The 144179-nt window shown below is 39.3% G+C and overlaps 2 protein-coding genes and 2 long non-coding RNA genes across 6 annotated transcripts in view; 3 read left to right on the top strand and 1 right to left on the bottom strand.

Moving 5' to 3' along the window:
• hdac11 (histone deacetylase 11) overlaps window positions 1–25426 on the top strand; it is a 36980-nt gene extending 11554 nt beyond the window's left edge. For 2 of the 3 annotated variants that reach the window (XM_042405752.1, XM_042405750.1), the window contains exons 6-11: window positions 6981–7023; window positions 9019–9095; window positions 12348–12410; window positions 17994–18090; window positions 19252–19430; window positions 21465–25426. In XM_042405752.1, the coding sequence (XP_042261686.1) occupies window positions 6981–7023; window positions 9019–9095; window positions 12348–12410; window positions 17994–18090; window positions 19252–19430; window positions 21465–21710 (705 nt within the window). In that variant the 3' untranslated portion in view covers window positions 21711–25426. Of the gene's footprint in view, window positions 1–6980; window positions 7024–9018; window positions 9096–12347; window positions 12411–17993; window positions 18091–19251; window positions 19431–19946; window positions 20074–21464 lie in introns of those variants that run through there. The other variant, XM_042405753.1, reaches the window with a different exon arrangement.
• Window positions 25427–31004: 5578 nt separating this feature from the next.
• Window positions 31005–37012, top strand: LOC121894275. The gene is made up of 2 exons (XR_006095514.1): window positions 31005–36269; window positions 36408–37012. It is a non-coding gene; the product is annotated as an uncharacterized LOC121894275 (long non-coding RNA).
• Window positions 37013–56808: 19796 nt separating this feature from the next.
• On the top strand, window positions 56809–136711 carry fbln2 (fibulin 2). Its single transcript, XM_042407088.1, has 17 exons — window positions 56809–56893; window positions 59512–61461; window positions 84956–85079; window positions 86864–86993; window positions 88033–88219; window positions 95067–95276; window positions 97355–97483; window positions 102220–102321; window positions 117514–117648; window positions 119849–119986; window positions 122207–122350; window positions 123606–123734; window positions 125484–125609; window positions 127031–127147; window positions 130234–130362; window positions 132287–132410; window positions 135561–136711. Exons 2-17 carry the CDS (start codon window positions 59619–59621, stop codon window positions 135919–135921), a joined length of 4128 nt encoding a protein of 1375 aa, XP_042263022.1. The 5' UTR covers window positions 56809–56893; window positions 59512–59618; the 3' UTR covers window positions 135922–136711.
• On the bottom strand, window positions 135828–142359 carry LOC121894474. The gene is made up of 3 exons (XR_006095543.1): window positions 142275–142359; window positions 142011–142148; window positions 135828–135913 (listed from the first exon to the last, which is right to left on the bottom strand). It is a non-coding gene; the product is annotated as an uncharacterized LOC121894474 (long non-coding RNA).
• Window positions 142360–144179: the final 1820 nt, after the last annotated feature.

The following is a 144179-nucleotide window of genomic DNA, read 5'->3' as shown; positions in this document are numbered from 1 at the left end:
GCTCTGCCAAATAATGATGTGATCCCACTACTGTCTCTGTTACCTTTCATCAAATACAACAATCACTTCAGGTGCTTTACAGATCGCCCATGCAGCACCCATTCATGATGGTATTAATGAGAAGATTTACCATCAAATACAGAATTTGAAGGCACTTCCACAAAAACAGTTTTTTATTTCTTGGATATTAGAGATGAACTCAACATCTCATACTCTTTAACTTCCCCTTAAATGTCTATTATTCATAGCAAGACTGTAAAATCTATTTCTAGTTGTAGTGCAAAAAAAAAAAAAATGTTACATTATAAAATTCTCATTTAGAGTGTGAACAAATGTATTGATTATGACTTTGTAGCTGAGAAATTCAAGTACATTAGCAGATATTTGGCACATTAGTCTTGCTGTCTGACTAGTATTATTATCATACTGTTGTTGCCTAATTTCATCCCACTGGATCTGTGCAGTACAGAGCGGGTGTGCAGCACCACTGCAAGTCTACATCAGTCCAGCACATGGATCACTATGCTGGTAGTGAAGTGTTGAGCTCCACAAAATTTACATTTGCTAGGCTGCTGCCCTCCATACACTACTTTATCTCCCATGAAAAACAGGCTTAGACAGGCAATTTATCATATTACTTGTATCTAGACATGACATTTACAGCTAAATATGTACAAAGACATTCACATTGTTTAGTCAACCTTTTAGAAATTTTACATCACGTCGAAGCTTTGCGTTTGATTATGCAGCATCAACAATAAGGTTTTGTAGGCACGATAGTATAATAGGATTTCATTTTACATTTTATGCAAATGTTGTTGCATTAAGGGAAATAATGTTTTGCACACAGTACAGTGTAATTGTTTAGTCCTTGCTGATAGAAGAACGCCTGAGGGGGAACAAGTGAAGTGAACACACGTGATGGGAAAGCTCGGCACCTGCTGAGGGGAAATTACATCTATGAAAATGCTGCTTGATAAAAGAGATGGAAATTACTTTTGTTGGCACTCCACAATCCCGCATAGTGACTAGACCTGAACCAGCTGGACCAGGACCTTCTCAGACTCCTATTGAAATTGGGGTTTCTCTGATCTTAAATCAAATTGGAATGATTATGAATGTGAGGCAATTGGTTTGGCGAGAATCAGTCCATGGTTTTTGACAAATGGGGCAGGTGTTAGTCTGTTTATTGTAAATAACGATGGAGAAATCTTGTAGTACGGTATTCCCAAGGAAGAAAAGCATCCATATTGATCTTGTGATGGTGGGACGACACGCGTTTGGAGAGGTTAACCAGTCATGCGAGGTGTGATGAATGAGTCAACAGCCTTGAAAACTCAGTTCAGCCAAATTCTTTGGCTCCTCATTAATCGTGATGTAATAGGCAATACACCAAGGTCTATGTGATTTTCAACTGCTGCGCCAGGTATGAATAGCAGAACACTGGCTAACTGTAGTCTCAGTTTGTACCTCTCACACAAAGCTGCTATAATGTTACCAAGCCTGATAAGTGATGGAAGACAGACAACGTTTTAAATGAATGAGGGATTTTATTTCTCTTCTGTGATAGTAAACACAACACACGGGCCTGGTGATAACTAATGTGCTATATTCACAGTGTGACTAGATATTAGGAGTTGAATAACCTTTAGCATTAACCATGATAAACAGCAGGATAAGCACTGTACTTCTGTGGACAGCATCAGCAGCAAAACATATTTTAGCCACCAAAAAAAAGGCCCACCTAAAAAAAAAAAAAAAAAAAAAAAAAAAAAAAAATCAGTATCAGTTTAAACCTGCAGTGCAGAAATCTTACATATAAATGAATGTCCGTTACATTCAAACCCTTGACAAACAATGTTCACACAATGCTGTGTTTTCCTTGTTGAGCTGTGGTGGAAGTGTAGTAACACAAAGGGGGACTTCTACATGATTTGACTCATTTGGATGACTGAAACTCCATCACTTACATTGTAAGTGCATTATGAAGGGATCTTCTAATAACCTGTATGAACAGAAGGAGTGATTATGGCAAGAAAAACCTATTTCAATGTTCATTTGGGCACCTGACTGTTGTTTTAAGACAGACTTAAAAAATTGTGAACGTGTTCTTTAAAGTGTCAGTTTTGGAAAGTTACAGAAATTGTCCAATGTCAGAATACTGGCAGCTTTACTCTCCAGCAGGTTGTTCTGTGATTGACAGTAAGCTGATTAGAAACTGTCAAGTATCTATAGAGGAGCAGAAATGTCCAAACTGCTCTTGTTTGGGATGAAGTGAAATTGCAGCTTCATTCAGTGGTTTTTATCACTGTGATTCTGCTTAGTATTAGCAAATGAAAATTGAAAACATATATAAGAGGTAAGACAGAGTAGCTTGAGTTTAAAAAATTGAAAGTGATTGTGTTGTCCAACTTTCCATGATAAGAGCTTCTCGTCCATGTAATGTCTCAAATTATCTGGGTTGAGCGTGTCTTGATGGTTTGTTTGTGAGTTTTCTGTCCTCCCACTAAAAATTAAACAGAATGATGTTGTCCTCTTTGCGCCGCTTACTTTGTTTCCAGTGGAGCATGAGGAGAAACTAGGAACCACCTCTATTAGTCTTGCTATGCAAAAAGGAGGAATAAGAAACAAACAGGAAGCTCATACAATATAAGTATGGCTGCAGACATGAATGTTGATGAGCTGATCAGTGTATGTACTGTATGGTTTTCAGTGCATATAGTTGATATAATTACAAAGGATATCAGGCGCAGCATCATGCGGCTCACTCGAACACATGCATTATGGGCCTGATGGTTGATGAAATCATGCAGATGAAATTAGAGGGCAATATGCCTGCTACTTTCTTTTACCCTGAGTGCTTGTTTTCCCTAGACTGAGTGGAGTATTAGAGCCATGGCCAGGGTGTGTGCATACATGCTAATGTGTGTTATTACCCATCCATCAGAGAGCCATATTGGTATTTACACACAATCTCCTCAGCTCATATCTCCTCCCCTCAGGCGTTCTACACGCTGAGCTCCAGGAATACATGGCAGAGAGGCTCCCTTTTTCATCCAAGAGAGAAATCCTGACCTGCCTTTTCAAAGGAGCAGCTGCCACTGTGCATGTAACAGCATCAGGGCTCGAAATTAACTTTTTTCCTCAGTGTCCCGCAACTGTCCCAAATTCTACTATCAGCTGTCACTGTCACTTAAAAACCATTGTCCCAAAGTGAAGTTCTTCTTTTTCATTCTAAAATTGCTGCTCATTAAACCTGTCCTTAAGTACAATAGGTTGTACACAATTGCATACATTTTAACAGTGCAATTATTATTTAGACACACTCTGTCTGTCTGTCTGTTTGTGTGTATGTATGTGTGTCCTTTGCATATCTTGAGAACCATTCATCTGATCTACTTCACATTTGGTAGCTGTATTGCTGGGGACCCAGGGACGTGCAGTGTCAAAGTTGGTACAATTTGGACACGCAACATGTTTTAATATTAATAACAACCTTCACTCAGTCGCTCAGCTCTGCAGCAGTGGGGCGGGGCTTCGGGGCTCTGTGACTGCATGTCAAGATCACAGGCGGAGAGCAGAGCTGTTCAGGAAGTCAGTTTTCACATGGTGTACTTGGACACATGACACATTTAATATTACTAAACTTTGAATAAACAAGCGAACAGTGAGACGCTCAACTCTGTGTTTTAGTGCTGAGTATGCTGTCCAGGAGTGAGGAAAGAGCCGGTGTTGAAATGGTGACCGTCCTCCATTACTAGAGTGGAGCATTTCAACAAATCTGAAAATGAATTTGGATTAGTGTAAGTGAATATTCTTACCCAGGATAAATTTGATGATTTGGAAATTACGTAGGGCCTAACTGGAAATAGCTAAATGACAATACTGCAAATTCATTACTTCAGTACTTAACATCTGTTTATGATAGAATGTTAATTTCTTTCATATTGTTGATGTCTATACTCATTCACACCTCACTCCAACAGTATTCATTTTTCTACACTGAAGCAGCAATACCAGAGGCCAAGCTATCGTCCCGTTCCAAACAGACACATTTTGAATGGGCGCCGCACTGGTATATTGACAGTGACCAATATGGTGCAGCTCAATTAGCACTTGCAACTTTTCTGGCACTGATATTATGACAAAGCAACCTTGAATAACACTGCATATTAACATTTTAACAGTGTTCAATTTTTGTGACCATTTATTCACACAGCCAAATGTTATATACCTTGCTCCACTTATCAAAAGTGCAACATGTGGGGAAAATACAGACTCGGCAGCCCTTACTTACTCTTACACAGATGTTTTGTGGGGCGTGTGAAAATTCAGAGTTAGGTCATATGTTTAGTTATACAGGTTCCCATGAGTTCCACGTGAGTGACTGATCATGAATGATTGATCATGAATCATTGAATGAGCTAGCAGTCATTTACATTCGCTGTAGGGCTGTTAATATGTCACTTTAGTAGGTTTTTAATATTTTTACGGGCAAGAAAGTAACCATTTAGGTTTCCAATATGTGGTCAGTTTATCCAAATTTGCTCCAACGTTTCTCTACTGTCCCAGAATTGTCCCAGACACTGCATCTTTCTTTCCCAGTCCTATAGATCAGTCCTTTCAACCCCACCTAAACCGCACACCACCTATCCAGTCATCCTGCACTGCCAACCAGCGGACATTGCGGCGTGCGACCCAGCTGGAGAGCGCTGATCGGACAGAAATTAAATCACCTCTCTTAAAACAGAAGTAGAGTGAGAAAGGCCAAAACAAACTTTCGAAATAAGCTAAAAATCTAAGGTGGAGGAAATTGATTTTATTGATATCAATATCTGCCCACCAGTGTGGTGGTCAGTTGTACCATCATGGCTAATCTAAGAGCCTGAAGTTGATCTATGCATACTGAATAATAACAACAACAACAACAAAGAAATTAGGAGATAAAGTGAGGATGTTAAGTCTCATCTGCAACAAGAATGGAGTTCTTATTTAGATTTATACAGCTGGATCAAAGGATCCAGAGAGTGAGAAAGTGGCATTTAGAGTAACCATTCCTGAGTTAAGAATTAAAAATGGACATTGAATTTGAGATCAGATGTCAGTATTCACAGCAGAGATGCTGGCAATATTATGGGCACTGTGTCTGGTAACTGGATAGGTGGTGTGCAGTTTAGGTGGGGTTTTGAAGGAGAGGGCTCTCCATACAGTCCCAGGTGCTATTTATATTGTCCCTGGGACAACGGGACATCCTTAATTTCGAGTGTGCATTCCTCTTAGTAAAAAAAAAACAAAAAACATACAGTATGGAACCTTCTTTTGGATTTCCTTGAATGCAACTTGCGTGTCTGAACTGTTTTGGCCATCAGCCCTTGAGAACAATGTAGTGATTTGAATGTTTTGTAACTACATTCCTAAGAATGTCCTTTATCTGTGGAGTGTATTAGATAAGCCTTCAATGGTTTCTTAAGAGGATGAACCAGTGGTGCAACCAGCCCTAAATAACCTCTTCCTCATGTGCACATCAGGATTAGGTTGATCAACATGTAAGACAAACACTGCTTTCAGGAGTAGATTTAACATATAGTGTGATTGTAAGAGAGGTCCCCATGGAAAGGTGAAAATGCCTGTTAGCATGTTTTTCTATAGGTATAAATGAATGCTCCAGCATTTCATTCCATTCATATTTAAATGAATAATTCAACATTTTGAGAAACATGCTTATTTTCTTGCTTTCCACAAGTCAGATGAGAGGATTGATCTCCTGTCTGTATGTTAAGTGCAGAACTGGAGTCAGGATGTGGTTAGCCTAGCTTAGCATAAAGACTTGGAGCAGGTGGAAATGGCTAGCTTGGCTCTGTCCAAAGTGAAACAATACACACCTACCATCACCTTTAAAGAAGACTTAACACCTACAATATCTTCTTTGTTTAACCCATACAAAAACAGAAATGTAGGTGTAAATTTTTTTTTTTTTTTTTTTTTTGTGGGAGTCACTTGCTGGAACTGTTTCTTGATGAGCAACAGTTTGCCCATTTGCTCAGCAATTCTGTGCTGATACGGTCGAAGAGCATATTGTTGTGATCCCCGTGGATCTCTCAGGCACAATGGTACAAAACTGCAACCTCACTGTGACAACAACACTTTGAAAGCTGTACACACTCACTGCACCTGGCTGTTGTTCATCAAGAAGTAGTTCCAGTATGTAACTCCCACTTAAACCACAACTCGTCATTTTTGATATTTGTGTTTGAGTACAACAAAATGTAAAACTATTCCTTTAAGCATTTATTTAATTCACTATCCACAGTGACCTACAGTACAAGTTGAGCTGTTTTTGCACCAGACAGGACATAGTGGATTGATGGATACATCAGCTGTTACTTGAAAACCTGTAAACATTTAATTGCACACCACTAGTGTCATATCAGCAGGGAACTAAAGGTCAAACCACCAAAGGTCAAGAAGGAAATGAAAGAATGCCTCCACATTAAAATCTGTGATTACAGTTCCTTTGAACCCACTAGCTTACTCTACCTCCAGGAGGAGTTGTATAATGTCTTGTGTCTGTATGTAAATTTAGAAGCTATGTACTTTATGGCTCCTTCATGTTTGGGGGTCAGATTTATGAATGGAAAAAAATCTAATAGAATAGCTTTTGCAACCATATAACACTATAACACTTGAAGTGTTACACAGATCTGTGCGCTGCACAGAAAATCAGCATTTGTATGAATCGCCTGGGGACATATTTTTGATTTCTTAAAGAAATTATTGTTTTTTTTTCTGTTCAATATACATGAATTGCTTTATGGTGACTGCAAAAGTCACTTGATGATTGTTGCTACATTCTCTGATTTATTTGGAAAAGGTCATTCTCTTTCATAAATTGAAATTCTGTATCACTGAAAATGGGGTCATATTCATACATCCTTCTGAATTGATATTAAATGTTGAACTGAAATACGTATCTTCCACAGGCAGGAAAACTGGCTGTTGACCGAGGATGGGCCATAAATGTAGGTAAGTGAGTTTCCAGCACAGACGCTGCTCTGTATACAATCAGCATACAATGCAGTTACATGGTATCTAACTCCAATATGTGAGTGAGTCAACTGTCAGTGGTCAGCTCTATCTCCTACCATATACGTTTTCAAAGAAATGTAATTACTGCCAGGGTTAAATTCACTGTCGACACATATTCAATGCCACTGAATAAAAAGTGTCTTCCAGGCAGCATTATATTTATTACAGAACGTGTTTGCTAATTAGTAAGGTTGTTGTATATGAATCTAATGTTGAGGACACAGGGTTTTATTAAAGATCCCCTCCAGACATGTACTGTATATAAAATACTCTACTTTGAATAATAATTCATGTCTGATGTGGTTTTTCCACAAAAACATTCAATTAACTTGTTAAAATCCTTAAAATTACATCTACTCTTTCTCCCTCATTATTATTAATTCCAGAATCTATAAATATTCAAAAATATTTCAGAAGTTTAACTGCTGGACATAAGATGTCTCCTGCTTCACTGTAAAGTCCATTCTCAGTGATTGTGCACTTAAGGCTTCATGTTTCCACATCACACTTATGTAAGTTGAATACTGGTCCATGATTGGCTTCAAAAGTATTTGTGATATCACAAATAAAGCTGCTAGGCCTGCCCTTTAAAATTGGCCTTTCCTTGAGCACAGAGAAACTTTTCTCCTTCAGCAGTTAAATGTGAGAACAGCCGTCTAGTGTCTAACTCTGCACATCATTCTGCGCAGTGAAGCTCAAACATTCAACTGTCGGAACAAGAAGAAAAACACATTTTTGAGTGGAGGGAGACTTTAAATGATGTGCCATTGCATTAATGACAAAACCATTCAACTTGGATTTTAAAGTCTGATGCAAATCTACGTTTTTTTCATCCAGATCCCAGTATGACACTTAATTTCACACTTCACTTCCAGAACAATTTTGACAGCAGTCAGTCAGATATTAACAAGAACCATTCCCTCTCAAAGCATAAAAGCAAAGATCTGAGGCTATAATCTGTGCTATCATGCTGACGCAACCTGCATCTCCTTACAACAGACCTGCAGACTTGACACTATTAGTGCTTCGCAATCAAAAAACGTATCTTTATCTTGAGAAAATCACGCTTGCTAATGTCATTATCACCACCTAAATATCTCTCTATGCCTTTCCAGAAGAGCTGATCATCAGTGTGATTTGCCAGCTTTGATAGTGTCAATGTTCACCAATACACAACCGTATCAATTATTTCAGAATTCAATGTTATGATAGAAAGTTGAACACTATTTCCGAGGTCTTCAGCTGAAAAGTCAGGGTCATCCTTTATTCCACTCCTGGTTTATGAAGCCAAGCAGGGAACCAAAAAAGCCACATCAGATCTTTACTTTGTACCTCCTGCTTACTCAGCTACTTCACACATTCTGTTGATGAATCAGGGAAAGGTTGTTCTGCATAAATAAACATGATTTTAATAAAGATATAAAGGCTGTTCAGATGCGTCTGATGTCTGCATATTGTGTCTCAACACTATGAGGATGTAGAGGCTTTATAAAAGAGTTTTTGAAAGCCAGGCAATAAATGATAATCATATTTCAGCCATCACCTTACTCGCCTTTATTAATATTCTACTCTACACGATCGTTTAATGAACATGAGCATAGCAGGGCAGAGGGGACCATAACTCTTAACCTGAATGAATGGTTATCATCCACATTAAAAAAAGGCTCTCCACAGTCTTCCTCTCCATCCCTGCTCACTGCTGCTCTTCAGGCATTTTAGTGGTGATTGAACAGTCCCACTCCGCTGTCAGTACCTATGGTTGTATCACAGGGAAACAGCAGCCATTCTTATACAAAGCAATAAACTCAATAACAGCCTATTTCAGATAGCCAATTATCGTCGTTTTGAATAATAGACTCCTCAGATGTGCAGTGACCTGCTTGGCTAGTCTAATGGGCCTGACATTGAGCCAGTGGATTTTCTGTATCCCAGGAGGAGGCTTCCACCACTGCTCTAGTGACAGGGGAGGGGGCTTTTGTGCCTACGCTGACATCACTCTGGCCATCAAGGTACGTAAGACTGATGTTCACAATTAGCTCATTGGAAACATTCATTCAAACATTGGTTATGATCACATGCAGAGAGGAGAGTGACTATTAGTCAGATTCAGTTAGAGTTCTTTTTTGATTAAAACGATGAAATAAGTCTTCCTCTTAAAAATGAAAAGTTAAATCTCTTACTTGGTAGGGTATGGCCAGTAGCTTATGGTGGCTAATGTTAGCAAATAGGTTAATAGGATAGGTTCACATTTTTAAGAACGAATTTCACACTACCAACTAAGAATGCTAAGACCTTAGATAGATAAGCTTCAGCTGAATGAGGACTATGGATTCCGACCCCCATCTCTGGTTTTATCACAAAAAGTAAAACAAGATATGAACATATCATAGCTCACCAGGATGGATGTTTGTTGTTTCCTGCTTATGGCGCTGATGTTTTAAGAGAACTGGATACCATGTTCCAAGATGGTGTCATATTCATTCCTATGTAAGTTTCTTTCCTGGTGCATATACCAAAAACATTTTCAGGCTTCCGTTACATGATTTTGAGCCCATAATGCAGGGGCAGTAGAGTCCTAACTTGCGTGGCTAACTCCCCACACCCATGAATGAAACGAAAATGATTTACTGATACAGTTCTACGAAACTTAATGGATAAGGATGGCGGTTTTCTATATTTTTCTTATACTCAACAAATTGCATGAATAGATCAAAACCAACAATGAATTGATCCTATTAAGTATTGCGTGTGCAGTCAGAACCTAATATATCTTGCTCCTCTAGCTTAGACCAACATTGTTGTCCAAAAACTATTAAAACCATACCAATGAGCCTCACCATTACACTGGGTGACATATTCATTATCATTAACATGGGCACATTTGTGTATTTTGAGTCAGTCCCATATACAGTTGTATGAAAAAGTTTGGGCACTCCTTGACATACAACATTTTGGTGATTTTTGTTTTTTGATTGAAAAGATGTAAATACAGCCTCTCTAGGATTTGGGGAAAAAACACAATATTTTCTGCAAACAATGCACTTTTTCTGTCATAAATTGAACAAAAATAAGAAAAAATAAAAACATCATTGTGGCATGTGCAAAAGTTGGGCACCATAAGAGTTCCGAAGTCTAAGATTCCTGCCTGAGGTATGTCAACATTTGTCATTAGGAAATGTCAGCTGGTGCCAATTTCAAAGCTTTACAAATACTGACTCATCAAACCTTGTGTGAACACTCGGCAACCATGGGTTCCTCTAAGCAGCTGTGTAAGACACTGAAAATGAGAATTATTGATGCCCACAATGCAGGGGAAGGCTACAAGATGATAGGAAAGTGTTGTCAGCTTGCAGTTTCCACAGTGTGAAATGTAATTATGAGATTTTGGGGAACTGTGGACATCAAGATGAGATGTGGAAGACCAAGAAAACTCTTGGAGAGAACTGCTTGTATGCTGGTCAGAAAGGCAAATCATAACCCCCATTTGACTGCAAAAAGTCTACAGGAACATTTAGCAGACTCAGGAGTGGTGGTGCACCGTTCCACTATGCAGCGATGTTCGCACAAACAAGACCTTCATGGAAGAGTCACTAGAAGAAGACCTTATCTGCGTCCTCATCATAAAATCCAACATCAGAACTCAGCAACAGAACATCAACAGAAGCCTGATGTTCTATGGAAACAAGTGCTGTGGACTGATGAAGTTAAAATAAAACTCTGGCCACAATCAGCAAAGGGTATGTTTGGAGAAAAAAAGGAGCAGCATTTCATGAAAAGAACACCTTGCCAACTGTTAAGCATGAGGATGTATCTCTCATGCTTTCGGTTTGTGTTGCTGCCAGTGGCACAGGAAACACTGCACAGGTGGAGGGAAGAATGGATTCCACTAAAAACCAACAAATTCTGGAAGCAAACATCACACCATCTGTAAAAAAAAAAAAAAAAAAAAATACCTTGAAATCCCCCATGGCCTACCTCAAGAGACACAAGCTGAAGGTTTTGGAATGGCCCTCTCAGTCCCCTGACTTAAACATAACTGAAAATCTGTGGGTAGAAAGAGCTTAAAAGAGGTGTGCATGCAAGCCAGCCCAAGAATAGAGCTAGAGGCCTTTTGCAAGGAAGAATGGGAGACAATCCCAAATACAAGAATTGAAAGACTTTTTGCTGGCTACAAAAAGTTTTTGCAAGCTGTGATATCTGCCAGAGGGGGTGTTACTAAGTATCGACTATGTACGGTGCCCAAACTTTTGTACATGCCACAATGATGTTTTTATTTTTTATTTTTTCAATTTATGACATAAAAAGTAACTATGCATTAATGTTTGCGGAAAATCTAGTGTTTTTCCATATCCTAGAGAGATTGTGTTTATAGCTTTTCAGTTACAAAATCACCAAAATATTTTATTTGTCAAGGGGTGGCCAAAACATGTCCTGCTGCTTACACAATAGAGTACTAAATGTGTATTAATCTGCCACTGAAAGTAATCCCTGGCAAATGCAATATTTACATTGGTTTGAGTAAAGTTTGTTCAAAGCTACAGTGTCCAGTTTTTTTTGGAAATTACAGAGCATTTTTAAGAAATGAAACAATTCTTGTGACCAGTTTTTAAATATCTGGTTCTTTTTTAGAAATGAATGGGATTGAGTCTGTTACAGACAAGATTGAGCGTCATAAAGTATGAAAAATTGGACAAATGCATTGTTGGTTTGGGCTTTTCATGGGATTTTGGTCATTTATACAGAAGCGCATTTGATTCACCAAAGAAAAAAGGGGAGCGCTTATGACTTCCGGATCTCATAATTATGACTTATTATTTCATAATGACAAGAAAAGGCATTGGTTGTGTATTGGAAACATACCAGTGGGAGTCATGTGACGTACAATTCTGTCCATGGTCACTAAGCTAAAATTTCCTCACAACCCAATGCTGTTCCTGCGGCCATGGCATCACTCATCATTAAAAGTTCCATAGTCTCACTTTAAAGATTTTTACATTTATGTAATACATACAGTAAAATGTTTACATACAGCTGTAATCTGTTCAATATAAGTAAGAGTGAGAAAGACATCCAGCTAGTTTTCTCAAAAGAGGAGTCTGAGCTTAACCAGGTTATTGTGGACATTTCTGCACATCAGCTCAAATGTGCTGTAGTTTCATCTCAGAAGTAAAAGTTTTAATATGGGATCCCTTAGCAGGAATATAAACTGTGAATGTATCACCTTCAGAGAAAAAGAAAATGTTTTCCCATTCATCTCGCAGTTTCTGTTTGAGAGAGTGGAAGGCATCTCCAGGGCTACCATCATCGATCTGGATGCTCATCAGGTGAGCCGATACATTACCTCTGTCTGTGTCAATGTGTATTGCTGCTTAGGAGATGACATTGATGGCAAGATAACCCCCCTTTTACCACTACACCAATCAATGAGGCTCCCTGCAGGCCAAAATTGGCCCTTACTGTCATATTCAGTGTAATGCATCTAAAAACATCTCCACTGGCAGCTGAGTGCAAACTAGCTGTGGGCCAGCTTTAGCAGTATTGCAGTAATGTCAGCTATTTGTATGGGTTTGTTGACACTGTAATATGTATGTTTTGAGATACTGTTTTATCTTTTTATGACTTTAAACACATTATAATTCTGTTTTAGTGGAAAACGCCTGCATAATAACTTTGTCAAAAACAGTGCCATAAAGATGCTTCAGTATATTATTGCTATATTATACATATTTAATATGGCCTGTAGATTTATTACTTACTGTAAAAAATTGTTTTATTGAATTTGTATATAAAGACACAAAACTGTTTTATTCTTATAACTTTATATTATAACTGAGCAACCACTATTCATTCAATGTGCATGGATATTTTTTAGTAGCCCACAGTCTTAATAGACAAATTTACAACACAAAGCTGCCAGACTCAACCAAGGACACTTAACATTAACCATGTTGTTTTTCACTGATTATACCAAAAACACATAGATGTTTTGTGTCTTTGTATATCCCTTTCATTACCGTCAAGATAACATACCATTTTATTTGGCAGAACCAAACCAAAAGAAACCTCTGAAACTAACTGAAATCTTTTTTTGCAAAAACAGAAAATGTTCATAAAGAGAAATCTGAGCTAGTTTTGATTCTGTCAGAACTGGAAGTACAGAAATTATTAGCCCTGAGAACTGTGTTAACATCGATGTTCCTGAGGTCCAGTGTCGCTATATTCCAGGAATATAGCTTTATTCATTATGAGCTACAGCTCTGAGCCTTTACCTGTTGACACAAGCAGGGGATCAATCATAGACTGTAAAATAAAAAATATGGATGTAGTCACCATGACGTCTCCCATTGGTTTGTGAACTATCATTTTGAAGCCTTGAGTTTAGCAATTTTACTGTCACCATCTTTGATTTTTGGAGCCAGAAGTGACTGAGTAGCACGGTGCATTTACAGTCTATGGTTAACTCTGATAGTGTTAATGCTAATTATCGCTAGCAAAAAACAGGCTTAAAACCATTAACACAAAATGTAGCGACCAGCAGATTCCTTAGAGGGTCTTTTACCACAAACAAATGCTGAACAAGAATTTTTTAGGCAACCAAAATGTCAAAATTAACTGTCATGAACTGAAAAGACAGTGAGTACTGTGAAATAGCGAGAGCTACACCTATACTCTGTGAATTTGGGGTTACGCCATGGTTATGTTACATAATCAACGTTGTTGCCATGGTAGCAACTAGTCAATCACAAGGTAGCAACACTCTAAATCATACCCTGCTTTATCATCTATTTTACTCTAAATGGGACCATAATTTACAAAATGAACATCATGCTGTATTGAAGAAGACTTGAAACTAGCGGTTGAGACCATAAACTCATTAGGAAAGTATTTACTGAGGTAATAAATCAAGTGAGAAGTAAGGTCATTTTCTCATAGACTTCTATACAATCAGACCTCTTTTTGGAGCCAGTAGAGTCGCCCCCTGCTGGCCATTAGAAAGAATACATCTTTAAGGCACCTCCACATTGGCATCACTTTTCAGACTGGTAGCTACCCACTTGGGATCAATACAGATACTGAGTAAATAATTCATGAAGGCTGTAGAAGAACAAAAGAGTAAATCTGCATGAGGGCATGGAGATGCTCCTGAAGTGCCCCTCTCAGCAGATAATTGGGAAGAGTGAAATATTGGGGATACGCAGTAAAATCCTAATTACAACCCTGAAACATGAGACGTAAAGTGCTCTTGTCCTCCACATAAATTGAGTTTATAGCTTGAAAGCTGTGCTCATTCACCCAGTCAACAACAAAACAGTAATTATAAATTTTAGGTTCAGTTTATAACTAGCTTGACTGGAGCCCTGCTGTGGAAACATGGTCCTATCTGTCTGTGTATGTACTATCCATACAGTGTGGGCTGTTTGTGTGTGGTAAGGTACCCTGAGTATGATTTTATGTGTGAAATACATGTTTATAAACCTTTACTAAATAAAGACAAAGTGATAGTTGACCTCTCTATTGACACTGAATGACCACAACAATGCAAACGCCACTGCTACTTTGTTTGTGTATCGACTTCTATGGTGCACTCTGAGGTGGAGTTAATATATTATTTTTGTTTGTTTTGTTTAAAAAGTGTTTCTAGTATTTTGTCCATTTCATTTACATACAGTTGAGTGACATGTATTATATGATGTGAATCATATGCTACAGTCTTCAAGGTCACCAGATGTCATCCCAGTTAAATACTGACACATTATCACCATTATTATAAAAACACTGAATGAGGGAATGTCTCTTCATCCCTCCAATAGAGTTCACACTTAGAGAGTCTGTGAGAAGGAGCATGATGTTGGTTTTATCTTTGCCCATCTTTATATGGAGAAACAAAATGTTACAAACACTTTCATTCTCATTCACTTTCTCATCATTCATTATCTGGTAGTCTGATAATGTCTGTGTCTTTCTTGTCAGTCCCAGCATCTGATTTACAGTATATACATAAGTAAAAAATCTCTCTCTTTAAATCTGTCTCTTTATTCAAGATATCAAATATGTCTATCTAGAAATGTGTTATTATCACTAAGTTATTGACACGGCTAATAAATTACCATAAATACCCTGCACTGTGGGACTAGAAGAAACCGTAGCAGAAGATCATCAATCGCTCCTCACCATTAATATCCTGTTATCTGGTAGAGGACATCTACTACAGAAAAAAACATCCCCTCTGTTCCTTTCAGATGAAAAAGAAAAAAACTGTTCTATTTTGCGATGCTGCAGTCCCACTGCCGTTTTGATTATGTGTGTTTTTTTTTTAACTAGTGATAGATGGTTCTAACATTTAATACAGATGTTTAAGCTCAATAAGGGAAGATATCTGTTATAAAGTACTGAAGGAAAGGCCTGTTTGAAGCCAGCAGTGAAGGCTTCTGGCTGACACTTAACAAATGGCAGTGAAACAGCAATCTTTTATAGTACAGTAGGGGGAGAGGATAAGACTAATAAGACTGCAGTCAGTGGGAGCTCGGTAGCATATGAGCTGATTTATAGTCTCAGGCTGTGTTATAGAGGTGGAGCAGAACATTCACTTACATGTTCATTTAGTCATTGCCTGCTGTAAACCCCATATGAGCCCTCAATGCAGTATGAGCTTGTTGATTTATCTATACAGTATAAACTTAAACTCAGCACAAAACTCAGAATTCTATACCCTTTATATAGACTGATATGGTTTCTTTTTCACTGGTGTTTCATGCAGTGAGTCCTTTATGTTTCTTACTCATGAAGTAGTTGTGTTGAGATGGATGGCTGATGGATGATAGGATACTTGGCTGTTAAAGGGAGGGTTTTTACTGCCCGATAGCACAAAAGGTTTAGAATCTAGAATATTTCTTCAGGGGGTTGATGGAGTTTATATCAACCCAGCTCCTTGGTTGCTGGTATAGTTTGTTAAGTAATAAATGACCCAATGCTCATTTAAATGCTGCTTTTTTTCTCGACTGTCAGCAGGGCAAACCAATAAACTAGGGTGATAATCCTGGTCAGTTAATTCATTTCAATTCAATTGATCTGTTTTTTCAGCACTGTGGTACATATCAAGAATTACTCCACAACAACTACTGACTGGGACCAGTTTCCCAAAAGTATCTAAAGGCTAACATTATCCTATTGTAAGTTGGCTACATAGTCAGCAGCTTGATAATGCTGCTGAAGGAGAAAGAATTTATTGTTTTTCTTTATTCATTCATTTACAATATATTTCTCCCATTCACCATATCTCTATATGCCCACAGTGAAACCATGTAAAGTTAATTTGTTGAAATGGAAGCCTACATTTCAATTGCATGAAATGAAAAATGATATGGTCATCCAAAAAAATCTATAAACATTTTAAATCTTAGATCCTTATACAGCAGGACTATTGACTGAGATCATCTTTGTCCTATTTGGAAAATGAGAATCTGTTAAGTGGATATTATGGTTTACCAGCGATGATTTTTTAATGATTTTTGTAACCTTTTGATCCATGATTTAGAGATTAAGTAAAATTTTCCCCCTAACCAAAACTTTGGTTCATGAGCATAAAAGTCTATTAGGTGTAATTTTCATTGCAGACCAGACAATAAACAGTTGGATGACTACTGACAACTTTGCCATTGTTACATGAACTGATGAGGCAAAAAAAAGATGTGGTGGCGTAAGAAACTCAATCAAATGTTTGTCCTCAGACTCAGTTTGTCAGACTTAGCTGTACATTGTCAGTCTTGGTTCAATTTTCAGTCTAAACTGTAATTTGTCAACCTCAGGTAGACTTAAGTTAGATTTTAGCTAAAGGCTAATATTAAGATATCAAAGCCCCTGTGTGTGAGTATGTGATTATAGTATCTTTCATATTATTCTGATTGCATACACATTTGGTTTGTAGAAAATTCAGACAATCCTGGTGAAAATTGCTGTGGTCATGTATTGTTTCCTGTTCTTTCATATTCTCAGTTCCATTAGGGAATGTTTGTAAGAATATTTCTAAGCTTACACACAGAAGCTTTAACATGCCAACATACCAGGGCCATATGCAGAGCTTTAAAATGTTCGTTGTATTAACTACAGTATTAAAAATAGTCAGTGGAGTAGTTTAAGCATTTTGGAAAATATGCTTATGCCCTTTCTTGCCTAAAGTTGGATGATAGAATCAATACCACTCTCATTCTTTTTATAAAGTGTGTACTGTAGCCAGAGCCAAGAGGCTTAGCTTAGCATAAAGACTCATAATGAAGCTCTTCTCAAAGTTGAAAGATGTACCCACTAACACCTCTTAAGCTCACTAATTAGCATGTTGTATCTTGCCCGTTTAACCCGTACATAAGCAGAAATGTAAAAATGATAACTTTTTATTTACACAGTATTCAACAATGGATTATACAGTCACTTGGGCATGATGTTCAGCTAACACCGAATTGCCCTGCTTGTCCCGTACATCCTCCTTTTCATCCAGTAATGCCAGACTTGGCACAAAGCCTAATCTCCTCTTGACAGCAGCCAGGCAGTTTGGGTGACAAATGGAAGGACAGAAATGAAAAGTGATGGAGTAGCCATGATTTTTTTATAAGTATTTTTAACATTTAATGCCTACAGACGACAAGACTATTTATCCCTCATCTGGCCCTGTCAATCACTGCGGTGTGTCTCAGGTAAACAAATGGGTTTGAGTGACATCTGTGTGGACCTTAACACAATCAAGTGATGTAGAGGACTGTCAAAACACTGAGAGTTATAGATTGCTTTGTATTACACATAAATGAGGCATCATCAAGGGTGAAAAAGTTATTACGATGTTTAAAGAGGCAGAGACAGCATCAAGGTTTTTTTTTAAAATTTTAAACAGAAGTTGTGGTTCCATTCTGTTTTAGGGAAATGGACACGAGCGTGACTTCTTGGATGATAGACGAGTGTTTATCATGGATATGTATAATCGCTACATCTACCCCGGGGATGGATATGCCAAAAGTGAGTGAAAACACCATCAATCTTCATCACCAACTTGCCTTTTTTTGACCTTAAATCTGCCATCTAAAATGTATATACTGTATGATTTTAATTGATAGACATTTTGTAAGTATGAATATCTCATCTCATGTACTTAAATGTAAAGTATTCCGGTGACAAAATGAGCTCTCCATTTCCCCCCCGATCCCTGGTTGGAGTGGAGAGGCCTGCCTCCTCCAGTCTCAGCCCCTAGATGTCACTCAGTATCACTTTAATTATGCTGTGATTTCCCTCAGCACTACCACTCACTCTATTAGCACCCAGCAGGAAATCTGTCATGCAGGACTCCATGCAACACCATAATCATGGCTTTTTCACAAATTAATCTGTCAATACATTAAAGCTGATCTGACAGCAACCACATGTTGCCATTTAACCTCAATTCAAACAATATTGCAGGAACAAAATGTCATTTTCCTGCCTTAAGAAATTCTCCTACAGCTATCTTCGTCTCAGGAATTAATTGAACGTACATTTTATAATTGTCTCTCCCCTTAAATAAGTGAAATAAATGTACGTTCTGGCTTGTTTAAGATAAAAAACCACTCGGTCTTATTCTGCTTCATATTTTTCCTTTAAGACACATTTATTTCCTTGTACCTTCAAAGACCATTGCTCACAATTTTTGGACACTTTTTCTTTCAGGTCTAGCAAACTAGCAAGACTAGACTTTAAAAACTAGCAGTGCATACTACTACTGCATTGTTCTTTCCTGCCTTTGCAGCTTAATTCTATTTGAACTGAAATATAAAGGTCCCATAATTAACCTTTTACATCATTTGCATTAATTATTGTAAATGTATACACTTATTAATTAAATCACTGCTGCAGAATTACATATCTGAGTATTGTACAGTTAAAGAAACACAATTACCTACCTGAACATTGTTTAAGAATTCAGTGATTGGAAATTGTAAGCCTCTGCACTTCCTCTGTTGTAAGAAATCCTGTCCCAAGAAATACTACAGCAATTACCAGCCTGTATGTACAGTAAGTCCTGTAGATTTAACTATAAACGCTAGCAGCATATAAAGGATGGTTTATTGATGGCAGCTGTGTGTTGCGGCTTCATGATGCAGGTCTTGGATGCACCATTTCTATTTCTATGTCTCTTATCTCCAGGAGCCATAAAGAAGAAAGTGGAGCTGGACTGGGGCACTGAGGACTCAGAGTACCTTCAGAAAGTAGAGATCCACTCCGAGGGAGCGCTGAACGAGGTCCGTCCTGACATCATTGTCTACAACGCAGGGACAGACGTCTTGGACGGGGACCCACTTGGAGGACTCTCCATTTCACCACAGGTACTCTGTCTGCTCTGTCAGACACTCAACATCTAAATCATATGTGTGGTTATGAATCATGCCTCTAGTGCCAAGAGTTACGAAGCAAGAGGGGCTGCTGGTTCTTGAAATATTTTTACCACTGTAAATTCCCATTTGAAGTCCTTTTTAATGTAATTTGAAGGCTTTTAAACAAGGTAATTGAGCATCTTTTGTGGAAAAACCATATTGGACACAAATTATTATTCATAGCAGAGTATTTTCATATATTAGAGGGGATCTTTGACTTTTCTACTTACCTTACCACCTTACTTTTCATGAAAGAACCAGACAGCTTTTGTACTGATTAATCAAACTCGAGCATTTCAGATCCATCCATGCCTTGGAAGTGCTCCAACTGATAGTCACTGAAATGTTTTTTTTGCAAAGAAAATGAATGAGACTGTAATTTCTGAAACCCTGGATGCTTGACATAACTACCCCCAATTCACAACTCTATAACAATATCTTTTCTATCTTCTCTATCAACCATGACAGTGGTTACAATGCATTGCAGCAGAGGAGCACATGACCAGGGGGGAAAAACATGGATTGGAACTCAAGTTGATTCATTTGGGAGCAATAAACAAATGAAGTGTGCTCTGATGCTGGCGAGGCGATTCAAGATTTGTGTCAGTAAGATTTATTGAATCAGCACAAAATCATGAGACATACAAGAATAAGAGACTTCTCACAGGAAAGAGAAGATAAACTGCTCTCAAACTCATCAGTCAAATCCAAAATATCAAGAAGTCTATCTTTTGAATTCACTATCAATGAAGCAGGAGAGTCTTGTGTTTTTGTTTGCAACTCTGACAGGTGTAACTTTTTCAGAATCTAATGAGGAAAATGCTTAAAAAGAAACATGCTGTTCATGTTCTTGCTAATGTTGTTTGAGTATAATTCAACGTTGCGCTCAGTATTGATACCAGATGATAAACATTGAATTTACTTAGAAAAGACGGAGGTGGGGAATGTTTAATTTTTTTGGCTTCCAAAGGCGGGCATGACAGAGGTTTGGGAACAGCTCAACTATCATATTAGGCAGATATAAAGCCCCAAAACTTCAACACAATTTCTAAATTTCCTGCTTTTTCTTTATTTTAGTTGGCTGTAAATACAGGATATGAATCTGCATATGCAGTTCCAAATCACTGTACCATGGAAGTGGCAGTAATCTGTACTTTGCAATGCACTGATTAGTTGGGTATTAAGTAAAAGCATCTGCAGATCAGTCTATATCCCCGTCTACTCTTAAGAAACCTCCTTAAAGAGTAATGAAGACCATTTCTAAGAGTGAAAATTCTTCATCTGCAGTGTTGTTATCACAGGAAAAATGTCAGACTGTAGAACTGGCAGGCCCAGCTGGGTCAGGTCACGTGAGTACGTCATGTAGCTCATTTGTCAGGAAATTTGAAAGCATACTGAGAGCTGATTCGACTGAGCCAAATTTGGATTTATTACTTCCTGTGCACAGAGATTTCCTGCCAGTGATCCTGCAAATTCCAGAAAATAATTGGAGCAAATAAGGTGAATCTGCAGAATGTGTTAGTGGGGATGGTACGCTGAGGTGTGTTGCGAACTTAATTTGTGATTTTGGCTGATAAATGGCCTGAAAAAAACTTTTAGATAGCGCAGCTCTAATAATTGTTTAAGTTCAGCCTGTGTTTCTGCCATGCCTGATAATGTTTAAAATCAGTCCTTGTGTTACAAATGACTCCATAATAAATGAAATGTTTAACACAAGCTGTTCCCACTCTCAATCCCTAGACAAACAGGGACGTGTGTTTCTTTCCAGTCCCTCCCATATATGTCGCCCTGAGAGGCTTAGAGCTCCACAGTAAAGTAGTGAGATATGGGAACAGTCACGACACTTCCTGGCCTCCCCTCCCTCCTCAGGGGAGGAAGGGAGCATAGATATAAACGTTAGTCAGCAGTTTGACAGAATTCTTAGACTTTACTATCTGCATCTGTGGATAGATTGACAGACCAGCTTTCTCTGCTCCTCTCTGCCAGGGCATCGTGAAGAGAGATGAGATTGTGTTCAGGGCCGCGAGGCGACGGGGCATCCCCATACTCATGGTGACATCGGGGGGATACCAGAAGAAAACGGCACGCATCATCGCCGACTCCATCCTCAACTTGCAGCAGCAGGGCCTGATAGGAGCAGAGGCGCTGGAGGGGGAGGGATCATCATCATCGCTGGTGTCCAGCATGATGTACACCTCTGGACCGGCTGGATCGAGATTCACAGCTGTCTGAAGGTTTAACACTCACAGGTGTTGTGACACTTAAAGGCACTAAAGTAACTTTATATCGTGCGGTTACTGTGTGACAGCAGTGATGATGTTGTCAGGTTATTGCTGTCACACAGACATTTATGACGGCAAGGTTACACCAGGCGTGTTTGCACGTATAAAACAAACAAAAAAATGAGCTCTGGTAAATTTTTTTACATTTTTTATGTATAAAGGGGCAGTTATTCAAAGGGAATAATCATTCAAAGAGAAAAATGATACTGAAACAATAGCATTCTCCAGCTGATTTCATAAGGTCTCACTTGCCACAAAAAGAGCTGTTTAAACTTTAATCAGTGAGGGAGTGATGGGTTTTATGTTTAATTTATGTTCGGGGCAACATTTTAGAGAGGTACTCTTTCATCTCAGGAAATGTAATAATGTAATTTGTGAAAGATATGATATATTAATAGTCCATGAAATGATACAGAGGTCTGATATTCTTACAGATACATGGGAAGTGTATTAATTATCCTCCATCTCAGTTTATGCTTATGGAGGTGAAACACGAAACGCACATGAAAGAATTATTGATGTTTAAACCCCCTACAGAAGATAATGTCATCTTCATTCCTCATTAGAATTTTGTTTTATCATTTCTAGTATCAGATTGGTGTTTTTTCTCCAGATAATATAATCATCATCATAAAGCTAACAGTGTGTCATTAATCAAGTTCAACCATTAATTGTTTTTTTGTACTATATGCACTTGGTGCTTTATATCTGCTCTGATTTTTGCAGTTAATGTTTACAGAGAGCCTAATATGATTTTAATGTACTAAAGTATTTTGTCTTTATCTTTGAACAAATCTGAAACAGTAAAATATGTGGCTCTCAGCACTTTAACTGATGTATGGTGAAAGTAAAGTTCACCGACATTCCCCAGCTCTTGAAAACTGATGTTGCTGCAGTGTGTTCTTGACATGAACAGATCAAAGTCTGAAAACTGTAAAGTCTTCATTGATTAATGAGCAGGCCAGTACTCTGGAGCTTTTCATGGGTTTTTACTTCTGATCGGTTTGCGGAAGTCAAACACACAGAACTCCCATAATGATGTTCACATACGGGAGATGTGTAAAAAGGGACAACACAGAAAAATATTGGATCAATACGATTAATGCAGTAGCTGGAAGAATATCACATTTCCAACAGCCTCTCATCAAGCACATACAGAAAACTAAGTATCTGTACAGGTGCGTGTTTGTGTGTGATTTTAACTAAACCATTTAAGTTTGAATTTGAGTTCATGTTAAAGTCCAGTCTATTACAACTTGGATCTTGTTTTGAGAGTGTTGGTCATCGTTCCCATGAGTAATAACGTTGTACTCATGAAGTTACTTGCTGAGAACATGATGACATCACTAAAAAAGAATGAGGTAGGGAAGGACGAGCAGCCAGACGATCAGACAGGTTGTAAGCAAAACTAATCGAATCCAGGCCTCTGAATCAAAGGCCACGTCACAGGTTTGTACAGTGATTCAAATACAATCAGCCGTGTCCCCCAATTAAAGAAACAATCAGCTTAGCAGAGCTTTATAGGCAAGATTAAGAATGGGAGCGTTGTCTTCCTGCATAGCTAACCACCTATTTACATCCATGAAAAATAGCAACACAAAAATGGCAACACAGCTGTACTGGATATTTGCAGGTCAATTTACAGAAATAACAACTGTTAAATGAGCATATTTCTCCGATTGATGTGAAAACCGTAACTGCTCCTAACGACCATTACTCTCTCTTTATCGCTCTCAATTTGCCAATTGTCTGTGTCGATGCATGTTACATGTTGCAAGTAGATACACAGTTCCCACAGGGAACCATGTATCCAAAGCCTTATATTAGCCTGGCTAGCAGTCAGTAATGGAATGAAATAAAGCAAAACTTGCAAAAGGGGAGCTTCTTAAAATCCCCAGTAGTTGGGGGAAAGCCATTGCCTTGTTCTGACAGCAGAGAAAAACCTTCAACTTTCCTCCACAGCTACCTTGAAAGAGCATCATTAGTTAGCTGGTCTGACATGCACACTCTGGTTGGCCCACACAGTACTGTTGGGTTAGGGCAAAATAAAACAAAACAAAACAGAAATTGACTAAAATGAACACAATGTCAAACTAAATTATAGAAGTTAAATGAAAAGGCAATTCATTAAGATTATCAGACCAAAACAAACCCCAAGGTTAGTTTAAAATACTCAAAGACAAAATAAAGGTGAACAGTAAAATTGTTACCCAAAATATCCGTTGTTAACAACCAGCACAGTTCAGACTTCTCTTACTTAACTTGACTTAAGACTTCCCGGTTCAACGTGGACCTAGCGTACTGCCATAGTTGTGCACACACAGTTTTCCATTGCAATAAGGGATTATTAACAACATTTGGGATGTGTTCACTTTCAGTTTTACCTCCAAATAAAGCAGGTGGCTTTCTGACCTGTCTGATCTACTGACTGCTCATGTTTTTTGCCCATGGTGTTACCATGTTACCGTGTTTCCAGATCTCAGCAATTGCATTATCACAGCTGATGAAAACTACAAAAATAAGAGCCAAGTTGCAATAAACACTCCTGTCATCATGTAAAGTACAGAAATGTTCATTCTTGATGTTTAGGAGACAGTTTGGGTGTGACATTAGTAAGTTCTGAGTCATTACTTTCTGGGTGGAAACATGTCCATATCAGAATTTGACAAAAATGCTAAATAGTGTTTTTTGTTTTTTCAATATTGAAATCTTATCTAGCACAGCTTTTGCCATGCTAACATGGCATCCCTAATTACAGCAACAACCTGGGGGAGTAGAGTTGTTGCAGAAGGAAGGAAGGTTTCTGTTCACACCTGGGATTTGCACGGTATAAGACATGTACGGTTATCTTCTAAATAGCTGTAGCATAGAGAGATGTAGGCATCAGAGATCTGAAACACTGTGTGTTGGGAGCGATAAGAAAGCTCAGGGAATAGTTCGACAAGATGAAACTGTTGACCAAATTAGAAGAGATGTTAATGTTGCTGTGAATGTTGCGAAGGGGCAGTTTTTACAATAATAAAACCACATCCTCTGTGGACTTTTTGCGGCTGAGTGGATGAGAAGTGGCAGCTGGCAGGTGCTGCTGTAATGATTTTCTAATGTATTTTCACTGCTCACTTATCTTCCACTGCTCTGGCTTTGCTCTGCTGTTTAAAAAAAAAAAAAAGTTGCAAAAGTTAGGAGTGGAGTACAGACTTAGATCATTTAAAGGATTAAAAGGCGTATCTTTGAACAGCATGAAAAGAAGTGTTGGGATGCTTATCCAGGAAGCTGTTTGGACACATTCATAATGAAACTGAAAAGAGGGCCATATTAGCGATGTCAGTGCTAATTAGCTAAAGCCTTTGATCTGGCATGCTGCTTTTGAATGCGGCTGAAAGGTTTAGTGCAGTCTACCTTTAATTAGGACTCAGAATATATCATTTATTGTATGCAGGCCTGTCCTTAATACCCTCCCTCCCTGCCATCCCAGATTCCAGCTCATCAGCTCCTTTCTGTGTCAGCCAGCATTTTAGCCGTTTGAGTTGATTGAACGTTGCGTGCCAAAAATAACACTGAAGTCTTCAAAGCTGTACTGTATATTTTTAGGTGTATTTGTGGTTTGTGCTGACATTGAAAACTTCTATGCATTTGACATTTAATAAATGTGAGAACAACCTAAAAGTCTCTTTCAGATATCTTGAATTGCTTCCACTGCCTATGCAAGTGTTTGGAAAAGTCTAATAATGCAGCTGCTATGTAGTCAAGCATTTCTCTGAATTTTCCGTTGAGTACTGCTTGTCCCATATGGGTGTTCCTAAAGCCCTGCCCCACATGATGTAATGAAGATCCCACACTCGCACGTCAGTGACTCAGTAAGTAAACATCTAAGTAAAGCCCCTTCTGTCATTTAGTTTAACTGATGCATCCTGCTGGTACATTTGCAGGGAATATTCTTACAGAGGTATCTCATTGGATCCAAATCTGAGGTGAAATAGGCCTTTTTCACAGCAGACATTTTAACATGTTAGAACAGGAAAGCACAGGTACTATTAATAACACTAATGATGACTGGATTCCATTTGGTTTTTCCACATTCATGACCCTGATGTAGTGCATGATTTTCACCAGTGTGACTTCCTTTAACATTTGAATGGAACAGAGATGTTGTTAATGTTAGTCAAGTGTCAAAATGTCTTCTGTGAAAAAGTGTCCTCATGTATGTTAACGGGGTAGACAAAATATTGAGAACACTTTCTAATATAATTCACTTCAGCACACCACCATTGCCCACTACAACCTCAGTTATAAACATAAAGTTGAATTATCACCTTTCTAACAATGTCTCACAAAAACTGTATTAGCTTAATAAAAGTAGAATTAATGGCAGAGCTGTTGTATTGGATTGCATTAGATTGCACAGGTGTTCCTAATAAATTGCTTGGTGTAAGTACATTTATTCAGGAACATCAAATGAGTTTACTGGTTGTGAAGGTACTTGATATGTAAAAACAGCTGTGAAACATTAAATCAAGAGGAGGTTTGCGGAATCAAAATCAAACAAAAAGTAAGTGGCATCACTCACACCCATTGAATGTTTTCTAGTTACTTAACTCAAAAATGATACATATGTACTGAGGTGTTTTACTATAGCCAGCTAATGCATTCCCATAATCACTGTGATGGTAAATAGACTCCATTTATATAGCACTTTTCTGGTCACAGACACATTCATACACTGATGGCAGAGGCTGCCATGCAAGGTGCCAACCTGCTCATCAGGAGTGATACAGCACTTTTTATCCAAAGTGCTTTACAGTGTTTCTAATGCTCACTCACCCATTCACAGACACTCATACACCGCTGGCACAGCCATCAGGAGCAATTGGGGGTTTACCATGAATGACACTTTGAAATGCGAACTGGAGGAGCCAGGGATCAAACCACCGACCTTCTGTTTAGTGGACAACCCACTCTACCTCCTGACCCACAGCCGCCCCATGTGTGTGATGAATTATACTAAACCAATTAGCCTAATGGGCTCATTAATAATCTTAGTCAGTGTATTAATTAGTGCATATGAAGTAACATCATACCTGTCTTCACATAACACATGGTTGGTGTTAATATGAAGTCTGGAGGTGATTGGAGGAGAAGCTCTGAAAAATTGCGGAGAGTCTGCAGTGAGTGTGAAGTTGTTATCTTGGATTGTTATAGATTGTTATTGTTATTGTATTCCCAAAAATGTGTCTCCCCGCATACAAACGGAACCCATCATGACAACATAATTTCACGCAGACCATGTGCTGTGGTGGTGGGACAAAGAAACCTTGCAGGAAGCTTCATTAAACATGATTCCCTGGCTGTTTGCCTGGCTCCTGCACGGCGTCTTACCTCAAATGAACTGCTCCAGGGTTCAGCTGGACGAAGGCCGAGACTGTCGAGTGCTCGCTGTCTGGCTGGTTCGATTGGGATGTTTTCACCTCTCCACACAAACCATCCCTAGTGAGGTATAAACAGTCCACAATCAGCAGCCCTGAACAAGGCGGGTGTGAAAACAACATTACAAGTTAATGAAGGCTCTGCTCAGTATGTTGTGTTTTCACAGAGGATGGTGAGAGTTTAATGTTCTTTGTCTAGATCAAAGGGGCACTCCACCAATTTTACATATGAACTTCAGTCACAGGGAGTACTACTAAGTCTAAGTTACTACAATTGTATAATGTTACTACGGTTGTATAATGTCTTCTGTGGCCCTGGAGGGAGTTCTCTAAAGTCTGAAAATTCTCAGCTCGGACAAAGCTTTTAACAAAGAGCCTGCGTTACAAATTGAATGTGTGGTGTTTGAGAAAGGTGGGAATTTAGGAGGTTTGGAGGGTCTGATGGCCCTGTCCAAAACCAATGGCAAGTCATTTCTGAAGATTATGAACATTAACAGCCCAAAGCAGCTCCCTTGTGGTATTCCAGATTGTACCTGTTTAGTATCAGATAGGCCACCATTGAAAAGAACTCTCTATGTTCTATTGGATAAATAGGTCTTTATCCAGGTCACCGCAGACGATGAGAAGCCGTAGGCCATTAGTTTCTCTAGCAGTAATCCATGATCAATAATGTCAAAGAACGCACTAAAGTCCAATAAAACTGACCCCACAAGTTTTTTGTTGTCAATATCCATTAGACAGTCATCTACTACCTGCATCAGTGCTGTACATGTTGAATACCCGTCCCTGTAAGCATGCTGAAAGTCTGAAATCAGTTCATTTTCAGTAAAATAATTGTGTTTGATTAAAGATGATTTTCTCCATGAGTTTTGCCAGAACTGACAGAATGCTTACAGGATGACTGTTTGCACCTGTAAGATTAGCTTTTGCATTTTTAGGTAATGGGATGATCTTGGCCTCCTTCCAAACCTGTGGTCATATCCCCCAGTTTATACTTTGATTAAAAATATGCGTAAGTGGACTGGCCACCTGATGTGCTGAAATTTTCAGTAATCTACCATCCAGGTTATCTAGGCCTGATGACTTCTCCTTGATGATAGATATTAAAAGCTCCTCAACCTTTACAGATTCAAACCTACAGATTTTATCCTTCATGAGGTAGTCCAATATGTAAGAAACACATTGCGCATCATCAAAACACATATCTTTCCTTAATTTTGTTGACTTTACAAGTCAAAAATTATTAAAATACTGAGCTATATCAGATGGCTTAGAAATAACTACCCATCAACTTCAATAAAAAATAGATGCATTGCTGTACCTGCAGACTGTATATAAAGGACTTGCAAGGTGTGACGTCACCCGTTGATTTGCTATGGAGACAATTTGAAGCCCAGAGTTGGAGCTTATTTTGGCCTGAAGCTAACGCTAGCTTACTCGGAACACCGAGTGGTGCGCACTTGGGCTAACATTAGCTACTTTAACTAAATTGTGCTTACAGGGCAGGTATCATAATCAAGTAACATTAAACTTATCAATGCCCACACAACAGACATCAAAGTCTTCGAATCTTATCAACAGAGCAATCATTTCCAAAATGACCACCAGCACACTCATTATATATATACTTATTCAAATTTAACAAATGAGACCATAATGAAAAAAATTGATTGACTTAGTATTTCTAGAAGTTGGTGCTTTTTGAATGTGAGTCAGTTGGAGCCAGCATCTAGTGGCTGCTGGTGGCATCGCACTTTAAATAGGCTACTTCCACATTGGCTTCAGTCACTCTTTGTCTTGTTTTAATCTGTCTCTTGTGAGCCCCTAATTGCTGGAGTACACCTTTAAGACTTGGATGTGTAGGATGAATAAATGTTTTGTGTACAATGTTTTTCTTGCTGTTCTTAGACAGATACATAACAAAACAGCTTTTTATGTTCACAATGCAGTCTATAGATCCATCCTTCAGACCCCATACTGATTTTCTGAGGTTATCTGTAGTCTCAGTCCAGTCAATGTCTGTGACCATGGAGAAGTTTCCCTCCAAGACAGCATGATGATTTTTCTCTTTATTTAAAGCTCAGAACTCCTGTGATTATTGATTATGGCTGCAAATATTATATATTATTTATATATACCGTCCCTGGGAAAATCAATAGACAAAATGCTTCAGAATTCATTGGAATCTCCCATGTGAAGATCCCAGCAACATCATTAAAAAGACCATTACTGAGGAACATGTGACACCATGGGCTCCTGGCTGCGCTGTCAGAGTAAATGGGGCAAACCTGCAGAAAGAGGAGGCGACATAATCTTGATGGAAATTTGATCAGACAGTCGTATTAGAGTTTGCTCAGGTGTTTAAACTAAGTCAGCAATTACTGGCACACTTAGCATAATGTGAGGTCTGAATTTGTTTCCAATCCAAGGCTGTATGGGAAATGTATTCACTGGCAAATTGTTTCAAAGAAGTGTTGTTTATGCGTATCCGTCATCCGGAAATTCTCAATACTGTTGTCAGTCCTTATTGTTTTCCAAACCACATGTGCTGACCTTGCCAGTCGCTCAGAAATCCGATCTTTAATGAAAACACTGAGCTGGTGTTGACTCAGTGCCTGATTTGTGGAGTGTTTATTATACTTCAGGCCTCATATAACAAAGTCTTCCTCTACAGAGATAGTTTCTTTAAGTAGTTGTAATGACTGAGATCAAAGAGCTTTCAGGGCCAAGGAATAAGCAAGAACCAATTTTGCATGAAAGTCCCTCACCTTCATGGTGATTGGCCAGACTTTGACTAAACATGGGTCAACCTTAAAGTTGTTGGTCTGTGGTCAAGCTGAATGTGTCAGAGTGATGTTGGAGGAGATTCAGAGTGACTCAGGCTCACTCAGTCACTTAAAGCAGGAATTAAACCAGCCACTTCAGCTCTCTCAACACAGCCCTCCTGCCTCGGATAAGTGTCATTGTGGTGTGTAGGGAATGACTAAACTGCAAGTACAACAGAAGGAGTTGTTGTATTGTAACAGTTGCTGCCAGAGTTTTAGTCAAGGAACACTACAATACGCAGGCTGACTTGCAAAATCTCTCTCCTCTGCAGTTTTGCCAAAGTGGGTAAAGCACAAGAAGCCGATTTGCATTCTCAAATAAAGATCAGGATGCCTCTGCTTCTGGTTAAGATGCAGACTTGTAAGCTGTTCAGCCTAACTTAATGTTCTGGAGTTTATGCAGGAGCAAGTGCACAATCGTTTCACCTGTTGGTAATCCATACTGCCAGCAGATTTCAACCAGGGAGAGGCTTAATAGAGAAGCCATTTTTAGCTTCCCTACCTGTAAAGCAAATTGGTCTCCAGTGCTCCACATCCACTTCTAACAAAGCAGGGAGTTTGGGGGTCATTACAGGCTTGGTTGCAGAACTGTGATTGTTCCCTAAATCACTGATTGTTTCAGTGACTTACATCGGTCTGGTGTTGTGCTGATTAACGGCTTTCTCCCAAGTTGAAAAAAACAACTGAGCCAATCAAAGCTTTGAAGGAAAGATGGTCTTCTTGTGTCTAAACCCGACAAATGCTGACAGAAATATTGCCACAAAAATGACAAGGATGGTTGAGATTAATGCATCTAGACATGTACTAGGCTAAGTTGTAAATCAATATTCAGGTACTTTTTCCTCAAGCTTGAAAAACTTTAAAGGCATTTTAACAGTTTTCTTTTTGCCCATTTTTGACAACAGAACAAGCAGTAAATACAACACTGACATATCGACAACTTGTAAAATTGTTAGCAAACAGTTGCCTACTTACATATCCACCTGATGAATTTAAGTCCAATATTCACTCTCCTTTTAGATCTTCCAGCACCTGTTGGACAAAAAAAATCTGGATCTTTACCTGCTAAATGCTCTATTTTTGTCACCAGCAAGTTACTGACTTTTTCTATTTTCTGTTTTCAACCCATGCAGGTAGTTTTGGTTGAGACTGTCCTCCCAAGAAAAATGACAGGATCAATCTTTTATGCAAGTGTCCCAAAATACATTATATAGATATATTTATGTTCAACTGACAGACAGAATCCTGTAACCAATAAAATAATAAAAATAAAACCAAAACTATGCATGGCCAAATGGCACAAGAGATATGTAAGTAAAAAACACAACTTCTTATTTTGTAATGTGGGTGAACTAACGTCTGATTGGCAGTATTGGTGATCTGATCTTGCCAACTACCTTGACAGAAATGAAACAACCAGAGGCAAATCCATCTGGCAGTATAGAAACCTGATTCAAACCCTAAACGGGTAGAATTGGATATATAGAGTTAATAGTATTTGTTCCCAGAGTGAAATCACTGTGAGAGGCAGTAGTGGCAGGCTAGTTTCATAGTTTTCACAGCTCTTATAACAAGTCTGACAGCAAAGTCCACCAAAAATCTAAACAAATCTTGTTTTTCATCATACCTCTCTCTCCTCCTTGCTGTTAGCGTTTTGTGATTGCGATGTCTGTAAGCGGTGAAGCCGGTGACAGTGAGATATTCGTGGCAGACAGACCTCCTGGGGTGACCAACAGGGAATTTTTCTCATTGTTTCACTCCATTTCCGAGAATCGCTCACAGTGGAAATTGTTTACAACCTAATGTATGATAGATTATGCAATATCTCCCCTGAAATGCAGTGGGAATATTAAGTTGTTTCACTCACCTTGTCAGTTTCGTGTTGCAGGATGGCTTTACTCCCAGAGGGTTTGAATATAATCAGAACTCAGCAGCAACCTTCATAGACATTAAGTGGATCATTTCTTTGTATAAAAACACAGGAAGTCTATCAGTCTCTCAGTGTATCCGTTGGTAGTGAAAACACATATGTTTGTTGTATATGTTGTGCTCTACCAGTGAGGCTGTTCCTCCTATTTCATGATACTTAATGAGCCAATACAGAGAGACACAGCCTGAGTTTAGGAAGCTCTGTTCCAAGAAACCAAACCCTGTCTCAAAAATGTCTTACAGCATTTGACAAAAATCATTGTGATCACATCATTTCCCTGCCTAGCTCTTTTCCCTCCTAAACAACAGACTGCACAATTTGAGTACACTAAGTGATATTTGCAGGGGCACAGATACAAAAGAAACACAAGACTCAAGAGGCCTTTATTGTCCATCCCATCCATATACACGTACACAGTAAGGATGACATGTCTCAGGCCAGTGGTGCTACATTTAGCATACAAGCAGAGCACACAAGGCAGGCAACATAAGTCAAAAATAATGCAAAGACAAAACAAAAAAGTGCAAAGACAAGACAAAACCTCTGACTGTATTTACGTTTATTTATAAACCTTGACCAGAGGCATAAAGATCAACACAAAGACATCGTGTCTTCAGTATTGTTTCTGGGAATTGGGGGGTCTTAAACTAACTGACGAGTCAATACACTTAACCATTCACAAAACTCCTCCCCGAGCAGTGATTGCCCAATCATAGCTTAGCAAATTAAAGCAGCCCCGTCAAGCTTTGGATTTCTCAACATGCTGTAACATTGTCCATGGGGGCAATTAAGAGTAATAATCTGTATCTCAGGAGTTTGGCGGGTGTTGTCTTTAGCCGAAATCAAAAACACAGAGGAGCAGGAGATAAGGAATGGATTCACCATGTGTTTGTTTGCTCCAACATAAGCTGCTAATATTAGGATGTCCAGCCAACTAGCTTACTACCTAAAGTAGCATTAATTCCAAAGCCAAGGCACTGTTCAAGACTGAAACAACCACAGTGAGGTCAACAAGATGCTGGAATATCAGAGTTCAGGGTGATGTTATGTTAAGTTTTCCAAACTCATTAGTTAGTTCACATCTGGCTGTATAAAGCAGCCTTCCTGGGTTTGAAAATATGCATTTGGACAACTGCATTGCCATACAATAATAGCAAAGTAACTGCAAGCTACATACACAACACATTAAATGTTTACCATTATTATATACAGCATCTTCAAGTATAATTAAACCCACCTGGGCTGCGGGAGAGCTCGCACCCTCATCATATTTGTGAGCATCACTCTACCAGCTCAAATTCTTATTGACCCTTATTTGATCCCATGGTGAGTATGACAAGACTTATTGGACTGATGGAATATTCTGGAAATTTACATTATACTGACTTTATCAAGACTTGTAAACATGGTTTACAAGAATTTTGAGTTTGTATTTATTTGGGAATTGTAGTAACAAATGTATATCTCTAATACAAGCCTGTTCCAAATAAAAGCCCAGTTTTCACTGCTCTTGTGGTAAATAAAATATTTTTTGTGATATTCAAATTCAATTAAATTCGATATTGATTTGCCTTAAAACTGCCAAATTTAAAAATATTTAGTATTAAAAATTATGTCAGTGTTACTTAGTGTTCATACCCTCGAGTAACCTAAAATATTTATCATTGAGACAGCCTTTTAGCAAAATGTATGAGAGAAAAGTTGCTGAAAATATAATTGAACAAGGAAGGAATAAATAAACTTTGAAAATTAATCAAAATAATCAGAAGACTTCACTGATTTCTTTTAAAGAATTTCTTCAGTAGGTATAAACGGCCTTGCTATCTGCACAAAGTTGCTTCCTCACAGTCAGTGTTGCATTGAATTACTGACAAAACACACAACAAATGTGCTGGGTATTTTGCCAATCTCCTTTCAAGATAATTCACCCTTTATCTTCTCCTATCTTATCTCATTTTGCACATATGGCTCCAGTGGTTAAGATTTGCGTATGCACAGTTGTTGCCAGTATCTGCATTGTGATTCATTACATCGAGCCAAAAGAGTGAAGATGGCAGCTGTGTGTGATTTGTTGATGTTTTGAATGGTATGACTCAGGCTGTCTTGCTGCTTGGCTTGCACTGAAGTTTCCCACCGTACACATGGCCATGAATTATTCATTTCTTTAAGTTGTAATTCTGAACCCTAACCAGCAGGTGGCCTCGTGAAGAGGGTAAGTACTGCACATGTATAGATACACACATGCTGGCATGGAACAGACTTTCCCATTATGTCAAATATTTTGGAGGAGGGTCTTTAAAATGAGACTCTCTAACTTTTTAGGTATGCGAGTGCTCTGACCTACAGAAAGCAACAATAACATAGGCAGGAAGTATCAATAATGAATCACATTTGCACAACACAGCCATTAAGCCTCCTCATTTCTGTTCTGTTAACTGCTGACCCCCACTTGTTTGCAGCGATCATTAAATACACTTTCTCTGAAAAAGATCCCATTATGTCTGTGGTGGAACTATCAGAAGTTTATTCTCAAAACTAGATAATAAAACATGCACAGGAATGACAAAGTAGCTGCAGTAGTTATATGTGAGCAAAGAGGAAAACACTGTTGTCTTTGGCTGTAAGGAGGATGTCAAGCTGCCATGAGCACCCACTCTTGCAGATTAATGTGCCAAATGGCTGAAAATGATTTTAGACCGCTATTGGCTATCTTGCCACTTTACCCGGAACTGGCTTTAAATGAAGCAGAAATAAAGATGTTTATGCACAAGGAGAGTTTGGATGAAAATCTGTAAAATTATATCATGCTAGTACTCATTAGTGTATTTCCAGGGGTGCCCAGCAGTGTTTTGTAGATCAAATCTTCACTGTACCAAAATGCTATACCAGACAACAAAATGACAATACGCTATGAAAATGAAAAGAAATGTACTTAAAGTTAGAGTCAGCGATTCTAATCCAATACATTTTTTGTCAAATTCGGTGCCTCATGGTCTGCTAGCTCTGTTGTATGTGTGTGCACTGAAAAAAAATCTGGTGTTCATACACAGCACTGGCTCTGTAAATGGGCATGTAAACACAGAGGCTCAGAGCGGGCCACACAACACTATTCCAGCCAATCAGCAATAGGCGGCATTGGTGTTTGTGCACAGGACAGGGGGAAGTCATTGCAGCTGTCTGTGTGAGGACATGACAGTCTCCTGTCTCCAGCACCATGAATTTGAGGGGCGGAGCTTCTGAATGAGCATGAAAGGAGGGGTGTATTTTTTTGAGTGTTTAGTTCAAATATCAACAATCTTTCTCCAGAATGACTGACTCTACCTTTAAGTAATCGGAATGAACATTTTGGCACAGAGTCACTTCTAAACCTTCCTGCCACAACAGATAACACAGACAAAACACACAAAATATCATAGGAAACAGCATCCTTTATGTTTTGGTGCCCTAAGCGAACTTTGCATTGTATTAAAAACGTCTGTTCTTTAGATACTGTCCTCTCAAGAAAAATGACAGGATCAGTTGATAATACAAGTGCCTCAAAATGACATATTTATGCTAAAGTGACAGAAGCCCCATAATTATGACGGGAGAAAAGGAGGAAACCACATGATATTGTTCTATAGTGACAAAGTCTGCGTAGGGATGAGGTGGATAGATGGGTCAACAAAACAACATAATTTATCATGGGAGATCACTGTTTGTTTATTTCCAACTGCAAGTTTTTTAAAAACCGTGACCACAATTCCTAACCCAATTATTTTAACCCAAACCATGATCTCTTCATAAAACTAACCAAGTGTTTTTTGTGCCTAAACTTAACCAGACCTTAGCCATAGCATTGCTGTATCATAAAACATCATTATTTTTTGACAGTGATTTGTAATGGTTTTGGAAAGTACAGACAAATCATGTTGTCCTCCTTATTTCTGCTGATAGGGCTGTCAAATTAGAAAACATTTCTAGGTGTTGTTCTGGACCAATGATGTACTTTGTCTAGTTTCACTGAGAGGACTTGTTGGTTTTTTAAAAGGTATACTTATTAATGAGTTATACTAGTTCCTCAGTTTGAAAGTTACTGTCCACTTGTTTAATGTGTACTCCTGGCCACAATTCCCCAGGTGATGCTAAATGAGGTGTCTGATATCACAACACAACACAGAGAAAGTTAAATGTAGAAACAGACACATTCTTTCTCTACTATTCTTCAGTGGTCTTCCTACAGTATGATTCCCCTTTGGGTACTTGAGCACCCATTGAATTGGAACCTATGCAGCCTGAGACAAACTACACAGGAAGCTGGACATACAAGAAGTTCTTGTGCTGGAGAAGAGGTGCATATACTTTTTTATATACACATTTTTGCTGTACACATACTGTATGATAGTAGGCGTAAAGTATGATGCAAGTAGACTAATGAAAGAAAGTGAAAGAGAGAGCTGCTCATGGGATGTTGTTTCTTTTCCCTCTAGAGTCCGGTTCACAGCTGGAGCATAAGTTTTCCTCAGGGCTCACATGATAATACTGTAAAAATCAGGAGTTATATCCAAACATTCCTTGCTCCCCAGCTGTGATTAATGGCGTTGGTGCACAGAAAGTGACCTGCTTTCCAAGGCTGCAAATTAAGGAGAGACAGTGTACAGCAAAATGATTCCTTTCCAAAATCTCCTGTTACTGTTCGTGAAGTTATGCATTCCCACCTCTATTTTCTCATAATAAAAGATGAACTTCAGTAAGATGTATGTAGGTGTGTTCAAGGCAGGAGGAGGCTGCCAGAGCAGAGGCCTCTGGAGCTGCAGGACCACACAGGGCTTTAGACTGAGCTTTCATCCTTCAATCCACCAACAGCCACAGAGACATGGCCCTCTGCCTGGATGCAAACCGAACGCTAATCAATCAAGCTGCTGACTTATCGCACCAAGACACACTGCAGTCTCTCAGGGTCCAAAGAAAGTGATGATTTTGTGTATTTGCTCTTAACAACGGTATCTGTGAATCTGTTTTGTCTGAGAGATTCCCCTTTGTCTTTCTGTGGACATTCAATTGGTATTTTAAGTAAAACATCATTTAAAATTAATTGGAATGGTGATTTTTTCAAAAGGTGCATGAGTGTGTCTGGTAAATGTTGGAAAAAACTGACCTTCACTGCCCAGAAACCATGTCATGTGATGCATATGATGATTTTATAACAAAGCATAAAAGCCACAAGACACTGCTGCTTTCTTTGGCTGGTGCTTTAACTGCTGTAGGAAACAGTTCATATATCCCTCACAGTAAATATTGAAACATTTGGGGAAATTTGTTTCACTGCCGTCTTGCCAAGATGTAGAAAAGATTCTCAATGTTAAATCCATGTATGTGTGTCCAATGAGTTAGCTCCTTGTGTAGCCTAGATAATTATCCTTAGCACAAGGACTGAAAGCAAGGGAAAATAGCTGGTTTGCGTCACAAGACCGTCTTGTTAATCTTCTATCTTGATAGCTAGCAAATTTGCTTCTTACATGCTACACAGAGTCACTTGGCCCAGCTGTTGCAAATACCTCTAGTGCACTGCAAACAGCTGCTTAAACCACACATTTCTATCTCTTCTATTTCTGTTTTTTGTTTTTTTTTTCATTTCTGTGAAATGCACCATTACTAACAACACAACCTCCACTCCCCACCCAGCATCCAATTATTTCTACATGTGATAAATACACACATTCTACATGTAAATATTAAAGATTTGGCAATTGTGACAGTGCTAGGGTAACTGCCTCCCACTGTGCTAAGCTAGGGTAAACACATCCTGAAGCTACAGCAACATAAGTGATATTGATCATGGAAACTCTTGGTAAGAAAGAAAATAAGCACATTTTCCAAACTAATTTTCTCTGGGTTTTTTTTTTTGCTTTTTGTGGATACCAAGACTAAAATTTGGGGAAAATAGGGCATATTAGTGGCCTAATAATTACACTAAATTGCCATTTTATGTCCATTCATTCATGGTTGTGTTAGCTGTTTTTTGTTTGTTTGGCTTTTTTTTTGTAAGTTTCAGTTTTTGTTTTACTCTAACCAATCAATAGTGAGTGACGTATCTGTCACAACATCATCATTATCAATCATTACATAGTATCAGTTGCTGGGAAAAATTACATTTTTCATGAAGACAAAAGAAGTTTAGCTAGAGTTGTTATAACAGTAACTTGACATAAAGCTGTGACAATCTCATCCATGCTTGTCACCATTGTGGTAATTTCTCTGTCCCTATTATAATGGATGGAGTTAGGTAGCTAGCAAGCTATGCAGAAAATTGATGTCCCCAATGCTGCCTACAAAGCTCTTGTCTTAGTTGGATATCTCAAGTCAGCACAATGGTGATTCAGAAGTCTGGTACCAGGCTACAAATGTTGTGTCTTATTATAAAGAAAACCATGCACTGTATCTCCAAAATGCCAACTTTTCATGGGCTAATAACAACAGTCTGGTGTTCAGCTTTGTGATAATGCATGTTTCAGCAAATCCAATGGTGAATAGTTTATTTAGCTGTAGAGTAAATCATTTTCTCAGCCCATGAAGGGACACTGTTCATCTGAAAATTCAAGATCACCAAATTTGGAGAAACATGGTTTTCTTTGGACAACAACCATATGTATTTTATATGTTCTCATATATTTGTGTATTATTTGTTATTACCAAGTGTAGTCTAATAATCAGAGAAACTAGTGAAAAGAGACAGAATGTAGGCAATCAAGTGTGGCGTTGTTCATGAAAAGCAGACAAGTGGGGAGGGTGTTTGGAGACTCAGGGGTTGACTACCTGACCCATTAAAAGTGTTCCTCTGGGGAACCGGCTGCTCTTGCTGTGTAGACAGCAAAGAAGTCATGTTCTAGACCTCATTTGAACGGCCTGCTGGTGGGCCTCGGACGGGAGCCAGGCATTTTTATTCATCCGCCCCAGACGAAGCTGTCAGGGAAATCTCTGAAACTGCCATGAACAAGTGGAGAAACTGCTGTCCACATCCAAGCTGCCACAGTCAATTAGGACCGGGGAATTAGGAAAACAATAGGTCTTTCATAACAAGACATAGTTTATTAGATTAAGTCTTCTGAAATTTCTGTATGCTCTGAATGCTACCTTACTGTTTAAGCTGCATGCATCTGTAAAGTAGCTTGCATTACATGGCTGTGCAGTCACAATGTCATTTAGCTAATGGTAATTAATATGTGACGATTTTGCATGATCGAGTAGATAAATACTTACCATCACAATTGCTCAATGAAATAGCAAAAACTGTGTGGAAGGAAGTGGATTTTATTTCATATTCATACAATAATCTTCCAGAGTGGATCTTGTGATTTATGGGCATACCTGAAACACTTACTGGTATATCTGCAACAGCCATTGATTGATAATTCAGACAGATTGTGTTCAAAAGACGTTCCAGTAAATCCTACTTTCATCTTTGTCTGCATTCAGACTGCGAAGTGTCTGCTCTAACACTTCTAGTACTTTAGTTTGATTGATTCACATACTGGCATGAAAGAAAAAAAAATCCCATTTCAAGTTTGGGATGTTATTCTTACAGTTAGTGTTTCTTGGTTCGGTGATGGCACATCAAGCTATGAGCCAAACACATCCAGATGGTGCCGCCTGGAGTCTCCTCCACTCTCCTGCTGCTGCTGATTCACAACTTCCATCTCAGGAATTCTTGGCAAGACAAAACAGAAAAACCTGAGCAAGAAAACCCTGTGATGAATTCAAGCTACACAATGTTAGGACTTAGCAACAAATGAGCTGGAGCGTGGCTCTGTAGTTTTACGCTCACAGATGAATACATGCTGACTATCGGGATTATTTGAATTTCTCAAGGATTTTAATCAAAGGCGGGTATGCATCCAACTGCCTCAAAATGTTAATATGCTCAGCAAAGTTTGATGATTAGGATCGAGGTTGGCCAGTATTCTAAGTCTGCACATCCATCTGGAGTCAGTGAGGAGAATCATTTTATACTTACCTTGCAGGGGTGTACAGTTGCTATTTTAAAAGTGCTGACATCATTTGTTAGACAGTAAATAGGATGGTCAAGAGGGAAATATAATGGTCAGCTGATTTTTTTTCAAACTCAGAATTAGATTACAGGATATGTTCAGATTTTTGTATATACTGACCATTCCTCTAATGGTCAAATGGAGGGGTGATTACAGCAAGAACCTGTTTCAATGTTCACTTGGTCGTCTGTTTTAAGACAGACTTAAAAAATTGTGAACCCATCTTTTAAGGTTTTTTTAGATTCGGGCACAAAAGTCAGGGTTAGGGTTAGGTTAACCACAGGTTAATCATGGTTAAGAGAAACCAACATTTGGGCCCCCTGGTGGTCTCGGGGTTAGTGCGGCAAACATGAAGTGAGTGATGAGACAGTCATATAGGTTGAAAACAAATCTCCACACTGTTCATTTACTTTAAAAATGAAATAAAGGTGGACGGTAAAATTATTATCCAAACTGTATGTTATAAACATCCACCACAATTTACAAGCCTGTCCTTCCAAGAAAAACAACATGATCAGTTATAAATGCAAGTGCCCCAAGAAGCCCTCTAGCAGCCGGGTGAACAAATCACTGGACTTTGACACAGTAGATCACTGTTCGTCTCCCATTTCCAAATGTGAGTCAACACTGTTTTTTGGTTTTTTTTAAAAACATGACCATGATCATCCCTTTACCTAAACCACATTGTTAATTTAACCCAAACCATGATATTTTCCTAAATCTAAAGTGTTTCTGCCTTGACTGATTTACAACCTGTTGGATCTTGTTAGTGGCCAGTTTTTGATCCTATTTTTAGCAATATCACCACATTTCGAGACCTGAGCAATTACTTTGGTGAATACAGTGTTATCATAATGTAAATAAAACCCAAGTTGTAATAAACTATATTTAACTTTAAATGTAATTAGTCCATTCTGGATTTTGTCTGAACATATTTATGAAATAAATTTTGTTAATGGTCATCATTGCTACTTTCTGTACTCCCTGTGAATGGCAGAGGGATTAAACAACAGTTGGTGCGCTCCTGAGTCAGCTGCCACCGTCTCCCTGAAGTGAAACCATGAAAGCAGCACATGCACCCTGCTGTTCCTGCCAACTTTGAAAAATCCCTTATATTGGCTGGAATAAAGGGACAGTCAGGGACTTTTACAAGGGTTATCAAAGTCACTGCTGATGGCTGAATATCTTTAAGGAAGAGATCAAATGGGAGAACATATGCTTTTGTTCAGAAAATAAGTGCCCCAAGCATTTTTGTCATTCTGTAGCACATCCCTGAGGGTGTTTGAAATTTCCTTTGAGTCACAGTTCTTCCCTGATGCATCACAACTTCTCCCACAGAGATAGAGGAGAGGTTAAACATCTATAAAGTTTTAGTTCAATAAAGAGTTGCAGATGGCCTGTGTATTGTCATGCTGTAAGTTGAAGCAGATGTCATCAGGAAACAAGGGCATTTCTGTAGGGACAATAGCACCTTCAGAGGAGAAAAGCCTCCACAGACTTCCTGTATGTCTCTGTTTTCAACTAGAAATGAAAACAAAAGAAAGCACTCAGTCTGCGGAGAGTGCAGGAAGTTGTGGGACACTGATTAGCTGCTGAGACAGATGGAGTTAGCTGTGTTTCCAGTGAAATCCTGCAGACTGCCCACAGCCTAAGCTCCCAGGGGCCTCAGCAGGGCTCTGGATCACATAAGATGCACTCTGAGAATATACCACAAGGCGGTCCCCTCAGTTCCACAACCAAAGCCAGTTCTTGGGACCATCAGTGGGTCCCATGCAACATGGAAGACTTTTCTGATCAGAGGCCTCACTCATCCATGTATACCTTCTTCAGCATTCATATTTTTCTAGTTGTACTTACTCAAATCCAGAATGCCCTGTACTATCTCACATGATTAATTCCCTTTACATATGTTTAGCTACTACCAACAACTACTCAGATGTGTGCAAGGATTGTCTAGGAGCCCAAACCATCCTGGAACTAGCATGTAACCCTCCCTACACAGAGGAAGGTATTCACTGGCAGCTGAGCCAATGCAGACCGGGAAAGGCCCCAGGGCCAGTTGGCATCCAGGCACCAATGCTTAAGGTCTGGGCCATGGAGCTCTCTTAGGACTGTCTCAGTACTCCCTCTGTAAAAAATGAAGTTAATTAGTTAACTTAGGTCCAGGAGCAGGAACACGCCTCAAACACACCTCCAATCACATGTCAAGCTTACTTACACCTGGTCAACCCATCCTGCCCTGTTTATCTCAGATTTGACTCATATTTTTCCAGGACAGACAGACCGTGCTTCACGCTCAGTCACATAATTGCATCTATCTCCTCCTCCTTCTCCTCCAGCCATGACATAGATGTCAAACTACAGCCAAATGTCCCAGCAGAGCCACTTGTGCTCAGTGGTTAACATACCATGGCTCCACGTGCACCTGTACTCAAGTTTCCCTAACCAGATCTGTCCTGATAGATCTCAGGCCTCCTTTCTTCCATCAGCAAAGGTTGAAAACTGTAGGCGCTACCGGCATAGCCGCAGTTGCCGGCTTCAACCCTCTCCTCATCAGCTGCCTCCCTCACATACAGTACCTAGCTATCCACCACGGCTCTTCTTCAGCCATCTTCACATACACAAATGGAGCCCATCATCATAGACTGGCCTGTGCCCACATCCAGTGATTCCTGATAGGGAAAGGAATCCTCCTTCAACTGCAGTGACAATAAAGCTGGGTTGTTTCAACTCTACTCAGTCTCCATCAATACTCTGGCAACAACAAACACCGAGTGTTCTACACTTCCTCAGCAGAGCCAACCACCAGCAGTGTTGTCATGTGTGACATCACAGAGACTCCACCACCTCCCCGGCAATAGTCTGCATCATCAGCCCCCCTGGTGAGGGCCAGGTTGTATTTCCCCTTGTGCCTGCTCTTTCTGTGTCTGACTTGTCTCAGATTGTCATTCTTTTCATCCCCGTGTTTGCAGGCTTCACAAAATTCCTGTGCACATACATCCTTTCACACCATCATCCCTTCCTCTACCCTTCCTTCAACTGTTCACAGCAATACAGCCTCCACACCCACCACAGGCTAATCAAGTTGCCACTTCTCAGCCACCTCCTTTATTCCCTACTGGTCTATCCTTTTCTGACACCTCCCACATGTGCCACAACATTAGGTCCACTCTCTCCAACCATCACATCGTTGATGCCCTATTGGCAAAAGTCAAAGAGGGATTCATGACAATCCTCCTTTTCCAGTGTTCTACATCAGCCCAGCAGGTTTTTTCACTGAGGGATACTCTGTCTTCCCCACATGGCTCGTACATCCTGAGCATCACCAATGTCATACCTAATCCAGATTTCTTCACGCAATTTGCAATCATTGACCACACCATCACTCTCATCTGCTTGGCAGGCCATGGAGCTTGGCTTTCTAAAGCAGACATTACCAGCACTTTCAAAGTCTTGCCCATTCATCCAGACTTCTGGCAATTTTCCTGGGTTTGCTGAAAAGGAGTGTATTATTTTTTCCGTATGCCTTACTTTTGGCTGCGGAAGCAGTCCGAAGATCTTCAATTTCAGAAGCCCTATGCCGGATCCTGACTAACGACTACAGCCTCCCTCACACCCACATCTTCTCGATGATTTTCTAGTCATCACTCCACCATTCTCATCTCCTTGACTCGGGCTTACTACTCTCCCAAGAGCTTTCTCAGAACTCAGTGTTCCTCTTTCTCTAGAGAAAACCTCAGGGCCTTGCACGTCCATCGAATTCTTGGGCATCACCCTGGACTCAATTTCTTTCCAGGCATCTCTGCCCCCAGAGAAAATACAGTGCATCACTCTGCCTCTGTCAAACTGTCTCCTGGCAGACAGATACACCAAACGCCAGCTACTTGCCCTTCTCAGCCACCTCAATTATTCTATTTGCATAATTCCATAAGCGAAATCCTTCCTGTCCAACCTTTTAACCAAAGCCACAGCTGTCCCCTCTCTCCATGATAGAGTTGTCCTTAATGATCCATGCAAAATGGAAATGTGTCTTTGGCAACATTCACGTCTTCTTAAAATGACATTTCCTTCTTCTACAATGACTACATCATAGAGGTAGATGGTTTGTATCTACTTGGCCCTCAGAGTTCAGATCTCTCAACTTAGATTCCTGCTCTCCTTCATCCGCGTTTCTTGAGCTATACCCCATTACCACAGCTGCTATTCTTTGGGGGCATCTCTCGCATGCTTCACAAGAAATTATCCTAACAGTCTCAACCCACGCACTCTCTAAGCTTACCTAACTGGCTGGAATTATTTCAAGGCATTTCATACCACATACCAGCTGTCCTTTCCCTCTCTAAATGTCATATCTATCTGCAATTTTATCACCCATGCTCATTTCATTAAAAAAAAAATTCTGTTCCTCCACCATCCAGACCTACTTAGCAGGAATCAACTTCTTTATCAAACTAGTCTACCTCCCATTCTCATGATACAATACTAATCAAAGGCTTGCGAAAACAGAAACTGCTCACAGCACGCATGTCACTCACTTCTGACCATCTCAGTCTCTGCATCAATTCTCTACTCTCATCTCAAGCATATTGCTCAAGCATCTGCAACAATCTTAATGATCTCCACCAACCTCACTCTCAACTCAGCTGATTTTAAATCTGATTCTATTGGGGGCCCATAATCAGCCGAGTGGAACTACGCCTGAGAGGGAACCTCCACACTGAATCTCCCTCTACCTGGTCTTCATTACATCCTTCCCAGAGCAACCTAACTTACGATATCCTCCTTCCACCTACACCCCCCCACCCTTTGACATCCATTCATCTATCCATGCTCAACATCCAATACTTAATCATTTCAATAAAACCTTTAATCACATATTGTTATGACATGGTCCTTGCTAGTGAAATGAAGTTAATTAGTTAGGTTCAGGAGCAGGGCCATGCCTTAAACACACCTCTAATCACCTGTCAAACCTACTTATACCTGGTCAACCCATCCTGTCCATCTCCATCCATCCCTGTTTATCTCTGATTTCTCTACCCAACCCCCTCCCCCTCCCCCACCTTACATCCAATACGTCCTCATTTCCATCCTGCAGGAAGAGCTAAGGGAGGTGGTGGTCTACCCAGACCTGGCTGAGCAACAGAAGATGGATGGACGAGCTACTGGACAACTGTGTGTGTTAACAAATTTCCTCAAGATGAACAATTGATCAGTAAGGACTCTGTCAGACAATGTCTCAACAAGAAAGGTATGATGTTTTCTTTTAAAGATCATTAAATATGGTTGTTTTAATGTGAAATAAATGCTCAAATAGAAATGATGCAGGGACATTGCTGTTAGTGCCACTAGGGGGCACCAAAGTCATGACTAGTTCTATTGTACATTTGGTTTTATAAAACTTATTAGAATTTGGGAGAATTTTACCTCCAAAGAAAAAGTCTTTTTTATCTGTTTTTACTTGTGTTTTATTGGTGTTATTTCATTTTTAAATCATGTTCTTATTTCACTTACATCTTTTTTATTGTCAGCGCTGTATTTCCACAACCCCTGTTTTATTACTCCTGTACTTTTTGGTATGCACTTTTTGGTTTTGTAACTACTATACAAATAAAGGTAACTTCAGTGGACTAATACACAAATACACAGATGTAGATGTCAGTTAAAACCTGGCTTGTATGTTTAAATAACCTTGGTCACCCCAATGCTGTCATCAGCCCTTCCCCAGCAGAACAAGCAGTTTCATTAAGACATGAGGCCCTGGGAAATGCTTCCACATAATCTGGTGGTGAAACACACATCATAGTCGAGACTGTTGGTTTCCTTTAGGCACACTTTCAGGGATCTTTGCCTTTAACAAGATCAGACCTTGTTACCCTTGAATTTTATTGGGTGTATCTTTGTACAAATGTACACTATGATTTGTAAGGTTTTACAGCCAATCCATAATGTTTTAAATTGTCTCAAATAGTCAGTCTTGCCAAGGCAGTCCTGCCAAACTAGACTGACATATTATGAGCAATGTAACTCTCCTCATAATGTAACACATGGCTGGCACTATGCCTCAGGCGCTATGCCTCAGGCAAAATGGAACAAGGCCAATGGAACAAGGCCAAGATGCAACTTTGGTGTCCCTACACTGTAACATTGTGTGTGTTCCTCTGTCCGCACATGTTAGTGATTCCAAGTCATATTGTTTCCAAATCCCAAATGAGAACTACTTTCTACCTCAGAAATAGTCCCACTGAAATTTGTTGACAGTGAGGCCTGTTCAGAGTAACAGAGACATAGTTTCTGGTAAGACATATCGCTGTTGAGGTTTAACATCATATTCTAAAGGCCCTGACAATCCTTTTTTTTCAATTAATCTATTACTATGACTGATGGTCATACATGAACATAAATATATTCTGCCAAAAATTCTAAATGTTTTGATTATTTCACGAGAGATTTTCTGTATTTGTGTATTCTCTGTGTTCTTGTCAATGATTTGTAGTTGGCCAGTCTCAGTTGGAAAAAGATGATGTCATATATTACTTTGCACCAATCAGGATTCAGCAATATGTGATGAAAATCGACATAATCTGATGACAGTTTGTAGGTGTGGGAATCTCATCTCGATTTGATTTGATTTGATTCTAAAAGGGTCACGTTTTAAAACAGTGCTCCGTTGTGATGGTAGTAGCACTGCAGTATGTCCCCAGAAGTTGAGATCACCCTCTGTGCTGCAGGGCTAGCACCAGGTAAACCCACTGTTATCCAAAACGCTGTGTGTTCAGACGTCTTGTTAAATAAAACAGACCGGATCGAGTTATTCTCTTCATCCAGAGTTGGCTGGAAGTTTTGTAAAGTGGTTCAGTGTGTTGGTTGGCCGGCTCATTTGCGAGTGCTGGATTTTGGTTCTCTACTCTAGTAACAGTAGTCTCTGGATGATAGGATAAGAAATAATCACAACATACTTCTCCTTCATCTTGCAAAACAAATTATTTGGTTATTAAATAAAACAGTTGTTGGGTTGTTTCCTGATATAGTCTTGAATGTTGTGAATGTAGTAATTAATATTAAATGTTATTGAGAAATACTTAATATTTAAAACATGTTTTCAGGTACCACAGATTTCAAAAGAATTGGGATGGATGATGTGATAACTGTGGTTAGATGACAATGTTGTTAGCTAACTTGCTAATGTACATAAAATGGTCTAGTGTATCATTAATAATGATGAGCTCCCAGTAAAAGCAACAACAAAAATCAGCCATGTCTAATCCCACTGAAACATTATTTTAGAGACACAAGCAGATGTTCTGTTTTATTGCCACAGAGCTGAAGACCTTCAGTAGGGCTGCCTGGGGTTGGATTATATCATCTGAAAACCCTTTTTATCGTCAGGTTTGAATGTCTTGGAGCAAGACGTTACATCAACATGTTTTGAATTCACCACTACCACTAAAAGTCCTTAAATGTAATGGAATTAGTACAATCGGACAGATGTTTTTGTGCAGGCATCTCATATCCAGTTTGTCTGCTGCTCCACTTTTATTCATCAGGGATGACATGGGACAGCTATGCAAATTGCAGACATCATTAAGCTGAACACAGACTTAGGTTGGCCAATGTGGCCGGTCATGCAGAACCAATCTGGCCCATTGGGTTTCATTGTAAGACTCTGAACTTTACACCATGCATTCCTAAACAGTTAGAGAAAAGGGAACATGCAGAATTCCAAGGAAATACTTCACACTTCTTTGGGGACTCAGTGTTATGATGCTTGAAAAAAAGTGATGCAACATGATCATTACATGCTGGTGTAATAACATGACTTTCGGCGCTAACAGCAGCAGAGGAGGAGGATAAGAGGATATGTTATTGTTTCTCCCGGTAGTTCCTGCTGGCAGACAGAGGTGTAGCGCTTGAGGCCAGCTCATGTGGATCTGCTGTCCATATGGGAAGAGATTCTTTATACACAATCACTGCTTTTTCAATTGGCCTTAGAGGCAGCGTTAAACAATGGTGCACTGTTGACATTCAGCGTGACTGCTGATTGGGCTGACATTTACAGAGTTCATTTGAATAGCTGTTATAATGAAATGAAAGGAGAAAAAACACACGGGTGCAAAAGCAATGCAGCCTTTGTGCCATAAACATAAAGGCACTGCTTCATGTTTATGGCAGAACAAGATAACTTAAGGGCTTTAACAGCTTTTAGTAAATCAATATCACCACTCAATACTGTTGATGTTATCTGTAAAGTATAGATTAAAATAATTGGATGAGGATTTTGAACTGTGGAGAGAAATTTTCCCAGGCAAACAGGATAGTATCTGACATTTACAGAGCTTGTGCAACAGCAATACCTTTTCACTTATCTTTCTTTTAATTCAAAGTAAAGGTCAGAGTATTATGACATTATGAACTGTTCTACATTGTGGCAGTGCTGTTTTTCTGCAGCCAGACTCTTCGCTGAGAGAAGGAACAGCTGAGACTACTATAGGTGTTGGTTTTGTTTTTCACATTTAAAGACAGGCTTTGTCCACAAGCTTAGTGTTTGCTTCCATCACCAAAAAAGGAGATGACAGCAGAGGCCGTGGATGTTCGTTTTACTTGAAGGTCCATTCATCAGCTCACGACAGGAATGCATCTTCCTGTCAACACAGCAGTTTGAATCAATGCTGCTGTAGCCAATGTTTCTAGCCACAAAGGGGTTAAAAGGGTGAAGGAACATTTGAGGTGATGTGCAGCTCTTGATTTCTGAATTTCACAGTCTGACACTTTTCAGCTATAATGCCATCACTGCATTTTTGCAGCAGTGTGGAAGGTTGAAGACACAGGGAGCCAATTTGGAGCGACGCATAATTTGGATGCCTCCTCCATATCGAGCAACATCCCCTGGAAACCAAAGCTCCCTGCCGAGCACCTGCTGGTGGTCCATGCATATTTCATGAAATCAGAAGATGATTAACTGAATGGGTGCGAATGGTTGCATTCAACAAAACAATCACTCAATATAAAGAAACATCCTTTTTTTACTTACAATAAAGGTGAACACAAGTTTTGAATAAGACATGACCACACACTCAATTATCTCTGCTTTTCAGACATTCAGAATACCTTTAACCTTTATAAATAAAGAGATAAATGTTTATTCCGACATGTCACTTTCTTGAATTCAAAATAAAACCCCCTCTATAAATTCCTATTTTGCAATCTAGTGAGAATAATTGACACCTAGGAATAGTTTTTATCATGTGAAATTATGCCAGCTATAGATCTTTTTATACAAATGGTGATGTATGTTTCTAAAAGATATGATAATGTAAAAGCTTCAGGCACATAAAGAATATGACTAAACTGCAAGTGTATTTGCTAAGTCAGGTTTTAAAGCTCTTCAATAATTTTTACTTTATTAACAATAGATCAAATGACTGTGTGATGTGAAAGGTGTCACTTGTAATGACAAACCCACTGAGAATTTTCACCAGACTTTGCAATTCCCCTCAGTTCTATGTAGTGTGGGTCTATTTCCTGCTGTGTAGGTGATGGGCGAAACTGAGCAAGGTGCCTGGTTGATAAGTATGTATATGTGAACATGACATCTCCTGAAATATTCAAAGAGTAACTTAACAGGCCCTAGAAATTGTGTCTTTGCTGATCTCCAGTGATTTAACTTCTCATCCTGTTGCAGTGATGTACAAGTGTTCTCAAGGACCTCGTGACATCACTGCTGGGTGTGGTTACAGGTGCAATAGACTACATTTGAAACAGGTTTGAGACTTTTAGCCAGAGTTTAACCAAGTTACTCTTTAAGGTATTAAAAGCACATTTTGACACAAGATCCCACAACAAGAGAGGCTTACCTGTTGGCTTGCAGCTTTTTGGGGGGGTTTAGTGGTTATTACAAAAAATACAAATTAAGCCACCACAAGGTAGTTTTCTTGTAATATTAATAGTACACAGACAACTGGCAGTCTGGTGAAGAAAGTCAAACGTTTAGCAGCTGAAGAGCCACATATTTTCCTCTGAACATTGATAGTAATGTCGCTTTGTATTTGTCCATGTAAATAAGAAATTTGCTAACTTTTTCACCATTACAACATTTTAAGGTTGGGTCATGTCAGATTGTATTTTCAGATGGTTTTCGAGTTTCTCTGTCCCCAGATGCCAAAAAGAGATAATTGTTTCTTTTAGCACTTCCAGTGAATGTAGCAATCATTTAGCAGAATTTAAGGCCAATATTCACTCTGATTTTATGTGGCTCTGTTTTGGTCCCTTCAAAGTCAAGAGAAAACTCTCAGCTGCTAAATTTTCCACTATGTTCACCAGCAAGACGCTAACTTTGTCAGTCTTTTGTTTGATGCTGGGTGGGCCGTGTACAAGTTTTACTCAATGAAAACAGCTGCCTACTGCAGCTGGAGACGAGAGTGGTAAGACTGAACCAAACAGTAAATCTGTGGGTCATAAAATCAAAACAAGCTAAAAGAGGCTAAAAAGATCAGTAGAGCTGTGGAGGACTGCAGAGTCAGGTTATAATTCTAAGAGCAATCCCTTTAAAATTAAACATGGTCATTTAATTCACTGTTAAATAAGAATATTGATTAGTGCAGATTTAAGTATTTTGTTCAGCTCCATACTACCACACACCAATCTGCTAGTTTTAATCTTGACCTTAATGCTGATTTCTCTTTTCACTTGTTTATTTCTCAGTAGTCAAAAACACGCTGTTAATCTTAATCAGTGCACAGAGGGAAAAGTCTCTCGCATCCTGTTGACTGGCACAGAGAGCAGTCAGAGCACATGTCTGTCAATGTCCCTTCTTTACTCACTTTGCTCCATCCAAACATACTGTGCTGCCAAACAAGACAGGTCTGCCAGTAACACAGATGAAGCATTAGACGCTCATTTGCCCAATTTGGCAAGTTTTATTCAGCCAAATAGGTTCAGATTTGGTTTGGTGAGTCACTGTTTTTAATTAATTGAAGTGGAAAGTTTCATTCCATTGTCCACTCTGTGTACGCAACAACAGCCTGAGGGCAAAAAGGTGATCACGACATTCAGCTTTTGCTTGTTCACATAATGGTTTTGATTTAACTCAGGCTTTAATACTGATGCATGTGCAGCACATTCTTAGATAGAGCTGAAATATGTGCAGATACAGATGGAGCACAGCATGGGTTAGGTCTCTGGAGGGTTCACCTGCGTCTTTTAGAGTCTTGATTTCAGCACATATTATTCTCTTAAAGCAGTCCACTTACAGCATGCCTTGCAATTTGCTTTTAAAAGGGCCCTTGGTTACCTGACCCAGTGTTAAGAGAATCAGTGATGCAGGGCAGAGCCGCTCTGTCCCCTACAGTGCAGGGCTAATGGAGATTCCAGAGAATGACACCACCCACTTCCCTTCTCTCTTCAGAGTTCACTTTTGTCCTGCAAATCACTGTGCTGTATCCCTCAGATAACCCAGCAGACTGAGGTCCATGTGAAGGTCACTCCTCTTCAAGCCTTTGGAACAGTACACAAAAGAATTATTAGGTAATTATGTAAGGGTAAGTATGTTTCTGTGCTGTTGCAAAAACAATGCACTAAACAAATAAGTGATGTTGCATTGACCAAGTACTCACATCTCCTGTAAATATGGAGGATATACATTCAGTATTTCACTGTGCTGTATTCTGCAGGAAAAAAAGACTTTGCAACTGAGCTGATGCATGTTGCACATATCATAGTTGTTCACAGTGAGGCAGATATTCCCAAACCTTTTAGTCTCTCAGCCAGTCAGTGATGGGAAAAAATTTTCCAAAAATATTCTATTTTTACTTTCAATACACATTACTGTCTGACTATAGTCTGGAAGCAATTTGATACAATTATTCACCTAATCGTTTAGCCAGCAACACACTGACTCAATCAAGAACATTCCAGCAATGAAATATCTCCATTATGTTTCATATTTCCCCCTCAAATTAAATAGTGCCATTCAAGGACAAACCAAAATTCATAAGTTGAGACATCAGCTGAGATGTATGCATTATGACACATCTACCTAACATAGTGCATTATAAACAGTATCCTTTTAAAAAAAAAAGGGGAGTTGTAATACATATGTAAAAGACAGGATGTGCAGGTCATTTGCATGATAAACAGGATATTGGTGACCTTTGTATGAACTACTCAGCAAATGGAGGTGGTATGTTATTTAGGTGGCTAATGTGCCGCATCCTGTCTTTTGTGTGCTGTCCTGGCAAAAGTTCTGCTTTTACCAAACAAAATAAGGATATTTTGCAGCATAAGAAGACAATAGCTAGTTAGTCCCCTAATCATAGGGAGCACACAAACACATTACATGACAGGACAAAGAGATGCTATGTGTATTGCAAGAAAGACCTCATTATGCTTCAAATGAAGTGCTTGTTGGATATTCCAATGGGGTATGAAACCCCACTCCCCTTGGGGGTTGCATCTGACAATTTTTATAACTTTTTCCCACAACAATCAGATAATTATGTGCACTTCATGCAACAATTGGACAGGTGTACAGAGATGAGAATGTAGGCAGGCTTTCACATTTCTCTCAAACTATTTCCAACAGCTACTTCCATCACATACAACTGACACCACCATGAATGCTTTTATGGAGAGACTGTCGGAAAGTGTGTGCCGTTATCCTCAGTTAGATGATCACAACTCGCCCCTATTAGTCCATTTACACTTAGCCACTTTATGCATTAAGGACAGTGTCAAAGGCCCCATTTACATTGTCATTGTACGTGTCCAGATGTTAGCTGTAAATACCTTGCTAGCTAAACTGTTATTGTTGTAACTACATTGCAGTTATTCTTCTTATGGTAACTTTTAGCAGTTGCTTAACAACTTCAGGTTCATTACCACTGCTCTGGACTGGAGTTGACCTTAACATGATTTGCAAATAGCTCAGAAAAAACCAAGACAGGCTGCAGTCAGATTTGTGATGTGGCTAACAGAGACTTGAGTGTAACTGAAAGAGTACTGAAAAGCATCTGGACTTGTTCTGGATATGAAACAGTAAATGGGGCCTACGATGGCAGCAACTAGTTCGTTTCAAGCATACCGCCAACTTGTGGCAATAGCTTTTGGACCAATGGTTTGACATAAATTCTTAACTCAAGGTCAAGTTAAGATTTTTTTTGGTAAACTACTGATTCCAAGGCCAAGAATGTACTCTCACCCTGTATTAAAAATCATTTTTCATGTTTCGTAGCACATCTTCTCAACCAGCTACAACAGCAGTTTTACCTCATGAAACCTTATATGTGGTCAGTTTACTGCACGTATTACTTGCAATTGACAAAGTGCAGGACCATGCCACAATGAAGAAACATCCTAATGCCTACAGTACATCTCCTACACAGCTCTGAGGACCTAAACTATGATTTGGTCATTTTGAAAGATCTGTTTGTTGTCTCTATTCAAACATTAAGACATTACATAATAACCACCTCACACATATCCTCTGACAATTCTCACAAATTCATGTCAACCCCTTCAAGAACAAAGGAAGCAGGTTTTTGAAAGAGTCTCATAACATAATAAAACTGATACACCTTTTGAGGTCCCATCTTTTGCAGCATCTGGTTGATCTTAATAGGTTACTGTCTGTTGAACTTGATAATAGTCAAAAGAATACTTCTATAATACAGCTACTTCCAGGATTTTTATTTGGGCGATAACATTTATTCCAGCTGTTCAAATGACACTAGGTGATTATCTTCAAACACATCTTCCACAAACAGTATATAACATGATCTCACTTTCCTCAAGCTCCAGCTGTTTTGGAGAAGACAATGATAGGAATCACAATTTCGAGCCAAAACTGGAAACAAATGTTATCATAAGATTGTTCCATTTTCCTGTAGATTTAAATGTTCTTATAAATGCATTGAACCGACACCCATCCTGAGCAATCTATGAGCCAACTCAAATGTTGTACAGTATTGGTGCATTAGTGGCAGCCAATTTTCAAGTGGAACTCAAAAATGGCCCTAGATACCATTCCAAAGCCAATTTTTCAGACCGCTGCCAAGTCTCTCTTCAGTAAACTCTACAAGAGCGACACCAGTGAGTCTTGAGCCAGATGCTCCCTGGTGACCCCACACATGAAGCCCGACTCCCAGGGGCCACCCCCCCCCCCCCCCCCCCCCACGGCTATTTCAAAGCCTTGTCTGTGTCTAAAGGCTTTCCCCAGGGATCACACTGAGATTCCACAAATCTCACCCATGCGTTGTCGAGTACCACTCAGTGTTTTATAGCTAGGCTGAGCCTGATCCTCTTACGTGCATGCAAAATCCAAGTTTGTTCACTACACCATGGCAAACCCTCTCTGATCTTGTTATCCTATACACTGTGTCATCTGTGTGACTTCAGACAAAACTGCAGTTAACTCCAGGGAGCCATGCTGTCACAGACAAGTCTATTTTTATATGTGAAAAATAAGGCTGGTCCACAGTACAGTAGATTAAATAAAAAATGTAAGCCCACAAGCAAGTTTCGACATGTCCTTCCACTGACCCAGGCCTGAACACTGAATGTGAGTTCTCTATTGTTTTACCTCATCTCTCATCTCTAGTTGAAAGCCAGCCCACTCCCCTGGCAGTGGTGTTATCTGCGATCAGAGCCGATCTGTTTATCACAGCACCGACCACCACTTCACCCCAGGCCCTGACAGCTTCTCATTAGAACCTTTATATGGGCTGCTGGGAGGGGTCCAGACTGTTGATCAGGTCACTGCACTCCAACATAATGAGTGACTCCATTCAAACATCTAGCATGCCACATTTTATTCCAAACAACACTCATACTCCCTACACTCTTTGAACTCAGATGTCCTCTGGAGGTGCCGTGTTGGGCCAAATTTATGATACTCTCCAAAGGGGCTGCTTTAAATAAAGGAAGGAGTGCTGTGAAAGTGAGACACAAGATTGGCCTCAAGTCGTAAAGTTACTGAGTCTTCTGCCATTTGGTGTTACAGGGTCATGCTCCCTCCAAAAAATGAAAATATATTAAAATGACTAAGGGTGAATTTTTTCTTTGCCACATGTGAATTAAGCGGCATGCTCACTTGAATGACATGCATGTTTATCCCTCCAAGGAGTAAGGCTCAGTGTGGGATCAAGCAGATGATTAAAAACAGGCCTTTATTTTAAGGAGATTTGGTTTTTTTGTGAGCAGTTGAGATAGCCTGTGGCCTTGTGTCATGCACGGGCTGCAACTGGCAGGAGACAGACAGTAGCATGAGTAATGATGTGAGTGCAAGGCTCTTATTTAGCCAAGGTTACAGCCTTCCATTTAAGAGGTACATGCGAGATCCTTAAAAACACAGCAGTGGACAGCAGCTTAAGTTTACCCAGCGGGCCAACAACATGGCTCTAAAGGAAATAAAAGAGAGTGCAGCAGCACGGTAATATGACTTTATACTACAACAGGCAAAATATGAGAAGAGAAAAATAGTTTAATAACCCCAACTCAGCTTACCTTCCTTTCTGGGCAGATATAAACCTTATGTGAGTTCAAAGTAGTTGACCACAGAGAAATATGTGTGAAATTTTAAGGACAAAAAACATTCTCATGTCTGTGCATTTGGTATACAGCTGGAGCCAGGAGGCAATTAGCTTAGCTTAGCTTAGCATGAAGACAGGAAACGGGGAAACAGCTAGGCTGGTGTTGTCCAAAGTTAAATACACCAAACTGCACCTCTAAAGCTCAATGATAACAGATTGTATCTCGTTTGTTTAAGCCATACACAAATGTTACATGCTGTAACAATTTCTCCGTAGCAGCAGCCAAGATGTTTCTAGCAACAAGTGGAGGCTCCAGGAAGTCAATTCAGTTGTAGCATGCAACTCCTTGTAAAACCATAACTCATTTTTACATGTCTGCTAATGTATGGATAAAACAAATGAGATACAACATGTTAATTACTGAGCTTAGAGATCTGGTGGTGGTACTTTTGAAGTGTGGAGAGAAACTGTTTCCCCTTGCTCTCCATGCTAAACCAAGTAAATCGCGCCGCTCTAGTTCAAAAGGTAGCGCACAGACATGACATCGACCTCTCAGCAAGAAGGAGAATAAACATAATTTGTAAAACTATTCCTTTAAGCGATTTGCTTCCTCTAGATTTACAGTCAAACAGGTAGATAAATGTTTTATAGAAGTATTTTCTATACTATGCATATCCCCAAATATAGGCTATCAATTGCCTTACTCAAATGTTGAAAATTACATTGTGAATGCAATCTCAGGACAGACGTTCTGACTTTTGAAAATCACAGGTGTTACTGATAACAGTAACGATGACTCTCTTCCATGTCCCAGTAAGAAAAGCCAGTGAGCTGCATGCACCATAAAAGGGCATTAAAACCTGCACATGTAAATGGAATGCAGCCATTATTCATGTTATTAAGTACACCTGTTTATGATATGATAAAATGTCTGCGGTGAAAAAGGTCTATTGTCTTGTCATCCGTGACTTCATTTTCACTGACACTGAAATAACACACTGCTATGCTTTGAATGCTTTGAATTTTTTTTGTCTGTTCTCTACCCCAATCTGTTATAACTTTGTTGTTGTATATATAAAGTATATATATAATTTTACATTTCGTTTCATTTTCGTCCAAGTATCAATGTTTCAAAGTTCAACAACCCAACTCAATATCCCCATCTTTACCTGTTATATTGTGTGGGCTGGCTGGCCCCGCCTGCAGACCCTTCTCTTTATATGTATTATGGTGGGATCTCCTCTGAAGTGTCCAGCAGAGGAAACTTTTCGTACCTCCCCCTCCGCCTGCCTGCTGCCTGCTGCCTGGTCCCAGCAGCGCTGCGATGGTCAAAAGGTCCACACTTGCAGCACTCAGAGGACCGGCAGCCGGCGGCTCTCCAGCCCATCAGTCCTACATGACAAGGTAACACATACCGGTGAATACAAACGGCTTCACTCGTTAAATCGTGTGAAGTGCCCGAAACTTTTTACCGACAGATTTCTCGCCTGTGTGTAACATATAGCCTAGTTAAAATATGAATGTTGTTGTAAAAACTTTATTAGTCGCTCAATGCGGATTGTAATTATTGTAAAACTCGTTTTTATCGTTTCTTCAACTTTTTACCTACTTTTGGCTGCAATCTTGCAGAAGTTGGATAACTTTTTTCACTTACCAGGTGGAAATGGAGGACATTTCAGTTTGAAAAAAAGGCTTTGATAGAAAAAGATACACCGTTTCTATTCGTTTTTCTTTCATCTGTAGAATGTCGCTGCACTTTTTTTTATTCAAATGATAGGCTATACGTTTTGCTACCTGCATACAGGTGTGACAAATAGCAAAAAACCTTCAATAGACTCTGAAAAGTTTTTGTAATGTTCGTGTTGTTACAGATCAGGAGCTTAAAGCGATTTTAACTCACTTAATCTTTAATATCTCACTGTATAAATGAATCTCATCTCAGTGTATTCCAGTGTGATTTATAGTCTTCTATACAATGCAAAGATGCATTAAAATATTAAATCTTTTTTTCATAAGTGAAGCTTTTAAAGAATCATCCTAATTTTTGTGCATATTGGCAGAGCTGCATGACATCAGGGATTGTTTAGACATCAGCTGAGTGTTTGTGCTTGTGTGTGTGTGTGTGTGTGTGTGTGTGTGTGTGTATGTGTGTATGTGTATATGTATGTATGTATGTATGTATGTATGTATGTGTGTGTGCGCGCGCGCGTGCGTGCGTGTGCGCAAGCAGAGAGAAAGAAAGCGAGGAATCCCCTATCCCTCACTGTTCTGGGAAACACCAGGCTGCTTAGACTACTCAGTTTGCATTCTTTTGCAGTCATGCCTTGCCAACTTTTATTATGTCTGGTACAGTAACAGTGCATGTCACTCTCACTGACAGAGCCGCAGTGATTCTCACTTCACAGGCTAGAAATAAGCTCAGTTTAGACAGAAGCCCTCCGGGGTGGTGCTTTGGCCAGTTGTCCCCCAGGGAAGCTGTTGCATGAGCTCCACCTCTGAGAGTTAAAGGTTTAGAGCAAGAAATGCCAATTATTCAGCTCCTCTTCCTTTTCTCTTTTTCAGAGTTTGCATTTTGCGGTTCAAACTTCTTGGCTTTGACACTGTAAAATATCAAAACCAGCCTTTTTATTTGAACAGTCTGGGAAGCATGAGAACCAAAAACTTGATTAAGGAGAATGTGAAGGTTTTTGTGACTAAACTCAATTGTTCTCCTTTAATTTTTGCCATACCGAGGAGCATGATCATTTTATTACAACACAGTGGGTCAATGAGTCTTAATCTCTATTCATTTGACCAGAAGCTGAAACCTGACAATCACAAAACCATTCATTTGCTTTCTATTAATTCATTACTCCATAAATGAACTATTTAGCTACACTTCCACTATGTCACAACATTTTATAAGGCCAAGGTTTAAAGTTGTGTCTCAAGTGTGTTTCAATGCTTTTGCAAGTCATGGTAAAGGTAACAGCAGCAGTTTTTAATATAATATACTTATGAGTGTGAATGTGTGAACTATTCTCAATCTGTAGGTCTTTCCCTGGTTCCCTCTTTAAACGTGTATTTCATGACTCAGATCACAGATGATGATGTGAACAGATGATGAAGGTAACTCTGCATTGATTTACTGACTTCTGACAGTAACATCTGTGACAAAGTTGTGTTAAATTCAGCACCTCTGAGATACTTCATGAATATCAGCCCAAGAATAGTTTGATATAGGGGTGTGTATTTACTTGTCGAGATGACCTACAGGCTAGCCAGCATCCATTACCATGGCAAAATATGCTTAGTGTCTTTGATGATGAATCAGTTTGTTCAAAAAGATTTCAGCAATTAGAATAACCATGTGGTAGTTTTGGAATCTTCTCAACTTCAGAGAGAACGATGTGGAGCAGAGGGGAATACTTTGGTATATCAGGCTTGATTGTTAATTTAATTTATCAAATTATCAAATTACCAACAGATTATGTTTAAATGAAACAAATGAATGAACTCACTACAGAATAGAGCTGTGTAGTTCCAGTCACTTTGAGTCTGTACTGCAACTCTTATTAAACACATCATTTAGAACAAGAATCATTAGTCACAGGAGGCTGTGCACTACTCTCTACTCCACTAATTACTCAGAAAATGTACAGGGCTTTCCATAAAGTGTAATCAATTTCCAACTCAACTGCTAAAGCAATGTGAAGCAGCTACATTCAGCAGTTAGACTTTAGGGTTGATTGCAACACAAGATTGTTATGGGATTTTTTTTATGGAGATAATCATGGTAAAAATTTAAGATTTGGGCAGGTTCCAAGTTTCATCATGGCAGCCTGCATAATGATTAAAAATACTGTACTGTAGCTGATGTTAACGAAGAGTGTGTCGTCTTAATGTTAGGACAACCATGAGGCTGTAAAAACTGCACTCTCAAGAGCTCTACTAGGAAGCCAGATGTTTGTCTTAGCCTGCTTTCATTTTGAGAAATAAGCCTCTGTCTGCCTGTCTGTCTCTCTTTCTCCTATTTCTTGCAGAGCAGAGGTGGTTTGCATGGGCAGAATGTGCCAGAATCCTTGAAGATAAACCAAAGGCCTTGGACGATATCTGATCTCCTTTGACTGTTGTACATTCACCTGGTGCCATGGCTGGTCTTGTAACAGCTGAAGTAATGCTGCTGAAGTGCACATTGCTCTTTCTATACCTGAGTGTCTGCTTGTGCCAGCGTGACTGCACCGGTGTGGACTGTCCCCTGCTGGACAATTGTATTGAAGAAGTGCTGGAGAGTGGCTCCTGTTGCGCTTCCTGCTTACAAAAAGGATGTACATGTGAAGGTTACCAATACTATGATTGCATCAATGCTGGATTCAAGAATGGGAAGGTGCCGGAGGGGGACTCTTACTTTGTCGACTATGGCAGCACAGAGTGCGCTTGCCCCAGGGGAGGGGGTCGGATCAGCTGCCACTTCATCAGCTGTCCTGATATTCCGCCAAACTGCATAGAGGTTTTGGAGCCTGCAGACGGCTGCATGCAGTGTGAACGCATAGGATGCGTCAATGGTGGGCAAAAGTATGAGGCTGGACACTCCTTCCACATTGACTCCTGCCGGGTCTGCCACTGCCCCAATGAAGGGGGGAAGCTGATGTGCTACCAGGTACCTGACTGTGACCCGGACAAAGTCCATAAACCCATGTTAGCTGCACCCACAGATGTCATGGCCAACAGGCGTGACAGTTACCCTTACAGGTTTGACAAACTAGGCCACATGGATCCATTCTCCACAACATATCACCTTCCACCTAATGGGAATCTTCCTCTCTTTAAATCTCCGCCATCGGATAAGGAGGAGCCAGATTATGATTATGGTCCTACAGACTTCCCAGAGACCTATCCTCAATCTCTAGTCTTCCCCACCCAGTCTTCTTCCCTCAGCAGGGGCATTGCTGTGTCCAGAGGCTCTGACAGACCTGACAGAACCTCTGCCTTTCAAAGCTTTGACAGACGAAGCAAGCTGGAGCTGAGAGAGCAATATGGAGTTCGTGACCATCCTGCAGAAAAAGAGGAAGTGACAGAGAGCCCTCTGAGAGTAGAGCGCAGCACTGTCAGGCCTCATATGCATGAGGATGCCACTACTTCTTGGCAGCACTCACAGGTTTTAACAAGTGTGCAAAGTGTCTCATTCGGTGATCTGAGTACACAGACAGATTTAGAAAATCCTTTGGATGCACACAAAAGTTTGGGTACTGTCATATTTCCACTAACCCATGATTTAGACAGTGAAAAACACCCTGAGTATCCACATATGAGTTCAGAGACTGCAATTGATCATCAGAGAAGCTCAAAGACTAAAACACATCAACAAAATGCATCAGATATTGTGACAGTCAGAGGTTCTGAGATTCAGATCAGTGTTAGTCCTCCAGCAAGAGGTACAGAGAGTCAAATCAATCAGCAGAGACCATCAGATAGAGTGAATTTTCCCTTGTACATGCTGAGAAGCCAAGAAACTCCAATCCATCCTGAGGCAAGTTCAAATGGTCAGATACAATTACAGGGGACAGTCACACCGCATGATGAGGAAAGACTGGATGAAGAAAAGATGGAAGAGGAAGAAATAGTAACTTTGCAGAATGTCACTGGGCCTGAGGAAGGGGATGTGCCCTACAATATCGAGTCAGAACAACAGGAGAGAGGCCATGAGGAGTCAGATAGCAGCGTTCCGGCTGGCAGCTATGAAACGACCACACCCAAGCCCAGCACCAGCTCCCCCAGGTGGCCTGAGCATTCGTCAACTCCCATGGTCCATTTTATTACCACCACCCAGCCACCGGTAAGGGTCAGGCTACATGAGAGTAAGCCCAGCAGAAAGCCAGGTCAGAGTCTGGTTAACCTTCACAGTGAAAACCAGGAAGAGGTCAAGGAAGAGGTGACAGAGAAAGAGGAAGAGAGGAAAGATCGTCCTGTTGTACTCGACAAACCTGATGGAAGTAAGTGAAGAGACACATTCACAACACAGATGTTTGTACTCAGTTTAGAACTGCTGCTCATATCTTTTTTAAGGGTTACTGTTGTAAAAGATGCGATGACGACTGTAAGAAACACATTTTTTATTACATCCTAACATTGCAGCATCTGGCTACCTACTCTCCACTAGAAAGCCCCAAAAATGAAGAATAAAAAGAATAAAAAATACAAAATTTCCAGTTAAACTCCAGACAATTGCCCTTGTTACCTGTCAGCCCTCTCTCTATCACCATAGTGGTGCTACCATCTTACGTGGTAAACAACAAGTAAATGCCATGATGTATCAGAGTTACTGGTACTTAATTAATTATGTTTGTTTTTCACGTCCTCTTGAATATATTTGCACAAGATAGTAAATAGACATTTTAAAAAATTTTCAGAAAGAAATAGAGTGAGGATAACAAATAGGCCAAAGTAATTTAAAGCAGTATTAATTGTTTTAAGCCACTAGGGGGCAGCAGAACAAGCTGAAAACAGAATACTGAAATATTATCGCCTCATTAAGTTGATCTGGTGAACCTGTTATCAAAGAATTGCCTATTTAAAAAGGGTGTGTATCTCTCACTCTCAGATGATTCAAAGAGTATCTAGATAAACATGCCAATATCCGGTACAAGGATGATATAGATACATGTAATGCTATAAGACATTGTGATTCAAAGCCTATTTGATATGGTTTGATTCAGCCGCAATTAGTGATATTTTATGTATTTAAAATACATCGTCTCCACAACTTACATTTAAAATAGCCTACTAAATCAGAAATGGAAAATAATCATGTCGTCTGCCACACTGTTGGCCTGTCCCTGAGGATGATGAATTTTTCTCAAAAATGCTGCTGGGTATGGTTTACCTCAGCTAGTGGGTCAGTGTCATCCTTCTGAATTTGGCATTTTCAATAATGCTGTATGGGTATATGTCCTTGTAAATAAAACAGCATGACTTCAGCAATCAGGAGGAGCTGGGGTAGCATTAGTAGCTTTAGCTAAAAAAAAGAATAAAAAATACATACTTTGTGTTGACTACTCTTTTCTGTAACTTTTGTCATCAGCTCTCACATTGTCTTCTTTAATGAGCAGCAAGGTTTGAGGTGCCACCTGCAATTTATTTTACAACTAGTGCAACGCCCATTCAAATGTGCCTGTTCAGAATGGGCCGATTTTTCAATACCTAGAGAGAATAGTGCCCATCCCCTACATGTCTTTCATGCAGACTATCAGTAGACACTACAATTTACCGATGCTTCCTAGATGCCTCAAATGCATGCTATCAGTAGACGCTACAATTTATTGATGCTCCTTAAACGCCACACATGCAGAATATCTGGAGACCACAACTTTGAGCTGAGCTGAAGTTGATCAGATGAACTGTAGTGCCCGTTCAAAACGTGCCTTAGACATCCTGCACTATGTCTTGAACATACAAACAAAGTTCCTATTCGTGAGCAACAGGAATAGAGCTTAACTCTCTAAACTTTTTCAATTCATTCTCTATGGTAATTCTTATCTCTACGGATGTAATCCCATCTCTGACCACAGTGGTGGTACCAATGGCAGAATGGTGCTGTCCATATTTCCGCCTGTTGAATCCATGTGCAGAAGTTGAAGCAGAAGCTACGTTGTTAATTAGGTATTTTTACATATTTCTGAACGTGCCTGAGAAATCCAGCACTAAGTCTTGAACGTACAGCTAAGTTTCGTTCACAGTACAGTTCAATAGTAGAGTTTAAATCTGTTAAACATTTTCAAGTTATTAACACTATGGGTGTAATCCCACCTCCGACCACAATGTGGATTGCAATGGCAGAGTGGCCATGACTGTATTTCAACTTGTTGACTCCATGGGCAGAAGAAGACAGACAGACAGATAGACATAGAGTCCTTGCTTTATATAGAGAGACAGCACAGTTTTAGACTGCAAAGTCATTTGGCTTGACTGGTTTTTGACTGCCATATACATTTTTCAGAATTTCATGCAGAATTTAAGTCAGATCTGTGGTTTTCTGTCAATGTAGTCAAATCTCTGACTTAAGTGATTTTCCAATACATATTGGTTAATCTTTACACTCCTGCTGTCCTCAACCCCCTCAACCCAATTGGTCAAGGCAGATGGTCGCCTACCTAGAACCTGGTTCTGCTCGAAGTTTCTTCCTGTTAAAGTGGAGTTTTTCCTTGCTGCTGTCGTCAAGTGCTTGCTCATGGGGGAATGTTGGGTCTCTGTAAATTTAAGAGTACAGTCTAGACCTGCTCTATGTGAAAAGTGCGCTGAGATAACTTAATGACTTCACTTGACTACTGTTTACACATCAAGCAAAAAGGGAGTAACATTAGTGTTTACTTCGAGTTGTGTTTCTGTCCACCTGAAGAATCTAATTCCAATATTCAATCTCATTTTAGTTCTGTTTTGCTCTCCACCAACACCTGAGAAAATAATCTGGCTTTTTAGCTGCTAAATGCTCCACTGTGTTCATGAGCTAGTTGCAAACTTTGTCTGTCTGTTGTTTGATGCAAGACAAGAAGTGCACAGTGCGTTCTGGCACTTGTGTTAATATAAAAGATATTGATTAATGCAGCTTTAATGCTGTAATGTTAAATGTGTGAACTTCTGTGTTACTTCATGAATCCTAAATTGCTTTATCTCTAAAAAAAATATCTGTAATGCAGTCCAGCATTTAGCGTCCCATTTTGAATCCAGAATAATTCATTTAAAACTCAGTCTACCTGACTTATCTATACAACATTGTCCTCACAGAACAATGCTCCCTTTCTCTATCCTGCTCTAAACGTTAAACCAGGCTATATGTCATGTGTGTATGGAAGGAGTGTAGACACTCGCTGGTCCCCAGGTATCTTAACAGGAACATAAATAGTGAGCCCAGAGTCTGTCTGGAGCAGGGAGTCAAACACTCCTCCCGTGGTGAACATTGTCTCACAGCAGTTTCTTACCAGTCACCACCATCCCTCACCCAGCACACAAGGCCTTGCTGCTTTTTACTGCACGTTGCCTCAGCTCTCCCACAGGAGAAACATAGGCAGCACTGGGAGTCAGGATTCAGTAGTAAATACTCTCTGGCCTCCAGCCTTCAGGTGCTTTTATTTCAGAGGTGTTTCTTAGATTTAAAAGTTGTCATTTGAAAGATTTAGAAACCTTTCATTGTATATTTTAGTATGGTGTCCATTAGGGGTGCAACGGATCATAGTTGATCCATGAGCCGTACGGATTGCCTCCCACGGTTCCGCACGCATGTGAACCGCGGATTAATTGCAAAATTTAATATCTCATTTAAAATAAAGTAAACAAACACTTTTCCGCAGTTAATGTTTGTTTGATGGCTCGTTCAACAAACTAAGCTGCAGGACGAGACGCATGTTCATGTTTGTGAAGTTTTGATAATGTGGACACAGGCTGTTGTTTCATTCACTACCATGCTTAAAGGAAGAAGGTATCATGCTTCATATTGCAATGTAATTTAACAATTTAGCTTTGAATATTTTATATATTTTAAGATTTTATTTAAACATTTGATATCTTGAATGTTGTTTTCATTTAAGACCATGGGCAAAAGTTCCATGCTGTAAGTGTTTCCCAGAATATATGGAATACAAAGTTTCGTCTCCCCCTTTTTTTTTTTTTTTTTGCTGATCTGAAAAATGATCCAATCCGTGACTCAAATCCGTGATACGATCTGAACCGTGAGTTTTGTGATGCGTTGCACCCCTAGTGTCCATCAAACATCACAAACATTGTGTGGGCACTGTGACTTCTTGGGTTTTTCAGCTGAAAAAAAACCCAGCTTTCTATAAGTGGCTCTTTATCTTTTCAGTCATAAAGGGTCAAACTGTACTCATGACGAATTCCCAGTTCTTCTATTTACCCCTAAGAAAGTATAGAAAAGTAAAACACACCTGGTTCTTGGGCATGTTACTGTAGTAATGCAATGATCTACAATAATTCTTTAAAACAGCAAATGTAAAAGCTCTCCGGCTATAGATTGAATGACAAACTGTGTTATAGAAACTGATTGTAGAGTGTGAAACAAAAAGGACATTTATTTAGCTAAAACCGTCATCGTAAGTTTGGTCAGAATTTACGCAGGGCATTGCATGTTATATAGTTGAGTTATTTGATCCATTGTTGGTGTATATGAAATGGCTTTTAAAAGGTAGGTGCAGTAAGAGAGCCAGATGTTAGTGCCCTGGAGGGTTTAGATCAAGCTCCCAGGAAGAGTGCCACTCATATGAGATGTATACACTCACTATGTTTAATAAAAGTACTCTTTAAATAGAGCATGTGGAAGATAAAGTGATCCAGTTGTTCATATATTAAGAGGTTGTTCTTAATCAATTAATCTTTTGATGAGATTATATAGTTGCAGAATCACTTTGTGGCATATTTGATTTATTCTCAGCCCATTTGCACATTGATTCATGGTAATAAGGAGGGACTTGTGTGCAGTGGACTGGTTGGTGGATCTCAACCTGATTCCAAAGTCTCTCCCAAAAAATGACACACTGCTGTGTCCTCTGTAGCATATGCAGGAGGATAAGCCTAGGAGGAGTTATCTGTCAGCTTATTCCAGATAAACTGCTTTCTCCAGATAGAAACACTCAGCTTTACAGATAGGTAGCTGCTCACAATCTTCATGTGGGGATAGAGGCCAGGGCCAGGCAGGGCCTCTCTCCAGCCTACTGATAATGAAGTTTATCAGTCCTGATGGCAAATCGTCTCAGGACAGCACCAGAAAAGCATGCAGGATTTGGCAGCTCTTTAACATAAGTGGCTCATTCTTTATTCTTTGTCATTAACTGACTTTTATCTTTTTAAAGATGAAAGGGATGGTTTGGCTTGCATTTTATCTACCAGAATTACATCTACTTATGTTTTGGCATTTGTGACTTTTTCTTGAGTTTCCTAAAAAGTCAACTTAAAATAAAAAATAACTTCTTTTTTTTTTTTTTTTTTCCACATTTTTACCACAGTTTTAACCATGCTAGCAGGATGGTGGGTCAGTGGGTACATCCCCCACTTTGATCCAGACTGAAATATCTACTATTAGATGGATTGCCATGAAATTTGCAATAGATATTCAAAGTCTCGAGAGGATACATTCTAATGACTTTGGTGATCCTCTGACTTTCATACCAGCACCACCCTGATGTTGATTTTTTTTAGTTATTTACTGAAATATTTTTACAACTATTGTCTAATAAACTCAATGAAAACTCTATTGTTCAACCCACTTGGCAGGTTCATTAAAGATTTAAGGCTTTCTAAATTCTTCCTTCATATATTGTTTTTCTTGATCATACTTAGTACAATCTATGCTTGCATGCATAATAGTCTCCTCAGCCATCTGGAAAAAAATATGTGCATATATCAGTATCGGCGCATATATCGGTATCGGCATCGGCAATCGGCCACAGTGAGTTGGAAATATCAGCATATCGGATATTGGCAAAAAATCCAATATCGTGCATCCATAGCAGTTTCAAGAAATTGTATTAAATCTTAATTAGCATTTTTCTTTACTAATATGCTGACTTTTTTGTTTGACAATATCACATTACACAATTTTGCTGTTTTGAAGAAGGGTATTTTTTGCAGTGCAGTACTTCACCCATCTCCTGCCTACAGTGAGTTATATTCAGTAAATTATGCTCAGCCAGTCAGATATCCTAAACAGTCTGTCAGGGTGATAGAGTGGCTGGTCAATCAAATGAGGATGATTTATTTGTCAGGTACCATATTTATGCGCTCCGTCCCTGGGCTCAGGTGAGTCAGTCCTGAAGAAGCTTTTCAAAGGTTACTGTCATGATAATCTCACATGATGACAAACTGTCTGAGGCATCTCTGTGGCTCCCATTTACATCTGTCATTTCTACTTTAGATGTCTTGGTAGACATTTGGGACACTCCTGAACTATTTGATAGCTTTCATTTCTTTTTGCTAAGACCTGATGCTAGGCTTGGCAAGCTTTTCAATCTAACACTGCACATACAGTTCAATGACAGATTTACAGCAGCAGATTTACAACTCAAAAAGCCATCAAAATGAAACAATGTGTTCTTGATTTCGGATAGTAGAGAAAAAAAGTAGCCTGGTCATTATAGCCAGTGACCGTCAACTTTGCAGGCTAATAACAACTGTTGCTAGCAGATTTCATCAGCTCTAATTAGCTAGTGAATTAACATTAACTCCATGAGTTATAATGTTGTCTGGCTGACTTGTTTTAAAATGAGAACCCTGCAAAAGATCTTAAATCTGCACTTGACAGCAACATACATGATATCATGCTAATCAGGCTAAAGCAACAGTACATGTACATGTCTGAGGCAAGAAGTCAGCATCCTCACCAGTCCTCACCAGCACAGTACTATGGACATACTTTCTCATTTAAGAGAATGGGTAAGTGTGTCCAAGCTTTTGACTGGTACTGTATGTAGAGGACATGGAAATGAAGGAGTGGCATTGTTTTTGTATTCCAGAGTACAGCTAGTTATCCCTAGTATAGTATAATAATTAAAATGGTAAGATCAGAATGTTTGCCAATATTGTTCTAACACACCCCTCTTTAAAGAAAACCATACTAGGACAAGCGGTGGTGAAAAGTAACTAAGCATATTTACTCAAGTACTGTACTTAAGTACAATTATGAGGTACTTGTACCTTATTTGAGTATTTCCATTTGATGCCACTATGTACTCCCACTCTAATGATGTCATATATAATAATATATCAGTCAGAGGGACATTAATACTTAGTATTTTTACTTGTGTACTTTTACTTAAGCAGGATTTTTCGTGCTGGACTTTTACTTGTAATGGAGTATTTTTACATTGCTTTATCAGTACTTTTACTTGATTAAAGGATCTGAGTACTTCCTCTACCACTGAGGACAAGCCCCATAGAGGTTAGATTTGTGCTTTATTGGTCATACTCAAGCAGTATGGTTCCGTTTTCACTATACAAGAGAAACAGCTTTGAGGATGATGTCTAACCAATGAGCAAACTTTTCAGTTTAAAGTTTGCTGAAATTGTAAATCTCCCCAAATCCAGACAGAGCCACTGATGTTACTCTAAACTCTAATATAGTAGCATCCAGGACTGCCTCCCACACAGTGGATGTGTCCTGAATGGGTTTTTTCTACCATAACCTGGAACCTTCCCACCCCCCTACTGTAGTTAGCTATATGCTAACTCTTGGCCTTGGAAGTAACACTACCTTAGCATTACTACTGTAGGTGGTAAACTTGTTAGCCGGGAATGCTTTGCAGCTTTCAGTAGGGCAGATAAACACACAGTTGAATCCATTCCTTGAACATTTGCTCTTGTGTTTTTAGCCTTGGACAAGGCAAAGTACACCAAATCATTCAATTTATTCATATACCAAAACCCAAAGCTTGACAGGCCTGTAGTTACAGTTGCTAAGCTATGATTGGACAACCGCTGTTCAGGGAAGGGGTTTATCAATTCAATTATAGCAAAGATCTAACAGAAACAAACACATATGTCACCATAATAAATTGTAGAAGAATAACTGAAGTGTCATTTGCTTTTTTGGCTTGAGAGAGGGGACTCCCAGCCTTCCTCGCTGAAATGTGTTGCAGCCTTGGTAGCTGCTGGTAGCATCCAACACTCTAATAGCTGGGGACTAGTTGTTCCAATACACATTACGGTCTGGAAAGTGTGTTTTGAAAGCCAGAAATCTCAGCTTCCAGTGAAGTAATTGTTGAGTCACTGGTATCGATCAACAACCCAGTCAGCTGCCTGCAGATTTATTATGGTCATCTGCTATACCGCAGTAAAACATTGGTTATTATAACACCTTTAATAATAAGATACACAAGTAAAGAAATAACTGACTATAATTCGTCATAGCACAAAACATGTTTTTTCCTTGAGACAAACCCTCATTGGATCCTGTGTACCTCTTTAAACACCACTGCGTGATGCAGATTCAAGGTCACACACAGTCCTCTGAGAAAAAACTGCAATCAAAATGCCATTCACACTCCCAGGCCCTGACAGATAGGATGGTCATGGGATATGCCTCTCACAATCTGGCCCACTCACGGCTGTCTACACTGCTACACTGCAAATAGACAAAAAGACTTTTCACATCATAATTTCCACAGAATCTTCTTAAACTCCATGATCATTTGGCAGACTCTGTCAGACCTGTGTCGAGGTAGTCTGCATGTGTTCAGTAAATGTGAGACAAAAGTTTCCATCTGTTCACCTATAATCACAGTATTTCCTCTGGGATATGCAATAGCAAACACTGAGCTGGGTGTGCTTTAGAAAAAATCTGACTTTGATCTGAAATCTGGACTGTGTCCAAGCAGCAGAGTATGTACACAAAGCCTGAGAGACACATGTCTTTATGTCTGGATTAGTGACAGAAATTATTTTCCTCTTCAAAGGGGTTACTATACAAACAGTTCAAACTGAGATATGTATAACATATGAAGTGACAGTGACTGGATTTCCTGGCTGAGTGGACATTTACCTTACTTATATCACATTTGCATTATGTTGAAACATATGTCTCATACATTAAGGGATTCAAACCACAAACCACATGAGTGAGGATTTATTATGTGTTGCGTTATCACTTGTTTTTCTGCCATTATACACTTAATGTGCTTAATGCAAGACATACATGGAATCTGCCTCAATACCCACATTTGCAGTATTTTTAAGTAGTCGATTGTCTGCTTGTGTGATGTATTTCTAGTAATTGTCAAAAATGCCCTTTAAGACATCAAGTGTGTGGAGGTTTTTCAGACCACACTGGGACACACTGGGTTAATGTGGCTCTCCCATTGCTGCAGGGATTTCACTTTTTTTCTCTTTCACATTTGGGATTTTACTTACATCAAACTACAATTTCCACAGTCAAGAATGAGCATTCTCCCTCAACATGTTTCATTCTTTCTGGGTTTCCAGAACAGAGAACAGGTTTTGACTGCTAAATGAAACCTCATCTGTCGTATTTTTTCTTCATTGTCTCTAAAATGCCATCAAGTGTCTTGTATTTCATGTGCTGTCGATATAATCATTTTACTTTCTGAAGATATAGTAGATGTGTAAACTTTTCGTAGATTTGAACATTTGACGCATTCTCACAGCAGACCAAGAAGAAGTCTTTGGCCAGATTAGCTACCACATTAAATCATGATAAAACCAAAAGTGAGTACATCCGTAATTCGCCTTCATTTCCTTTTCAAAATACATGTAGGTTTCAATAACCTGGAAGTTTGTTTACAACCTGTCCAATTGTCTGACTGCTTGTGTTGACTTTTTTTGAATGATATCACTATGTTCCCACATCTCAGCATTTAACTCAGGAATTATGGTTAGAGCTGCAAAAATAAAAAATAAAACAAACTGCAGTTTGTAATAAACCATCCTTTAAGTGCTCATTGGGACAAATCTATGACTTCATTCACTGTATGTCATGTGACCCAAAGGCAAAACTCCAACATTTCAACATTTTTTCAGAGTTCCATCCTCTCCCTCTTCATCAGATCAGCAGTGTCTCTTGTCAGTTTGCTAACAGATCAGTCATCGCAAAGGACTGCAGATTTCTTTGTGACACAAATCAAAGAGTTAATCACTGCGATCTGTCTTAGAGAGACAGTTACCTTTTTTTTGGCTCAGCTCCATGTCATCAAGAAGAACTCATCCTGTCTATAACTCTCTCCTGTCCCAGCATGGCCCTGGCACCTGGCACTGTATGCTTCCACCTCCAGTTTCTAATTATAAGAAATCTAATTATAACGCTGAGGTCACCTTGTAAAGACATGAAAGTCTGCAATGTTTGGGACTATTGTTACATTACTAAAATAAGTAAATAGAGCAATTTGAGCCAACACAACACTGAATTTAGCTTCTTCCAACACCGGGGTTGATTAGGAGCATTTGCACTGTGTTTATTTATAAAGACTACCAAACAATGGCAAATTAATAATTAGTTTCAGAGGTTGAGAAAGAGAAGGATAATTTTGGGGCATCTTTTCACTTAAAGGCAATTAAACTAGTTGGTGACATTTTTTCAACTAAGTGTCAGTTTTTCTCATTTCTATCATTAACTCATGTAAAACAATAGTCATTCAACAAACACAATGTTCATGAAAGTTTTCGGGATTTCTGTTCTTAACACCTGCTGTTAGGTTGGTCTTATGGTAACAATCTTCTCATACACAGGAAGTGATGTGTTTTACATTTTTCCATCTTGTCTGGAATGACTGGTACGTAGCATGAGTAATGATAGCCGCCCTGGCTAGACGGCTCCAGATACAGACAGTCTGAGTTTGATCAAATTCAGTCTTCCCCACTAAGTATTAATGACCTACAGTATTGCACACAACAATGCAGTCAAATAGCATTTTTTTCTGTCCTCAGCTCTATTGCTGTGCTTTCTGTCTATGGTTTTTCATCAGGCTTGGTCTCCACCTCCACTTGCCAATCATGCTTCTGCAATTTGATCATCACCCCATACAAAACTAAGAGGCTTGAGTCCTTCAACAGGCGTTTGCGGTGTTAAATTTATGAGTCTTGATGTTGATTCAGAAATGAAAGATATATATCACTTGGAGACACAAGTCTTCAAGTGATAGAGTTCATAGAGTGTAGACGCCGCTATTAATTTTGGCAAAGTTTCTATGTGCTGTCACATGCTGTAATTTTGTGTGTTTTAAGGCATTTGGGACTTTCTGTGTGTGCACTAGAATTTTTAGGGCAAATTTCCAGACAAGACTGAAAAAACAAGGAAAACCTTGTAAAGGTGAGGGCAATTATGGTGCTCTTTTGTGAGAGTTATAAGGTCTTTATTTATAAGGACTTTATTCATGGCAAGATGACAGAATTGAGACCATTATTGGACAGGGATTAGGGATTAGAGGATTGATTTGACTATAGTAAAGTAATAGAAACTGTCTGAGAGTTTGTATGGGAGCCAATGTAGCAAAATAACTTGGCTTTGTGAAAACAGCAGTGTCTGCCTGTTGGAGTGATACATTCCAGGAAAAGTCACTTACTGCACTGATGTGAAATAAACTCAGCTGAAACACACTGTGGGAAGTACATCAAAAGCAAAAACACATCACACAGTTTCTTCCAGATGGTCACGTAATCATCTCTCATTATCTGAAATGATTTCAACACAGCATTTTGTGTTGCACTTTTAGCTGTTTCAGCCACTCTTTCATTCTCAAGAAAGGCAGTTTTCTTATTTTCAGCGTCATTGTACCTATATATTTTCACTGTCAGGTGATTTTGATGATTTACAGTTGAAATATTATGTTTAGATTTATGATGCTCCACAGCAGATCTATTAGATCCAGATCCATTAGATACATGTAATGCATTACCAAAGACAGTTTAAGTCCTGATGTCACACCCAGACTATGTAAGTCAGTGCAGTCTCTCTTCAGAGTTACTTGCATCAATCTTTCTGAAAAAGTTAAAGGTGTCTCTGGGGTGTATATAAGGATTTTAACAGTTTTAACAGTTTCAACATTTGCCCCAAACCTTTCAGTACAGGATGTTTGGTTTTGTTCACAGCTTTATTTCCTGTAAACTAAATAATTACTGTCGAATTAACCAAATAGTCTGCCAGCGCAGCAGGTTTCCCAATACAGGGAGCTCCAAAAATAAAACAGCCAAAAAGTTAAATGTAGCCCAAGTTTTGCCACAATACAAAGTATTTCAGCAAGACGCTGCATTGGCCAATCACCTACATGCAAGTTTACATTCCTGGCAGATTACTTTGTAATTTGAATGCTGTATTTCTACTGTTGAGTGAAAGATAAAGTGTTGTGAAATCCTGCCTCACAGTATTGATTATAAAATGTTGTGCAGTGTTTTGGTCTCTGAAAAGCCTTAAAATGTTTGGATCTGTCACTCAAACTGGACTTTCTGGATCATATTTCATATCTGTCCCAGCAGACAAAGGCAGTGAGTCACAGAACATACTGTTGAACACACTGTGGGTCTGGATTTTTAGAAATATTCATTATTGCAAATGTCATTGTGATTTTAATTCTAATTTAATTTTTCAACTGTTTCCTGAGTTTTTCTGGTTATTTTTTGCATTTTTCATAGCTGCTTAGTTGCAGCATACTATTGTCCTTCATAAGACTCCATATAAGCTGATATAGGGTCTACTCTTGGTAGATTGACCTTTGCCAGATCAAGCTACTGAGGTCAAGAGGAAACCCTAAATGATGTCAACCAGGCTCAGCAGCAGGCACAAATCATCAGCCTCTCTAATAGTGTTGCTGACAGTATTGACTTGACTGAGGAAGGGTGTCAATAACTCAAAGGTGCACAGAGCAAAGGGACACAATCCCAGTTATTTATGGTGTCAGTGGAAGCTCTGTCTGATTATCATCTCCAAGATGGATGACCCTCAGGTGTCCTGCATCTGCACCGTCTCCAATTCCCTGATTTAGCACAAGATCTTCAAGCACCCTGAGGTTCTTTCTTTTTTCTTATTTGAAGTGCAGGTATGAAAGCAGCATTATATGTGATAGATGGGAAGATTCAGTTATTGCCTTGGACCCAGAAGGGAGTCAGTATGAACCCCTGGAGTCTCAACAGTTCTTGCTTCCTGCTGTCCCTGGATAATACTGTTGTTATGAAGGTCTGCTGGCCTGCACACTCCACCCCAGTGTCAACCCGACCTACTACATGACCCCAATCACCAAAACAATGCTGCATTCTCTGCAGCCAAGTACACAGACTGCACAGATGACTACCTAGAAATATGGGCTCCTGAAGACTTAACACTGCAGTATGCTGGTGTTGTAATACATGGTGCACGAGTCAAAAAGGTGTGCCAGTGTTTACATAGTGGCCCAGAAAAAAAAACCACTGACCTTAACTTGGACTGATCCCATTTGTGTTATAGTATCACTCTGTCTGAGCTGAATGTAAGGCACACAAAAGAATGTGTACTGCCTTTATTTCCATTGCCTGTGGTGTTTTTGTCAGCTTTGAATAGAATAGAGCTCAGCTCTTTGCCGACTGTCTGGGTGGAAAATCAGAAAAGGATTTTTTTTGTATTGTCATTGTTATTCCCAACAATTGAGAGAGTGTCTCTTAAGATGTCTGCATTAAAAGCAACTGGCATAGATATCGTGAATAATGGATGATATTGATTCTCATCTCCTGTTATATTTCATGCATATAACACTGCTTGATGGCTTTCTTTTACATATCTTAAATGAATCTGTTTCTCCTGCTATGTTCTCAGCTGATTTCAGAGCCATTTTGCTCGTGGGGCTTATCTGCAGGCAGCAAATCCTCTACATAAAAGCTTAAGATGATGTAGAATGGGACCCTCATCTGTCACTGGGGTCGTTCTCCTTATCTCTGAATGTTTGTGGAGAGATGGCTGGGTCATGGGCACAGACTGTCTACTTTTGTTATGACCCCAGTCATGCTGCTTTCAATGCCTCCTGGCCACGGTAAAGCAGAGCATCAAGCAGCTAATCATACAAAAACTGTATTTGTTTTGTGTTGGTTGAACTTCAGCATGAAAAAGAGTCAACAAACACTTGGATCTGCCATTGAGTACAAAACAAAATCTTTGTTTCTTCTTGAGGAAGAGTGGAGGTGATTAGGGGAACTGAAAATTGTTATTTTTTGCAGCTAATCAAGGCAACAAGCCCTCTTGTAATAACATACTTTTGCAGGGGGAGTGTGTGAACAGTTGGAAGCTGAGGCTTAAGAAGTGGAGCACTATGTTTTGCTGCCAAATCGTTCGGAACTGAAGTGAAGAAGAAAATGAGGCATCGTGTGCCTTTTCCAAGCAATTTCATATATTATATGTCAACTTTAATCGGTCATTTCACCCAAAATAGGGGAAAAAATATTTTATCACTTACCTCCAGTGATACCTAGCCAGGCAGATAGTTTTGGATTCATTTGTCCAAGTTCTTAGATATCTGCCTAGATGTCGGCCTCCATCTCAGTACAATGGAGGTGAATGGAAACGTTTGTGGTCTTCACAGCATTGAAAAATGACATTTAAAAACTCAACAGCAACATCTCTTTCCAGAAACAGTGTAGTCAGTATTCTGAATAATCCACAGAACACATTATGAACAGTTTTCATTGGGACTACTTCTTCAGTAGTTGGTTGTTCCAATGGAAAATGGTTTCACCCAACCTCCAAAACCAAAACTATCTGCATGGCTAGATATCACTAGAGACAAGTGACAAAACATGTTTGTTTGGGTTTTTTTTTTAGGTAATTTGGGTGAAGTAACCTTCAAACCTTCATAATCAAGAGCAGATATTACAGTTGTACTAGCATGCCTAAAGTATATTGAAAAGTGCTATATAGATGGATGTAGTCTGAGTAATCTGATTTCGTCATCTACCAGCCTTTAAATAAATATGTGAAAATATTACACTTTGCTCAGCAGTGGACTTACTGCTACTGTTAGTTGATTAATTAATCAATCAATGGAAAATTATTTGCCAGTTATTTGGTAAGTGATTAATTGTATAAGTCGTTTTTCAAACAAAACTGGTGGTTGCATCTTCTCAAATGTGACTGAAAAGATGTAATGTGAATTTTCCACTTTTTCTGGTCTTAAAGTAATTGAACATATTTGCTTTAGACCGTTGTTCTGACAAAACAAGACATCTGAAAAGATCATCTTGGCCACTGGAAATTGTGATGGGCATTTTTATAGAGCAAACAATTAATCGTTATTGCAGCCATGCTCAACATACATAATTTAAAGAGGATGTAGCAGTCCAAGGGGCATTTCACAGACAGTGAATAAAAGGCAGTAAGGAATTTTGCATTGCATCAAGTGAGCACAAAGCCCCCCCCCCCCCCTCCCGTTTTGTTACAAGCAAACAAAAGTTGATTCAAATCGTAAATCAACCTCAAGCCCCCAATTTTTTTGTGTTGGGCACATGGCCAGCCCTAAAGTAAATATTGAGTATTACAGTACATGCTGGTAGGGCTGTGTAGCCAGGGCTGGATTAACCATCCAGGAGGTCTTGGAGCATAAATGGGCAAATAAATAGCCATGCAGTGAATCTGGGGCCTTCAGGGACCCTGAGAGTCTGCTGTCCTGGTGCAGTTGCCTGCTTTGGTATGGAGCCATTTAACCCAAACAATCCTCTCTCACTTCATCTTCTTTCTTTCTCAGCTTCTATAAAGGTATTTTGGCAAACATCAGGCACAATTACCCTTTACAGAAAGTAATATCAGGAGCTCAAGGTCTCAAGGAGTTTTTTTTCTCAGATGCCAGGTGTCCATTGACCGCTGAAATGCCTTTTTTACTGTTGGAAAAGCATTCAAAATGGATTTATTTCACATGTTCGACATTGGGACCAAACCTCTCAACAGCGTGGCTGCCATGACTGGCAGATGTGAGAGGTTGGCTTGAAAGGGAGTCTTGCATTTTGTTGCCAGCGGGGCCGCTCTTTCAAACTTCACTTTCTAGGCCATGTCTGCTCCACAGCTTAGATCTGCTTAGACTGCTGGTGGTGGTAAATTTCTACCAAAATGATCTTGGCTGATGTCAGTAGCATTGAGCATAATGAAGTCTGACAGAGAGAGGATGTCCCAGAATATGAAGGAAATGACTCATTACTCACTTTTGGTGCAACTTTATGTTAAGTTCAGACTTTATGAACAATGTTAACATGTTTATGAATCACGTTAGCATGTTGGCATGGTAGCATTTTATGACTTTTGTACTTTTATGGCTAAATCAGACGCATACCTGATGCACCATTCGTACTTATCATAAAGTGAAATACAGTTTTGAGGCCAAATTTGGAACACTGACTTGGACTTTGTGTTTGAGCCGCCCTGCTGTCTCATATTTGGAGAAGAATGGCAGCAGACATTTCTCACAAGGCAGCCGGTGCTGCTGTGGACAGGCTGCTGCTGATGGGTGTCTGGGGCTGATAGACTGCCAGACGTGAAAAGGGCTGACTGGTGGTGGGAGGCCGGATGGGCACGCTGGGCATTGCAGGAGATTAGCATTTCTAGGCAAAGAGGAATAATAGTTGAGAGCAACAACAAAGCTGTTAGCTCTGTTGTTTCAGAAACAAGAGGCTGAAGGTGAGAGCAAAATGCTGTATTTCTGACTTTGCCCCTGAGGACAGCAGAGTGTGAAACAAAGACAGTGCATTGCTGTACTGTGAGGTCCTTTCTTTATCTATTTGAGTGAAAGCACATATTTCAGGGACAACCCTGACTCAGTGTAAGGACAGTCTTTTCAAGCCTGCAGTCCATTATATTCCCATCTGCTTTACAGATGAGACCCATGGGGGCTGAGTAAGAAGAAAGGCAGAGGAAAAGAAATGGAGATGATTCTCACATATCACTGTGGTCATGTTAAACCGCCTAGATTTGGGAAATTCAACAATCTTCTGGCTGACCTTAAAAAAGTGTGAGCAAAAAGTAGGGATGTTGTTCCTGGTTGTTCTCCAGGTGACACCGTAGAGATGCAGAGATTTCACAAGAGGCGACAGTACACTGATAGACTGGCTATCTGTGCAGGGGGCAGCTATTTTTAAAGCAACACTAAAAGCAAACTTTTATGTAAAAATACACAGGTCTTTTCAGCCAAATTAGAAAGTGACCTCTGCCAAAACGAAATGATTGTGACAGATGTGATCATTGGCAGGTTTTCCACACACAGGAAACAGCAAATTAAAACTTAGTGAATGAAAAGCAGACTCACATGTGAACATTCAGAGACAGCTGAACTTAGCCTTTGAAATAAAGGAAAACATGCATAATTTGACTTTGGTACAGGCCTAAATCTGAGACCTGAGACTGAACCTGATCCAACCCGGCTAAACCAGAAACGTACAGACAAATTAAACCTGACCCAAGATCCAAAACTATATTTTTGCTTTATTTTATCCATCGCTAACTGTTAACTCACCAGGTTGTTGGCTACTCTGTGTCTGTCCCTCCTCCTAGAGAGGTTTTAAATATCCATCTGCAACACATGACACGCATGGATGAGAGAGACATTTCTTAAAATCAAAAAAGTATTTCTCTCTAATATGATTCATGACTAAAATGGCAACAACTCTTTATTAAGAATTTAACTCTCAAAAAACACAGTTAATCTGCTTTATGAAGACTGTGGGTGTTTGGGGGTTTAATCAGATCAGATTTCATTGACAGTAGCCTACCAACAATACTCAAATGTCATCAGATTCTGATTCATATGTTCCTGATCCCGACTGGTACACAGACATATATGACATCACCTTTTTCTAGCTGAGTCCCACCCACTTCAAACCAGTAATGACCTATAAAAAATAGCTTGTGAAATAACCAAAACTGTTCTGAATTTGGCTGAAATTTTAATTTTATGTTCACGAAGGAGCCCATGAACTTCAGTCCATACTGGAGTTCTTTTTTTTTTTTTTTTTACATCTCACCAAAAAATTGAAGATATTCCTCACATTTGCACTCATTCCAGTGTGGTCATATTGGACTGAAGGTCAATGTCACAATGCTTTCAAATTGTTCTGCAACCTTTCCTAGACCTCTGTATTTCTGCAACTTGAGATCTAATGTGTCACTGAATGCTGAAGGATATTCTTGCCAACATGCTGCATTGTATGCAGTGTATAATTTTGACAGGATCCTCATATTGTTCTGGAGAAGGATTAAGTCAGTTCTCTGCTCTGCCTGGTTTATTTGTTTAGGAAGCATATTGATGAATGACTGTCACTGTGTGTTTCAGGGTGAGAAAAGCTTGCGACTGAGTCAGGGTGGTGGGAGTTGAGGCAGTTAGCATCCTCGCATTGTTCTAAGCCGTTTCCCATACATGACTGCTGGTATTATTACATTGTAAAAACGACACTCCCTGAATGCCTTGAGTGCCTCGTCGGTCCATTCATACTGGCTGCAAAAATAAACACATTGAAACAGAAAGCACTCAGATGTGGGAAGGATAGAATTCATCATGTTTTACATCTGTGAAAGTTCAACAGAAACGAAGGGAGTTTTTGATTTGTTTAAAATAACAACAACAAACAAACAAACAAAAAACATGGAGACAGTAATGTTTTGTCTCTGTCCAGCTGGCATGTTTGCCAGGGGTGTAAGAACATGCAATTCAACCTCACTTCATACCACCATTCTCAACTGACACTCCTCTCTATGCATTTTGGGGGTTTTAACAGCCAATACAGATTTTTTAAAATTAAGCTGCCAGTTAAATTTTCATGACAGTATTGAAAGTTGTCCATTTCCCCAGAATTATGCACTTGATTTATGTACTCAGCTCTACAGAACATTTTAGCGTCTTTCAGCTCATTTTTACGGTTTCATGGCTGGCAACTTTACTGTCAGTCTCATCACTCTCATCCACCTTGTTTCCAGCCACTGCAGGCAGCTGTTTTTTGCTAAAAAGCTCTGATAAACCCACTGTACACTTCCTGCCAAGCACCAAATACAAGATAAAAGTTAGTGGTTAGCTGGTGAACACAGTAGAGCATTTAGCAGCTAAAGACCCTGATATTTCCCTCAGGGGTCGGTGGTTTTTTTTCTTGTTGGGATTAAAAGGAGAGTAAATATTGGACTTCAAATTAATGCTAATGCTACTCCATGACTGTTGAATGATTGTTACATAGGTGTTTGCCATATCAACTTTAAATTGCCCCCTAGTGGCCAAAAATATCTGTCAATCGTGCTATAAAAGCTTCATTAAATTATTTCTTTGGACACTTGGGGGCAGTAAACTCAACAATTAGCTGAAAATACAACATCTGACATTTTCTTATGGCATATATGTAAGCAAACAGTTGCATTTACACATTCAGCAGAGCAACATTAGCATTAGCTAGTTGCTAGCTTTGTTAGTTGTTACTGGGTGGGTAGTGTAGACTGGGTTTATCAGAGTTTTTTCTGGAAACATGTGCCCACTGCTGATGATGATGGCAAAATGCATTCATTTATTTATTTATAAATGACTTTTTTCACATTTGATCCATTATTAATATAAAAAATATTGATTAGTGCAGCTTTAAATTTACCAAATTATCTATTTAATGTCAGTAAAACTCTAGAATCTTTCAATGAAGAATGAATTTAAACACTATCAGAAAATGAATTGAATACTATAAATACATTTTGCAAAGATTACAACATGTCACTTCTGCACTACATTACACTTCATTGCTTAACATGATTGAGCTGATATTTCTGTACAGATCAGCATCAGTGTAATAAATCAGCTAATCAATATATCGTCACCTCATTAGCACAGATAGTGTCCATACTACAAAGACAATGGTGTCACATGATGCGGTTGGTGCCTGGATGTTGTCATACATTCTCAGCCGTCTAAGATGCCTCTGACATGTGTCTCAGTGTGGTGTGAGACAGGTCTGTGTTTGGCCAGACAGAGTAATGATGGCGAGCAGTGTGAGGCCGGGCTAATCAGTCCAGACAAACCCCATGAGAGCTCCTTAAGTGGATGGATGTCTCTTATTCTTGGTCTATCTGCTACATAACAGCCTGGTTTGGTCCAGAAGTAGTGCTGCCATCCCTGAAACTGTTTTGACTCTTGCAACAATAGCTATTGGCAAAAGTGTGGTTTCTGAGTTATAAATATATGCACTTGCTCCCATTGTTTCTCAGGTAATTAGTAGGCTACTCCCGATTGTTAAGCTGCATCTGACCCTCCGGCTGAACCTCATGTTTGGCCTTTGGCAACGACTCCTGGAACATACTTCACATAACAGTGGGAAATTACAGTGCTTCCAAATTTCCCATTTAGTGTCAGTGTGAAAAAATGAACCTGTGCGGTTGTGACTTCAGATCGTGTCCAACAGTTTTTTTCCCTCTCTGCAAAAAAGACTGGGATGATGTTTTTGGTTCCAGTCTTGAAACAGTCAGAAGTTCTATGAAACGAAAACTAGCAGAGATGTTTCTTTTCCTTCTTCTTCTGTAATAGAGAAAGGAAACATACCTAAAACCTCATCGTTTTTTTTCTTGTTGGGATTAGAAACAGATTGCATGGAGACTCATCAATAAAACATTGGACATGTCAGCTTCAAACATCACTGTGTGTGAGATTAAAGTCTTTCTAAAGCAGGATCTCAACAAGGACATGGATTCTACAATAATAATGTTTTACAGAGCATCGTTTCAGAGTGGAAACACAAATGTTTTGGGGGTAAAATAAGAAGTTGCTTTTACTTTCATGTGTCTTCTTCTCTTAACGTGACACTATTTTCCGAAGACAGCATTTATAAATTATGCACAGTAAGCTACAGACAGCCTTTGCTTTAAATGATTGTTTACTGAGCATTAAAGGAGCCGGGTTCAGGATGAAACTGAATGCAGTCAGTTGAAATAAAAGGAGTTTCAAAGTGAAGCTCAAAGCAGATCTATTTAAGGCATTCCTGGCTCTATGGGTCTTTTTCAACTGAATGTATACAGCGCAGTATGGGATTAGCATGGTTTAGATGTATTATACTTGGAGGTGAATACAATAGATGTTACATCAAGGAAATAATGCATGCAGGAAACTGCAAGATCTGATCAAAATGCTTTATTTGATGTGGAGCAAATTCTCTGTACTGTAGCTGTTTTTAATTAAAGGGACTCATACACTGTAGCGTAATGCCGTGTGTGTGTGTGTGTGTGTGTGTGTGTGTGTGTGTGTGTGTGTGTGTGTGTGTGTGTGTGTGTGTGTGTGTAAACAAATGTATTCATGTCTGGATGCTTTTATGCATCAGAACAGTATAAAAGTATGAAAATTCTTTTGTATTTGCTGTTTTTTTGTTGACATAAATTAGGTTCATGTCCTCAAAGTTATAAAACAATGCTTCATTTCATGCAGTGTGAATAAGAAGAATATGCAAATGTTCTGTACTGCGTATAAGCCTACAAAGGTTTATTGAGTTGAAAAACAAAAGCTCATTGTCAGTGGCTTTTCTTCAAAGGGCACGGAGAGAAGTTTGGTGTGTGCGTGCGTGAGTATGTGTGTGTGCTCGAGTGTTCATGGTAATGTGTGGATAAAAGCAGTGGGGTGAGACGGCTTTGGGTGTGACGTGGAGGCGATGGGGAGGCTGACGAGCTCTCTGCGCTCTATAGGGCCAAACAGCAGCAGCAGCAGCAGCAGTAGTTGTGCCTCATGGTGTGTTCATCCACTGACTAAGCTTGACGCAGAGCAGCCAGACTCGCTACATACTCAGCAGTGGGGGGGCATTTCAGTCTCCGTGGGAACTGCAGTGTAGCAAAGCTGCCACGTCACCGGTCCCTTAACGTAGGCAGGGTTTGCTTCAAATGAACTCACTTCTAATTGGAAGCAACAAAGTAGCATTGATTTATTTGTTTATTTTTGGCTGGTGTATGCATTGACAGAAACGTGAGGTTTAGATATATGAAATGCTTTCATTCAGTTGGGGATTTAATGGGTTCCTGGTTTAACACATGTTTTATGCTCACTTGCTTCAGTTAATGACATTGAAATGATGCCATTGTTCCTTTTAATAAGTGGATTGCAAAATAGAGATGGTTTTTGAAGAGGAGCCATCACTGGAATTTTATTTTGGTATTCTTTTACTGAATGACTAAAATGGCCAGTTCATAATGACAACTGATTTAACTTACAGAGCCATGCATAAACTATCTAAGGTCAAATCAACTTTGTCTCAATAAATGAACAAATATCTCTGCTCCACATAGCATTTTTCCTAAACCTCCTGTCATGGAGTCATAGCTGCAAAGCATGCTGCTGGTTCTGGAAATATATTTTCCTACACTGTAAAATCCCATTTTCTTTTAGTTCAAAAAGCCTTGTCTTTGCAATTGTGAACAAAACACTGCATCCCTGAGTTCATCTAAAATAGGCACAGAATCTGAGCGTGAACTGACTTAAACGGCTGAATGTTTTATCGGGTTTCAACAGAGCATGAAACTTTAGCTTCCGCCCACTGTCAGCAGAGCATGCAACAGAATTTTAAGCTCGGTGAATGGATGTTTTAACAGAAATGCTCTCCTTCCATTTGTGTGTACACAGACATACACCTTTGACTTTATAAGTATGGATGGCAATGTCAGTTGGTTCACCACTTTGGTCTAGACTGAAATATCTCAACAAATATTGGATGGATTAATATGAAATTATGTACAGACAATCAATGTCTCCAGAGGATGAATTCTGTCAAATTGATTGGCATGAAATTAGGCACAGACATTCATATGATTAGTCATATCCTAATGACTAATGAAAGGATTGTGAAAACTGGTAATCCCCAGACTTTTATGTAGCATCATCATCAGGTTAACATTTCAATTTGTTGAATAGTTTGGTTCATGACCAAAAACCTGCAAAACTAATAACTTCCCTTCAGCTAATTCCCATCAGCCTCAGCTGTAGTACTAACTAGCAAATGTTAGCATGCTAACATGCTAAATTAAGATGGTGACCATGGTACACATTATACTGTACCTACTGAACACCATGTTAACATTATTATTGTAAACATGTTAGCATGCAGTTATTAGCTTTTAGCTCCAAGTACAGCAGTAACTGGTTAGAGCCTCACACTGCCACTAGCATCGCTGTGAACTTTCACTGTGTGTTCAGACAGATCCCAAAGCGCAAGTTGAAAATGTCTCAACTAACTTGAGCGAATCATTTGCGTGTATATCAGGGAAAAAGAAGAGAAAGAAATCTGTGAGAGAGTCTCTGGTGAGTTCTAAGTTCAGTCAGAGGCTGAGCACAGAGACACAGGCACACTCCCACAGACACATCAGTGGTACAAATGGCTCACCAGGAAAATTTGTGTGAATGATGCAAAAATTTGCTTAGCTTTCTGTATGAAAACACTTTTTGTCTTTTTATCAAAGAACCAAGTATTTTCTAATACAGTTGCTCATCTTTTGTACTGATGATACAACAAGGAGATTTTCATGTCCATTTAGGAAAAGCGCTCCAATTGCCAGTCACCTGACATTGTCCAAGTAGAAAATGAACAGAACTTTTACACTTTCTGAATCCTGAATGCCCCAAATACGTCCTCCCACCTTGGTTCTCCATTGTAGCTTGTGTTAGCCTACATGTGCTGTACATAAACACTGCTTTTTGTTCACAACCCTACCTGAGAACTGCAATTCTACTTGTGAAAACTATGTAGAGATTAAGTTTAAGCTTTCCCCAGCTGTTTAAAAAAGTTTCCAATCATAAAATGGGCTACTGTATTCTGGTAACCTGACTGCACCTCTTTATTCAGCTGCAAAAATCTTAAAGGTGCCTTTGAGGCGTCTACCATATGTTTCTGTCTGACTGCTTACTGTATTCACTGCACAGTTCAGGCCCCTGTCTGGTCTATATAGAGTAACTGTGCAGACACAGATGATTTACTGCAGGGCTGTTTTTGTTCCATCAGTCTTGTGTGCTGATGTATGCATACCTGCGTGTCTCTGTGCTGCAGGTCCAGGTGTCTACGCGGAAGACCTGCTGCAAAGCTGCTGTGCTAATGGCCAGAGATGGGCCACAGAAAATCACCACTGCAACCACATGCCTCTGCTGAACAATGACAAGCACTCTATATGCAGGTAAGTGACATGGCCTCAGATTCAGATTGTAGTTTTATTCAGACAAATATTTTTGGATGCTGCTCTAGAGGCAGAAATAATCTCATTTTTTCAACATGATGTGATGAATTCTCTTAGCTGACAGTTTATGTAGGAGTGCTGTAAGCCATAGATGTATTAAGATTAAAATGTAAATGTATAACATAACATTCTAGCAGGACACCCCTGCCTGTCATTCCAATCAAACTTGCTTACCAAGTGCATATGCTAAAAACATTTTTCAGGTTTCCTCAGGTGTTCTTGGGCGTGAAGCACATGGGTGTTAAACCCCATTTACACTTAGTCACTTCATGCGTCTTGGGCAAATCGAATAGCTATCTGATCTCAAAAAAGTGGAGAGTAAATGCATCCAAAAAGCTTTCATGATGGACTGAAATCTCCCACCTCAGGTATGGTTCCCTGTGATAACAGCAGCTGAAATGAGACTGAAATTAGCTGTAGATCTTCCTGTCTAATTAAAGCAGCAGGGCTCCAGTGATTTCAACACATACAATCATAAAGAAAGCTTAACGAGCTGCTGTAGCATTTATCTGATCATTGATCAGCTCAAGCATTGATTGATCTGTGTGGGTGAGAGAGGGGAAACTTTGAAACACACACACACACACACACTAATCACAGCAAGCTACCATGCAAGGAGCTCCCTAACACTCAAGGAGGAGTTAGGGATCAAACCACCCTGCGATCAATGGACAACCCACTATACCCGCTGAGCCATCCCTGATCTGAAGATAAGACACTTGAAATAACATTGACATGAGTGTAAACATGAGTTTAAAACACAATGTCTACACAGCCTGCGTAGCATGAGCAGTACTATAGCAGAGCAGCAGCGGCAGCTTCAGTCCTCCGTCTGTGTGTCTACACGGAGGCGTCCAGGCAGAGCACTGAGTGTAGGTCACCCTCGTTTTGGCAGAACTCAGTGCTTAACATACAATCACCATAGTTATATATCTGCATGAAATGAAAGAATGTGTAAAAATACACATCAGGTCACGGTTACGTGCGAACCGTTACGCCTGTGTAGACAGCTGTATTGATTAAAATAGAAGCATATCTGTTCTGTCAAACATGTGTGAAATGGACGACTGAAAAGCGCAGCTGAAACGCCTCCTGTGTAGACAAGCCTGTAGAGTTCTTCTCTGGCTGAGCTGGCTGACTTCCTGCTGGCTCCCCGCACACTTTCATGGCATCAAAATAATTTACAGATGCAGCTCTTCGAGACTTTCCAATTTTTATCAAAACCAATGACCATATTTGACAATCCAAAAAGTCATATTATTTGTGACTATTCCAAAAAAATGTATCATTTTACAACTTGTCATTTGGTAATTATTGTGTTTGGGAAAAGTGTTTTTGGGCCAGTGGGTGTCACATGAAGGATGAAATTTCATTAGAGATTTGAAAGGCCTGCTTTGAGTTTGAGTAAACTTGATGATTATTCAAACTTCACTTACCTTTATTCTTAGGTTTTCTTTACATCTTTCACCACTGACCAGTTTCTCCTTTGCCAGTTCATGCTCTTTCTTTTTTACCAAGATATCTGTCTTACACTATGTAAACACCAGCTCTCTGGCTCTGCCTTGGCTTTGACTCCAAATCATTCATATTATCAGCTCTGGCCTGACTAAAAGATCCCCAACTGTGCACATATACTGTGTTCATCTCTTCAGCTCAACATATCATCAATCATTCAGTGTTGTAAATAAAAAATGTACGTATATGTATGTGCATGTGTGTGTCAGTGTTGCACAGAAGCAGTGCTGCCTCAGCTCAATTAAGGAGAACCAGTGTGAATCAGGCATAACTTCAGCCAGAGGAGGAGACACCTGTGAAGTGTCTCAGGAGGACCAGTGCACAGATGACTCCTACCAGGCAAGTTTAACATCATTGTCTCACTACCACTGGAACTCATCCAGCAATGTGTTACTTCTGAAGTAAAGATATCCAACATAGATTGTCTTTATTAAAGAATGACAGGGAAGATAGAACAAACAAAAGGAAGACGGTTGAGACGTGACTGGAAGAGATGACATCATAGGTGGATGGCACACACATTTTCTAATTTCCAAGCTCTTCATAAAACAAACATTGAACTGATTAAAGGTTATTACATTTTCCTCTAGAATAGAAAATGAACTGTTTTTTGTGAGTCAGGTAGAGTGTGACTCACTATTTCAAACGGTTCAGGATGTCAAAACTAGACAGTGTTTAAGCTATGAGTTCCCACACATAGACAGTGGTGAAATACTGTGAATCCTTTGGAACTGCCATAATGATATGGTGTATTTTAGACTTTAAACTGTTTAAACATCCCCTGAAACGCATCTTTGTTTTGCCCAGAGCGAGATTTCAATTTTAGATACCTGTGCCAGCAGAGAGGCTTTCATAAATATCAGACAGTTTATTTGTGTTTATTGGCGAACATGTTGAAATATATTTGTGAAGAAATGCCAAAATCTCCCACTTCTGTGTGCATCATTCAAACCTGTGAATACTTCCATATGGAAATGGGAATCATGCCTTTGATCAGAGTCAGCTCAAATAACTTTCCCAGTTTCTCCAAGAGGAAACCCGGTGGTTTGGCCCTCCAGCAAACTGTTCATGTGTTAACACAGCTGAGCCAAACCATTGTGCCAGGTCATTGTTTTAGAAGAGAGTAAAAAGGTGAACGTCTGGTTTTCTTTGCATGACATGTGGTTCAGCTTGAGGCGGCAGCTGAAATCCTTTGCAGTGTGTTCATAGGGATGAACTAGCCTGCTTGACTCTTTAGCTGTTATGTCTCTCCCTCCTCTGTTGTTTGATAAACAGGGCTAAAAGTGGAGGGTCATAAAGAGAAGAGTCGATTAGAGATGTGAAGGGCACCCCAGTGACACACTCCTAATAGGCTTTGCTGTTGTGTCTGGATCAGCAGGTGTGCTGCAGCTGCTGTGCCCTCGGCATACGTGTACGCAGTGAAGGACGTGGTTGCAATGCCCACCAGTACCTGGGATACCCGTGCGGACATGTCTTCCTCACATGCTGTGAGGAAGAGGAAGGTCCAAGCCAGCTCCCGCTGAGGAGAAAGCAGAAGCCCAGACCAACTGCTATACCTAGAAAAGGTAACTGTTACCCACTGCATAGCATTTTCTTACTGACATGGAGCTTTCAACATGGAAAAAACACTTACATGCACTTGTTAGGATTTACTGTATGTGTTAAACTAGTTGAGTTATGTTAGAACTTATCCTTGGACCCAGAGCTTCTCTAATGAAATAGGCACGAGGTAAACAAAGGGAACGCTAATGAGCCTTGCACATTTGCTAATGAAAAAAGTAAACCTTTATGCTACATGGACAAGATGTGCCTAAAGGGATAAAAAAACATCTATAATTTCATGACACTGGCAAACTTCTTCTGCTGTTGAAGATTATGTGATATGATCAAAAGCTCCAGAACAACCTTGCTCTGAGATTGCTTTGTCACTGTCTGTTTCCAGGGGTAAAAAGGAATAAACTTTGAACCTCCAAAAATTGTAATTTGTCAAATTAGCTACAACATGTGGGCCAGGGATTCATCCCTGTTCCATGATGACCCTGTAGACCTGCCTGCAATCTTACCCTCACACAACCTCTTACTGAAACCATTCTCTTTTCTTTGATAAGAGAAGTCAAGGGAAATGATTCATGAAAAGTCTCTCACACCACATGGGTTGCTAACTAGTGACTATTGCTAAAACTGGTATAACTAGATAAACAGTGAACAGTTGGACAACTGAGTGGGCCATGGCTTTTAGATGAAGCTGCCTATCAAGCCAGTTGGGCCAGCCACTATATCTTAGTCTAAGCAGATACAATGTAGATATGAGGCTGAGTCAAGCTGTTGAGTGTCTGCTCTTTATGCCGTATTCAGACCAAATCAGGTTGTGCAGTTAAAACGCCAGTCCTCTCATTCATTTGAATGGAGGTAGTGCATTTAGGCTGTGGGGGTTTTGGTCACAGCGGCGCCGTACTGGTCTGCAGTTAGAAAATTGATCCAGAGTCAACTTTTGGAGAAACACAACCTGACATCACACTGCGGTGGCCAATCACAGCCGGCGATCAGACTGATCAGAGCTGTAAAACCCTGCCATGAGGGAGTACAGGGAGGACATTTCTCTTCGTTTGATAATGTTAAAAGTAAACTTAGACTTTACTTTCGGCTTCCCAACTCGTTTTAAAAAAGACGAGAGAAAAAGAGAGAGAGAGAGCTGAGGGCACCATTGAGAGAGAGAACGAGAACAGCTGTGATCGAGCAGTGAGAGTGAATAAAGAGAGGGAGCAGTGGTAGCGAGAGAGCCGGTGAATCAGATCAATAAAACATTATTTTCTGATTGTTTTACAGCGGTTACGTTCTAGAGCACAAATAAACACACCCACACCCCCACACACCTCCACTCAACCCTGCGATGGTGTGCTGTAACACCTGATTTGGTCTGAATACAGCCATAGTTGGGTGAGAGTACAATTGAAGGAGGATGTTTAAAAGTGCATTAGTTCAGAGAATGGTGTTGGAAGTTTTCTTATACAACTGCTGAAGGTAATAAGAGGCTTCAGCAGTCTGAGTTAGAAAAACCAAGGGGATAACTGCCAAAGTTTAGTCCAAAGTCTTTTTAGTACTAAATTCCTACTTTGTGTTACTATCCCTCTGCCATGGCTCAGCAAGCTAATACCGTCCATGGAATCACAGAAAATTTTAATTCTAAAAAGACTCTAAAGAAGATCCCAACTTGATTTGACCATCAAGTGTGATTTCAGACTGTTGAAGTTTCATATTAGCTTCAGCTGCACGTTATAATTAATTTTGCACAGAACAAGGACCATGGATTTTGTACCTCATCACTTGAAATTGCTTTAAGCAGGGATTTATTTTCAGCCAGTACAGACAGGAGGAACATTTACAACCAATTTTTAAAGAAATAGCAACCAATAATCCCTTCAGTATACATATGGGCATATCAGTATTGTTTTAAGATCAAAGAAGATTTTAAAAAATCAAGCATTTTGACTATGGATACTGACTTTTTTGAGTATACTCAAGTTTGTCTCTATTCCAATGGGAACAAATAACATACTCAAAACCCACTTATAATTAGTATGTAGTCTGGAAATGAGACACAACTTGGGTACAACAAACTAGGCTTACTTTCCTACTGCTGTTTAAGTAAGCCACCAAATTTCCTCAACTAGTGGCCAAGGCCTTTATTTACCTCAACTACAGAGGGTTCCAGGCCTTTACTGAAAGTAGGCTTATTATTTCTAATGCCCTCTGTTTGATTAGTGTATTTACTCATATTTTAGTACAAAGCGTCCTTGTTTTCTGATATGCTTCTCTTTTCTCTGTTAAATTTTTGTTACTGCATTGCTGGTAATCTGGTGCTTGAGTTCCCCATGCTCATGTAGTGTTCCTGCCGTCATTATTATTAAAATATGCGCCGTTATCTTTGTATTTAAACAATATCGCGTCTCCTCTGTCCTCCTCCCCTCTCTGTGACAGTCAGCTAGAGGGCTAAGCTTAACTGGCATGCACATTATATTGGCACAAGGAGTTTATCCACCCTTGTTTTTTCTCTGGCCTGTTTTTGGGACCGACCTTCATTTGTTCGTTCGTTATTGGAGACCGTCTTTTATTTGAGGAAATATAGTAGTTAACTAGTTTGCCATGTCAGTTAACTTGGAAAATTTTGATTAATTCCATCTCCAAAACATCTATTCCTTCAAAATACTGTATATTTGTAACTATTTTAACAGATTTTGCACAGTACAGGATTATGGAATAGTCCCGGGCTGAGTTATCACTATTTTTTTCCTCATTGAAGTTTATGTCAGAGGTGGAGTATGGGCCAAGTTTGATCTTCCAAAAGACAGATGCTCAAGGATGATTGGTCAGGAGTCACATTACCATTCAGAGTAATGGGAAAAGATGTATGCAAGCTGTGATGAATCAGGAACAGATGGCAGCTCAGGCTGTTGTCTGTCTACTTGTGCCAGCAAAGTTTTCCTCTGTCTCTGATCCGTCAAGTACCTAATGCCAGTGACATTTACATCTATGAATTTTCAAGCAGTGGAGGTTCAGAACAAACATGTTTCATGCAAAAGCATTCTAATACCCATTTGTATCTCCTTATAACCAAAAATGGTGGAAACACTGCTTCTGTTTAGAGCAGTAGCCTCTGAATATGAGCTATATATCTTGTTTGCAGCTGTAAGCTCCATGAGAAGTGATTTACAGTGTTTTTCATCAATGACATCAGGTGTGATGAGTGAAAAAAGATTACAGTATGACACCACATTAGTGTGTTAGTCTTTCTGTAATACTCCTGTACAGTTAAAGCATTAAATCCATCTTAAGATCTTCTGAAAAGATCTTAACTTAGGAAACTTAAGATGTTTGTTGACAGTTCATGGTAAATATACCATAATTGATTCTGGATTTGGTAGACCGTTGGCCAGCTTTTAGTTTGTATATTGGGACCAGATATACACAGCATGACATTGCAGTTCATTATCAGCCAGCCTTCTTGGTTGTCCTTTAATGGGAATAGTTGTATCCAAATATGATGGTGAGGTAAGGTCAGTACATGTTTCATGCAAAAGCATTCTAATACCCATTTGTATCTCCTTATAACCAAAAATGGTGGAAACACTGCTTCTGTTTAGAGCAGTAGCCTCTGAATATGAGCTATATATCTTGTTTGCAGCTGTAAGCTCCATGAGAAGTGATTTACAGTGTTTTTCATCAATGACATCAGGTGTGATGAGTGAAAAAAGATTACAGTATGACACCACATTAGTGTGTTAGTCTTTCTGTAATACTCCTGTACAGTTAAAGCATTAAATCCATCTTAAGATCTTCTGAAAAGATCTTAACTTAGGAAACTTAAGATGTTTGTTGACAGTTCATGGTAAATATACCATAATTGATTCTGGATTTGGTAGACCGTTGGCCAGCTTTTAGTTTGTATATTGGGACCAGATATACACAGCATGACATTGCAGTTCATTATCAGCCAGCCTTCTTGGTTGTCCTTTAATGGGAATAGTTGTATCCAAATATGATGGTGAGGTAAGGTCAGTACATGTTTCATGCAAAAGCATTCTAATACCCATTTGTATCTCCTTATAACCAAAAATGGTGGAAACACTGCTTCTGTTTAGAGCAGTAGCCTCTGAATATGAGCTATATATCTTGTTTGCAGCTGTAAGCTCCATGAGAAGTGATTTACAGTGTTTTTCATCAATGACATCAGGTGTGATGAGTGAAAAAAGATTACAGTATGACACCACATTAGTGTGTTAGTCTTTCTGTAATACTCCTGTACAGTTAAAGCATTAAATCCATCTTAAGATCTTCTGAAAAGATCTTAACTTAGGAAACTTAAGATGTTTGTTGACAGTTCATGGTAAATATACCATAATTGATTCTGGATTTGGTAGACCGTTGGCCAGCTTTTAGTTTGTATATTGGGACCAGATATACACAGCATGACATTGCAGTTCATTATCAGCCAGCCTTCTTGGTTGTCCTTTAATGGGAATAGTTGTATCCAAATATGATGGTGAGGTAAGGTCAGTACTGTTATTTCATTCACAACATCAGAGGAATTCCTCCTAATCCCACCCTTTAATAGGCTCTGCTCTAACCATCGACTGCAGCTCATTTCCTTCAGCTTTAAAGGGGAAATTTGAATGATGTCATTCTGAAGTGGGAATCAATTAACCTGCTGAAAGCTGTGAAAGGTTTAGGAGCTGCAAAGACTGTTCAAGCTCTCAGTCAGAGTGTGTCCCACTCTCTCTCTCTCACACACACACACACACTCACACACACTCACACTCTCAGAATGCATGAAGGATGCCTTTACTTTGTGAGCGTTTTATGGATGAAAAAATGGATGAGATGCACTGTAATTATTTCCATGGGGGATATGTTTTCAGTCTTATGACTCACCGCCTTTTAATTAAAACAGGAAACATTTAATCACTTTGCTCCTTTGGATTTAAACCCCAGGTAATGAGTGTGAGAAATATTTACTTAAAACCCACAACTGAACGCGTTACTGTTACAGTACACTGCAAACAGCCTTGTGTATTTTGGCCTTTAGATTCTTTGTGATACTGGGCAGATGCTGTGCAGATTAAAGTGGCACTCCACCATTTACTAGTAATGGTTAGTACTACTGTGAAAACTGTTGTATAATGTTTTCTGTGGCTAAGCAGGCAGCTTTTGTTGAGTCTGAAAAAAAAAATTAAGTCACATCACTTAAGTCACATCACACCTGTCAAGCTTTCTGTTCTCACTTGGCACATATGCAGTTTTGCAAATTTATAGCTTGCAAGTTGCAGAAATGTTTGAAAGAGTTGATCTTTAATTTCACACAAAGTTAACAAAAGCAGGCCTCTTCTAGCCAAGGATCATGGACTTACTGACATGACAACTGTTGCTGGCAGGTTTGATCAGCTTTAGCTTGCTAACATAAGCTAATGCTAACACTAAAACTACCTTTGTAATGTTTCCAGCAGGTTTTGAAAGAAAAATCCTGTTACAGGTTCTTTAACATAAACATAATGGCTACATATATGATAAATGTTGAAAGACTGCGGCTAACGTGTTTCAGGCAAAAAATCAACATCCTCAACAGATAAAAGTATAAGTAAGAAAGTAAGTAAGAATAAAGTGTAAACTTCTCTAAACCAAACAAAGCACCTTAGTTGATTTAATGTTCTTACATTAGAGCAGATAGACGCACTGTTTTATCCATTCCTTTTACTTTTGCCCTTGTGTTTTTGGTTTTGGAAAGGAAACCCTTGTTACAGCCCCATGCACAGAATTTAATCATGTGGAGAAATTCAAAGCCTGCTGTGCCTAGTTAAGGTTGCTAAGTAGAGGTTTTGAGTACATACAAACAAATCTTGAACAGTGAATGTTTAAACTGAACAGACTTTACTGAATCACCAGTGTCACTGAAAGAATCAGTAGCTTTTAGCAGTGGAGCTCCCCTCGCTGGTGAATGAAAGCACCATTGTTAGGTCAGCCATGATACACAGTTTGTTACTTGCTGTCCTGCAACAACCACAAAAACAAACATGGTGTGATAACTCTGCTGCAAATAGATGGCTGCTGAGCCATGAACCTTATAAACAGTGCCTTGATAGACTTAGTTTAGTGCTGAAGACTTGTACTTTTACAAAGTAAACACTTCCTTTCTATTTTTTGTCAATATTATTGGAATTGTCAATTGACAAAACTGATCAGGGTTTCGTGGTTACATTCAGTGTTAGCATCCTGTCATGACCAGTCGATTGAACCACATAGTGTGAGCATATACAGTAAGTCCTGTGTTTAGGCCATGCAGAAAGGGCGATTAAAACATGTAGTGTGAGGTAATGCAGTATTACAAGTTTAATAAACTATACAGTGCCTGCCCAGTTTACTTAAAGGTTGTACTCAGACTAAAGTCCAACTGTGTGACAGAGGCAGTGTGATATGTGCAGTAATAGAAGTTTTAAGCTTGAAACAGTAAGTATGTCATGTCATTCCCTCTTTGCTAAATGAGTTTCCCTCTCTACTCAATCTAATTGCTGTCTAAAAGCGCTCAGCATTTTATCTGTTTCTTTTCCCAGCATTTCACTCCTCTCACATTGGTTTCCTTTGGTCACAAGAGTTTAATAAAGGCACTAAGGCCCCGACCTTTGCACTTGTCACTGGTTCTTCCTTGTAATGATGATGGTAATTTAGGAATTGAAGCTCTGGATAAATATCACTTAAACACTGAATGTAAACGCAAAGGAGGAACAGATGTTGTTTTGTGTCCTCAAGTCAGTTTCATGAGGTAAGTGTGCGGGATAAATTATAGAGGCAATCTGGTGCTGTCTCTAATTTGAGAACCCCCTCCCCTTACACACACACACACACTTCTCTCATTCTCTCCAGTCTCAGACAGCAAGTTCCCCAAGGAGGCCTTCTCCATCAGTGCCACAGATGAAGCTGCCAACGCAGTGGTGGAGCAGGACGATGTGGATGAGTGTCAGCTCTACCCGGGCCAGCTGTGCCAGCACACATGCACCAACATCTGGGGCTCCTACCGCTGTGGCTGCCACCCAGGCTACATCCTGCAGCCGGACGGACACTTCTGTGCACCAGGTACTGTAACTCACCTGGGAAAGTTAATTCACACAGGTTATACTGGATACCAGGGCTCTAGCTAAAGTAACTGGTTTTAATTGTAAAGGGGGTAATTTGGTTGAATATGAGCCAGGTAAGCTCAAACTTAAAATTTGAAAAACAAATTTTTTTTTCAACATCTGTGCACTCTCATTGCTCTCGTAGTTCATGCATTTTGCTATTAACATGGCATGCAAGCAGCACTTACACTATCATTAGTTTCTACTGGGACTATATTCTCATTTAACAGTCAAGAGGTAGCTGGTGGCTGCACCTATTTTAACATTTTCCTATTGGCCCATCGAAGGGATACTTCAAGTTGGGGGACTCAAGGCTGAGAAATCTAAAAGCGATAGATCCTACACTTCCCTTAATGCAACCCAGTAGCATCTTTTCATTAAACCCTCCCTGCTTGGTAAACAGCCATGTCTGTCAAACATTTGTAACTGTAACGACCCGGTGCTCTAGAGGAAAGGGAAGCAACATAAAACCAGCTGCAAATTGGAAAAGAAGTTATTTATTGCAGCAGTGGATCATGTGTCAAACTTAAATGGAGTACATATAATGATGAATAATACAATTAACAAAAGCTACAAAGGAAAAAAGGGCCTGCGGGTGTTGAAAAAACAAAGAAAACAATATAAAAAGAGGATTTCTAATACAGAACTTTTAATAGAATCTATGTTCCTGACTAAAACAAAAAATATAACCTCAGCTGACTGAGCTGCCCTGTGCTTATGTATCCATTAAAACAAAATAAAGGCAACTACCTCTTCTCTGTAGTGTCTCTATACACTACAGTGTGTAAATGTGAGAGCTTGTTTGTAAAATTATCACAATGAGCTCAACCTGGCCCAGTCTTAAGGTATCTCGGCAAGTGTCTCAGATTCACAATTTACATGATACTAGTACAAACAGTCTGATTAAATAGATAAACAAAGACGAGAGACACAGTGGCCTGCAGATCACACGTAACACAAGGGTGTGTAAGTAGCACACTGGCAGCTGGTGTTTTGGGCACTCTTCTGATTACAGATGTCATGGTGGCAGCCAGGAAAGACAATTGGCGGTGTCTCAGCAGTGGGGTCAATTGTGAACATGTAACTATACAGTATTATATACATATAGCTTTACACAAGCTATATGTCATTAAGCGAACCCAGATTACTCTGATGACATCATCAGGCTTTATTTCTCAGACTTGACAAAGCTTCCTTAGAGCCACTGGAGGTGGCAGAAAATCACATAAAGTTCTGATTTTCTATAATTAAAATTCTTTAATTATGTATGTGAGTGTTTTGCATAGCACAGTTGTGGCATATCTCTCATGCTTTTCAGCATTAGTTCCTCTGGATACTCCATCCAGCAGTCAGTCTTATTTATTGCCATGAGTATGATGCTAAATTGATGACCTGGCAGATATAATGCTAACCACATAGTGTGAAAATAGTTCTTATCACATAGTTTGGTCTGTATAACTTGTGTTAAATATATATGGGTTGTGCTCATGTTGTCTGCTATTTGACCTCACATTGTACAGATGCCTGATTGGAATTCATTGACAGAGGGATGAAGGAATTGCTGCTCAACAAAACTTAAATATTTGACTTCTATTAGAAGCTTAAATCTAGGAATGATGTTTTTTATGTGTTTGCACATGTATGGTCATCTCACTATGATTATGCTGTGTTAAACCAACAACACATTACATCATCATACTTATGGCACTTATGCAATAGCTAAAGTCTTAAACTTAGGCTCATCAACATTCTTTGCAACCTCAAATGAAAGATCACTTCTTCACAGACCTCTCTCTGTTCTATAAAAGAGCTTAATGACAAAAACATCCAGCATGGGTCAAATTATGTCTTGTCATTAAGAAACAGATATTATGTGGAATATTACTTTTTAAAATTGGTTTCATATATGGGGAACATGTGAGTCAACCTGCCTTCATTCTGCAGTATCTCAACTTGAAGTCTGAATGACTAACCCTTCATTTAGCTGCAGTACTTTATACACGTCCCTCATGGTGTCTGTTGTGTTTCCATGTGCAGTGAGTCCTGACGAGGACAACAGAGTGAGAGAAGAGGACAGCCTTGCTGTGATCCCAACACAAACCACTCCAACCAGCACTACAACCAGCACATTCACCATCAGCCCTGTCCACCTCAATCCCTGTGCAGGTAATGCTTACGTTACAGATGTCAAGTATTCATGTGACATCAACAAAGGAATCGCCACACTTACACCTCTCTACGAATGGTACACGCTCAAGTATTCAGCATCTGTGCATTCACATAATAATACATCAAAACCAATGTTAAGATAGTAAAGAACTGTGGCTTAAGAACAAGGGACACTAATGGTCTGCAGCCTGCCTGATGTAACACACACACACACACACAGACATATACTGTATGTACATAGACATATAATATACACATATAGATATTTATTCATATAGTATAGGTAGGACACATGCAAACCGCACTTTACATACATACATGCATACATACATGCACTCATATGTTTTACACTATACTAGGCTATTGCTTTTACTATTTTAAATATTTCTTTTTTTCCTTAGTGCATTGTCGAGGAGCTGAAACCTAAGATAGGACGTAATAATAAAGAAACTTGAACTTGAACTTAATTCATAAAGACCAAACTGAAACAAATGGATTACTATAATCAACAAGACAATAGAAACCCTGCTTCCAAAACATCATTATGTCGTTGCCATTTTGTGTAGCTTACATTACATTTTCATTTACATTCTTAAACTACTCCGTGACTCCATCTTGATTGCACTTCAACCGTCAGACTGAAGTCATCATGATTTTGATTTAGCTAATGAATGCTTTAAAATAAATGTCATATGTATGCCTCTAAACTTTGTGTAACACAACACTATTTCTCCAAAATAAGGTACATTTATGTCAGGAACCTTTATCCATTATTGATTCTGGTGGCCTTGAGCTTTTCTGAATGTTTGTTTGTTATGCTCCTCAGTGGCGGCGAGGTGCACATACTATACCACATGAAGTGTATCAATTATGATATTTGGTTCAATTAGTAACTTCATGAGAAGCCATTGTACTAAATTTGCACTTGTACACCTTACAAGTCCAAATGCTGTTTCTCATAGAATGGCTACTTTTTAGATATGAGAGCCATCATTGATAAAAATGATGACTACAAAACCTGACCTAAAACAATGGTCACTTCTTATGTAGAATCTCCATTACAGTGCTTTTAAATGCTAATGTCCATATAGATTGATATTTATTGAAAGGAGTGTGACCAAATTTAACTTTGGCACATTTTCTTTAGTAAGTTTATGCCACATGAAACTAGTTGCCTCAGCAGTCAGTTTTCATCTACAAGTGAATAGGACCAAGATTATTATATTTACTGGCCAGAAAGTCAGAAACTACATATTCAGCCTTAAAGGATTTGGCTGGTGACTTTCTATGTTTTTCTTTATATCTACAAATCTCATGTGCAGAGCCAAACTAACAATGAACTGATCTACTTCCAAGTATTGTGTGTGTATCCAAAGCCTGATATGTCTGATTCCTCTGTGCCATAGCCCTCTGTTGTTGTCCAAAAACTATTAAAAACATGTCAATGAGCCACACAGCTCATTGACACTGCACCAAGTGACATGTTTCTTCACCCCAAAAAGTTTGGGCACATTAGTTTGTTTAGAAACCGCTCCAAAGACTAATAACAGTGATCACGTTTTCAGTCTCTGGAGAGTAGTTCTGTATGCAGGAACCTGGTTCTGTTTACAGAGCCTCGCCAGCTTTTCTGCTCCCCGGAGACAGAGGAATAAGATCAGGCTTTGAATACACACACACAATACTAGTAAGTAGATCAGGTTATTGTTTGTTTGGCTCTGCACTGTGTTGACAATAAGAAAAATATAGAAAATCGCCAGCCAAATCCTTTTAAGCTGCAGACATATAAAAAAAAACTTTCATCATTAGTTCAGATAGTCAGTACCCAATACGTTGGAGAGTTAGTTTACACTTCTCTGGCATCAGCTGACATGGAGAGAGCCAGAGAGCCATATTAACAACTCAAAGACAAAATAGCTTATATTTTTGAAAACTAGCACACTTGCTACTAATTTTTCAAAAAGTATTGTAGCCATTATTTAAGTGCTAAGAGCTAGTTAGCCTAGCTGACCTCCCAGAAAAAAGTCACACTAAACTACATTTACAGTATCTGTGCAAGCTAGTATGTTTGCCTGTTGTTAGCTAGCACATCAGTTTTTATTTACTTAAATTTTGCTGCTCATGTGCCAAGTACCAAACTGGCCTTATTTAGCTCCATAGCCTACACTAAAACTAAACCACTGAGATTTCTCCAGAGTTTCTCCACATAAATGTCATCTAATCATGAAGTGTATAGTAAATGTACAGTACCAGTCAAAAGATTGGACACACCTTCCCATTCCCTTGAATTAGAAAGTGTGACCAAACTTTTCACTGTTACTGTACATCTACTGTCAAATGTACTAGTGCAGTGCCCGTTCAAAACGTGCCTGTTCAGACCTGGCCGATCACTTGTCCTCCAGCCACTACTTCATCACATAGAGAAATTAATACAGTTGATGTGAGGTGTGAATAAGTATATACAGAAACATTCTCTTATACACAGATGTTATAAATATTAAGTACTGTAATAGTAAATAAATGTTCTTTTCTCATTTCAAGTAGCCTAAAATAAGGGCTGCATTTAAAAATAAAATGATGCATCCCAAAATAAAGTGGCTCGATCATATTGGGCGCTTAGATCATTCCTATTTTCTGTGCCTTCATGTCGGATTTGAGTGAAAAAAAATGATTTTGAACTGCCCCCATCGAAATTATTTCCATCATTTTATGTGCATATATATACAGTCATTGTGTACTGGGGTCTGAGCACTTCCACAACATGGGTGAAATATGCTCAACCATGCTCCTGAACGCCTCCTATGTAGACACAATGGTTTACTTGCTGCTGCTGCTCTGCTAAACATGCTGCTCATGCTATGTTTGCTCCAAAGATTTGTGCTTTGTTTGTAGTGGCGCTTCACAATCGCCACAGTCTTGAAACATATGGAGTATCGCATTAGAAAAGCTTAATGGAAATGCCAAAATTAAAAAAAAACCTTCCTCAATTTCTCCAATAAGTTTTTACAATTGCTTGAGGTAGATTTTGGAAATGTCGAAAATGGGTTTATGCACAAAATAGTAAATGGAAACGCATTTGTCGAATAAATAATGATGTAGCAGACATTTAACTTACGTGGCTGATCAGTTGTTTCTTCTCTCGCTGTGTTCCGACATTCTGAAATGTTGCAGTCAAAGGCTGGCTGTGAAATGTATGTCCACTGTGACCTCCCAGAACTTGTTCATGTGCTGTTTCTCCCTTGCTGCGGCCATTAGAATTATTAAATTTCTTTGCCTTCGTCTCCGGATAGCATGAAACATGGCCAATACTAGCTGACATGAAAGAACAATTACAACTTCCTTTCAAATTCCTGAAGACCTCTTCATTTCTTCATTTTTCTCTCGTCAAAGCATTATAACTATTTGTTTTGTTTCCGGTTGGCAACCTATACTTCTTCTTCTCTGTTTACTGGCGGATTATTTAAGCCTATACCGCCATCTTTTGACAAAACTATGTGTAGCCTAGTTTATTGCTTCAAACCAGTTGAAGCATTTTCCTTTTTGCAACATTCCAAAAGTTCACTTAAAATTCTCTTGTGAATCTAATGGAAACACAGCTATTGTTAACTTTCAACCCAAGCTAATTGACCTCATTTAGAATAACGGGTGATCTATTCATAAGCAATGAATCCACATGGACGTCATTTTCAGGCTTTGACATTATTCACCAAAATTGCATTACCATCAGCATAAAGGTAGCTGTGAGATAATACATTAATGTAGTAATATGAAACATGATTTGCAGATTTTTAGCTCTGGTCTTCACTTCCTGCTGTGATACACTTCTTCATGGATCCTTCCCTTTGATAAAGGTGTGTGTTACGCTCTATGTGTAGTGGGTGATGAGAGTGTTTTGGGCTTTGGAGCGTGTTTCATATGAGGCAGTGAAGCGTACATGCAGTTGCTGGTGTCTTGAGCTTCTAACTCCATGTCTGGAGCCCAGTAGGCCGGATACATCTGCTCAACACATCAACTCTGCTTTTATTGAAACAAAGCGAGCAGGCCCGGCTGAGACACATGATGTGTCTGAGTGCTGCCTGAATTTCCTGCAGCGAATAACTCCCTTATGAACAGAAGTAAAAACAGGGACAGTTGCCTCGCTGCATGCGCTTTCACTGATAAACCGTTCAGCCATAGCTGATCTTCTGTGTTCATGCTGCTGCAGGTTCATGAGCTGAATCTTGATCAAGTCAGGAGAACAGCAGCGCAAACCCTCGAGCTGCCAGGGTCTGTACTCCAGGCTCCAACAAAAGCGCTGCTCCTTCAGTGTGTCTCTGATTGTTAGTTATAAGAATATCCTGATCAATTTATTGAGTGGGCCTTCCGACACTTCACCACTGCAGAGCTTTAGTGCGGAATGTGTTGGTGAGTAATTGTGGGGAAACAGTTTCTGGCCCATGCTTCTTTGTTGCAGGACTATCGAGCTGTTAAATAGGGAGAATCGATTAAGTTGTGTTCAATGCGATGGCTCATGAGAGGCTTCTTCCTGCGGGGAGTGATGATCAGTGTGAGGGTGTGAAGGCGGGCTCCATAGGAGCCTTGGGGAGCAAGACAACAGGGCAATGAATTACTGGGACAGCAGAGAAACAAGGATGAGAAATTTAAGACATTATATGTGAATGACTGTCCTGGAGGTGTAGCTGTATGGCATCAGGAGATGGTTGTAATCATGCTGCTCATATTTCTGTCTCTTGCAGAAAATGGTCCTTGCAGTCAGCAGTGTACAGTGGTGGCAGGCCGGGCTCACTGCTCCTGCTTCCCAGGGTTCTCGCTAATGACAGATGGACGCATGTGTGAAGGTAAGGACTGCTCCATCTCATAGTGTTGCCATTGGCCATAATTGGAACAATTCACAGAGCTCGTATGTATCCCTTAAGCTTAACCCCTCAAGCTGGGTTTGCACAAAGTAACAAACAACCCAACACCACCAACAATACCACTCACTGCTACATAAATGAACAACAAACACATGCAGCCATGACAACAAAACAAGAGTGCAATGGAGCAGTTTGTCTAGAGATCAGGACACTTTTTAATTGGATGCAGTCACTCATGAAGGAGGAAAATGCAGGTCTTGTGATACTAAACAATGCATCGACTGATTGGGCTCCTACTTCCTGGTGGTGGAGACCGTTGCTTGTAGCATGAGTCAACCATAGCCAATTACTCTGTGGTAGCTGTAGCTGCAATAACAAACACTTGACATTGCATGTGATTACTTAGTTTCCTTCTTTTCATAAAACTGTGATACGGTGGCACAACAGTGGCACCTCGGACATAATTCACAACTGCAGTGTGTTGTAGTTTAAATGACAATAATCATGTGTGCTGTGTGGTGTCCGCAAATCAGGATGGTAACAATATTGATGTATCTGCTCACTATAAACCAAAATTACATAATTTCCTCAAGTAATAAAAAGAATAGGGCTGGCAATACTCTATATTTCTGTTATTTTCTATAAATCTCATGAAAGGACCAACAATACATTAATATGTCTTTTAGTATTTTTCGACTTCCCTATAATGTCCGTGGCACTCATCCATTGGTTATACTGGTGGCATAAACCTGTGTCAGAAATATTTAGTTTAATTTTTTAATAATTTCCTAAAACAGCTGGGAACTGTAGTTTTTAGCAAACTCTACTCAAACAGGAGTAACGTGCATTTGTTGGAGCTGCAGGATGGTGTTTGTTGGATCAACGGATAAACTGCAGTGTGTGTGTTCATTGTAATGAAGGAACATGTCACCAGTACAACTATGGCATAGAGGAATAATTTATATTAGGATTTAGATACGCACACAATACTTGTTAATAGTTCACTTCAATGTTGGCTTTGGTCTTTTCATGGGATTTGGTGAAAAACTTCAGAATATCACCAGATTTATCCTTCCTTAGTATTTTCATGTTATGCTATTTTCTAGTCATTTTTACTCCACTCCATGTATTAAGTATACACATAATTTATGTAGTTAGTAGTTATTTTGCAGATTAAAATCACTCTATGTATTATTTCTTATATTGGCAATACATCAAATGACAATGTATAAAGTAAAAGGGGTCAATAGACTACTTTTCCAGTTTATAAGGTCCACCTATTGCAGCCCTGCAGTAAATCCTACCTTCATGAAGGTTATAATACTCAGTTTTGGTTGAACTGTTTTAGAGTGGTGCTGATTTTACTTACTGTAATGGTCATTTTAGAGGCTGTAGCTTGTGGAACTGTTGAACTGTACTTATTATACTGAGAGGTGTTTATAATATGTAATCTACCATCGTTGCCATAAATGGAGTGGACAAACTATTAGAAACACCTCTCAGTATGACAAGTACAATTTGACAGTACTGGCAAGTATAACCTTCATGAAGGTAGGATTTATTGCAGGGTGTTAAGTAAAGGAACTAAATACATCTTTCACTACTGCTATCCAGGACACATTATCAGAATAGGTAGCTCTGAAGGACCCTGTTAAGCTTCATTACATCCTAAAAGAGTCACCTACATCACTAATAATAATGGAAAGTTCACAATATAAAGATAGCTGCTCACCAAATAAAGGCTCGTTGGAGGTGCTGGAGCTGAGGATCAATGTGAAATGACAGTAAGAAAAACATCCACACAGTCCAAGTTAACATTATACTGTGGGAAAAAGTCATCACAGAGGTAGACCAACAACATTAAAGGACTAGTGTGTAAGATTTACTGGCATCAATGAGGCTCCAGATTGCAACCAACTAAATACCTCTCTCCTTCCAAGCATGTAGAACACGAAAAACGTGACAGGCCTTCTCTAGAGCCAGTGTTTGGTTTGTCTTTTCTGGGCTACTGTAGAAACATGGCGGTGCAACATACTTTGCATATTATGTTCCATTTAGTCCGTTCCGCCAAATGCCACTAAATTCTACACACTGCACCTTTAAACCTCACCCCAGAAGAGAATGTAATTGTTACCGTGCCAAAGACTGTTTTCCACGAATGGCCTTACAGTAATAAATTTTCTGTAATAGTTAGTAAATTGATCCATGAATTTGCAACAGGGCTAAACCTTGGCAGCAGTTTTTGAGAGAAAAAAAAGTGATGTATAGTCCACCTCTGGAATTCGATGCACACCCACTCGATAAGTATTGCTTGTGAAAATCCCTGCTTACACCACATGGTACTGTCAACTGGACAAGATGCCATTACAGAGGTGGATAGTTAGAGAGTGAGTGATATTTACATGAAAAATGTTTGCTTGTATAAATGCAACATCATGTAATGCTTAGTTACTGCTTTGAGTAATGGATTTCCCTGCAGTTGTAACGCTGAATGTATACATTGGAAGTGCAGTCCTGGCTGGGTTTATTTAATCTGTCTGTCTGTCAGCAGACAGCATAATACCTCTGGATGCATAAGCACTACATAAGAGTTAGTGTTTCCCCTCCTATCACTTCACTCAGTGAGCAGAGTAAGGACTTTCTCTCCTAAAGTGTTCCCACATGTGAACACGTGGGTGGGCAACACTTGGATCCGACTGAAATGAAACAAAGCAAAGCAAAAAAGCAAAACAAAGCACCACAAGATGTGAACATGAGGGGGGGTTTTGAGGCTTTGACAGACTGTGAAGTAAACTGTGTAGTGCTTGTTGTTGTAGATATATCATAAAAACTGTGAAAACACTGTGATGGCATTAACACCTAGGATGTTTGTAGTAAAGTCCTCTGAAATTTGTTCAGCAAATGTAAGCACCCCTATCAGAAATACTGATGTGATTAATCATGGCTGTGTTATATTTTAATTCACAAGTTTACAGGGTAAATAAAGCTGATTTTATCTGCTGCTCTCCCTATGGTGTTTTCAGCTGCATATGAATGTGAATGAATAGAAACACACATTTGTTCCCATGGAGATGTGTGTGAATAAGCAAGGATCCTTCCAGTGTTACAGGCAGGATGGGATGTGTGCAGAAGACTCTGCATAACCTGAATAAAAAATGTGTTTGTTTGATGGTTAATCAGCACTCTGACATTATTTCTGCTCATCACCAAACTGTGAAAGGATATTCTTAAGTTTCCCAGGCAAACACACACAGACACACTGGTCATTCACACACCATAGCGGTTTGTAGCTCTAATGTATGTGGTTGCCACCTTCACCCACTTATGAAATTCACTCTGAGGACTAAACAAACCATTGCGGGCAAGGTTAGATTTGTCTTGCATTCCTCTAAACAGTGCAGGAGGATCAGCTTTCAGAGTTATTATGTGGACGATAACTGTGGATGAGACTCTGCACTAAATAGCAATCAAGGCACACTGCATTATCCTCTCTGTGGTCACATTGCTAACACAATCTTTAGGTTTGCATGGCTGGGATTGTTGGAGAGAGATATTATTTTACTCAGCCAAACCTTGCGGAAGATACTTACAGTAATCGACCACATCATTTTCAGAGTCATGGACCCGCCCTGTCAAACAGAGAGAAGCCTTGAGGTCCAATCCAGGCCAAAGGTCATCATAGCTGTTTCACTCAAAATGGAAACCCATTCAAATCATTATCCCAATAGAGATGTTTCAATAGTCTGTCCTTTTAAAAGTCTAAGTGCAAGGCTAGTGCTTTCATGGCAGGGCAAAGACTAGTGTAAGCAGTACTACTGCATAAAGGCCTGCACACCAGGTTTTATTTCATGGCTAATTCAGTTCATTCCAATGGAATCGCTGCGATAAGTGGATTCACTCTTGGGGGTAAGTGAATGCAGATTTTTCTCATTAAGTTCAATTTTGGTGAACTTTGACTCGTAAATTTGCATCGTTGTCCAATTGCAACCTATCTCCTGACAGTGCCAGAGAGTCCAAATGGTGGAAGGTATCATAGCTCATTAGCTTAAACCTCCACTATCAGGGTAAAAGTTGTTCCACAAGTTATGAGACAGGAGCTCGCCAGCCACAGCAGTTCACCAACTAACTCTGTGAGTAGTCACTACGTCACCGAGCTTCCCAACCCACCTATTTCGTATGGATGATGAATGTCACTTTGTGGTGTAAGCACTGAATTGCAGATTAAAGATGTTTCCACAACCTTGAAAATCTTTTTGATATTTTGGAGAATACATGGAGGTGGAAAGAGGAACACAATAAGATGGAGTTCCATACAGATAAGGAGGCACATGGCTAGCTGTTGGTGTGTGGGTGAAAATAATTTCTTTGATGTTTTGCTGAGAATAGAAAAGATTATTATTAAGATTACATCGCATCTTGTGGCCTTCTAGAGGATGGAGTTGCTCAGTTGTCATGGAGATGGTTTAGCAATGATCACGTGACCTATAAATGGAATTTCAGTAAAGTAATAAAAGGTGGTCATATATGGGAGGGGGAGATTGTAATCCCTGTCTCAGTTGAAGGATGGTATCGGGCGTCAGATGTGGATGACCTTTGACCCCTACTTCTTGTTCCATACTATGAGTGGTTTTGGTCTAGTGTTCACAGACAACTGACTACTATTTTTGGTGTTCATTCAGTCTCCTGTCCAGGGTCCTCACCATTTCTTGCAAATAATTTAGTAATTCTATTAGTGAACACAAATTAGATACTTGCTGCAAATCCACAGCAGCTGTGGAATAACGCTAAATAATGTAAATAAGACATTGTTAAATACAGGCCCTGCACACAGGTGTTTTGAGTAATAAGACCTTGTTACAGGTTTGAAATGAAAGGCAGAGCTACGCTGAGAATTACATGAGGTCACCAATCTCCATGTACCAATGGCTGTACTCCATTGACCTGTGCCAGTGTGCCACTTGTTAAGCAGCAGCAAGGGTGGGGAAACCAGCTTAAATCGGAGTGCAGGTGGCATATAAAGCAATAGGTATGACCTTGAGTCTCTATCGGCTGATAGCAGGTACTGAAGATGCTAGTGTAAACTTGAATATAATCTTGATAGAGACAGTAGAGTAGCTTTTTTATGTGGATTCAGCCATGACAAGTCTTGACAATTATGAGTTTATCAGTCTGTGTTGTTTGCAGAAGCCATTGATTCAGCATAAGTTTCATGTGCCTTTTCGTGTGGGCGTTAATTAATGGGTATAACAACAGTCACTTCTAGGTAGATGACTGGTGGTTGATTTGAATCGTGGAGATATGTAAACTTGGCAAACTTGTTTCTTTCTGTTGTCATTTTTAGCCGTAACTGTAACGTTTGAAGATATATAGTTAAACACGGTGGTCCGACCTATCTGATATTTCTGCTGGCTTTACTTTATGTACTGTGTTGCTTTGCTAGCGCCTTTGGTTTGTTTTGTTTTGTGGGGGGATTTGCAGTGAAAACCCAGAGCGGAGTTTTGAGTTATCTTTCTTTTATGTTTGTGAAACTGGATTGAACTGAACTGATTAGGAGTTGTGGGGAAAACAAAACGGACCCTTTACCAAGTGTATTGAACTCTTAGACTGTGAGATGAGTTTCACACGCACATCCTCACACACTGGAAAACCCGAACCCTTCTCCACTCTTTATCATTACCCGGCACACCCATGCACAGCAAAACTTAGCCATTTTCCCTTCAGTTGAGAGTATAGCTCCCACTCTGGCATCCTCCATCAGCTGTGCCGGTGTGTTAGTGACACGGCACTACTAGTTTAAAAATGTCTGTGAAGTTTGCGGACATAGTAGCTGAATCTGTCCATGGAAAAAAAAAATTTCAGCGGATATCTTAGTTACAACGAGATTGAGCTAGCAAAGCAGTTTTGTGTTTATATGTGAGGTATGTATTCAGTTTGGGAAATGCCGCAATCTCCAGAAAGCATGAGCTCAAGTTGGCTGGCTGACTCATAATCAGGGACTAGAAATCATCTCTGTTGCTAGGTTGTTACTAAGGGATGACTGTTATATGCACTCAAGGGTGTGCTTTACCTTTACTGTTGGCACTTCAATGATGCTTACGGAATTCGGCACACGCACCTCGTTCCTGACTTGTCCTGTACCCGACCTGACACTGTCGTGCCAACAATGACGGTAAAGCACACCCTCTTGTGTAATATTGCTTAAGTGATGTCCAGTAATTAAACATCTGAAATCAACAATGTTTGCATTTTCATAGTTTCTGGATTTTTCAAAGTGGGAGAAGAATAAAATTTAATTTTAAGAATTTCTTTTTTTTGTGATCAATTTTTTTTATTGGCATTTAAATTCTACTTTACACAAGTAGATCACAAATAAAGTAGATAAATATACAGTAATCCCAAATGACCATGCATTAATATCTCACCCACTGTTACTTCAGTAACAATTCAGCCAAATTTCTTTCTTGATTGTTTGAGTGAAATGTTGAGGTAGACTAGATCTTGTAACCTGAGGGTGCACCATGTTCTCTTCTATTGGTCTCCAAGACACACCATAAGCAGGATTTAATCATTTGGTGAAAGGGCGCAGTACAAATGAGCAGTGATACCACTGGAGGTTAGGTACGCCAAATCCCCCATCACCTTTTTGTCTTTGGAGAGCTGACAGTTTCAGTCTGGGTTTTTTACTCCCCCATACAAACCTCGATGTTAGAGAATGGGTTTTTCCAGTGGTCTTTAAGTGGTGGTAAAGGTATCACTTAGCTAAGAAATTTGATTCTTGGGAGGACATTCATTTTAATAATGGAGATGTGAGAGTTAAATGATAACAGGAGAATTTTCCATCTTTGTAAATCTGCTTCTACCTCTGTCATAAGTTTCCAATTGAAGGGTGGATTAACACTCCTAAGTATTTGATGTTCTGAACCACAGGGATATTGAATATGGAGGTCAGTTGTCTTGCTGATACATTTAGTGGCAGTAAAGCAGATTTATCCCAGTTAACTTTATATTCCGAGATCTGACTAAAATTACTGGATATGTTTAGAAAGTGGGGAAGCGACTGTGGGACATCCTGGATAAAAAGCAATATATCATTGGCATATAGAGAAATAAAGTGCTTGGTGTCATGCATGATAATAGGTTCATGACAAACTGATTGTCTGACAGCCTGGGCCACAGGTTCAAGAGAAAGAGCAAAAGAGAAAGAGGGCAGCCCTGATGGGAGCTACGAGATACAGGGGTTTAGAACAGGTGTTCCTTGTCAAGACCATAGCAGTGGGGTATGAATAAAGAACTTGAATCATAGCAATGAAATGATTACCAAAACCCATAGCCACTCAAAGTGATCAGAAGCCTTCTCCACACTAAGAGAAAGGGCAGCTGTTGAGGAGTTAATGTTATTAGAGAACTCAGTGATATGGAGAAGCCGACGTACATTGTCTGAGGCAAGGCAGTTTTCGATATTTGGTCCTTACGAATTAGAAAATTCATATATGGTTCCAATTGAGAGGCTAGCGCTTTGGCATATAGCTTGATATCAGTGTTGACCAGTCTTGTGGATCTTGGATAATGGCTATGTTACTCTTTTTACAGGATGAACCCTTTGAAATTACAAAGAGAATCATATCCATCAAGAGAGGTCCTACCTAGGGCCAGAAGGCTAAATAAAATTCTGGAGATAAACCATCTAAGTCTGGTGACTTGCCTTTATTCATCAACAGAAGAGCTTTATGGAGTTCAGATGAAGACAAAGGAGCTTCAAGATCAATGTGATCCTCCTGGGAAAGCAGTGGAAGCTGCAGTGGGTTTTAAGAGCTAGAGCAGGATTGGGTGCCATAACTTATCTCTGATGTATATAAACAGGAGTAGGATGCACCAAAGTTATCATTAATTTCTGTGAGGGATTGAGGGATTTCTGTTGGGTCTGTACACAAATTACCAGTGATGGATTTAATAGAGGTTATATTTGGTTTTCAGTTTCATTGCTAGCAAGTGGCTTGGTTGTGCACTATTTAGATAATAATTTTGCTCTGTGTCTGAATAAATGATTGAGGTCTTTGCTGAGTAACTCCCTCTTAAGCAACAGCTCAACGTATAACGTTCAAGGCCATAATGTATTCTGCTATACTTCAGAGATGTCTTTTCCTAATTTCTGAATATCCTGCAGTCTGGATTGATGATTGATCTGATTGCAGTCAGATTGGAAGCAAACCCAATTGTTTTATCCCTGATGTATCCCTTCAGTGCCTTCACAGAATACCGGGATCATTATCTGATGGTTTATTAGTTGCAATAAATTTATCTAATTGTACATTCATTTCTTTTAGGAAGGTTTCATTCTGCAGTAGTGTGGAGTTGAAATGCCAATGTGCTGCATGCTTTGGAGTAGATAGAATGGTTATTATACCTTTCACAGTTCTGTGATCTGAGAGAGACATGGAGATGAAAATGTAGTCAATACAAGAAAAAGATTGATGTCGTAAAGGGAAACAAGTATATTTTCTCACTGGGTGTGCAGTCTGCCAAGCATCTACAACAGAACAATCTGTAGCCCATTTCCGTAATGCACTCGATGCCAGACATTGTTCTCTTGGCTCAGTGATCTCAGTTCTGTCCAAAGAGTGTAGCCAGACTGCATTAAAGTCACCCCCTATTATTAGAGCAAATTCAGATAATTCAAGTATTGTATTAGTTAACTAGTTATAGAATTCAGCATCAAATACATTAGGTGTATATACAGAGAGAAATGCCATTTTTGTCCCATTTACTACTGATTTTATATAAGCAACTCTCCTTTCAGTATCTCTCCCACATCCTAGATCCATATATTGAAAAGTATGTTTTGCAAGGATTACTACACCTCTATTTTCCATTTTTTCTTGAAAAAGGCCACCTCTACTTTTTTCTCCATAGGAAGTCCGTAATGCTTATTTGTTTCTGAGGGATATTTAGGCCTCACCCATTCCAAGATAGTAGTGTAATGTTAGTCATGAATGTATAAAAGAAACAGCAGTGCCACCAAGAGATGCTCAAAAAAGTTTGATTTGATTTATTGATTGGGACAGTGTACAGTTTTAAACATTAAAGATGCACTGCACCGGAGTTAGCTCGAAGCTAAGCTAAGCTAGTCCCCCACAATCAAAACAACAGCATTACAACAAACAGTACAAAGCAAAAAAACAAACAAAACACATAGAACACACCATACAAAATACAAAATACAAAGCTACACACATCAGCACATCACATACACCCACAATATCAATTAGAAATTCATAATGTAAACTTGTCAAATTAAAAGTAAGACTCCCTGCGCTAATGAGAAGACCATAAATGGAGTTTAGACTACAATTGTTTAATAAAGAGAAATAAGATCATTCCATAAGGTCCTGTCCCACATTCACCACCACCATGCCCCCTGGTCTCCTCTTGTTCCCAGCCCTATACCCATCTCCCAAGAAAAGGGGAGAATAGAGTTGCAAACAAAAATGAGCAAAAAAGAGTGCAAAAACAAAAAGAATCAAAACCACTCAGCTTCAAGACAGAAGAAGAACAGCAAATAAGAAAGAAACAAAAACATCTTGTAATTATTGTTAATACTCAAATAAGGTCTGAATTAAAGTTACTTTACTGAATTAAGTACTGGATATCAAACATAAATGGATATCTTAGAAAATAAGTAAGAAAATAGCTGAAATCACAGAGAATTTAAGCAGTTTCAGCAGATATGCGTAGTATGAGTTTGAAAGTCAGAGAGGCAACGCCAAAACTATGCCCACCAGAGGAGAAAATAACCAGCGGAATAATATGCAACTAAGGGCTGAAACGCTAACGAAATGCCTGTTGCTGGTAGAAAAAAATTAGATTTTAGCATGTCAAAGGATTATTTTAGCACCTTACGTCTACCAGAGAGGAAAAGGTTTGTTTATAGTATATGCTGAAACCCATACATTGAATATGTTAAGATGCAATACATGAATGCAATGCTGACATCATGTCTACAGTAAAGATAGCACAACTGTGTAGCAAACTCCACCACATAACAGGCTGGCATAACGCTTTAAACAGCTGATATGGCCAGTACAGTTTGTAAACATATGCAGGGAAATTACATGCACAGACATGCAATCATTTCTTATTCAGGCTCTTTTTAAAGTTAGTATTTCAGCTGAATGCAGGTCAGCTATTCTGTGATTTAAACATCTGTTACAAACACTGCATAACTTTCAACTGAACAGCTGTTCTGTTTTTACTCAACTCAACTCAACCTGTTCGCTGTGACTAGCAGTGTGTCCAGGTATATGTGTCATTTTTATGGAGGTTCTTGAGCTGCAGGTTGTCTGTGCAGCTCAGGTCAGGTCTGTCTCTCCCACCACACAGCACACAACCCTTTAACGTTATCTACTTTTGTCTTCTTAAAGGCTCAGTTTTTCAGTGCAGCAGCTTATAAAGACTTAGTTCTGGGTTCTTTACCCTGTTGGTAGGTCATCCCACCACACAGCAGCATTTTTCTGTTTGCTAGCAGACAGAAATGACAAGGAGGCACCTTCACTCAATACAAAGTCAATGGAGAGCAATGAATTGTTTTCTCTTCCAAGGTGGGGGGACTTAATTGCACTCTGTCTCTATAGCAGGGACGTCTCCGCCTGGCAATACAGTCACTGTAATCTGGTTCGAATTGAACAGTGTGGCCAGCAACTTTCACAGGCACTCTTCTTGACTCATTCAAGATGTGGCCTCTATGTGTGAAGCACAGACATTTCACTATCATGACTCTTGGAGTAGCAGATGTAAGTTGCATTGGCCTGATGCAATGAGCTCGCATCAGCTCCAGTGGATTTTCAGAGTGATGTGGGAACCACTTGGGGATGTTGGTTGTTAGGTAGTCCAACGCATTTCCCCTTGCCGCTCCCTCTTTTAGGAAGATTAGGCGCAGGTTGTCTCATCTTCTTATCTCCTCAAGGGACACCAATTTGTTTTCAAGTTGGTTCAGTATTTTGCTGTGTTGTTATGTGGTGTCTTCAGCATTCTTGATCCCTACCTGCAGTGTTAAGGTGATTGAGCGCTGGGTCTTGATCTTCAGTATGTTTAGAAGGGTCTCTTGTGTGGTTCCTAGTTGACTTTCTAAATTTCAAATCTTTCTTTGAAGTTCTTTTCAGCCTGACTGACTTTTTCAAGGTAGATGCAAGATAGGCCACTGTCAGCTGGCACGCGGTAGTCTCATCGTCATCCATTTGTGGTTTGTCAACCATCTCTTTGGTTTTGAAATTGCGTGATCACGGCGACATTGTAATATACAAGGCAGGCAGAAGTTATTGTTCTTTTTTCCAAGTGTGATAGACTTGAAAGTGGTCTTATCAAAAGGTTTTGCTGTAACAAAGACAAAGGAACTGGAGCAGAGGGAGTTCTACTCCGCCATCTTGATCAGGTCAGGCCCAAAAGACAGGTTTTCATTATTACGTGGGTCTTTATTTTTTAATTTTAAGAATTTCTAACAAGGTAGTTGAACTTTTTTTGTAGATAAAACATATTAGACACAAATTATTACTCAAAGAATATCTTAAAACATTCCTGGAGGGGATTTTCAAACTTAATGCAATCATATAAACTGTATCGTTCACTGTTTAATGAACAAACTCTTGCTTCACTCACAATTTTAGCCGCAGTGGCTTCATTGTCATATGTAAACATAACCAAATCCAATTAAAAGTAACCTTACTAATCACAAACAAGCTCAAAGCAACCAGCAAAATTTTATCAGGATCTGTGACTGTAACAGTTCTTGAGTGTATTATTGTGTTGCAAAATAAACCCACACACCATTGATATAGCTGTTTAAAAGATATGAAATGGTTAATATGACTGGATAAGAAAAAATCATTTATCACCACACCCTCTGGTTTATATTTCACCTCGCCCAGCATTTTTTCTCATAGCACTCAAACTTGCAGGTGCAGTTGGATCAGCACTCAGTGACCTTGTGCACATGCCCTGGTGCCCTGGTGCTTTCTACTGGTGTCTGTGATTAAAATAGAATCCCATATCTTTTTGGAAAAAATGTTGTTCATATGCATGCTTTAAGTGGCACATATTCCTGTATTCACGTTTGTCATTATTGAGTTCTCACAGCTTGAGATCTAACCCTAACCCCCTAATCCCCAGCTTTTCATGAGTCCCACCAGTCTGCATCTGTGTAACCCTAACCCTCCTGTCTCAAACCAAATCTGCAATAAAGCCAAGGCTTACTTCATCTACCTCAGCTTGAACTTTTCAAAAAGATCTTGTTTTCTTCTTGCTTTTGCATAATAGTGCTGCCTACCAGACATCCTCCGGTCTCTTGATGAAATCTTTCTAAAACTGCTTTCGCCCTTCTCCATTTAACTAAGCATTTGTATTTTTTATTTATTTTTCAAAAAATAGACTCTTTGTTTCTGCCTTGTATTGGATCACTTCACTCCTCACAACTGTGTAATGTGGCTGTCCCCAGAGACCAGTCAGGAAAGGTAGGGACCTTGAGGCAGTAGGCACTTTTTCCTTTTCTTTTTTTCTTTTCCCTCTTCAAATGACGCACTGGAAATAATGCTGCCCTGCGGTGGAAGTAGAAGGCGACTTTCTGCACCACTGGCAATACGCAAACATTGGAAACAGGCCCGTCCATCCCTAGGCTTGACAGAGAGCAGGGCCCAGAGGACAGGGTGGACTCAGTGTGATTTGCCCCTGGAAATATCCTCCCTACAACGAAGACAACAGATGTCTCTCAGTTGAGGAACAAACAGGGACATTTGCGAAGGCAGGCCCCAAAACAAGAGTATGTCACAACAGCATGAGTCCTGTAGAGTCTACAGAGTGTACAGGACAATGTCAAAAGAGAAAATTGTTAATTTTAGTGAGTAAGAATGTGTTTCCTGCAAATCTACAGAGACTTCATATAATACAATAAACTGTGTTCTGTGCTGTGAGAGGTGATGCTTGTGCAGTGTTGGTAGGTGAATTACCTCACAGCAAAAAAGCTGCAGGGTGTTACTCACACACCAGGTAAATGCTGAAAACCTCAGATCAGTGTTTTTCCTCCTTCTGCTCCCTGTGGGAAGGTGTTGTAAGGCACACAGTTCATTCAAATTCCCCGTAGCAAAAGCTTTGAAAGTCAAGACAGGCATTTCAGCAAGGGACTGCCAACGGATACACAGGCAACACAGGAGAATATGTTCCTCCTTTTTGTTTTGAGCCTTGGCTCCTTCATGCAGATTTGTACAAGACCTTTTCGTCAGGTTCCCTGTGGAATGCGCCATATTTCGAGGTGATCTTCAAATCTGGATGACTGCCACACTCTTGCATGCACACAAACGCACAAATTCACACACAATAATCCCAGTCCAACCCTATCAGCGCATCCAGCTAATCGGCCATGCGCTGCGATGCATGATAAGGGAATGCAGCAGTTTGATAAAGATGAGCCACAACAGAGTCACGATCCACTGTCTCGGCATGAGCCCACTAATGTCATAAATCAACAACGCCTGTTTACCGGCTGTGGTGCTGTTTGACTGATAAAGATTTAAAGGTTTGCAACTGTGTATTTTATTTCACACAAACAAGCATGACAAGCAAAATATCACTTCACTTTTGCCAAGACCTGATATTTTAAATTTGACTTGGGATTTACAAAGCACTCACTGTCTAAAGTTGATATAGTGGCCCACCAAACAGCACTGCAGGACACAGCTTTGTGTGCGGGTAATGTGTGCAGTATCAGTGGTACTAAAAACATTCAGTCCAGCTAAAGTTGAATTCCCTTATTTTTACATTTTTTAGTTTAAGACACCACCACCATACCAGCAAGAATACCATTGATTCTTTGTCCATGGCCACTCAAATAATTTCATTTCAAACTTATTTGCATAAAGTGGTAATTATCTCCAATCATGGAGACATTACTTGTGTTGCACATTTCTTGCTGAATAGGCTACCAAGCATCAATTACCACAGTACATCACTTTGCAGGCTAGATAGCTAATTAGCCAGTTTGCTCTTGTGCTTTAAACAGCTTAAAAACCTACCCATGAATGAAAATCAAAATGAAAAATATTGTTGTCCTTAAATCAGTATTAATGAATTTTGTGGGCTACTTTGGTGCAGTAGAACAACCTATAAACTCAATATTGATATATTATCACCATATAAAGTTGTTACAGTGAATTTGTTAGCCAAATTACACAATGTCTAGCAGACAGAGAACCACATTAGCATTCATTTGGAGTCATGTTTCCGGCCACCTGATGAATCTAAGTCCAATGTTCAGTTACTCCTTTTAGCTCTGTTTTTGTCCTCACCAACTGCTGAAAAAATATCCGTCTCTCTGCAGTCTGGTGCTGGGCAGGTAGCGTAGAGTGGATTTATCAGTTATTTTGCTGAACACAGCAGCCTGCTGCTGGAAATGACATTGATGAGAGACTGAACTAAAACAGTGAAGTTATAGGTTGTTAAACCAAAACAATGAGCTAAAAGACAATAAAGCACTTCATAGAGCTGATCAGAGCTGCAGATTCAATAATAATAATAATTCTATGTGGGTTCAATATTACAAGTGACTCCTTTCACATGGCATATAGTCATTTGATCCATTGCTAATATAAAAATATAGATTAGTGCAACTTTAATCATCAATACCATTCCATACAAAACGCTGTCTGTCCCCCCAGTTAACATGGTGTCTTGGTCAACTGTCAATGAGACACGTACATCATCCTCACTCAGAGGTTTTACAACTTAAGGAGCATTTCTGATGAATTTCCACAAACCTTTTTTTTTTTGTTTTTTCTCATCAATGAATTTGAGAATCACTTTAACATAATATGTTGACCACAACAAGGAATGACCTGTTGGATTTTCATGCAGGCAAAAAGCAAAACATGTAATTTCCTAGAATGCCTCAAACTCCCTGACGTAAGAAAGACTTTCTTTGTTAGTTTCTTAAGTTTTTTTTTGCTGACGTACATCTGCTGCTGATTCACTGAGCCCCATCACAGTGACAGTCAGGGAGCGGGGGGGGGGATTACATCCAGGTCCTGTCCATCACAAACTGCAAGAGTCCCATCTCACCTCCACCTCATAATCTCTGTCCGTCTCCCTCTGCCCCCTCTCATTTCACACACAGTCACCTTTGTTCTTCTTCTGCAGATGTGGACGAGTGCGTGACCAACACCCACAGTTGTCGACCCAGCGAGCGCTGTGTGAACACAGTGGGTTCATTTGTATGCGAGCTGCAGGTCACTTGCCCTGCAGGCCACCAGCTGAGGAACAGTGTTTGTGAGGGTGAGTTCATTGTTGCTGATGTATTTCATTAAGCCAATCTACCCAGCACTCATACAGAGCCACTGAAGTAGTGGAAATTCTGATGCTGTCTTCTTTAATATGCAGAACATGTTGTTTTTTTGTTTTTTTGTTTTTTTTTTAGTGTAAGACAGGAAGGACAGGCAGAGTGAACAGTAAACAGTGAGCCTGATATCGATGAGATAAAATTACATACAGTAACACTGGATTATATGCTGCGCTGTTTCATTTGAGCCCCTTATTTATAGATAGGTCATCATTACTTTTATAATGAGAGGTAATTTCCAAACATGAATACATTGGCTATTTCTAACCAAAGTATGACTATAAATAGTATCAAAAATGGGATTTCATTTCAGGAAAAAATTAAGCAATATAACTTTAATGTCAGGCAACTAAAACGGTTGGCTTAAGTTAGGGAAAGATTGTGGTTGCTGTTAATAAAAAGGCAAATGTTAATATCAGGTCTGACACAGGACACAAACTCGCATGAAAGTCAGACTCACTACAAGCCCAACCACCAGCCTGACCGCCACACTCCATACTTTTCGCCTTGCTACATAAAGGGCAAGGCGAAAAGTAAGAGTTCCTTCATTGGCACTGTAAATTGTGAGGTGTGGATTGTCCAATATTGTTGTAATTTCTTGGCTGTGATACATCTAGCTGAAAGCCGTAATATTCATTCATACTGTATGAAGTTGTAGCATTCGTTTTGTGAGACTCTTAAGATTACCTTCAGTGTATTTTCACCTCCTAACACAACTTGGCAGTTATGTTTGGCTGAGGCTCATGTGTGTTGGAGTGTGATACTCAGAGTTGCCAGTTTTTCAGCAGTTTAAAGAGGAACCAGCAACCATCAGTACACACATCCAACACCCCTGGCTCAAACTGGCACTGTGTAATAGATGCTCGTACATGCACACACAGGCTATTCTGGTCCTAGTGTTTGTCATCTCTTCCCCTCTATTGCTCTCTCTAATTGTACTGCAAGAAGTCCAAAATAATTTGTCCTTAAATGGCCTCTTTAGGTCTCACAAATCCTTGAATACAAGACTATAGTGTAGTACATCACAAATAGGTGTTGTGGCTAATGGAGTATCCTGGCCTTATTGATGGCGCACAGTTGTTTTCAGAGGGGCTTTGTAACAAAGACAGGCTATATTTAGACTACTCATTTTTATCTTCGAGCCATTTTCAGATGCAGAAGAGTACAATCAACATTACTGACACAAAAAATCTACACAAATCCCCAGAGCAATGTGTTGAAATCAGAAAAAATGGACAGATTATTTCCAATCATTTTCATCCAAAGATTCCAATCGCACTGTGACAATTGTGTGTCTGTACTCATGACACAAAGCCAGCTCAGTCAGCAAAGCTTCATTAAGATTTATGCTAATTCTTTTGGCCCCAGTAGTGATGTTTGTGCTTCAGCAGATGCCCAGATTCAATATGTCACAAGATAATCACCCAGAGAGGAAGCATTGCGCAGGCAGTAAAGCATATGAAAGCTCTGTGACTTGTGTCATCAGCACTTGGCACCAGAGAGGACTAATCAATGTAGCTGGATGTTGAAGGTGATATTTAGTCGACCATCCAACAAGGATAAAACTAATTAGCTGCATGAAAGAAGGATAAATCTTCCCTGTGACGTCAGAAATGCATCCCTCTGATGAAGATTGGTAGAGAAAAGCTCAAATTAAGACTTTCCACTTGTGTACCATGGGACGAATCTCAGAGCCCTATATAACATTAACTCCTGAGAAATTGGCTTGCGGCACAAAGAAAAAAAAAAACGAAAGGAGCAAATCTTCCATTTAAACGCCATCCATTGCTCATGAGATTCAATAACTGTCATTTAAGAAGTTTTGTTCAACTTCTGTTAATTGCAGAGTTGGAACAAGTGATATTTTTATGGGAGGGGAATTTTTCCTCAAATTAAACACTGACAGAGTGGAAGTTTTGATTTCAGGGATGTTTCAACTGTTTATTCTGTGCTTGAGTCACAGTGCCACCTACTGTACTGTTAACAAGCTGAGCGCTCAGACTGAAGCTGAGAGAGTTGACAGCAGATTTACAGTCACTGAATACACTGAATGTAGTGTGGATTATTTTGGTTTGTCAGGATGACTCATTGCATTTATGCTTATCCCATAAATGTACTATCTGCTCTTTCTTACAGACATTGATGAATGTGTTCTGCGAACCCATAACTGTGGTACGGGCTTGGTGTGTGAGAATACAGTGGGCTCTTTCCTGTGTAATCCCAAAAACAAGTGCATGACCGGGTTCACACAGGACTCCCATGGCAACTGTATAGGTAAGAGGCTGTCAGTGCGGCTCTCTGCTGGCTCTCAACTTCACGAACAGTCATAGAAGGCACACAAAATATTAGAAACTCCTAACACATGACCATTAAATAGCTAATAGAGAGTATTGGCCCCAGACTTTGTCTTCAGAACAGATTCAGTGCTCCTTGTCCTACTGTCTGTCCTTGGCTGGATTAATGAACAGGTTCACAATTTTTCAAGTCTTTCTTCAGTCAGGTCTCAATATGAACAGTGAAAGAGGTTTTCCTCGCTGTTATTATTCCTCCTGTTCATACTGGCTATTAAAAGATCCCCTTCAAATGTGCTTTCAATGTAAGTGATGGAGGCCAAAAATCCACAGTGTGTCCACATTTTGCGCAAAAATGCATTTCCAAGTTGATGTTAAGCTTATATGAGGCTTCAGCAGTCTGAGTTAGTCATATCAAGTGGATATATGCCAGTCTTTTTAGCATCAAATTCCCTCTTTGTGTTTCCCTGTTGAGCTTGAAGTATAGTAACAAAAAGAGGAACTTTGGCACTAAAAAGACTGTAACAGGTTGGCAAAAAAAATCAGGTCACATGAGAATCGTGATTCTTATCTTTAGAATAGGTTCACGAAGGCCAGAAATGTATTGTGTAACGTTAATTAATGATGTTATGATAGAACTAAAAAGGAAGAAATCAACTGCAAGGGTTATGCTAGAGTGAGCTTGTAGTTCATCTTCATAAAAGACAAGCGTTTGGGTGCATTTTGGATTTCATAACTTAATAATTAGCAAGATGAAGCATTTAGTGAATACTTGGTACCCGATCACCCAGCTGACCCACGTTAGTGGAGCACCAAACTCCAGCACTAACAAATGAAAACAGCTGACCGACACACTGCAGAATCCAACTGAGAAAAGAACTCAGTCCATAGTCTGTTTAATTTCTAAAACCTTGCGCTTTGAAAAAAATGCCGCAGAACAGAGGCTGCTCTCCACTGCCAGAGACACAACTCTTTTCTTCCCCTCTTACTCCATTACATACCAACTTCTGTTTTTACGACATTTAACCAGTGATGTTGGTCAGTAAATGACACTTTGATGATTCCAAATTAATGGAAATGAAAAAAAGCTTTTTTCTGAGTGGATGGTTTGGCAAACAGTACACTGGAGTTACAGCCCAAATATAATGACCCCAGTTTCTATTTATTGAATCACAAATTGTTTTCCCGCCCCTTGACAGGTGCCATCTTAACAAGATAATTCCCACTTCTGTACTGTTAACACACATTAATCCTGGAGCTCTTTTTTCACCCAATGGGTGATCCAGCCTTGTGTCTAACTGCATCATGAAACCCTGCAGCTGTTGGAGAGATGAAGGAGGAGGGAACTTCTACTTCCCCCGAAGGTGCAGTGGTGTTTAGCTCTGGCGGTTTGGGAGGCCATAGAACATCCGTTTTTCTTTAAATTACTTTACAAGTTGTTAAACAGTGTGTAGGGAAACATAATCATCTTGGTATGTGGGAATATCATCAGGTAGCCTTTTTAGCACCTCTGGGTGCTCCTGATACCATAAAAGTGTCTCATATTCCTCAGCTGATATACAGCCATGCAGAGCAAAGTAATCATCAAGCCTAATGACAACTAACAGATGACTGCACTTACATTATAGATCTATCACAGAGGACTGAAGGCTTCCTTTGGCTTTGTTTCTTTTTTTGGAAATCTTCTGTTTTTTTCTGTGTTTTGGAAATGTTTCCAGACTGACCTGCCTTGCCACAAGTAGTGCACCTGCCATTCAAGCACTGTTTCAGTGACCTTGTTAGTTCCCTCATGGGGCTTTGTTAGCTCACTTAGTGATTGTTAAAGCGGTTTCAAAGCTGACAGACACCACCAATTGCAGTTCAACTTGACGGTCATTCTCATTCATTTTCTTCAAAGTCAAAATCCTTTTGCATGTCTCTATTTTTTGTCCACCACCCATATCCACATAGCCACATGCACATGTGTACTACACCGTGCACCAAGTACTGGAACCATTACATGCTCAGAAGGCATGATTACTGCCAACAAGTCAACAAGTAAATACACAACTCCATAATTGTTGTGTTCATATTACTGTGAGGAAATAAGCATGCAGTAGGCAGATCTGTCAATCAAGATTAAACCTGAAACAATCACTCTCCTGTAGAAGTATCATTTTGTTCGGCTGTCTTGAGGCTTGATTCTCTCTCTGTGTTTCTGCAGACATAAATGAGTGCAGCAGCCTGAGTGAGCCATGTAGCTCAGGTTTTAACTGTATCAACACAGTGGGTTCCTACACCTGCCAGCAGAAGACCATCATGTGCAGCCACGGCTACCACGCCAGCCCCGATGGATCCAAATGTGTCGGTGAGGTTTACCTCTTAAACACACATACAACATATATATATATATATATATATATATATATATATATATATATATATATATATATATATATATATATATATATATACTGTATATGTGTGTATACTATATATAAGTATAATATTTGAATAAATGTACTTAGTTAGATTGAGTTTTTACACAACTGGTAGACCAAAATCATACAAAGTTAATAATATGAAATAAATAACCCTTATAATTAATACAGACAAAATATATAACTTAACCATGAAATTGTTAAAGAATCCAATAATTTTCAATTTTATTAATTATTATTATATTTATTTTTTTATTTTATTTTATCGTGAAATACTATTTCAGGTTACCAGTCATTTTTTTCAAAATGTGCTTTTTTCCTTAAATTTCACACCATTTTTCCCAATGATCTCTTTATTTCATATCTACACAAAATCTATGTATGCCACTCAAAACAAACAGGGCAGAGGCAGTGATGTGATTGGCTGTTTTCTTGGTCTGAATGAGCAAGCAAGATCTCATCATCATGTCATCTCCTATCTTTGAAATTTCATGTTGTCATATACAATATTTTTGCATTCTCGTCAATACTGCAATATGCCTGGATTAGGTGAAACAGCCAATGTGAATATAGCATATATAAAGACTATATAGTATATTAATCAATATTAATCAATTAATTTCCCAGAGCCCAAGGTGACATCTTCAAATGTCTTTTTTTATCCGACAGTCCAAAACTCAAAGGTATTCAAGAGATACAGATATAATCAAGAAAAAGCTGCAAAGAGCTGGAGAATATTTTGGCTTTTTTGCTTGATAAATGATGCTAACAATATATCAATTTAAAATCATATGAAAATTGGCTCAAATCAAACTAATCAATTCACATCTATCTATCTATCTATCTATCTATCTATCTATCTATCTATCTATCTATCTATCTATCTATACATACATACATACATACATACATACATACACATATATATGTATACAGTATATATACAGTTAAGTAAGCATCATTAGACAGTAGTGTTACAATTCTGAGTAATATTTGAGGTCAAATGTGATTTTGTGGCTCTGCATAAAGAGGGAGAGAGTGAGCATAATAAAGAGAAGAGTATGTGTTTGTAACTGTGTGATTTATACTGTATTTAGTGTTGTGAGCAGGGGTTTAAGGTAGAGCCAGTCAGGTGCAGAGTGGGTCATTGCTAAGGTGCTTTATCTGTCTCTAACTGTCCAGACATTGATGAGTGTCAGATGGGGACACACCGCTGTGGAGCGGGCAAGATCTGTCACAACCTCGTTGGCAGCTACCGCTGTGACTGTCAGACGGGCTACCAGTATGATGCCCTGCGCAAAGTCTGCACCGGTATGTATCGCTGTGTCAGGTGATGATGAGCGGATTGGAGGTTTAGTCGTCCAAACAGTTTTTGAAACCAGAGCTGCTCTGGAGGCAGACATTATCCCACTGGTTCAGTTAAAGCTCAGAGCCACAGAAACAAAGGTTGTCTGGTAAATGTGTCAGATTTAACTCAACAGAACAGATTCTATTTGCACATTTGAAATACTTTTGGATATGAGTGTTACATTTTAATAATGTTAGTCTAAAGTCCAGTAAAAAAAAAGCAAGAGTGGTATTCTTGTGAAGCCTATATCTCATGCTAACTGAAGAGACTGTCATAATTCAAGTTACTGGGCTGGATCTAGTGGAACAGGTGAGTAGGTTGTTGTGGAGATCAGGGCTGTGGCTGAAATCACTCCTTTATTTACTATTTCCTTATTTTGTTCCTACAGTGGAACAAAAGAAATGCAATGCATTGTCACATTTTATAGAGAAAACTGCAGTCTGACTCCTCAGTGATACAAAACGATGATGATTCTGACATCAGAAATCTCAGTTTACCACTCACTGTTGAGTCAAAGACTGAGAGTACATTCACACTAAGCTGGGAAGATTTGTAAATACATCTTTTTCTCTCCATTTCAGCCCTCCATCCATACTAAAACAGAATTTTTCTTGCCCAAACACTGAAACTGTCAAAACAGACTCCAGAATGTGTAAATCTTAAAACACTGGCTTTGTCTTAAAACAGTTTCCTGTGGAACCAGCTGGCTACAGGGACACTACTATTGACTGTGCATTTAGTTACCTTTGTGATATAAGATGAATTGTGCTGCAGGAAGCTGTACAAACAAAATCTACCATGGCACAATTGATGATGCATCTCCATCTCTAAAAGAAGTTCCCCTTCACCTCCTCATTAAACCTAATGACAGTACTTAGAATTTAGTATTGGCTGTTCTCTGCTGCTCTCTGCTGGATAACACAATATTCAATCCTCCTCACTTTGTTTTCTGTATTGTGATTAGATTTGTAGTGGCGTGGAAAATCCATGTCACAGTGAAAAGCAACTCATTCAGTTATGAAAGACAAAAGGTGAAATAATTGCAATTATGTATATTGTATTTCACATTGTTTCATGGTTTGATTTTATTTTATTTAGGCATTTAAAATCTTCCATAGTATTTAGCTAAACATGTGGCTATTTAAATGTATGGCACCATGTTTTAAAGTTCTGACACTCCTCATTCAGCAGAGATTATAACCACGACTTAATCGACAGCTGTTTCACTTAAAATAACACAGACCTGTTCATTAAAGACAACATGAAAATAACGTTCGGAGAGTGTCTTGCCTTCATAAAGTGTATTTCATAGAGTCAGTTTGGCAGGACAAATTAAGGGAGGGATCGATAACAGGTGGGTCAAAAAGCAGATGTAAACACACATTCCCCCTATTACTGTTGGAGGAGGAGGCAACAGACCAAACAGTGTGTGGAGGAGGAAGAGCAGTAGTTTTGAAGTTTTTGTTCCAAAATCCAATAGGATAATATAGGTTTGAATGTTCCTGTTTCAGTAACGTTTTAATATGAAAACCACTGTGAAATGTTCAGCATACTGTTAAAAGTACGTTGGGATTTGAAAAATTAGCTAAGAAGGTGAAAAAGTCACCCCACATATAATTTTTTTATATGTCTGAATGAGTAGTGGTGTAGAGTCTTTAGTGGCCCGGAGGTATCTGTCTTCCGTCTAATAGCTCCTACTCCTGCACTGACAGATGTAAATGAGTGCTGGCGCTATCCTGGCAGACTGTGCGCCCAGACCTGTGAAAACACCCCAGGCTCCTACCACTGCTCATGCACAGCCGGCTTCTCCCTAGCATTTGATGGCAAGAACTGTGAAGGTAAGCTATACTACACAACACATTGAACATTTAAATGCCACCTTATTTAGATGGACTATCTTATTTTCCTTGAAGAACATAAGGCGTAGAGATAAGCCTCTGGGGAGAGTGCTGACATCAAGAGCCCAGTGCAGGCTTTCACACGGACAGAGAATATATATATATATTGATGGAACTGTTTATGAGTCCTTTGTAAGTCTTTGTTATCAGCAAAAATTGTTTTCTGTTGAAATTTAATTTAGTTTCCATCTTCGGGATGCGGCGGCTTCTAGCAGTGCCTATATAATGGTTTCCAGGTTCAGGTGCTGTCAGTCATCAGTGCGTTGAAGACGTGGTAATGCTTCAAAGAGCAAAGCTGACCAAGAGCGTGATTAACTTTACGTTCAGCTTGTCACAGCCATTATTCAGGGAACTTTATCAAGTTGTGAAGGTTTCCATTCACATTCATCCAAAGGTGAAGCTTTGCATTTATCATGGTTTATTATAAAACCATGTCTGTGTGATATCATTAGATTTTGATTAGTGCTTTTCAGATTAATTTGTTCCAGACACTTGAAGCTTGTCTTTCTTGGGGAATCAGTTTAATAACAAATAGCTTCAGAAGCCATCATTGCACCGTTAAAATGACTGAAGTGGTAATGTGCGGAAAATCTGTGTCATTTCAAATTTTTTCTCCATCTTTGGTTCTAAGCACTCATTGCTGTGGTGCACTTGTAGTCATTCAAACACTCTGAAGCAAGCCCCCAGGAACAGTGCTGAATTTTGAAGACAATTTAGCACAGCAGACTAACTGTGTAATTACAACTTCCGGGTCCGTCACATGATGTACACTGGCCCAAAAAGCATTTTTCTCGCACACAATCATGAGAAAAGGAGCGGCTGTAAAACGGTGAATACACTTTTTTAGCGTCACAACCCCCGCAAAATGACTCATTTCACTATCACAATTTGATAAATTTGATACAGCCACACGATTTAATTATTTTCACTAGTACGCTTGCTCTATTGGCCACAAAGATGCAGAAGATCCATGTTTTTTTAGACTTGGAAGTTGATTTTTTGGGGGGCTTTTTTGCCCCCCGTCCAACACTGTATCCATTTCTTAATACATCCGTGATCTGAAGCCTTTTTCCTTGATTTTTTTCTTTTGATGTTTCTCTTTGATATCAAGCAATTTAACACCCCCTGAAAAATCTTGTTTTTGCTGACATCCAGTGGTTTTCTCACCCACTGCAGTGATGTAGAAGTGTACTCAGTACAATGTGACATCACTGTTGGGTGTGGTAAGAGGTTAACTTACCCTTTAAGCCTCTGTGGGTGGAGCTCATTTTTGCCTAAATGGTTAAATGGTGCAGTTAATTCAATTAAATACATGAAAAACAGAAATAATTCTAATCATGTGTGTGCTTCTCTTTTCTTAGATGTGAATGAATGTGACAAAAACCCTTGTAGCCAGGAGTGCGCCAACATTTATGGCTCATATCAGTGCTACTGTCGGCAAGGCTACTACTTGAAAGAGGATGGACACACTTGTGAAGGTAAATGAAAATTTGCTTCCAATAAGGATTTTCTACCAAGGATGGAGAACAGGAGACTGGTAGAGTTGACGGATCAAACCTGCGCTAAAAATAGAGCTAATACTGGAGTTACATCAGCCAGTTAGGACAAAAACACAAATGAATATTTAAGTTGTCCCATGTCTGTTAGATGTATAAATACACAATGGAGGGCTAGCATGTAAGTCACAACAACATTATACTGTGATAATATGTTGTATATATGTGCTTTTCACTTATGAAGTCGCTTTGTCGTGGTAAAAGAAAAAAAAACGATTAATGCACCTTTAAAGCTCGTATGTGTAGTAGTAGCAAACAACACATGCCCATACACCTCAGATTTAATCATGTAAAAATTCTGCACAAAGTAGCTTTAAATTAGTCTTCAACACTAGTTGTTTTGGTGGTCTTTCCTCAGTATTTTTTCCCTTTGTTGAGACAGAAGAAAAAAACTGTTAGTGATGAATGAAAGTTGGCAGTAGAATCAATATAAAAAAACAAACAAATCAAGACTAGATTTTGCATACTGTGGTGCCAGAAGAGAGTGGAATGTCAGTACCAGTGTAACAGTCAAAGGTAATGCAGGCAAGGTATTGACAGTCCTGCATCCACAGTTTATTATTTATTTAAAGATACAAGGTTTACTGCAGAAAACTAGTTCATATAGGCTTGTAGTCTGGTTGCATCAGCAACTGTATGCATTCATATATTCAGAAAAGAGGAACTTCTTCAAAAAGCACATACACACACGCACAGTGTACTAGAGCTAACTACAGTAAAGATGCAGAACAGCTGTGCAGCGCTCTCTGGCTTCAGCATACAACAACTTCCCTCGAAGAGACTGCAGTTAAAGGGGAACTCCACTAATTTTACACATTGAAGTGTGTTACCCAGTGATAGGGAGTACTATTACATATGTGAAAAAAGTAGTATATAAAGTCTTTTGTGTCTCCAGAGGGAGCTGTGTTAAATCTGATAAATTGCTCAAGTGATGTCACTTGAGTCAGCGTTGGTTGTGTCTGTGGTGTGAACATCTGGGGGTGTGGAGTTAGAAAAAAGTGAGGTTACCAGACCTCTGTAGCTCCTCAGCACTGCTGGAGGTTAGCAGCTCCAGGCTACATTAGGTGCTACTAGCAAATTGTAACACATCTGATTTTAAGACCTAACTGTCAGCAGTCATGTTGCTTTGTGGGTAATGTAGACACCAGCTACTTGTAAGGAAAGAAGAATGTGAGGATTGTCAGGTTCTGTTGTATCCATTTTTATCTTTTTAACTGTCCTTCCTGAGTCTGACAAAGAATTCAATGCTACATCTTTGGAGTACTCTTTGCATGTCTCTGCAGCAGTACAAATTGAATGGTATTCAACATCAAAGCTCTATAGGAGCAGAAAGGGAAACTGAATTTGGGTAACACAGTAGACAGGTTCTTCTTAGGAGTGATTGGTTGAAGGAGTTATAACACTTTTAATTAAAATTCAAAACAATGTCTTAAGCTGCGTTTCAACTGCAGGAACCTTCCCCAGGGACTAAAAAACCTTTTGAGAAACTCAGTTCCTCCACCTGCGTTTCCACCAAAGTATCCAGGGTCTAAATGAAGTTCCAGGGAGATTATTTTACCCCCCAAAAGCACAGGAACCTTGGGGGTGGGGTTTGCAGGGATGACTATCACTGATTGGTCAAACACACACAGCACAGTTGCTTAAACTTGTGTACTGCTTCATTCATAAAACAAGAAAGTGCTCTAGTATAGATTTAGGACAAGGGGAGGGCATTTCTCTTTGTTTGTTGTTAATGTTAAAAGTAAAGTTAGGCTTTGTTGTCGGCTTCCCTACTCATTCTAAAAAAGAACAAGAGAAAAAGAGAGCGAGAGCGAGGTGGTGGTTTAGCAAGCAAGGGAGGGAATGAAGAGAGAGAGCAGTGGTATGGATAGCAAAGCAATGAATGAGAGAAATAAAACGTTATTTTTTGAGAGATGCTCTCTGCATTTCTTTATCATTCATTCATTGCATCTAAATCATGCAGTAGTAAATACAAACAACAGGACAAATCTGTGTTGTTGTTTTTTTCCTCATGGGTTTAATTTGCATGATTTACTTGGTTCTGCAGATAGGGTGGAAATGCAAACAGGACTGCACAACAAGGACTTAAAGTTTCAAGTTCAGTGCCTGACATTAGTTCCTCTGGTTCCAGAGGAGTCCCTGGAACTTTTGGTTGAAACGGGACTTTAGAAACACTTGCTTTAAAGCTGGAGTGCGGGACTTTTGTCTCCCCCTTCTGGCAGTGAAAGTAATTACAAAAACACTATCAACACGTTCTTACGTAATGCTGAAATCTACTCTGTCACTACTGTTGCAACTGCACAACGGTGGATAAATTGTTTTGAGCGTCACACAACCCCTGCAGAATGGTTCCTTTCACTATCAGAATTTGATCCATTCGGTCAGATAACATTTAGAAAGTCTAGAAGAGCCACATGATTTAATTATTTTATCCCCATTCAAGGTAGCGGAGGGCTAACTGGAAGTTAGCCAGTTTAGCCAGCGGACGTCTATGGGTGCACATTCAAAGGGCCAGTCCGGGAATGTCCCTCCTGACATGAGATTTAAAAACTCTGTATACTGTGAAATACAGAGATTTATCTGGCGGTGATAGGCTTAATCATGTGTAAACTCATTTGGCAAGGGCTTGAATGTAACAGACATTCATTTATATGTAAAAGTTCTGCACTGCAGGTTTAAGGAATAACCCTTAAATCAAATCAAAAGCTTAATATTAAGACTCCACTGATCTGAATAATGATACAATGTTTGGTTGAATGCTGAGACCAAACTGATAGCAGCATGACAGTTGTCTTCAGTAACAGATTTTATTTTGTTTTGGGTGACCTTAAGATAGCTCCTGTTGTTAATTGCTCAGATGGGAAAACGGTCACATGGGTGTAGAGAACACACGCAGACACACACAAAGATAAAGAGGAAAAGTCCTACTGCTTCATATGAACCTGCCTGTGGCTTCCTCACAGCGCTCTAATCTGACTGATGAGTGTGTGTGTGTCTTTTTTTAACAGATATTGACGAGTGCTCCCAGAGCATCGGGAATCTTTGTACCTTCCAGTGTGTGAATGTTGCTGGCAGCTACCAGTGTGCCTGTCCCTCTCATGGATATGTCATGTCCGCCAACGGACGCACCTGCAGAGGTGAGGCCTCAATGAACATACATGAACATGTCCCATAGACACGTCCATTAAATGTACTGAAAATAGATCTGATTTTTTTTTCCATCTCTGAAACACACTGTTCTTTTTGTGTTACATTTGAGAACTTTCAGAGGTCACTGAAATTATGTTAAGAGAAAAAAGCTGTTTAAGAGGTTTTGGTTTCCTTCATTTAATGTATTTTTCCACAAATTGGAAACTACAGACAGACATATGTGACACATTGTTTACATCCAGCATTAAAATCTACTGTAATTGGTCCTAGTCAAATTATAAATGAAGTATAAACTGCGTTGATGTGTTTTATGCGCAGATGAATTCATTTGTGCATTCATTTATGATATCAATTACTCTGCAATATGCCATTACTTATTCATCTAATATTTTGTCTTTAGTAGAAACTTCCAAACTTATTGTAAAGAGAATTAAAAAAATACCGAAAAGGAACTTTGTTAAAAATGCAGGAAGTGGCTGCACTTATTGTGCATGCCAGAGTGACTCTGACAGTCTTTAGCCTCTTTTATGTTTCCTGTGTGTAAAAATAATTAAAAAACAAGATTAAAGCCTGTTTAAAAGAATAAAGAAAACTAATGAGCACACAAGCACCACACTTCCCCAAAATCTGCATTTGGCATGTTGTCACATAACATTTACAGCTTTTACTACACAGACTGAGGCTGTGAGGATTATAAAGTACCACTAGAAATATGAAGGACTAAAGTTTTAATGAGTGTGCTCTTTCCAATTTGTACATAACTCATTCATCTTCAGAAACACGTTTGATACAGTTTCACTGCAATCTCAGCTCAAGGTCCACTCTTCATTAGTGGACAGAGTTTGCTCAGTTGTCATGGAAATAGATCTGTTGATATGCAAGCTCTGTAGTTATAATTTCATACATACCAATTTACTTTTAAGCATTAAAGGAAAAGTTTGACCTTTTGGTAAATATGCTCATTTAGATGGCAAAATCAATACCACTGTCATGTCAGTCTGTTAAATTGTCTATGAGGCTACAGTCAGGAGGTGATTAGCTTAGCTTAACATGGAAGCAGGGGGTAACAGTGCGCTAATGAACATTCTGTAACTTGTTTGTTTAATTTGTACAAACAGAAACAATTTGTGGTTTCACATGGAGTTATGTACTATAACTAGAGTCTTGTCATGTAACTTTGTTAAAAGGAGTGCTATACATATAAAGAATTATTATATTGGTCTCTGTTGGTTGCCAGGTAAGACTCCAGGAAGTCACTGCACCCAGCCACTGGTCTCCAAGAAATGTCATACATTTCAGTTTGTGTACAAATTAAACAAACAAGATACAAAATGTTCATTAGTAAGAATAGCAAGAACTTTGGACAGAGCCAGGCTAGCTGTTTCCCCCTGCTTCCAATCTTTATGCTAAGCTATGCTAATCACCTGCTAGCTGTAGCTTCATATTTAATGGACAGATATTAGACTGGAGAGACTGGTATCAATCTTCTCATCTAAGTCTCAGCAAGAAAGCAAGTAAGTGTATTAACCAAAATGCTGAACTATACCTTTAACCTAACTCTAACTTAACATTGACAAGAAGTCTTAAAAGTGCCATTGATGAAATCATAACACTGTCTCCATGACAAATGAGCAAACTCCATCTGTTGATGAACACCATGTTATATGCTTGAAAACTCTGACAAAAGCATAGTAATATTATAGTAAATAGTAAAAGTTGAACTTAAGGTGGAAATGTTTTGTCAAGTTGAATGAGTTATGTAATTATATGATGGAATTTCAACCCAAAAAAGGAAACCATTTCCAGTGTCAAGACAAAAATATGATGCCAAAACATGTTTTTTGCTCTGTTCAAAATCAAACTTTCAGATACTGTCAGTGTGGTTATTGCTTTATTCATGCTTTTTTTCAGATATTGATGAGTGCACAACCGGCACACACAACTGCTCATATGGACAGAACTGCTATAACCTGCAAGGAGGCTTTAAATGTCTCTCCTTTGACTGCCCTCACAACTACAAGAAGGTGTCAGACACGTGAGTCAAGGTTTTTTTTCTCAAAACAGCAACTTTCCCCTTGGTTGCATCTGGGTATTCCTTATTTTGGGATATTTACTGGTGAACAGTCTCTGCTCACTGTATGTGTTAAGGTCATTTTGCTACACCCCGGGCAGTTATATCCTGATGTACTGACCCTTTCAGCACTGACCTGTGTCCATGGGTTTTTTCGATAGATTTTCCTCCACTGTAGATCCTGTCTGCCCGTCCTCCTCTAATGAGAAATACCATACATCCATGTCCTTGCAGTGCAGTGTGCTGCGCAGAAGGTCCTTATTAGCTGTGAACCTATGGCAGATACTGAGGCTGGCTAGTAACTGAACATGACTCCCATTGAGCGGCACGATGAAGTCAGATGACTTTGATCAGCCAGTGCTTCCCAGGGCCGTCTCTGCAGCTCTCCCTGCTCTGCGCTCCAGTGGACAGAAACAGCACACAGACCAGTTAGCCCACAAGGCATATCTTATCAGTGTTATCAAAAGACACCTTATTAACCCGAGTGTGACGTGGCCTGGCTTGGCATGGGGAGACATCTTTCATTCATGAGTAGACCTGGCAGTGGCTAAGATTAAAATGTCTCCTGGTCTGCCTTCAGTGCCACCCTGTGATTCAGTGGAGCACGGTACAAGACAGTTTTGTTTTGGCATGAGCTGTGCAGATTTTATGGTGCACTATACCAAGCTTTACTCCAGGCTGTAAATTCTTCTGTGTGATAAGCAGATAAGCAGTCACAGAACATCAGAATAGAGACTGGAAAAACACTGCAAGTGTCCATCAGAGGACGCCAGCTTTCTTTATTGGCATAGTATGATTTTTTGGCCACTTGGGGGCAGTGGAACAAGCTGAAAACATAACATCTGACATATTAACACTTTAAAACTTTGTTGTAGCAAAGGGTTAGCAAACAGTTGCCTATTTATGTATCAACATTAGCATACATATTAGCATCCATTTGGATTCATGTCTTTGTCCATTTGACACATGTAAGTCCAATATTTACTCACTTTTTAGCACTGTTTTGGTCTCCACCAGTGCTTGAAATAATTATCTGTCTTATTGCCAGCTAAATGCTGCACTATGTTCACAAGCTAGTTGTTAATTCTGTCCATCTGTCGTGCTGTACAGCTACCATACAATCATTTAGATTTGTGATTTGTGCTGACAGATTAAGCCTCAATGATACAAGGTATGAAAAGCAAAAATAGCTATTTATTTACTTAATTTTCAACTAACAAATGAGATCATAGAAAAAAGGAAACTACAGAAAATAATTTGGAAAAAAATAAGGCCCTTTAACTTACTGTAAATTGAGGTCTGCCAAAGCCCCATGTTTAAAATTTTCATAATAATATAGCCATGTTAATATGAAGAAATATAGATTTGTAATGCTTCATCCTGTGCTGTGCTAATGGACAAGGGAAATGTTAAAACTGAGTGAGTGACCAGGCAAGGTTCTTTCAGAGAGGGCCGCTGCTGCTGCCTCTATTTTTCCAGTATGAACAAGATGTCAGCCATGCCAGGAGAGAACATGGAGGACTGTAACTGCCCGATTTGCATCTCTGCCTGATCTTTGACAGCTACGTACGGCAACTCCATTTGGACAAACAACATTAGAGTTGACTTTAACAGTCCTCTGTCACTGCTCAATAACTACTGTACTACTACATCAACAAAAATGAAAAGTTTCGAGTATTATCAGCTTCTGAGAGATTACATCTCCCCAGCCTATCCACCCCCACCTATCCATCCATAAGGCTATAGTGCTTCAGATCACACCTATTGAACTACATTGTACTGTATTGTACTGTACTGTATTGAACTACAACTCTTTGTCTCTATTTCTAAGATAACAACGAACAAAAAAGCTATTAAGACCTCTCAAATAATCAGGAAATTACTTTGTGATAAAAATAAATAATATCCAAAATATATGTTTAAGTTTACATCTCTCTTGTACAGATTACGCTGTTTATACTCGTGCATGCGCAACACAGATCAGGCAGTGACAAAACTCAACTCTAATGTTGTTTGTCCAAGTGGTGTTGCCGTACTTAGCTGTCCAAGATGGTGGACCCACTTGCACATGTTTGGTGCAGATCGGGCAGCGATGCAAAGCGGGCAGTGACGAGGACTATCTGCAGCTGCCATCTTTTAAAAAATCTTAAAAACTTTCAATCACAGAAACCACACCGAGAAAAATCATGCAGGAACTAATTTTACTGCTATCAGTTCTACACCTCTTCATCAGCGGTGAACAAACATATCAATTAAAAATGAACAATGTCAGAGAAACATCAGCGTCACATCTGATTATTTGGTGTGGACCAGTAAATAATGTTAACGATATTAGTTAGCTTAACCTTGCTATATTAATGGTGCGAGTTCTAACCATTTCCATTTCATTGGGATCACCTTTATTGGATAGCTGATAAAGTAGTACAGATGTAAGAAACAAGGGAAGAGAGAGATGAGATATGCAACACAGGCCCCCGGCTGAAACTGAACTGGGACATGGTTAGATTAAATGTGGTTAGCAGCGACCTACAGAGTACAGTACAGGTCATTAGTAGGATTGTATGCAGCCGGTAGCTGTGACAGTAGGGTTGTAGCACTCTCATTGGCTGGGCTAAAGACAATAACACAAGCAGGATACTCAAAAATGCATCATTTGGTACAGTGAAACTATGTTACCAATGACACAGAGTTGAATGATTAAGTTTGGGGATTACCAAGTATTTTGTATAGATACATGCTTTTTTTAAAAATTTTATTGAACTCCCTTAGTTATATTGTTTGGATAATTCTGTACATCTGCATGCTGCAGAATCAATAAAAAAGACACTGTTACTTTTCAAAGCCCAGAAGGCACTTCGCTGCTGAAATGCCAGTAGAGAAAAGTAATCGCTGCATAACCATCATCCTAAAGTGCTCATGCAACCTTTACAAGTTACTATTATACTTGTTGTCTCAGTTTAGAGTGTGTAGGCAGCAAAATACGTTTTTCACAGTAAAATGCATTCACAAAAAGTTTTTCTGTTCCAGGAGAGTTTAGAACATTTGCATCCAATTACTTTCTCACTCACCCACCCTCTTCCTCTCCTTGTCTGTCTATGTCAATCTGGGTTTCAGACGCTGTGAGCGGATCAGCTGTCCCAGCAACTCCTTAGATTGTCAGAACTCCCCCGTTCGCATCACATACTACCAGCTCAGCTTCCAGACCAACATCATCATTCCTGCACAGATCTTCCGAATAGGACCTTCCCCCGCCTACTCGGGTGACCACATAGTCATCAGCATCATTAAGGGCAACGAGGAGGGCTACTTCAGCACCCGCAAGCTGAACAGCTTCACAGGCGCTGTCTACCTGAAGAGACAAGTCCGAGAGCCCAAAGACTTCCTGATAGATGTTGAGATGAAGCTGCTCAGGCAGGGGACATTCACCTCGTTCCTCGCCAGGATCTATGTCTTCATCACATCCAGCACTATGTAACAGCAGAGAGAAACAGAGAAGGACTGGACATTTCATATGGTGCTAAACTTTCATATGTGCAGACTGCCCTCCAACAATCAAGCATTAATCGAGAAAATTGTAAAATGTTGCCAAAGAACTTGCTGTTTGCTTTTCTGTCTCAGTCTTTGGCAGGTTGGTGATTCAATCAAGCTGTCAGACATTTTGCAGACTTTAATGACAATCATATTTTGTGACAAACTTTGTATTTGTATTTACCAAAGTATTTTTCAGCTTGACTCTTGCTAACATAATTAAGCTTTTATGCACCACCGTTGTTAGGGTTGACTCAGGCAGTTTGTTTGTATGGATAGTGGCAAGGTGCTGCAGGGGTCACTGCACAAGTCTGAGCTGGTGGTTTGTGCTCTGCTTTACTCTCTTTTAGACTCTTGTTCTTTGACCTCCCCCTATGTAAATGTTAATTTTCATGAGAATTATTCATGAAAATGTCGGAAGAAACCTTTGCAGCACTAGAAGTTAAGGGCACTTGTCTCATAAGGAGCCCCGAAGCTGACAAAATGTACTAAAAGCCTATCAGACGAGTCAAAACTCAACTGAACTGAATACATCAAACAATAAAATTGTTAGTTAAATAATTAAAATGGAGTGTAAAAGGAAATAGAAAGCCTTTTCCTTTAACCTCCAAACAGTTGGTAAAAAAAGAAAATGCTTTTTTCCCTTAACCACCAATCAGTGGATAAAATAAATTAAAACTTCATTTATTTTGCTCTATTAAATATATTTTTCTCTAGCTCATTTTATTTTTAAACTACTTAGTTTTCACTTTTTCTTTCACCATTTATTAATTTATGTTTTTTTTGTTTTGGTTTTTGTTCCTTTTGTTCCTTCCTATGTTCCATGCAACACTGACTATTTTCCTCGTCCTTATGTGACAATGAGATGGGCATGTCCATGTACATACAGATCATGGATTGGAGTCCAGTGTGTGTGTGTGTGTGTGTGTGTGTGTGTGTGTGTGTGTGTGTGTGTGTGTTTGCTAAATACAAAAAAACCCCATAAATCTTATATTTCCTTTAAACTATATTTTAATTAGTTAAGCAACATGTTATTTGTTGATGTATTCACTTAGTTTTTTTTAATTCACTTTTGTCTGTTTTGGGACTCCACATAAATACCCAATTTCTTTAACATGGTTTAAAAAAAGTAGCAGATGCTTCAAATAGTACATTTTATCCGCATTTGGTGTATATTATTTTTTTTAAAAGATGTGATCTGATGAAATGTAATTGTTGAAATTCAGTGCAAAACACACTAGGAAACATTAACAAGTCATGTATGGTCATTTACAGCACTGAGAATATTAATGTAGTGTTATTGTTGATCATGTTATTATTAAGTGTCATATTAAGTGTCATATTCTTTCCTTATTATTGGACATATCTTTCTATGTTACTGTGTTGTAATTATCTCAGGGTAAAAATCACGCAATCTTGTACTCATTAGACAAATTCCTGTGTAGTCTACAGGAATGAATCAGTCTGCTGGCATCACACAGCATGTACAGTTTCAGCCGCCACACAACATTTATATCTGTAAACCAATAAATCAATAAATGATTATCAATTTCTCAATAAAAGTACAGATTAAATTCTAGCACAGTGTCAGAGTCAGTTTTTCCACATCAATGCATGCTGCACACGTCTCTGTGTTGTTACTATTTCCATCCTGAGTGAACAGTGAGCCAACATCCCCACCTACTGGTGAGAAGTGTCACCAGCTGATAGACCTCTGTGTTAAAGTAAATGAAAACTTATTTATTTTCTTCTTAGTACAGCAACATTTTAATATAAATGTTATTTTGAATATAAGCTGGTTCACACCAAGTCTGAGAAGTCCTTATCTTTACTGTTTTTCCTGCTTTATCTTAACTCCTATAACACACATTTAGTATGAGTTACACCCTGGAAAGGGTGTGCTTTGCTACCACAGCCTATTAATATACGCTGCACATTTCAACAGATCTCGACTGGAAAGTAGGGTGGGTGAATCTATCACAGGTCACCATGTAAATAAACACCACTGTCTGACCGATACAAGGTTGTGGAGGATAATATCAACACACATATTTTTGGGATGACACTATAGATGGCTGAAAACCAACATTAAGTGTCCTTGTCATAGATTATCCATATGTCTGAACTCAGGTATGAACAGATATTCCCACATTTGGTGTTTTGATGATGGTGATGGAGAGCAATGTCTAACATGTCCCAAAAATCATCATATCTGCAGTGAACAACGTGTTTACGTGTTTAGCTAATATCTGTTTTGTTGTTGTTTTTTTTCCTAAGGCCTGCAGTGGTATTTTCACAAAGCAGCATTAACAGATTTTTTGGCCACTTGGGCGCAACAGAATAATACAAAACTGACATATTAACACCTTATAAAGTTGCCTGTTTACACATTTAGTAGACATGGGGAGTCATATTTCTGGCCACATGATGTATTATTCACTCTATTCATTCTATTTTCTACCTCTGCTTTGGTCTCCACCAACTCTTGACAAAAATATGTCTATTTAGCTGCTAAATGCTCCACTATGATCACCAGCTAGTTGCCTACCTGGTCTGTCAGCTGTTTGGTGCTGGGCAAATGTTAAATGTTGAAAACAGCTGCTGCTGGAAACAAGTTTAAGGGTAGTAAACCCAAAACAGCGAGCTAAAGGGTGATACAATTCTCAGTAATTCTCTTTGGGTTTGTCATTACAAGTGAACTCTTTCACATCACACAGTCTTTTGGTCCACTGATGATACAGAAATATTGATTATGGAAACAATTCATGAAAACATACAAATAAAACACCTATCTGCAGTGAAGCTTCTGCTTGCTAGTGCAGCTTTTATGTACTGTACCTGTTGCTTTTTATTCATGGTAGCTTAAATGCAGTGAAGGAACAGAAAGCCAATTTTAAATACCTGAGATGGTTAGAGTTCCAAGAGGCCAGAGCTTTTATCCAGCAACCCACACACACATTCACTTTCTTTTTCACCCCCGATACGCTTAGTGGATCGACTTATGATTTGGTTAAAAATTGAAAAACACACCAACTGCAAGCCATATGTCTTATCTTCTGTCAAATATCTAAAGGGGTAATATTGCACTGTTTTGATTTTGCCTCCATCTTTGGTGCTCAGTACTCATTGCTGTAAATAAGCAAAATACAATACATCTGTCGGTCAATGTGACCTGTAGCACATCTCTTCCTGTGAGGAACAATCTACCAGACTGTAATCAAATACTGTTGAGTAGTGATGGAATATGATGAAGTTATAACAATTGAAATTTAGGAAAATGTAAAAGCATCTGGAAACAGGATATTTGTCACAAGAATTAGTGGTCCATTTGGCTCACAGTCTTCTGTATGACGTGATGATACAGGGTTTGTTCAGGAAACTGCCCAGCCAGTGAAGCAGTGACACTGGTCTGCACTGGGTGGCCTCTTTCCTCTCTGCTGAAGCCCAAACACATCCGGCTATTGAGGTGGCGTCCCACACATGCAGGGGTGTGATCTCTGATTATCTGTCTTGACTTCAAAGGGTTACCAAGACAACAAGATATATGTGACAAGACCTCCAGTAACATTGTTCTGCTAACGCCTTAAATGCCAACAGTTCATCACGTCTCACTGCACTGCTTGCACCCTGCTGTCATCATTGGTTTAACTGCTATCAGGCGTTAGCAGAATAATGTTACTGGAAGTCTGCTTATAAAGTTATTGTATAATTACATAACTTACAAAATAGGATGTTTTTCTTAAACTTCATTCAGATATTAGTTTTATCACCAGCCTTAAAAGAATAAGGCTTGTACTATCCATGTTTTTCCTATTGTCAATAAACCCAATGAAAAAAACAAAGTTTTTTGTAATTTATTAATAATACATTTCTAAAACTTCAGCAGCAGCAGCTTCTTCACACTGTCTGTGACTCTAAAACCTATATGTTTCTATAGAAGACATCAATCCTTAAAGCAACTATAATAAATATTTTGTATAATAGCAATATTTGAATTGATAATGTGTAATGTGTCAGCTCATTGTTTAGCTGTTCAGCTGTAACCTTACTGTTTTGGTTCACAGTGAACACAGTGGAGCATTTAGCAGCTAAAGAGACAGATATTTCCCTCAGGAGTTGGTAATGAGCAAAATCAGAGCTAAAGGAGAGTGAATATTGGACTTGTCACTGTCACCTGTCACTGCATGTCACTCAGGGAGTTATGAAGCTATAGATGCTCAGGAGTCAGGGATTTCAATTCCTGTCTTGCATTATATTGTTCTGGGTTGATTACAGAATAAAAATCATATTTATTTGCGTGAATTATGACAAACGGCAAAGTTTTATTGGGTTTTCTTGGACTTGGTCTCATGGAGGTAGCAAAAACAGCAGAACTGTATCTCATTTATTTGCTGCTGATGTCATGTTTGGAAGTAATCCTGGAACAGAAAAATAAGGGTTACAGTAAATCAGGGTTACAGCTAACAAATACAGTGATGTATTTGTTTGCTGATAATGCCTTAAACTATATTAGCCACTTAGTGTTTTCTCTGTTTTTGGTTCTGTGCTGATAATACAAATAAAAAGTCTGTAATACCTGCAGCAAAACTTTTATTTTTATATGAATCCCATAAAACTGAAGAGTATGGCAGATGATCCCACTGTACAGAGCTGTCAGCTACTGAAAGATTGGTTTAATTAGTCAGATGTTATTGGAAGGTTTTACAGTAGTATTTCATACTGGTTATAAATGTATACAGTATGTGGAATATAAATGTTGATAGACAGGATATGACAGCCCATAAGGATAAAATTCTGGGTGGAAGACAGTCTCCTTGTAGAAATGTGGCAGCAGGGTTGAACAGCGCACCCTTGAAAAAGCCACATCAGTAAAACTCTGATAAAAGCGAAGAGCTTAGGCAATGAAATGAAAGCAATGTGTTACAGAAAGTGATCAGTGACCCTGACGCTGAGCATTCAGGCCGGCTGGCTTTGATCTGACTGTAAATGGAGATGTGAAGAAAGTGGAGCTCAGCTTTTACTGGTGGATGGTGAAGTAGTTGGGAGCAGAAGCTCTGTGCTGGGCTGATTTTACTTCAAACAGCTGCAGGCTGTGAGGGCAGTTTAGTAAATGAACTCCAGCACCACGCTTCACTGCATCAGACTGTATGCTAACCAATACCTGCTAGAGTACACCCAAACCAAAAATGGATAGAGAGATGGATAGCTAGGTAGAAGTTAGATATTCACACACTACTCAACAAGATTGTATAAAAAGTGATTAAATATGTCTCATATCATGATAGGCATTGTTTCACTATCAGGCACTGTTTCTTATATAGCAACATACAGGCCATACCTCTTATTTAGTAACACCTAGTTATGTAACAAACTCAACCTCAATATTTTTCTTATTATCTTGACAAATCAGTGTACATAAAACATGCACACGCACAAACACCCATCTTCTGTCCTCAACCAAATGAAACTTAAACATGTAAACGTTCAGCTGAAGCTAGCATGACTCTTCAGCAGTTTGTGATATATATACATCAAGTGGTTATTTTCCAATATTGCGATTGCAATAACGTCTTTTTGGTATGAAATTTCTCCTTTTGCCTTCATGGACGCTGTCTTCTTGAGCCACAACAGAGGGAGAGAAGTGGGAATTTGGTGCTAATATGATACTTGATTTAACCACTGCTGAAGCCTCTTACTAGGTTTAACTGAAATTAAGGATTTATTTTTGCAGAAAACAAAGTATACTTATATTGAAATAGCTCTTTATTGCTGCTGTCAAAGTTCATGATGGTTAAACTTTTTCATCTTGTCGCCACACTTCACCATGTGACCATGGCAACCACAGAAACGATACAGGAGCTGATTTTACTGGTGTGTGAGTTTCCTTAAGTGTTCACCTCTTCACCAGCAAAGAACACACAGATCAATGACGAGAAACATATTAGAGCCACATAAGCTTAAAGTCTGATTATCTGATCTGGGACGATAAACAATGTTTTTGATACTAGTTAGCAAAACTCATTATCCATTACTCACCATTTCCTCCTTTTTTAGTCACACCCCACTCTTAGCAGCATGATGAGTTTGAGCCTGTGGTGAAGCCTACAGGCTGTTAGGATCAGAGGTAGTCGCCGAATCAAAACACAGAAAATCGTTGTTGCCAGGTGACGGCCACTGTGGACAGGAGAAACAATTACAGCAACCAATAACTTTTTTAATGTGCATGTCAGTATTTTTTTAAGATACAGTTGGAAAAAATGTGAACTTATCCTTTAAAGCATCCCAGTGGGACTCCCTTACATGGCTGGCCAAAACCAGTCACATCATGGACTGGGAAATGGTCAAAGGTCATCGACCACAAGTCCAACTCCATGACTACTGAGTTAACTCCATCTGCTGAAGAAGAAGAAGAAGAAGAAGAAGAAGAAGAAGAAGAAGAAGAAGAAGAAGAAGAAGAAGAAGAAGAAGAGATTTGGTTGTAAGCTCAAAAAAAAAAAAAACTTGTCAAGAACTTGAACAGTTTGATCAGGTTACATGCTGTACATGCTGGAGAGAAGCAAATATTTCATTAATCCACATAAACACTGCAAAAATAAACAGTCCACAAACCTGCTGCCACCAGTATGTCTCTGGCAACTAAAAATTTAGATACTAAACTAAATACTAAAAAGTATTCAAGAAGTCCTTCATCCCAAGTACCAGCTGCATTCTTACCTCTGAAAAGTGACAGATGAGAATTAAGCCACAGACATGACATGAACTGTTTTTAATGTGTAATGTGACCTTGTCTCTGTGTTTGTTATACTGACTGCTGTGCTGTCTCTTTCTTGTAAGAATCATGTGTAGTGCGTCTTCATGCTTCGGTGAGCTGAAGACAATTTGCACCCTGGTGGACAATAAAGTTACATTCTACTTTCTTAAGCAGAACTTGTTAACTTTCATGTTCACTGCAACCAGAGGACAACAAAACACAGATAATAAACGTGATACATCACTTGCAACCTAAACAGTTACTAAACAGTAACACTTCAGGAAAGGTGCCTAGTGTTATGAAGTTTCCAATCTACACAAAAATAAACATATTTTAGAATATAAAACAAATATAGTTACCATTCATTAAATTATAGAAATGATCCCAATAAAAATGCTAAAATAAGATAATCTACAAAATAAATCTTTACAAAAATATGTCTAATTTTACACACTTGTAATCCATATTTCCCAAACTTACCTCCCTCACATTACTTTTCATCTTAAAAAGTGATACTGCTGTTTGCAGTTTACATGTTTGGCAAATTCTATAAAAGTCTGTTTTACTGTCATCCATCATTTCATTTTTAAAATGTATATTTGTACATTGATGATTTCTTTTTTGACAACTGAATTCTGTTGCTTTTGTTGTTATAATAAAATGCAAGACTCAAATAGTTTTTGTCAGTGTCAAATATTCAGCCAAAATCTGGTTAATGAGGCTCATAAGTAAATATCAGCATATTGTAACCTGAGCAGAATCTACAACATCAGACATTTAACCGATCATATTAGATTTTCTGTAGCTGAAATCTCAACCTTGGAATGACAAAAATTATATTTTCATGTCTGATGTCATGGAAATATTGCATAATGAAACCAATAGAAAGAGCTCAGTCACGTTCTTAAACTTTGTGGTGACCCCAGTCAGTGAGCAGCAGTTTGACAGTAGAGGGCAGCAGACTGCACCAATCCTACTGCACTAGTACGTTGTTGAAAGAATGTACATTTGCACAATACACTTGCGTAACCTGTCTGAGCTTCAGCACATCAAATACATGCCTACATTTTCCATTCCAGCACATGTGAGCACAAACACATTCCCATTCTTCTCACAGGGGGCTTCCTCAATACAGAACCACACCACTGATTCCAACTGACTGGTGTGTTCAATCACCTTCCCAGGGTAATAATGTGTCAATCCAAGCTATTAGTGGATGTTATCATGCAGACTTCCATGAAATCATGAGTCAGCTTTTCCATGGATAAATGTGATGTGTTTCTTCCAAAGCAGAGGCAGAGACTCCCTTTGTGACGGCAACGCCAGGTCCTGTTGGGGTACCAGTCTGTGAGGCCTGTGTATACCTAACAAAACCCACTGAGGAATCGAAAAGCTTCAGTTTGCGTAAGATCTTCATTTTATTTACCACATGGCGTACCTTGTAATTGTCGGCA

This window comes from Thunnus maccoyii, chromosome 3 (genome assembly GCF_910596095.1).
Source record: "Thunnus maccoyii chromosome 3, fThuMac1.1, whole genome shotgun sequence".
Classification (NCBI taxonomy): domain Eukaryota; kingdom Metazoa; phylum Chordata; class Actinopteri; order Scombriformes; family Scombridae; genus Thunnus; species Thunnus maccoyii.
This window is presented reverse-complemented; position numbering and strand designations above follow the sequence as displayed.

Bases quoted from the DNA above. Each gene is read 5' to 3' on its own strand.
- fbln2 (XM_042407088.1), top strand. From the start codon at position 59,619: ATGGCTGGTCTTGTAACAGCTGAAGTAATGCTGCTGAAGTGCACATTG. The intron at 88,220-95,066 runs GTAACTGTTACC...CATTCTCTCCAG, and splicing joins AACTGCTATACCTAGAAAAG to TCTCAGACAGCAAGTTCCCC. The intron at 117,649-119,848 runs GTGAGTTCATTG...TCTTTCTTACAG, and splicing joins GAGGAACAGTGTTTGTGAGG to ACATTGATGAATGTGTTCTG.